At 36.1% G+C, this 144,179-nt stretch overlaps 1 non-coding gene across 1 annotated transcript; it reads left to right on the top strand.

Moving 5' to 3' along the window:
- Positions 1-123,340: 123,340 nt before the first annotated feature.
- LOC141681729 (small nucleolar RNA R71) lies at positions 123,341-123,447 on the top strand. Its single transcript, XR_012559154.1, has one exon. It is a non-coding gene; the product is annotated as a small nucleolar RNA R71 (small nucleolar RNA).
- The last annotated feature ends 20,732 nt before the right edge of the window (positions 123,448-144,179 follow it).

A 144,179-nucleotide genomic window follows, 5' to 3' on the forward strand; every position in this document is an offset into this window, starting at 1 on the left:
GATATAAATCAAGATCGTGGATTTAATCAAGTGACAGAGATCTCGTCAGGGTATCATTTATTACAAGGATTCAATCAGAATATCAAAGTCAAGACATGAAGAAACGTCACCGAAGTTAGTCACTCATGAACCAGACAGTACATCGAGTGTCAGCATTGAAGTGGCGGAATTGATTCATAAGTCTCAGTGACTTTCAGAAGATTGTCAGAAGAATGGATGCTGCTCAGGGTTAGTATTAATTCTCTATTAATTAATTAAGTCATATAATTTAATTAAGAAAATAAATTATATCTGCAAAGATTAATTTATTGATTAATTGAATTAAATTGATTAATTAATTTAGAATTAATATTAAGGATTTACAAGATTTTAATTGGTTTAAAATCTGCTTAAATTCAGCAAGACAATTCATTTGAACTAGTATGACAATCGGTATGACAATTGATAGTCATACCGAAAGTCATGCCAATACATTTAATTGTCTTATTAGAATTTCTGTTTAGATTAAAATCTGTTATTAATTCAGCAAGACAATTTATTTGAACTAATATGACAATCGGTATGACAATCAATAGTCATACCGAAAGTCTTGCTAGCTCATTTTAATTGTCTTGCTAGTTGTAAATTTTGTCATACCGAAAGTCTTGCTGGCCAAAGAAGATTGTCATGCCAGTACATGTTTACATTCGGCTGTTTGATAAAAAGGAGCAGAAGTCTATTATTTACAAATCAATCAAACAGAACACAAACTCAAGAACAAAAAGAAAAAGGAGCAGAAAAATATTTCATCTCATCTGCAACTTCAAGATCAATTTCTAGATTGTAAAGTTAAATCCAATCAACTAGAAATACTTATCTTGTTCTTGTGTATCAATCTAGCGGATTAAAATCCCTAGAACTTAATCTCAAATCGCATTTAGCATTTGATCTTTTAATTACAAAAATAGAAAAAGTTCATGTCGAATTTATTCTAGATTTGTAATAATTGATTTGAGATTAATCCCTTGTAACCGATACCGTAGTTGTAACACCTTTCAAGTTTAATAAAAGTTTTATTTAACTTGAATTTTGTTTCACAATTTTATTCCGTATTTTATTCGATTAAACGGTATTGTTTGCATTCAACCCCCCCTTCTACAAACAAATTGGGACCTAACAATTGGTATCAGAGCCTTCTGATTAACGTACAAATCTAGATCCTAGACTTTTGTGTTTCTTTCACTTCTTGAATTTTTTATTCACTCAAAAAATTCATAATGACTACACAAAAAGTTGGAACCGTTAAAATTCCACTTTTCGATAAAGAAAATTATGTTATGTGGAAGAAGAAGATGCTACTATTTTTACAGGTTGCTAATCCCGAATATTTGCAAGTGTTGAAGAAGGGTCCAAAAATTCCTATGGTTATGGAACCAGAGGTAATAGAAAATGATGTGGTGATCACCAAAGCGAGAACTTATGTGAAGGATCCTGAGGACTTCTCTCCTGCTGAAATAGAAGAAGCTTCCCTGGATGCTAGCCTTCAATTAATCTTAGTAGATTCCCTTAATCCCCTGATGAATAGACATGTGATGAATTGTAAAGATTCCAAACATATCTGGGAAACTATTGAGATTATTAATGAAGGCACAGAGGAAGTTAGGGAGAACAAACTAGAAATCCTAACCTCTGAGTATGAATACTTTAAATCCAATCCAGGAGAAGGAATCACTGAAGTGTTTGAGAGGTACAATGCATTGATCAACAACCTGAACATTAATGGTAAATACTATTCCATCAGGGAGGTCAACAAAAAGTTCTTTTTAACACTGCCAACTCATCTCGAACATAGAATCACTGCCATTAGAGAAGCAAGAGATCTGAGTGAGATTTCTTTGGAAAGGCTCTATGGTGTGTTAAAGACTTATGAGTTGGAGCAGATTCAGCAGAAGGAAGTTTACGGGAAAGGAAGAGTGGTCAGCACGTCTACTGCTCTAGTAGCTGATGAACAACAATAACAACCACAATATCAACAACAATCTCAACAGTCAGAAAGAATGGTACAGTCTTCCAAGGTTGAAGATAATGTGATAGTAGCAGAATTTGATTCTCCTACTACAAATCAATCAGGAGATGATTATTATTCCTTGGAAGAACTGGAGTAATTGGAGGATGAGTCAATGGCCCTGATTTTCAAGAGATTCTCAAATGTCAGATTCAAAAGGAATCCCAAGTTCAAGTACAAGTCCAACTACAACAGATTCCAGAAAGGTGGATCTTCATCCTCTAACACCAGCAGTGGTGGGTATAAAACAGGGATGGTTGATCGAAGCACCATTCGATGCTTCAACTGTAATGAGTTGGGACACTTTGCCATAGAATGCAGGAAGCCAAAACAAGCTAGGAAGAACTCTTACGATTCTAATCAGAAGAGTAAATCTGAAAGGGCGTACCTGGCAAAGGGAAGAAGCTGGGATGATACTGACAGTGAAGATGAAGAAGTTGGGAATCTTGCTCTCATGGCTAGTAATGCAAGCACCTCATCGTCAAGAAAAGAGGTAAAATTTACTGATGCTGAATTAGTTTATCATCTAGGAGGTTCCTTAGATTGTGCTCGTCGTGATAATGAATTGTTAAATCAACAAATCAAAGACCTTGAGAAAGAGGTCAATGAATTAAGACTTGTGCACATTAATCAAGATAAACTAAAAGAACAAGTATCTTTTCTAGAGAATAGAGTTGACTGTTATAGACAACTCGAAACTATTCTCAAAGACAAGATCACCGGTCTTGAGGCTAAGGTTAAAGCTTACTTTAATTCTTGTTCGAAGTCCAAAGAGTTTTACAATAAGCAAGCTGTTAATCAAACACATGGAATAGGTTATGATTACAATGCTGCTATTGGAAAATTAGGCATAAACTCCCCTCCTCATGTATGTGCTAAAGGCAGGGAAGTACCACATGTGCTTAAGGGTGTTGATGAACCCCTCTATAAAGAATCAATTGCTGAACCATTTGATGAGACCTCTTTTATTATTCAAGAAGAAATCCGTGCTGAAGATAATGCTAATGGGAAAGCTGTCTCCAAGTCAAGTGTGTCAAAAGTTCCAGTCAAGGTTGTGAAAGCAACTGAGACTAACTCAGACACACATGAGTTGGATAACACAAATGCCATGTCTACCATGCATAAGTTGCCTATTGTTAATCCTTCTCATAAAGCATGTGGTGTTCCTGATTGTATGTCTTGTGCTTTTAATCTGTTGTTTGCTTATTTTAATGGTAAGCATGTTTCTAATGATAAGACTACTCCTCGTCAGCATGTGAATAATAGAAAGCATGATAGGTCTAAGACTGCTAGTCCTCCTAAAGCTAGAAAGGAGACATTTATGCCTAAGCCTAAACAGAAATTTGTCAAGGCTGTTCACAAGGTCAAATGTTCAGTCATTGAGAATGTTGAGAATATTGAAATTAAGAATGTTGTTTTGCCTGATAAAGGCCAATTTTACAAGTATGCCGGACCCAGCCAAGCTTGGGTTCCGAAGAAGGTCTAATCCATTTGTATTGCAGGGCATTAAACAGGTACAACCGGTAGTGTGGATTCTTGACAGCGGATCGTCAAGACATATGACCGGAGATAGAGCCCTGCTATCAAATATGGTTGAGAAAGCTGGCCCAGTGGTTACCTTTGGAGATAACAGCAAAGGTTTAACGGAGGGATATGGCTGTTTGCTAGCTGGAAATGTTATCATTGAAAATGTATATGTTGTGCAAGGACTTGAACACAATCTGCTTAGCATTAGTCAGTTCTGTGACAACGGCTACAATGTTTTATTCGACAAGCTGAAGTGTCAGATTCTGCACAAGAAAAGTGAAAAACCCTCCTTAATGGGAATCCGGAAAGGAAATCTGTTCGTAGCTGACATGAACTCTGGAAGCAATCTTGAAGTCAATTGTTTCTATGCAAAGGCATCGTCAGATGAGAGTTGGCTATGGCACAAGAGACTTTCTCATCTCAATTTCAAAACAATGAATTCTCTTGTCAAAAGAGAATTGGTAAGAGGTCTGCCTCAGCTGGAATTCTCTCCAGAAGGACTATGTGAGGCTTGCCAGAAAGGAAAGTCAAAGAAAGCAAGTCACAAAGGCACTGACACATCTTCCATAACTGGTGTTCTGCAATTATTGCACATGGATTTATTTGGTCCAGTTAATATCCTTTCTATGTCAAAGAAGTGTTACTGTCTTGTGATAGTTGATGACTATTCCAAGTATACGTGGGTTTTATTTCTTCACTCTAAGGATGAAACACCACAAGTTGTGATTGATCATATCAAGATGATTGAGTTAGATTCTAACGTCCCTGTTAGAGCAATAAGGTCAGATAATGGGACAGAATTCAAGAATGCACTTCTCAATGGATTCTGTACAGACAAAGGGATTACCAGACAATTTTCAGCTCCTAGAACCCCTCAGCAAAATGGAGTGGTAGAAAGGAAGAAACATTGATTGAAGCTGCGAGAACGATGTTAAGTGAATCAGGTCTTCCAATGTACTTTTGGGCTGAAGCTGTCAATACTGCATGTTATACTCAGAATCGAACTCTAATCAACAAAGACGTCATGAAAACTCCTTATGAGATTTTGAATGAACAGAAACCTTCTATCAAATACTTTCATGTATTTGGTGCCAGATGCTTCGTGCTCAAGGATGGAGATGATCGTCGTGGTAAGTTCCAGGCAAAGGCATATGAGGGTATTTTTGTTGGATATGGAAGAAGATCATATAAAGTGTATATCATTGATCAACACAAAGTAACTGAAAGTGTCAATGTTACATTTGATGACACTAAACTCCCTAGTATCCAAACTGAAGATCCTTCTGAGAAACTGAAGTTTGATGATACGTCAGATTCAGAATCAGAACATGGTCAAGAACCTGAGGTTGTTGCTGGTGAAGAACCTGTTAATCCTGATGATACTCAAGGTAATAGTGATGGAAACTTTGGCAACAATGGAAATACCACTGCTACTGACGGAGAATCTTCAAGTCAACATGGCAACAACTCAGGGGGAGATGCTGAAGGATCATCTAGTAGGACACAACATCACAATGAATTTCAAGGCGAATCATCAAGATCAAATCTTCCAAGACAGACTGTCTGGAATAAAGCTCACCCTTTTGAGTTGATTATTGGTGATCCAGATGTTGGAGTCAGAACTAGACGTGCTACTCAAAATGAGTGTCTATTCTCAGGATTTCTTTCTGAGATGGAACCTAAGAAAATTGAAGAAGCACTGACTGATCCAGATTGGGTGATTGCTATGCAAGATGAACTCAATCAGTTTGAAAGTCAACAAGTCTGGAAACTGGTACCTAGGCCTGTACACAAGAAAGCTGTTGGTACTAGGTGGGTATTCAGGAATAAACTAGATGAAGATGGTGTGGTCACAAGAAACAAGGCAAGACTGGTAGCTAAAGGGTATTCTCAAGCTGAAGGCATTGATTATGATGAAACCTATGCTCCAGTGGCTAGACTTGAGGCCATCAGGATATTTCTGGCATTCACAGCATTTTCAAACATTAAAGTTTATCAAATGGATGTCAAGAGCGCCTTTCTGAATGGAAAGCTGGATGAAGAGGTATATGTAGAGCAACCTCCTGGTTTTGAAGATCCAGATCATTTGGATTTTGTCTTCTTTCTTTTCAAGGCTATCTATGGGCTAAAACAGTCTCCAAGAAAATGGTATGACACTCTCTCTGAATTTCTTATTGAAAATAGCTTTATTAGAGGTGTCATAGACAAAACTCTCTTTTCTAAAAAACATAAGAATGATACTATATTAGTCCAAGTCTATGTGGATGATATAATATTTGGGTCTACTAATGATAATCTCTGTAAGAGATTTGCTAAGTTAATGCACAGCAAGTTTGAAATGAGCATGATGGGAGAGCTGAAGTTCTTTCTTGGATTACAAGTAAATCAAAGGTTAGATGGAACATTTATTTGTCAATCCAAGTATCTCAAGGAACTCCTCAAAAAGTACAATCTAGAGGATTCTGCATCAGCAAGGACACCATCAACTACAGCTGTCAAGCTTGGACCATGTGAAAACTCCATTAAGGTAGATGTCACAAGCTACAGAGGTATGATTGGCTCGTTACTCTATCTTACTGCAAGTAGACCAGATATTATGTATGCTACATGTTTATGTGCAAGGTTCCAAGCGGATCCTAGAGATATTCATCTCGTTGCTGTTAAATGAATCTTAAGATATCTTAAGGGAACACCAAATCTAGGTATTTGGTACCCTAAAGAATCTGGTTTTAACCTTGTCGGATATACAGATTCAGATTATGCAGGAAGTGTTGTTGATAGGAAAAGCACCTCAGGGAGTTGTCAATTCCTAGGTAGCAGGCTAGTCTCATGGTACAGCAAGAAACAGCAAACAGTTTCCAACTCAACGGCCGAGGCTGAATATATTGCTGCTGGAAGCTGCTGTGCTCAGATCTTGTGGATTAGGAACCAACTACGAGACTATGGCTCTGTATTGAACAAGATTCCTATTTTATGTGACAACACAAGTGCAATAGCCATCACCAACAACCCTGTGCAGCACTCGAGGACAAAGCACATTGACATCAGGTATCATTTTATTAGAGAGCACGTCATGAATGGTACTGTTGAACTATTTTTTGTTCCAACAGAAGAACAAATAGCAGATATTTTCACTAAACCACTTGACGAATCCACATTTACCAGATTAGTTGGTAAATTGGGCATGTTGAATAGTTTTAGTGATTAATTTAGTTAATATCTGTGATCTGTTCTTGAATGAATTTACAAATGAATTTTTCATAAATGAAAAATTCATTTGCAAATTTATGTTATCATTTTATCATATTTCTTGCTTATTCTATGTAATATATATTATCTTATCTATTTTTTATTTTCCCTTCTTGTTAATTTAAAATATCTCAGAATATTTTATTTCCTCTAAAAATATTTTACTATGAATTTTATTTGCTAATAAAATTCAATAGAAATCTATTTTTGGAATAAAAATAATAAATTCTGATATATTGTCTTTGTTTTTGTAAATATTATAGGTCTGTATTTCAGTTTTACCATTTTTTAATATAATTTCAGTACATTTATAGAGTCTGTACATATTTGATTGTATTTCTACTAAAATGACAATCGGCAAGACAATTGAAATTGTCTTGCTGAAAGTCATTTAGCTATATAATTGTCATATTAGTGTTTTTCAGTATAGTTTATACTGGCAAGACAATCGGTATGACTATCAATTGTCTTGCCAGTTATAAACAATATATATATATATATATTTTCTTTTATTTTATACTGGTATGACAATCGGTATGACTATCAGATTGTCATACCAGTTATATATACTCAGTGTGTATTTTGTTATTTCCTTTATTTCTGTTGTTTTTTTCCTTCTTTTGCCTGGTATGACAATCGGTATGACAATCCAGGATTGTCATACCAACTGTCATATAAAGCAGTTTGTTTGTCTTGTTTTAAACCATTTTCAACAGTTCAGTTCTTTTCAAAAATTCGAACAGTTTTTTTTCTCTTCATTTTCTCTCTTCTCTCTCTTCGAACTAAAACCAACGAACTGCTCTTTCCTTGCTCGAGTTTTTACTCAGCAAACTGAATCTTCACTCCTGTGATATATACTTACATATATACATACAGGAGTGCTGTCAAAATTTTCAAATTTTTTTTATCAGTTTGCCCCTTCAAATTCAATTTGTGTTTGTTGATTTTGAACTTTTTATTTTTTATTTCAATTTCTGATTTGTGTCTTTTGGTTTGTCAAAACTGCGTTTGTGAGTTAAGAATTTTAACGAGATACATTTCTGTCTAAAATTTTCGATTATAATTAATTTAATTCGAATTATTAAATTAATTTAATTAATTCGAATTTTCTTAATATTATTCTTAAAATTCTGAAAAGCGTGTGTCTTATTATTATTTTAAATGGCTCTCAATTTCCAAATTGTCGCGCATAATCAGGTTGGTTATTTTAATCCGGAAAAATGTGATGTTGAAAAATTTAAGCCATGGATTAGATTTTTAAATGACCATTCGATTGTTAGCTCTGCTATTAAATCAAATGTGATTTTAAACGTCGATCTACTTAGACTGATTTGCACAAACTCTACTATGGCCGATGATTCAAAATCTTTTTCATTCACCGTCGCAAACACACAGTATGTAGTTGATGAAACAGTCGTCAATCGTGCGTTAAATTTTCCACTAGACAATTTCTGTAATTTACCCTCTGAAAATCATATCACAAATTTTTTCAATGCTATTCACTATCAGGGGGTGATCAATTTAACCAAACTTTCTAAATCAAATTTGGTGTCTGAATGAGATATTTTCTTCGATACACTTTCCAAAGTGTTTGCCAACTGCACAAAATCCAATTTTCATAACATCACTTCCACTCTGCAGTATATTGGTCTGGCGGTTGTTTTCAATCAAAGGATCAATTTTGGCAAACTACTTTTTCCCATTCTCTTGAGACGTCTAACTTCTGCTTTACGTGATCATTCTACAAATCGTAGGGTATCATGTTACTATGCTCGTTTTCTCATGCTTATAGCAGATCATCTTCTCTCACCTGAACACAAAGCCCTTTTTGCTAACTCTGCAGCAACCGAACCCCCTCCAGTTAGCAAAAAGATTTACATTCGCCAAGATACAACCTTCAAATTCATGCAAGTTCCAGTACTTATATCTGCTTTCATGGCCACTTATATTCCTTTACCTATTTTCAATCTTCCCGGCCATGAACAGCAACCTCAACCTCCAGTGGTTCAAGCCACCCAGGCTCTTCCATTACAGATAGTAATTCCTCACTCTCACTCCCTTCCTACTTCTGTTGAAAGACCCCCAGTGGTTGATAGGGCTGACCATGAAGTTGTAGAACCACAGCTTCAATCCCAGGTCATAGAGCCAAACACAGAGTCACATTCTATCTCAACCTCTCCCCCACTGTCTAAAATGTTACCCAGAAGATTACTAGGAAGTAGTACATTGTTAAATATGAGTGAACCCTCAGCTCTGCCTCCTCCTAAGAAAAGAAGAACATATTCTGAGGCATCTGAGAGCCCATCCTTGTCCTCCCAACAGGACATGGACTTTGAAATGGCCAATGAACAGTTACAAGAGGCATTCTCTCAACAGGATGCATCTATTGAAATTCGCCATAGGGCCATGGCATCTTGTACTGAGTCAAGCACAATTCCATTACTCACAATGGAACCATACACTTCCCCAGATCATACTCAGGACACACAGCGAGGAGTGCACGTAGAGTCGGTTACAGTGCCTTCCATAGTTACGGCAGAAGAGCAGTCACATGCTTCAGAGGGAAAATCTGACTCTCCGCCATCTTTAATAGAGTCATTTTCTCCCCTCCCAGATCCAACACCTCTGGCTCCCTTATGGGATTCTCCACTCGCAGATTTATCTGGAGAAAATGGAGGGCAACTCGGTCAATCTATCCCTGAAGCAATTCAGACATCTATTCCAAAAGATTTGATAGTATTGACTGAGGATCGGGACTCGCGAATTCCCATTGCACCATCACTGACCTCTCTTGAAGAGGCTAGGGTGATTTTTAATGCAGGTACAGAAGAACAGCAACAGGAAGACTCCTCACGAGCAATTATATTGAGAGAAACACATGCACGTGAGGTGAGTGAACCAAACACGAGTGAAATTAAGGTGAGAGCACACACAGACACTGATACTGTAAACCTGTTAGCTCAGATTGCTGCCCTAAAAGAAGAACTTGCTAAAAGCCAAGCTGAAGCTCAAGCATTCAAAGCACAAGTGGTTGAACGGTCTTCTTCTTCCACCTCTGTCAACAATCAGCTTGCAATCATAAGGAATGACATCTCAGATCGAAAGACCACTGTAATACCAAAGCTCAATTCTATTCAGGACACTCCAACTTTATCAGCTGATGACATATCCAACTTCTGCTCTCTACACACAAGAATGACTTCTCTTGAAGACCTCGTTGAGATGAATCATTCACTGGACTCCTCAAGATTTCTAAAGATAGAGACGGGCATGGAACATCTCAATGAAGGGATGAAGCACCTATATTTCATGATCAAGAATTCTCATTGCCCTAATGAAGAACAAAGAACTTATTTTGAAGGACCGTCTGGTGGAGGATCAGGCTCTGGAGGTGATGGAGGTTCCAAAGGAAAGTCAGTAGAGGATCCCTCAACTAAGGGGGAGAAGAAAGGAAGTAGTGCCAAAGGGAAAGAAAAAGATACCTCTGCTGGAAACAAAGGAAAGGCTGATGATGTCTACTACAGTGGAGAACAGGATGACTTTGATATTTTTGACATTCCCACTGAACCAGTTCAGGAAGATAAAGATGGGTTATTTGAAGCTGAAGAGGAAAGTGATTTTGGAGAATGGGAAGAAGAAGCTCAAGTGGATCCTATGTTTGAGAAAGAATTTCAGAAGGAGCAGTCAGAAATGAAAAGAAAAGAAGCTGAACTCAAGAAGGTCTCTCAGATCATTGACATGAGAAAAGACATTCAAAGAACAGAAACTCTTCAAAAGCAACGTCTTCATGACATTAAGGCTCAAGAAAGGAGAAGAGATGTCAGACTAAAGATTGGTGAAAAATGGGATGAAGCTAGGAGAGTACTTGATATGCCTCAGCTGAGCACTAACAATGATAGGCAGTTCTTACATCTTCTTGACAAGCTGGAAATCTCAAATCCTAACAATGACATGTACATGAATGCTATCAAGACTGAAGTCTCAAGGATCACAGCTGCTTTTGATAGATCCCTAAATTAGATGAGCATTTTTGTATATTATCAGAGTGAAGGATCTTTCAAGGTGTCACTTCATCTATTTGAGAATCGTTCTTTGTCAGAGATTTGGGTTCTTTTAAACAAAGTCAAAAGAAGCTCAGAATTGAATGAAGTTCTTCGAGAAAGGCTTAAAGAGTTTGCCAGCAGGGCTAGTCCTCAAGTGGTCAACAATCCTCATCAGGTGAGATTCTTTAAGTCTGATTGTCTTCAAATCTGTCAGCTAGATGTACAATCTCTTAAAGACTACTCAGCTAAGCATCTGGTCTGGATGGAACATCATTTGAGAACTGCTGGATATTCATCCATGTTGAAGACTCAAGCTGCTGACTTTATTCAAGCTTATTGTGAAAAGAATGTTAAAAGATACAATCAACTCAAGAATAAGCTGAAGTCAGTTGGAGTTCAACCAGTCAGACCAGCAAGCTTCACTTCAGAAAAGGATCGTGTCTTTGACAAGGAATTGCTTCAAGATTTAGAAGAAGGTGAAGTCAGAAGAGAAGACAACTGAAGTCAATTAGCTCAAAACTCAATGTAATATGATTAGAGCTTTATGAATCAAGATAGTCTAATGTAGTTATATGTTCAGGCTAGAGGAACATCTATCTTGTATTCACTTGTAAATTTCATTTGGAATCTGGAAAATGTTAAATATAATCCAGAACTTTTCTGCTATTTACTTTACATTACTGTTTATATCTTTTTCTTATTTGTTAGTTGAGTTATCCTCTAGGTATTTGTTGTTATTGTCTAACAAACAAATAGGGGGAGATTGAAAGGCATATGTCATAGCCTACTCGTTTATTCGAGTATTTAACTCAACTCAAATAAGAATGTAATAAGTAAATAGTGGATCTATCATCAGAGAGATCTCACAAAGTAACATCTGTCAAAGAATAAAGAAACATTGTTCATCTGCAGACTTGAAGATTCACTGGAAGAAGTTCAAGAATTTGATCATGCCTCAGTGATATAAATCAAGATCGTGGATTTCATCAAGTGACAGAGATCTCGTCAGGATATCATTTATTACAAGGATTCAATCAGAATATCAAAGTCAAGACATGAAGAAACGTCACCGAAGTTAGTCACTCATGAACCAGACAGTACATCGAGTGTCAGCATTGAAGTGGCGGAATTGATTCATAAGTCTCAGTGACTTTCAGAAGATTGTCAGAAGAATGGATGCTGCTCAGGGTTAGTATTAATTCTCTATTAATTAATTAAGTCATATAATTTAATTAAGAAAATAAATTATATCTGCAAAGATTAATTTATTGATTAATTGAATTAAATTGATTAATTAATTTAGAATTAATATTAAGGATTTACAAGATTTTAATTGGTTTAAAATCTGCTTAAATTCAGCAAGACAATTCATTTGAACTAGTATGACAATCGGTATGACAATTGATAGTCATACCGAAAGTCATGCCAATACATTTAATTGTCTTATTAGAATTTCTGTTTAGATTAAAATCTGTTATTAATTCAGCAAGACAATTTATTTGAACTAATATGACAATCGGTATGACAATCAATAGTCATACCGAAAGTCTTGCTAGCTCATTTTAATTGTCTTTCTAGTTGTAAATTTTGTCATACCGAAAGTCTTGCTGGCCAAAGAAGATTGTCATGCCAGTACATGTTTACATTCGGTTGTTTGATAAAAAGGAGCAGAAGTCTATTATTTACAAATCAATCAAACAGAACACAAACTCAAGAACAAAAAGAAAAAGGAGCAGAAAAATATTTCATCTCATCTGCAACTTCAAGATCAATTTCTAGATTGTAAAGTTAAATCCAATCAACTAGAAATACTTATCTTGTTCTTGTGTATCAATCTAGCGGATTAAAATCCCTAGAACTTAATCTCAAATCGCATTTAGCATTTGATCTTTTAATTACAAAAATAGAAAAAGTTCATGTCGAATTTATTCTAGATTTGTAATAATTGATTTGAGATTAATCCCTTGTAACCGATACCGTAGTTGTAACACCTTTCAAGTTTAATAAAAGTTTTATTTAACTTGAATTTTGTTTCACAATTTTATTCCGCATTTTATTCGATTAAACGGTATTGTTTGCATTCAACCCCCCCTTCTACAAACAAATTGGGACCTAACATTTTTAGAAAAAAATAAATATATTTGGTTTGTTATTTTAATAGTCAACCGGTGTTTTGACCTATACTTGTAAGTAGTGTTTAGCCTCGTATTAATGTTTCGATTTTTAAAAAATATTTATGAATAATCCAATCATATGAATGTTAAGATTTATATATTTCAGTGATATGATAAAATTTTTAGAAAAAAATAAATTTATTTTGTTTGTTATTTTGATAATCAACCAATGGTTTGAATCGTACATGTAACTAGTGTTTAGGCTCATATTAATATTTCAATTTTTTAAAAAATATTTATGAATGATCCAACCGTACGGATGTTAAGATCTATATATTTTAGTGATATGACCAAAGTTTTAGAAAAAAATAAATGTATTTGGTTTGTTATTTTAACAGTCAACCGATGTTTTGACCATAATTTTTTACTTCAACTCGGCTCGTTTTGATGGAGAAAGCTCGTGTTCGGCTCGACTCGATTTTTTCGATAAAAGCTCGCATTTGACTCGTTCGTTAATGAGCTCGAGCTCGAACACAGTTTTCTGTTCGTTAAGAAAGCCCGGCTCGGTTCGTCAGAAAAAAACTAAAGCTCGACTCGGTTCGATCAAAACTCGGCTCGGCTCGGTTCGTGAACAACTCTAAAATCTTATATTGAGGTTAAAAGTTGATTTGACATATCAATGTAAACAAACTCCAAGCTTTGAAAAAAACTAAATAAAAGAAAAGCGCCCAACTGAGGATATATATGAGCTTTTTATAAGTTAATTACATAAAAACCTTATAAAGAATAGTAATATCGAGGTTTAATTTTATAGTTTTAGGAACTTAGACATAAGTAGACCTCGATAGCAATATCCACTTTACTTTCTAATTTGGTGAACTAAGAGGTCAATTAATGTCAAAATACGACACTTGATTGATTTCTAACAATATGATATAATTGGTCGATTAGCATACAAAGATGGGGTTCTATATTTTAAAACAAATTTACATGCATACTTTTAAATCAATTTAGGTTCATCTAGTGATATGAAAGAGAACACAACACCCATGAAGGTTATTCCCATGCTTCCTACTAGTCAAAGTTAGTTTTTGGTTGGGTATCTCTGTAAGTTTTGGTATTGTTTGACATCACTGTGTCTAGCACTATTTAGGAAATTCATTGAGTTCTATGAATTGAATATATCATGAATTCTAAGGAAAACTATACAAGGCATAAAATAATGGGCGAAATTGTCAAATTATTAAAATGTATCGGCCTTTTTCTTAATATTTACTTGGATCATCCTACACTGCTGAAGAACAGAAAGGTTCTGAATAGTGCTCGATTGTCTATTCATATACCTAGTAAAACATACAACCATGATTGTGTTAGGAAGTTTGAAACATACTACTATGGCTTTGTTTGGAAGTTAGAGGTTTGAGAAAAAATTAGCTAATAGAACTAAATTAGGTTTGAACAAATAAAATATCTAATAGTAGAGTTTGGTAATTAGCGGATTAAAAGAGCGGTTTGGACCCAATTTTCTACTCTTAGAAACACTACTTGGAGGATATTTTTCTGTAGAGGATTGATAATGTGTCTAGTGAAAATACAAACAACTATTTTAAACAAACAACATTTTACGAAGTAGTTTTTGTCAAAATGGCTAAATTAGCTGATTAAAATAGTGGTTTGGACCCAATTTGCTAATCTTAGAAACACTATTTGGAGGAGATTTTTTCAGTAGAGGATTGTTAATGTGTCTAGTGAAAATACAAACAACTATTTTAAACAAATAGCATTTTACCAAGTAGTTTTTGTCAAAATGGCTAAATTCAATCCGATAGTCAAAACCAACTTTACTCAATCGACATATAATTCAATCCGCTACTGCTAACAACTATATGCTGATTACTTAACAGAGCCTATATAAAAAGAATAAATATGTACACAACAATACATCTAATTTTATGGTATTAATTTACAAATTTATAATACTGAAGGTGGGAGTAGTATTACCATACAGTAATTAGTAAGTAAGATTATATAAAGTTTAAAATAATAATAATATATGCTCTTGCAAACTAACATAAATATCAAAAATAGTGATGTGCACATGATTAATGGCCGTGCATTTGCATCATCAGGATCATGTTTGGGTTATTATTTAAACACATATATTATTATATTATTAATCTCCCGTAAGGCGGCGAGTTAAAGTATCTTAGGACTTGTTTTTAGTGTTGACATGAAGGAAAACAATCAGTGTACGCAATTAGGTTTGTGCAGGTTAATCCTAAATATATAACTGTAAGGCTGTATTCACTTCAGTGGAATGGAATGATTTTGGGCCTGAATGGAATGGCCCATTCCAGCAGGAATGAAAAATCAGTTGTTTGCTTGGGCCCAGAGAATGGAATGAGTCATTCAGAGCCCATTCCAATGTCCAATTAAACCTCCCGATCTATTCATTTCAGTACATGCGGGATATTTTCATTCCGATCGAACCCGACTCTACCGTTTTTTAGGCGATTTCAAATTCTATCATCTCACCTCACAGATATCGTCCAGTTCATCGCCTCCCCTCTATTTCATCATCTTCATATCTATAATCAAGTACGTTTTCAATTTTAAACCCTAGCTTCAATTGAATTTCAATTATTAGCTGGATTATTTGTAATTTTTAGATATGTAATATGTGTGTAGATGTAGTATATATGTATGTATATATTTATCTGTGTTAAAGCTACACTCTACCATTTATTTGTACATATAAACTGATTTTAGCTCTTTAGTTGGTATAAGATCTAGGGTACTCAATAAATTACTGAAAGTTCAGCTTTATTTATATGGATTTTGATGTGCTTTAACACGGGAACTATTATCACGTATTACGTTTATGCAAAATTACGTGTAAATTTTCATTGCGTCTTGATAATATTTTTCATATTTTTAATTAAATGCAGCAGCTGATGGCGCGACTTCCATTAAGTACAGTTCAACATATTCGAAAGAAAAAAGTTATATTAATATACACAATATGGATGTGAATGATTGTGTCGGTTAATATAATTTTTCAACTAAATTATTAACGAAGATGAAAACTTTGAGAGAACGATATATTATTTTGAAGTTGGAGAGAAGGCAATATATTTATAGGTTAATTCATGAAGGTCCTTATAGTTTTCTTGAAAACCTTCGGATGGATAAAAGGTCATTTTATAAGTTGTGTTCCATATTGGAGTCTAGAGGTTATGTAAAAGAAAGTAAGCATGTTGATATAGTCGAAAAAGTTGCAATATATATATATATATATATTAGGAAACCATGCAAAAATGCGAGGTATTCACACCCACTTTCAAAGGTCCAAACAATCGATTAGTAGATTTTTTCATGAGGTATTAAATGGGGTTTTGAGATTGCAAGGAGATTATTTCAAGAAACCTGAACCGATTCAAAGCAATTCAACCGATCATAAGTGGAAGTATTTTAAGGTATACTCAATATATATTAATTCAATATATAGTAATTTTGTATTATTTTCTTTTGATGTATGTTGATGATTAATTCATTATTATTATATTTTCCGTATAAAATTGTTTTGGAGCCTTGGATGGGACACATATTAAGATGACTATCCTTGTAGAAGAGAGACCAAAGTACATAAATAGGAGAGGTGAAATTACAACAAATGTTCTTGCAACTTTTTTACCAAATTTACTATTTCAGTATGTGATGACTGTTGGGAAGGTTCAGCTACAGATGTTAGAGTTCTTAGGGATGCCATACATATACATGGATTAATTGTCCCAAGTGGTAATTAATTACATTTTTGTTATTTGTTTGAATACATTAAAGACAACTTTAAATGACATAATTTTCGTATTATTATGAAGGTACCTATTATCTAGTAGATGCCGGATATACTAATGGGGAAGGCTTTTTGGCACCCTATTGAGGGATTAGGTATCATTTGAATGATTGGGATGATGGGAATGGGCCCACCTCCGCTCGTGAATATTTTAATATGAGGCACTCGACAGCTAGGAATGTTATTGAGAGGTGCTTTCGTATCTTAAAAAAGAGGTGGTCAATTCTCAGAAGTCCATCATTCTATCTCGTAAAGACACAAAATCGGATTGCCTTGGCATGTTGCATTCTTCTCAATTACATTAGGATTGGGATGTCGTTTCATCAAGCTAAGGTCGAGTTTGATGAGGAAGGAAGCGAGGATGAAAATGAGCCACAAAATGAACATGAGTTTGTCGGAGAACATATTACAACTATTGGTGCTTCTAATGAGTGCACAACATTCAAAGAGAATCTTGCTAATTCAATGTTTAATCAATGGAATTAAATAATTATGTTTATTTGTGACTTGTACTTATTGAGTGGAATATTGCTAATTCAATGTTTAAATAAGTATATTCCTTTTGGATTTTGGATACCTTTCTGATTTTCAGAAGATTTTCTTACTGTACTATAAATATTAGTGGCTAGATTGGTTTCGTTTTAAATGTACGAAATAAAATTTTTAATTGATTTCCTAGAAGATAATATTTATGGTGTCAAATGATTGACCAGAAAATATTTTGTACATTTTTAGTAATTTACAGGTATGGAATCAAGAGTTGACACCGTAGAACGAGGTGCATGAAAAAATAAGAGGAAGTGGACTGAAAATGAAGATGGAATACTGATTGAATCTCTTCTAGAATTGGTGAACAATGGAGCATATAAAGCAGACAATGGTTTCAAGCCAGGATATCTAGCTTTTCTAGAAAGCTCATTAAATACCAAAATACCTGCTTTAGGTCCGAAAGGAAAGCCGTACATTGAATCTCGACTAAAGACACTCTAGAAGGACTTCACAGCTGTGTATGACCTAAGATTTGGAAGCACATCTAGATTCGGTTGGGACCCTGAAAGTCAAGTTGTTACAGAACCAAAAGATGAATGGGATTCGTACGTTAAGGTATGTTTGTAATTTTCTGATTTATCATTTCGCGAAAATGTTTCCAGTTTTTTGTTCATTTTCGCAAACATCATGCTGCTGGTAAATGTCATCTCCACAACTGCTAGTTTCATGAGTCCAATAGTTATCTCTCTTCAGCAACATTTAATCACCACTGCCCAGCAATGTCCTATTTTTTGGGAACTTGCTAACACCGCGTGTCATGGATGATGATTCATATGCTGTTTAAAAATGACTCTAGCATGTCTTCACCGTTTCTTGTTGGCACAAGATATAATCTACAAATATGCTGATAATATAAAATATGACATGCTCTATATAAATACCACATTTCTTTTAACTTTATGATCTCAACAAATGATTAAATTTGTAGGAGGTATTGTGGAATTTTAATAAGCCATCACAGTATTCACTATAAGGGCTCATAATATGACATAAATATTCAATTATTTCATAAGGTTCAATTGACACTCAGTTGCTATAACAAAATAAATATAATAATTCAATGACTACCATGTTCATTCTATATACATTAAATGTGAACTTATTTCCTAGTATTCTGATAGTGGACCTTCATAACGAAATTGCAACAGTGAGTCGTTTATTAGCTCTAAACATATTAAATAGAGTATGAAACTGAGCAAAATATAGATGGGTGATGGGTCCTGAGTAGCGTTTCATATTACACTTTACAGATATAATTTAAGATTAACAATCTAATTTAACTAGGAGCCATTTGCAAAATTTTAAAATAACTATAATAAATGATGCAGGAAACTATAAATAACTATAAATAACTAGTGCCTTTCTACTTGGTACACTCTTCTGGGTCAGAGTCGACGAGCGTTGATTCTATTTTAGTCAGTGGTAATCTTAGCTTAGCAGGGCACTCAGTAAGAATTCAAGCAATTTTCCAGTTTCATTATCCTAAACTTTTCTCTCCACACGATAATATTTTCTTGTTGAGTCATAGTTAGAGCTGAGATCAATAAGTAAATATTAAGTGTTGCGTGTTTACGTGTACAGAGGAGATGAGGACAACTCCAGCTTAAGCATCTGCATTGCTATTTGATTTTTTTTTTTATGTTTTTGGAGGTTGAGATGAAGTTTGAGACTTTGTGTTGAATTTTAGTACTTTGAATGTTTGATTATCTAGGGATATAAGTTCTATGAATTATTTCAAGTAAGGAGTGTCTAGCTGGTTAGAATGATTAGTTAAGCAAGTTTAGGGAAGTATTTTTCTTAATTATATTTAACCTTGAAACAACAGTTTGGTGATCAACAATCCACCTCCTAATTTAAAATGGGAGATGTTAGATCATTATTGTAGAAACTAGAATAGTCTTCTTTAAATTTAAGGCCGCAAAGAAATTAGCGGATGGCGAGAATTTGATGGTATTATTTTTCGGAGCATCAGATGAAGAGAAGAAGAAACTTGTCGATGCTATTCTCTCAGGTGAAATATAATGGAAAGTATAGTTGGCTTTATTTTGCGTGTTCGGTACTCATTTATGCTGGCAGACTTGGCTCCTGGACTTATTCTATGAATTTGCTTGTTCTGAAATTAGACTCGATAACCTGGTCTTGTTAATGTTGTTTTGCATTAATCCCTAGTATTTTAAATCATGGAACTGTATGTTTTCACAGTACTACTTGAACCTTTGTCCCTCTATTTCTAGAATTGGTGTTTTTTATTTTACTTTTGGTTTGTTTAACTTCTTCTGTCCTTTTGCAAATGTGGAAGTTAGTATAAAAATTATGAGTTTCTATTATTGGTGCACAATTTTTATTTTGGCTATTAAAATTTAATTATTTCATTTTTCAAAAACAAAATAAGTGATTGGTTGATTTTTGTTTTCTTTAAAAAATTGATATATGAATTATAACAAGGTCATGTTGATATTAGCTCGATTGATATTGTAATGGTAAAATTACTATAACAAGTATGAAATCAAATTTTATATAAAAAAATTAAAAAAAAATTCATTATTTATATAAATGTAATTGGAATAAAAATAACAAAAAATATTAAAATATTTATTTCCCTTCCGCCCAAAAAATTTGACTAAGTAGACATAAAGAATGGAATGGCCATTCCATTCCATCACTATTACATTCCTTCCCCATTTCATTCCCTGTCCTATTCCATTCCTTCCAAGTGAACACAACCTAAAGTAATAGCAGCCGAGTTTGCGAGTTCAAAAAGATTGCTTATTGCTGCAGAAAGTCAGAAGTTGGAAAAAAAAAACTAATGGAGGAGTTGTCAAAGATTTCTGACATTGATGTTGTGAAAAAATTTAAGACAGCAAAGAAAATAGCGGATAGCGAGAATTTGATGCTATTATTTTCCAGAGCATCAGATGAAGATAAGAAGAAACTTGTCGATGCTATTCTCTCTGGTGAAATATAATGGAAAGTATAGTTGGCTTTATTTTGCGTGTTCAGTACTCATTTATGCTGGCAGACTTGGCTCCTGGACTTATTCTATGAATTTGCTTGTTCTGAAATTAGACTTGGTAAACAGGTCTTGTTGATGTTGTTTTGCATTAATCCCTAGTATTTTAAATTGGAATTGTATGTTTTCACAGTACTGCTGGAACCTTTGTCCCTTTATTTATAGAATTAGTGTTTTTTATTTTACTTTTTGTTTGTTTAACTTCTTCTGTCCTTTTGCAAATGCAGAAGTTAGTGTAAAAATTATGAGTTTCTATTATTGGTGCACAGTTTTTATTTTGGCTAATAAAATTTAATTATTTCATTTTTCGAAAACAAAACAAGTGATTGGTTGATTTTTGTTTTCTTTAAAAAATTGATATATGAATTATAACAAGGTCATGTTGATATTAGCTTGAGTGATATTGTAATGGTAAAATTACTATAACTAGTATGAAATCAAATTTTATATAAAAAAATAAAAAAAAATCATTGTTTATATCAATGTAATTGGAACGAAAATAATAAAAAAAATTAAAATATTTATTTCCATTCCACCCAAAAAAAATTGAACAAGTAGACATAAGAATGGAATGTCCATTCCATTCCATCATTATTCCATTCCTTCCCCATTCCATTCCATGTCTCATTCCATTCCTGTTCCATTCCATTCCTTCCAAGTGAGCACAACCTAAATGTGTGAAAAGCTTGTAAATGCAGATCTTATAAAAGCAACCGCAAATCTCTTGCTTTGCCTCCGCGAGCATGCTACTGCTATTTTTCTTTCCTAATTTTTTGGTCACTCAAAATATTTATTAAAATACAAATTGTTTCTTTTCTGGTTTTATCACTCCAGTCCTCATCAATCTAAAATAAATATATCAAAAAAAAATATTTATCATGATTTGTCATAATGACCCATTTGAAGATGCAATCGAAAGATATATTAAGAAGTATTAAGAAGATTTTGTGCTTTACATTATTTAAGTAAGAAAGAAGTATTAAGAAATTATTGAGCATTGTTCAGATTGTGCTTTCTAGAGATAAAAGTGCAATAAATGCATATTATTTAAAAGAAAAAAATGCATATTTCACAATCCAAGTAGATGTACAGTTACAAGATTGATGATTGCTGCATTAGAAAAAAGGGGTGCGTGAAAAAAATTACCACAACTACTACCAAGACTACTTGCATTAACACCTCCATGAGCTCCATATTCATCAGGGGACCTCTTTTGCATGTACCAAAAACAAGCACCGGAAAAGTTAATATTGCTTGAAATAATTTTGGGTAAGAATGAAGGTCACAAGAAGTACACTATCACATCGGAAATCAAGAGTGTGCGTAAGAAAATACCTTTGATTCTTGCTCTCCAGTCTACAATTCCCAGATCCATGACCTCTATATGCGCCGAAGGTAGTATCTCAACACAGTCCTAATGGCGGACCTCCTCTACTGAAAGCAAAAAAAAAAAGAAAACTTCATACCGGGTAAGGAAAGATGCAAGCGGGAAATCATTGAGGTTAGTGACAAAATAAAGTCCACACAATAAGCACCTCTTGAATGTTTAGGTCTGATGTGTTGACTTATTAGGAATTTTGCACAAGGGAGCATGTAACAAAAAGCAAATCACTTTTTAAGAGACAAAAGTAAATTCATTAAATGCCATCATTAAAGAATGCACTACTCAGTTTTCTGCTAGAATCAATATACTCCTTCAGCAATTTAGTTGAATGCCATCATTAAATGCCAATTAAATGCCATCATTAAATGCCAATTGTTAGGTCTCAATATGTTTGTAGAAGGGGGTTGAATACAAACTATACTGTTTAATCGAATTTAGTGCGGAATAAAAAATTGAAACAAAATTTAAGTTAAATAAAAATATTATTAAACTTGAAAGGTGTTACAACAACGATATCGATTATAAGGGATTAATCTCAAATTAATTATCACAAATCTAGAATAAATTCGACATGAACTTTTTCTATTTTTACAATAAAAAGAATCAAATGCTAAACGTAATTTGAGATTAAGTTCTAGGGATTTTGATCCGCTAGATAGTTACACAAGAACAAGAGAATGATTTCTAGTTGTTTGGATTTAACTTTAATTACTAGAAATTGTTGATCTTGATTTTGCAGTGAGAGATGTAATATTTGTGCGGCTGATTTTCTTTCTGTGTTCTTGGTTGGTTGAATATGATTGAAATGAATCTGCTGCTTTTTTCTTTTATATTCAATCAACAGAATAAACTAAACTGGGGAGACAATCGGTGAGACAATACGTTGAGCTAGCAAGACAGTCTGTTGAACCACCATGACTTTCGGTGAGACAATTGAATGTACTAGCAAGACTATCAAAATGAACTGGCAAGACAATCCTCCTTCCAGTATAACTTTCGGTGAGACTATTGAAAATGGCCTGGCATGACAATCTGTTGAACTAGTAGAACTTTCGGTATGACAATCTGATTGTCATACCAGTTCAATTGATTGTCATGTTGAATTAATATTGAATATAAATATAAAATCAATTCTGAAAATTCCTAATATTAATTCAGAATTAATTAATCAATTAATTCAATTAATAAATAAATTAATCTTTGCAGATATAATTTATTTTCTTAATTAAACTATATGACTTAATTAATTAATAGAGAATTAATACTACTCTTTAACAACAACCATTCTTCTGAAAATCTTCTGAAAATCACTGTCAATTATGAATCAATTCCACCACTTCAATGTTGACACTCGATGTACTGTCTGGTTCATGAGTGACTAACTTTCGTGACGTTTCTTCATGTCTTGACTTAGATACTTGATTTTCTTCAAATTAAATCCCTATAATTATCTGATATGTTAGGTCACACACACTGTAGAAGGGGGTTGAATACAGTGTATAGCACAATCAAATCGAATTCTAATAACACAAGTAACAGAAAACAGACTTTATTCAAAGCAATAAACTCTGTTATAATATGGAACTGTCCTCTCTCAGTGATGAACAAATATCACGAGAGCTGCTAGGGTTACAATGAATAATATTCTCGATAATGATAACACTTATAGTGTAAACCCTATATCTGTGTTTATATACTACACAGTTACAAGATAATCGCTAACTGATATGGAATATAATTCTGCTTCCTAAAATATATCAATCAGATATCTTTTCTTCCAAGTATTCTATTCTTCATAGAATTCATTCTTCATGCATATCTCTTCTTATGTTTGTCTCGATCTTCTCTTCAATCAATCAGCCGCCTTCCTTATCTGAACGTTTACTTTAAGTCCTGATATTATCTTCTAATAAATATCTCCTGAACCTTAAGTACTGATGACTTAAGTTCTGACTTCAGTATAAGTGCTGATTTCAGTTAAGTACTGATTTATCCTGTTTAAGTAAGATCTGAAAAACTAAACATAAATCATATTAATCATGACATTATCAAATATATCTACCAATCTCCCCCAACTTGTAAATTAGCATAATATACAAGTTTAACAGATATTTGATGATGTCAAAAACAGTAAGTACACATGCATGAGAAATTGACTAGATAACTACAACTTACAGTCCTTAAAGCTTTACCAACTTTAACTTCTAATAACAACTTTAGTCTGTATACATATCAGAATTTGAGTAGTTGTAGATCTTGACTTGGCTTCACTTTCTGATCTCTCTGATGTCAGGAGTTGTTCTGAGATAGTTCTTTAACAAACATCTCTCAGCATATTTGAGTTCATCAATCATCCTCCTTTTAGCATCTTTAAGCTCTGCAGAATCTTCACCAGTTTGGAAGATAGCAGCCCTGAGATAATTTATTCTAGCTTTCCTTATGTCCTGATTGCTGATCAAATACGCCTTATCAGACTCAAGATTGAATTCTACAGCCTTATAACCCAGAAAGGTAGTTATAATCTTAGCAGAGTTATGCTTCATCTCAACAATATCACCCTTGTGATCTCTGTACTTCGGAAGATATGTGCTGTCAGACTTTACAGAATAAAGCCTTTTCTGTCTCTGAATTTGATTCTTCAAATAGTTTGTAGCACTTTCTGTTATTCTGTCATTCACTTGAAGTAAAAATAAAACATGTTCCAGTTCTTCAAAATACTTCAGTGGAATAGCATTTTCCCTTATGTGGTAAACCCTACCATCTGTCATGAAGTATAACAAGATGTGTTCTTTCAAGTAGGTATGGTAAACCATCTGTACAGTTTCTAGTTGATTCAATCTTTCAGGAGTTGCTCCAATACCTGGTTCACTTAAGAAAGTTGGATCATTGGTTGTGTTCTGTACTCTTCTTTCATCAGCACTACCCAATCCAGATTTATCTCTTGCTTCCTTTCCAGTAACCACTCTTGCTTCAAAACCACTTGCAGCAGTCTTCAAAGGTTGAGTCTGTTTGGCTTTGGTGAATCCTGGTAGGAGTAACTTTGAGGATTTAACATGAGCAATGTCAGAGGTTTCCTTTGATTTATCTTCTGATATCAAGTCAACTTGAGCTATGTCAGACGTTACTTGCTTCTTTGTAATATCAGAACTAACTATATCTTGACTCTGAACAACTTGAGCCATGTCAGAGGTTGTCTTAGAAATCTTTCTTGAAGTCAGAGTAAGATCATCATCTTCAACAGTAATTTCTTCATCCACAGGAGGCACATAAACCTTTATAGGTTCACCAACTTTTTCTTTGCCCTTGGACCTTGGATCTATCTGCAATTGTGATTTGGCCTTGGTTGCCTCAATATTTGTCCTTTCTTTTATCACAATGCCTTTGACCTTTGGAAGTTTCTTTTTACCAACAGAAGCTTCAGATTTAGAGTTAACTTTTTCTGACTTAAGTCTAGCTTCTTCTTCCAATAGACTCTCAAAGTCCATTCCCGGATTTTCCTTCAAAAATAATAGTCTTGAAACTTCTTCATCAAGATCCAAAAGTTCATCAGAACTTATCCTTTTACTAGTATCAGAAGTAATTCTTTTTCCAGTATCAGAACTTGTTCTATGACTTGTAGCTTCAGCTCTTCTTGATGAGAGACCTCTACCTTGGCTATGACCTCCATCCATTCCAGAGTTTCCCTGGTCATCTTTTTCATCATCCTTCCCCTTCAGTGTCTTAACAGTTTTGCATTTGGACTTAATTACCTTCTCCCCCTTTTGGCATCAGCAGGTAAGAGAAGAGAGACAAGCAATTCCACTGAGGATTGGATTTCATCGAGTTGAGATTGCTGAGAAGCTTGATTTTTCAAAATTTCATCAATCTGAGACTGTTGCTTCTCTTGGGTCTTCTCAATGTAACCAACTCTGTCAAAGGTAGGTTGAAAGAAAGTTTTCTTGTCAATTTTCTTAGTCATTTCTTCCTTGAGCAATTCTTCCTGAATTTTATGCACCTCTACATGAGTTGTTGAATGGAGACCTTGAAGATGTCTAGTACTCAATGCAGTGACTCGAAGCTGTGTCTTGAAATCATCATTAATTAGCATCTCATCAGCTTTTTCCAAGTGCTCAGCAAGAATCGATTGAGAAGGAACAAAAGTAGCTATGTTCCACTCCTTAGTCCACTCCTGTCCTCTAGGAGTTTCACTCCAAGGTACTGGTGCTTACCCTGTAACAAACTTCTTGACTATCTCACTTTTGTGAACAGTTTGTTGAGGTGCATGTCTTGATGGACCAGCTGCAGTAGCATCTTCATTTATAGCGGCATCACCAGTAGTATCAGCATTTGCAGCATCAGAACTTACAGATTCAACATCTTCTGTTAAAAGAACAGTATGAGAAGCAATTGAGGCTTCAACATCATCCTCTAAGTGCTGATCTGCTTCCAAGTTCTGATCAACAGCCATATTCTGATGCTCACCTATAGTCTGATCTTCAATGTCTAGATGCAGAGAAGGTGTTGTAGACAATTCTGGAGTTTCATTAGCATCAGTAATTGGTGTTGTTGATGGATTAATTGGAGCTGTTGGAGCTTCTAAGTAGAGAACCGCAGGCACAACCAGGTTGTGAATATCAATTTCAGAACTTGTACCTGGGTCTGCAGTGGATACTGGTTCATGTACAGAAGACACAGGTGGTGTAGATACTTTATCTGTAGCAGTAGCTTCAACAAATTTTGACTCTTGTGAGATCAGAGATTCCTGATCTCTTTCCTTAGCTGCTGCTTCCTCATCATCTGAAACTGGCCTGTGAGCTCTCTGTTTCTTGTATCTCTTTGAAGAAGAAGATTCCTTGGGAGTTTCAGCATAAGACATTGTTCTAAGCCTTTTGAGAATCTTAGATCCCCCAATCCCAGTATCCTTCTGAGAAGGGACCTTCTCAGCTTCTTTAACAACAGGTACTGATGCAGGAACCTGTTCCTCACTGTCTGACTCATCTCTCAGAACAATCCTCCTTCTCTTCTGTGGTGTCTGAGGTACAGTCTTTGTCCACTAGGGCTTGGAAGAGGAAGGCTTCACAGTATGTGCTGATGATGAAGGTTGAGGTATCTGGGAAGATTTGAGATGTGTTCTGATAGAGGGTTGAGTAGATTGAGGTGTATGTGTGGTATGTTCTGATGGTTGTTGTGGTGTATGGGATGTGTTGGTAGGTTGAACATCAGGATAAACAGATCTGTAGGTTTGAGGATCAGCATTTACCAAGATCTGTTTTACAGAATGAGGTATCTGTAAGGGTCTAACCACCGTTTTCTTAAGGTTAGCATTTACCAAATCATTAAATGCCCGTTTTGCAAGTTTAAAGGGTGGAAATAAAGAACTGGCTAGTTGAGGTTCATCAGCACGGCAAAAAGTATATATAAGCTGACCGAATCTAGAAAAGTATACTACATTCCTATCCTCTGTCATCCTATCCCCTATAAAGCCTAGCACAGCACTTGCAAAATCAAAATGAGTTTGGTGGATAATAGCATACCCGATGTGTTGACTCATAATTGGAATGGCATCAAAGTTGGAACACTTATTGGCGAATGCCTTAGTTATGCAGTCGAAGAAAAAACTCCATTCCTTTTTGATATTTGCTCTTTTCAACTGTCCAAGCTTGGCCAAACTCTTCTCATACCCCAAATTGGCCATGAGCTGCTGTAGAACAGGTTCCTCCGGTGTTGAGAAAATGCAGCCTTCTGGTAAGTGTAAAGCTTTAAGAACTGCTCCAGGAGTGACCACATGCTCAACATCATTTACTTCAAAAATAATGCTTGGAGTACCAGTAGCACCACCATTATCAAAATGCCCAGTGCGCCAGAACGTCAGAACTTGTTGGCTGGAAATGACTTGAGGCTGGGTCAATGCATACCCAATCTCACTGTGTACTAGAAGATCTTGCATAAAGTGCAAATCAGATGGAGCTTCATCATGGTTTAAGATTGCAGCATAGTTGTTGGGTACAAACTTGGCTCCATCTATAATCAAATCCTTAGGTGCCATGAGAAAAATTGAGAAATAAGTTTGCCTGTAAGGTGTTTGACAAAATGTCTGTATGAAAAAAATGTCAGGAGATGAGATAGAATAGAAGTAAAGAAAAGAGAGATAAAGTGTGAAAGTAAATAAAAGATTTTACAATCTTCTCTCTTTTTTACTTATACACGGTAGAAAAAGTAACCGTTGGACACCTGTCAGACATGCAACAGTAAAGAATAATTAATGGGTACGGAAAAACAGTAATCATTACTTATCACATGCAGTTTTTCAAGGAAAAACCGTTCCACTTACCAAGTAATCCCATTAATTAAGGTAGTTCAGTTTTAATTTAAAATTTAAACTGTTTCCACTTAAAAAAATATTTTTACTGCGAGACCAATATTCTGTATAAATGCACTAAGTGAGAGAATGACCAAAATAAATAAATCAAGTAAACAGGTACTGCCACGTCAGAATCATAACTTGATTTGTATGAGATATAAAAACGGTCATCAGAATATGGATAAATCAGGATTTAAAAATGCATCAGAATTTCAAACAACTCAGAGACAAAATCTTGCAAAAATAGAAAATTTCATTAATATATTGAGAAAATACATTCATGAAATTTAAATTACAGCACAACATTACAAGATTGTCCTAAGCTACAAAACCTATTTCTTCTTCCTACTTTCAACAAAAAGAACAGCGAGATGAATGATTCGCTCCTGCTGTCGAAGAGCTTCCAACCATTCTTCTTCCAGTCGCTCAACATGGCGATGATAATCCATGTAGAAGAACAAGAGGTCTGTCAGAACCTCTTGGGGAACAGAGTCCCAAACCTCATCAGGAATGCCAGTAACATGCCATTCCTGCTGCCATTCTGGACAGCTCATGGTGAGAGAGAAAGTATCATAGTTCAGGGCTAAGTTGTAATTAACCATGATTGTGATGAGTGAAGAAGAAATGAGTTTGAGAGTTTGAGTGTTAATGAGAGATGTACTGGTTAGAATGAAGTGCTGGTTTATATAGGCAATAGAATGCCAGGAGACGCAAGGAAAATTTAATGCTGATAGGTAGAAATAATTCTACCTCGTCTCCCTAGACCGAGGAGAATAAAAACAGCCATTGAAAGTGTAAAACAGGGTTTAATGCGCACAAGAAACAAGTAAACATTACTTGGCATGGACTTGTACCACTAACCTTTATTGTAGTGACTGTTAATATCTCACCCTAACATATTCTGATTTAAAATAAGACTATTTCAGATTTTAATCACAAATAAGTCAAGTAAAGGATCAGAATTTAATATCAGCACTTAGACTTATATCAGAACTTAACAGTCATCAGAACATGATTTCTTAACTCGAAAAGTGAATGCCTATCTCTATAATTCTTCACATAAATTTTGATTTTGGTTCTTCAGAACTTAATCATCAGAACTTTCATCAGAACCTGTCCTCAGAATGTATGCAATCTGACACATAAACTGTTCATTGAAAACAACATTGACCACCACAGTAATTTTCATCATTCACATGGAGTGTAAGTGTGTGCATTAAGCTAAATATCAGACAAAGAGTAAAGTCTGATTCACTTCAGTACATCTTAGAAATAAGGCATAACTAAGAACTTTACTTAAAATATGTCATTATTCTGAAGCCTACTATTGAATGAGTTTATGCATGAGTCCACCTCAACTGTTTTGTGCTTATTTTATGCATCTTTTGAAATTCCATTTGACAGTGGCTTCTCAGTGTAAGCGAGTCACGACTGCTTATCAGAATTTATGCTATTATCAGAGTATTTCTCCAGTAATCATAGAGTGTGAAAAGTCACCAAGAAAAATAATTATTTGCTTTTCTGATGCATATTACTTAATACCAGCAATGCACTTGGGTCGTCCCTTACACATTTTTACTCTAGATCTCAAAGGAGTACCTAATTTTTATTCCTTGTTCTTTTCCTTTTTCTTTTGATAAGTGAGGTTTATCAGCACTTAGTACATTCAGCAAATTTGCTGACATCAGAACTTAACAGATGAGAAGCATTATTCTAGTTTTTGACTTAGTAATAAGATAGACAAAGCAAACTGAACTAAGCTCAATATCAGAATTTGCTTGTGTCAATAGATTTCCACATAAATAATTACTTCGAACATGGGATCTTTAGTATATTAAGGACTACTAGGTCAGCATCTATCACAGTTATCCTCATAGGATTGAATAGTCACAGAAACAGTCATATCACTATCATAGTTTAGAAATTCACATCAGACAACAATCAGTACTTAAATAATTTTCAATTAAGCAAAGAATACACAAAGAGAGTAATATCTGTAAATACTGATCATAAAGTCTGATGCATCAGAACAAAACTAAGCAGATTTAGAGAAAGAACCTGAAACCATTCCAAGTTCATTTACCAATCTTGTAAAAGTAGCTTCACACAGTGGTTTTGTAAAGATATCTGCTAGTTGTTGATCTGTTGGAACAAAGTGCAATTCCACTGTACCTTCATCCACATGTTCCCTTATAAAGTGGTACCTAATGTTGATGTGCTTTGTCATTGAGTATTGAACTGGATTACCTGTCATAGCAATAGCACTTTGATTATCACAGTAAATAGGGATTTTAAAGTATGTTAATCCATAATCCAGTAACTGATTCTTCATCCAAAGAATCTGTGCACAGCAGCTTCCTGCAGCAATGTATTCTGCTTCTGTAGTTGATGTGGAAATTGACTTTTGTTTCTTGCTAAACCAAGAAACCAATCTGCCTCCAAGAAATTGGCAGCTTCCACTTGTACTTTTTCTGTCAATTTTGCAACCTGCAAAATCTGCATCTGAGTAACCTATTAGTTTAAAATCTGATTCTCTAGGATACCACAATCCTAGATCAGCTGTTCCTTTAAGATAGTTGAAAATTCTTTTCACAGCTGTTAAGTGAGGTTCTCTTGGATCTGCTTGAAATCTTGCACAAAGACAGGTAGCATTCATGATATCAGGTCTACTAGCAGTTAGATAGAGTAGAGAGCCAATCATACCTCTGTAATCAGTAATATCTACCAATTTACCAGTATCTTTATCCAGTTTTGTTGCAGTGGCCATGGGAGTGGATGCACTTGAACAATCTTGCATTCCAAATTTCTTTAGAAAGTTTCTGGTGTACTTGGTTTGACAAATAAAAGTGCCTTCTTCATTCTGCTTGACTTGAAGGCCCAGAAAATAGCTAAGTTCTCCCATCATACTCATTTGATATCTTGACTGCATTAATTTGGCAAACTTTTTGCAAAGTCTGTCATTTGTAGAACCAAAGATGATATCATCAACATATATCTGAACCAAAAGTAAGTCCTTTCCATGGTTGAGGTTCTTTAATGTTTTGTCTATAGTTCCTCTGTTAAATCCACTTTCTAGAAGAAACTGAGCTAAAGTCTCATACCATGCTCTTGGAGCTTGCTTAAGGCCATAAAGTGCTTTATCAAGCCTGTAGACATGATTTGGATATTTGGGATCTACAAAGCCTGGAGGTTGTTCAACATATACTTCCTCCTCCAATTCTCCATTTAGAAAAGCACTTTTCATATCCATTTGAAAGACAGTAAACTTTTTGTGAGCAGCATAAGCCAAAAATATCCTTATGGCTTCCAATCTAGCAACTGGTGCAAATGTTTCATCATAATCAATTCCCTCCTGTTGAGAATATCCTTTAGCAACCAACCTTGCTTTATTCCTTGTAATTATGCCATCACTATCAGTTTTGTTTCTGTATACCTACTTTGTACCAACAACAGATCTGTTTTTTGGTCTTGGCACTAGGGTCCAAACTTTGTTTCTTTCAGATTCATTCAACTCTTCCTGCATTGCTTGCACCCAATCAGCATCTTGAAGAGCTTCTTCCACTTTCTTTGGTTCAATCTGAGAAAGAAAAGAATTGTAAAGACATTCACTTGAAGTAGCTGTTCTAGTTCTGACACCTGCATCAGGATTTCCAATTATTAAGTCAGGTGTATGTGATTTAGTCCACTTCCTTGCAGATGAAAGGTTTTCTATAGAACTGGATGCTCCCCCATGATCCATGCCATCTTCATCAACGTCTTCTGATGCTCCCCCTGAAACTATGCTCTCTGAGTTGGATCCTTCAGTATTTAAGTTTTTAGAACTATCAGAACTTGGCTTATCAGAACTTGATGAATCAGAACTTGAAGAGCCAGTTGTATGTTCTGATGCTTCTTGAGATGTGGTTGTATCTTCAGTATGCTCCCGCTGCACAGGTGCATCTTCCTTTGGCGTAGTCACGACAGTTTCAATAACATCAGAGTTTAATCCATCAGAGTTTGCAGTATCAGGATTTAGACTATCAGGATTTTCAGTATCAGAATTTAAGTCTTCATTTTCAAATCTCAGCTGATCATGATCATTGAAATCTTCAAGTCCGGTTATCTTCTTATCATCAAAGGAGACATTGATAGATTCCATGACCACCCTTGTTCTCAAGTTATAGACTCTAAAGGCTTTTGTGGAAAGTGGATATCCAACAAAGATTCCTTCATCAACTTTTAGATCAAATTTGGATAGCTGTTCAGGATGAGTCTTAAGAACAAAACACTTGCATCTAAATACATGAAAATACTTCAGATTTGGCTTCTTTTTCTTCACCATCTCATATGGTGTCTTTCCATGCTTGTTAATGAGTGTTGCATTCTGAGTAAAACAAGTAGTCTGCACAGCTTCAGCCCAGAAATAGGTTGGAAGCTTTGCTTCATCAAGCATTGTTCGTGCAACTTCAATGAGAGTTCTATTCTTTCTTTCAACAACTCCATTTTGCTGTGGAGTTCCAGGAGCAGAAAATTCCTGCTTGATTCCATGGTCTCTGCAGAATTCTTCCATTGTAAAATTCTTGAACTCAGTGCCATTATCACTTCTTATTATTTTCATAGAGTCTTTAACCAATTTATCCAGTTGCTTGATATGATCAATCAAGATAGATGCAGTTTCACTTTTTGTGTGCAAGAAATACACCCATGTGTATCTGGTGAACTCATCCACTATGACCATAGCATATTTCTTCTTTGCAATAGACATGACATTTACTGGACCAAATAGATCAACATGTAGAAGGTGATAAGGTTCAAGAATTGATGATTCAGTCTTGCTCTTGAATGAAGATTTCCTTTGTTTAGCCTTCTGAAAAGAGTCACAAAGGCCATCAGGAGCAAATACTGACTTTGGCAGTCCTCTCACAAGATCTTTCTTGACTAGTTCATTTATATTGTTGAAATTTAAGTGAGAGAGTTTCTTGTTCCAGTTCCAGCTTTCTTCAATTGATGCTCTACTCATCAGACAGATTGCAGAACCATCAGCACTTGTTGAAAGCTTGGCTTCATAAATGTTACCATGCCTGTAACCTTTCAGAATAACTTTTCCTATAGATTTACTTACAACTTCACAGTGTTCTTCAAAGAAATCCACATGATAACCTCAGTCACAGATTTGACTAACACTCAGCAGATTGTGTTTAAGTCCTGAGACCAGAGCTACTTCTTTAATGATGACATTCCCAAGATTGATATTGCCATATCCCAATGTTTTTCCAATGTTGCCATCTCCATAAGAAACACTTGGGCCAGCCTTCTCCACAAAATCTGATAGGAGGGCTTTATTTCCAGTCATATGTCTTGAACATCCACTGTCCAGATTTAGGATGTTTTTCCTGTTGCCCTGCAATCACAAAGACCACTAATGATAACTTTGAGGACCGAGACTTGCTTGGATCCTTTGGCCTTGTTAAGTTTGTTAACATTTGCAGCGGATTTAGCATCAGAGTTTATGTTAACATTTTTCTTATCAGAATTTACACTATCAGACTTTGAATCAGAACTTACACTAGAAGGAACAATGCTAACTTTCTTTAAAGAAGGTTTTATTTGATAATAATCATAGTACAAACTATGATATTCCTTACAAGTATAAATGGAATGCCATAAACTACCACAATGAAAACAAGGATTTTGTGGCTTATATCTAACATACTAACTCTTAACTCCTGACTTTGAAGGTAAGGAGTTTATGTTCTTATTCTTCCTGCAAAAAGAAGCCAGATGGTTAGAACTTCCACAGTTATGACATGTTTTTCTAGGAGCATTAGGAACAGGTTTATAATCATTGCTTTTATTCACACCTTCCTTTCCATTCCTATTTTTCCTAGGTGATTTTACCTTGTTTGCATTCTTAACATCTTTCAGCTTATGCTTAAGCTGCTTCTTTGTCATCAAGCCTACGTTTACTTCAGTTGTCTTTTCCTATTTTAGTTTGTCAGAAGTTAATTCCTTTTTAACTTCTGATTTCTCAGTATCAGACTTTACAGCTACAAACTTAACATGTTTTAACTTTGGCTTTTGTTTAACAACTTTAGGCTTAATATCTACAGTTCCATTGTCATTCTTATCATCCCCATAACCTAAGCCCTCTTTCTAGTTTTCACTACTTAACAAATTCTGAGTTGTTCTGCCAGAGTTAGTCCAAGTCCTGATAATCTCTCTTTCCTTTTCTAACTCAGCTTTTAGAGATTCATTCATTTTAAGTACTTCATCCCTAACATAGAAAGCATCATCTCTATCTTTCTGAGTTTGATGGAACATGACTAACTCTTTTTCTAAATAATCATTCCTCTTTTTACAAGCAAGATTTTCAGAAGTTAATCTTTCACATGTTAAAGTTTGATCTCTATAGCTAATGAACATGGTTTTAAGATATCTTCTCAACTCATTAATATCATCAGTATGAAATGCATAAGTAGTTTAAGGTACCTTTAACTCAGCAGCTTCAGTACTGCTTTCAGCATTTGCCATATCAGCATTTGCCATCAAGGCATAGTTCTCCTCACTTTCAGAATCTGAGGTGTCTGTCCAGCTTTTCTTCTTTATGACAATAGCCTTGCCTTTGTCACTCTTCACTTTCTTGCAATCAGGAGATATGTGGCCTTTCTCACCACAGTTGTAGCATTTGACATTTGTGTAATCTCCTATGTCAGACTTCCCTCCTTTACCTTCAGATTTTCTGAAATTCTTCTTATCAGAACTTGCACCTTTCCTGGAAAACTTCTTTCCCTTCCTGAACTTCCTGTACCCAATCCTTGTGATTCCTTTCACCATAAGAGCACACAGCTTCATCATCTCTTCATCAGCATCCATCTCAGGAGAGCTTTCAGTTTCTGAGTCACCATCACTATCAGAACTTGATGACTCAGTATCAGACTTTGTGAAGAGCGCTTTACCCTTGCCTTTCCTTGAGGTGGTTGCCTTGGGAGATTCTTCTTCAGCCTTAAGAGCAAATGTCCTTGACTTTCCTCCTTTCCTCTTGCTTCTTTGTTCCATCTCAAGTTCATGAGTCTTGAGCATCCCATAGATTTCATCAAGAGTCGTTTCATCAAGATTATAGTTGTCTCTTATAGTTGTTGCTTTCAAATCGCAGCTTTCAGGAAGAGCTAACAGGAATTTAAGGTTTGAATCTTCAAGATCATACTCCTTATCAACCAGTGACAAATCATTCAAGAGTTTGACAAATCTATCATATAAGTTAGTCAATGACTCATTAGCCTTTGAGTCAAAGTGTTCATACTCTTGAGTGAGTATTGTCTTCTTGTTCTTCTTAATCGAATCAGTTCCCTGATATCTTGTTTCCAAGGCATCCCATATCTCCTTTGCAGTTTTACAGTTTATTACCCTGTTTGACATTACATTATCAATGGCACTATGCAGTAAGTGTCATACCTTAGTATCCTTAGCAATTGAAGCGATATCTTCAGCAGTGTAATCACTCTTCTACTTTGGTACAGACTTTGTTGCTTCACCTGAAACTGCAACAACGAGTTTTGTTGGATTATGAGGTCCTTCTTTGATTCTGTCAAGATATTCTAGATCTGTAGCTTCCAGAAACATAGTCATCCTCACCTTCCGTTTGGGATATTCAGACAGTTTCAATATGGGAACTCTAATAGCCTCATATCGACTATGGATTTGTGTCTTTGGAGGTTCTTCAGTTTTGGTGGGCTTAGTTGGAGTTTCTACTTCAGACATGATTGTTTTTGGATCTTAAACTGTTTGTGTGTTAACAGATAGGCTCTGATACCACTTGTTAGGTCACACATACTGTAGAAGGGGGTTGAATACAGTGTATAGCACAATCAAATCAAATTCTAATAACACAAGTAACAGAAAACAAACTTTATTCAAAGCAATAAACTCTGTTACAATATGGAACTGTCCTCTCTCAATGATGAACAAATATCACGAGAGCTGCTAGGGTTACAATGAATAATATTCTCGATAATGATAACACTTATAGTGTAAACCCTATGTCTATTTTTATATACTACACAGTTACAAGATAATCGCTAATTGATATGGAATATAATTCTGCTTCCTAAAATATATCAATCAGATATCTTTTCTTCCAAGTATTCTATTCTTCATAGAATTCCTTCTTCATGCATATCTCTTCTTATGTTTGTCTCGTTCTTCTCTTCAATCAATCAGCCGCCTTCCTTATCGGAACGTTTCCTTTATGTCCTAATATTATCTTCTGATAAATATCTCCTGAACCTTAAGTACTGATGACTTAAGTTCTGACTTCAGTATAAGTGCTGATTTCAGTTAAGTACTGATTTCTCCTGTTTAAGTAAGATCTGAAAAACTAAACATAAATCATATCAGTCATGACATTATCAAATATATCTAACATGATACCCTGACAAGATCTCTGTCACTTGATAAAATCCACAATCTTGATTTATATCACTGAGGCTTGATCAATTTCTTGAACTTCTTCCAGTGAAGTAATTCCTCAAGTCTGTAGATGAACCTTATTTCTGAATCCTTTGACAGATGTTACTTTGTGAGATCTCTTTGACAGTAATTTCCTGTTGAGAAGCGCATACCTCTCTTGCTTCTCCCCCTATGAGAATCAACTGCTTAAAGAAGATCACCTTTGTTTACCAAATCTCCCGTACAATAGGATCCGCAGATAAAAACCAATGGTACTCCCCTTTTGGAAAATAGCTTCTTCCCTTACTAGAAAATCACCTTGTGCTAACCACCTCTCCCGTACAATAGGATCCGTAGTTACAAACAATAATGGTGTAGTGTAGTCTACATATCTTTACCTTTTTCTTCCTCCCTGCTATTTCTCCCCCTTAGTTGAGGAATCCTCCAAACTATTACTTAAGCTTTTATCTCCCCCTTAGAGAAGGAATGTATGCCGTTGTCTGAAGGAGTTCTCATATTTCACTTGGTTGGAAAAGAAATAACAAATAGTTTCTCTTTCTTCCTCACCGTGAGTGTGTGATTCTGTTTAGTGTACCTCACATGTGTTTCACTCTTCTCTCCACTCGTGTTTACACTCATTCTCAAAAGTGTGTCACTCCTCTCATAGCTCCAAAATTCAGTTGTACCTGCAAGGAAAATCACCTTAGCCATCCTTAAGGAGGTCACAGGTGGTGCAATGGGAGTTCGCAAACCCCCATCCTTGTTAAACTCGTCAGATGAATCTGAGTCATAATCTAAAAGTTGCTAATTTCCCTTTTAGGGTTCCAGATTTGAATTCTGGGAAGGTAAACAATGATCCAACGAATTTAGCATAAAGATCAAAATTCCCTTCTAATGTCTGTGAAGACATTTCCTTGTGACTCATCAGGTAATATCTAAATCATCGTCAACAAGTTGCCGATCTGCGCCTATGTCAGATCCACTATCCGCAGATGCATCTAGGGGATTTAAGCCTGGGGAGGTAGACACTGACCACTGACATATGGCTTTAGGATCAGTATCCTCTCCTAACACCTGTAAAGGCAATTGGTTCATTAAAGAACCTTGAACAATTGAATCTAACCTTAAAATGGTCGAAACTCTTGTTTCCGTCAACTCATCCTTTGTGTGTGTGACCTTTCCTTGTGCATCAAGAATTGTTTATGTTTGAGGTGGTGACATTACATCGGATACCTTGGCCGACAGGCAAATTTCAATAGACGCCCCTGTTGAGAGAATGAATCTAGTAACTGTTTTTGTGCCTTTTTCAGCTATTACATCTTTTTGAGAAGATGTATGGGGGCTAGAAGTTGTCTCGGTTTAAAAACTACTCATATTTGTAGGAGACAGAGCTGCTGGGTTGACTTCAGAACCTTCCTTATGTGGTGCACTAAGGCACTATCTCCCTCACGCTCATTCATACTTCATTTTAGTGGTAAGAGAGTGTTGGTTGGTTTTGTTTCTGTGTTTGTCTTTACAGTCTGGGATAGAAGTTGTGGGTTTTCAACCTCATGACTGTCAATGAAAGAAAGCCATTGGAGACTGAACCTGTATCACAGAACATATGGCAATATAGAGATAAAATTTACTTAAGATCTATAATGAATGAAAATTATACATTTAATCTTTTGAGAGAGATGATGTACAATAGTGACTTCAAAAGATTTTAAATGAAATAAGAAATCACTAATATTGAAAGAAGTTTGAGTTCAATGATAACAATACAAGCTTGCAACCAGCCATATCCCTCAGTTAAACCTTTGCTGTTATCTCCAAAGGTAACCACTGTGCCAGCTTTCTCAACCACATTTGATAGCAGGGCTCTATCTTCGGTCATATGTCTTGACGATCTACTGTCAAGAATCCCCACTGTTGGTTCCACCTATTTAATGCCCTGCAATACAAATGGATTAAACCTTCTTCGGAACCCAAACTTGGTTGGGCCCGACATACTTGTAGAATTGACCATTGTCAGGCAAAACAACATTCTTAACTTTAATGTTCTCAAATTTCTCAATGACTGGACATTTGACCTTGTAAACAGCCTTAACAAATTTCTGTTTAGGCTTAGGCACAAATGTCTCCTTTCTATCCTTAGAAGGACTAGCAGTCTTAGACCTATCATGCTTTTTATTATTCACATGCTGACGAGGAGTAGTCTTATCACTAGAAACATGCTTACCATTAAAATAAGCATACATCAAATTAAAAGCACAAGACATACAATTAGGAACACCACATACTTTATGAGAGGAATTAACAACAGGCAAATTATGCATGGTAGACATGGCATTTTTGTTATCCAACTCATGTGTGTCTGAGTTAGTCTCAGTTGCTTTCACAACTTTGACTGGAACTTTCGACACACTTGACTTGGAAACAACCTTCCCATTAGCACGATCTTCAGCACGTATTTCTTCTTGAATAATAAATGAGGTCTCATCAAATGGTTCAACAATTGATCCTTTATAGAGGGGTTTATCAACACCCTTAAGCACATGTGGTACTTCCCTACCTTTAGCACAAACATGAGGAGGGGAGTTTATGCCTAATTCTCCAATAACAACATTGTAATCAAAACCTATTCCAGATGTTTGATTAACAACTTGCTTACTGTAGAACTCTTTAGCCTTCGAACAAGAATTAAAGTAAGCTTTAACCTTAGTCTCAAGACCGGTGATCTTGTCTTTGAGAATAGTTTCGAGTTGTCTATAACAGTTAACTCTATTCTCTAGAAAAGATACTTGTTCTTTTAATTTGTCTTGATTAATGTGCACAGGTCTTAATTCATTGACCTCTTTCTCAAGGTCTTTGATATGCTGACTTAACAGTTCATTATCACGACGAGCACAATCTAAGGAACTTCCTAGATGATAAACTAATTTAGCATCAGTAAATTTTACCTCTTTTCTTGACGATGAAGTATTTCCATCAATAGCCATAAGAGCAAGATTCCCTTCTTCTTCATCTTCACTATCAGTATCATCCCAGCTTCTTCCCTTTGCCAGATAAGCCCTTTCAGAGGTACTCTTCTGATTTGAATCATAAGAGTTCTTCCTTACTTGCTTTGGCTTCCTGCATTCTGTGGCAAAGTGTCCCAACTCATTGCAGTTATAGCATCTAATGGTGTTCCGATCAACCATCCCTATTTTGTATCCACCACTACTGGTGTTAGAGGATGAAGATCAACCTGTCTGGAATCTGTTGTAGTTGGATTTATACTTGAACTTGGGATTTCTCTTGAATCTGACATTGGAGAATCTCTTGACAATCTGGGCCATTGACTCATCTTCCAATTGCTTCAGCTCTTCCAAGGAGTAAAAATCATCACTGGATTGATTTGTAGTAAGAGGATCATATTCTTCTACTAACACATTTTCCTCAGCCTTGGAATACTGTACCATTCTCTCTGACCGTTGAGATTGTTGTTGTTGTTGACCTTCAGCTACTAGAGCAGTAGATGTGCTGACCACTCTACCTTTCCCGTAGACTTCCTTCTGTTGAATCTGCTCCAACTCATAGGTTTTTAACACACCATAGAGCCTTTCCAAAGAAATCTCATTCAGATCTCTCGCTTCTCTTATGGCAGTGATTCTATGTTCAAGATGAGTTGGCAGTGTTAAAAGGAACTTTTTGTTGACCTCCCTGATTGAATAATATTTCCCATTTATGTTCAGGTTGTTGATCAATGCATTGTACCTCTCAAACACTTCAGTAATTCCTTCTCCTGGATTGGATGTAAAATGTTCATACTCAGAGGTTAGGATCTCTAGCTTGTTCTCCCTAACTTCCTCTGTGCCTTCATTAATCACCTCAATAGTTTCCCACATGTGTTTGGAATTTTTACAGTTCATCACATGTTTGTTCATCAAGGGATCAAGGGAATCAACTAAAATTAATTGAAGGCTGGCATCAAGGAGGCTTCTTCTTTTTCAGTAGGAAAAAAATCCTCAGGCTCTTTTGCATAGGTTCTAGGTTTGGTAATTACAACATCAACTTCTATAACCTCTGGTTCAATAACCATCGGAATTTTTGGACCCTTCTTTAACAAGTTCAGATATTTGGGATTTGCCACTTGTAAAAACAAGAGCATCTTCTTCCACATAATATAATTTTCTTTATCAAATAATGGAATTTTAACGGTTCCAACTTTTTGTGAAGTCATTATGAATTTTTGAATTAATAAAAATTCAAGGAGTTGAAAAATCACAAAAGTCTAGGATCTTGATTTGTTCGTTAATCAGAAGGCTCTGATACAAATTGTTAGGTCCCAATATGTTTGTAGAAGGGGGGGTTGAATACAAACTATAACGTTTAATCGAATTTAGTGCGGAATAAAAAATTGAAACAAAATTCAAGTTAAATATAAATATTATTAAACTTGAAAGGTGTTACAACAACGGTATCGATTACAAGGGATTAATCTCAAATTAATTATCACAAATCTAGAATAAATTCGACATGAACTTTTTCTATTTTTGCAATAAAAAGAATCAAATGCTAAACGCAATTTGAGATTAAGTTCTAGGGATTTTGATCCACTAGATAGTTACACAAGAACAAGAGAATGATTTCTAGTTGTTTGGATTTAACTTTAATTACTAGAAATTGTTGATCTTGATTTTGCAGTGAGAGATGTAATATTTGTGCGGCTGCTTTTCTTTCGGTGTTCTTGGTTGGTTGAAGATGATTGAAATGAATATGCTGCTTCTTTCTTTTATATTCAATCAACATAATCAACTAAACTGGGGAGACAATCAGTGAGACAATCCGTTGAGCTAGCAAGACAATCTGTTGAACCACCATGACTTTCGGTGAGACAATTGAATGAACTAGCAAGACTATCAAAATGAACTGGCAAGATAATCCTCCTTCCACCATGACAATCTGTTGAACTAGTAGAACTTTCGGTATGACAATCTGATTGTCATACCAGTCCAATTGATTGTCATGCCGAATTAATATTGAATATAAATTCAAAATCAATTCTGAAAATTCCTAATATTAATTCAAAATTAATTAATCAATTAATTTAATTAATAAAATAAATTAATCTTTGCAGATATAATTTATTTTCTTAATTAAACTATATGACTTAATTAATTAATAGAGAATTAATACTACTATTTAACAACAACCATTCTTTTGAAAATCTTCTAAAAATCACTGTTAATTATGAATCAATTCCACCACTTCAATGTTAACACTCGATGTACTGTCTGGTTCATGAGTGACTAACTTTCATGACGTTTCTTCATGTCTTGACTTGGATACTTGATTTTCTTCAGATTAAATCCCTGTAATTATCTGATACCCTGACAAGATCTCTGTCACTTGATTAAATCCACAATCTTGATTTATATCACTGAGGCTTGATCAATTTCTTGAACTTCTTCCAGTAAAGTAATTCCTCAAGTCTGTAGATGAACCTTGTTTCTGAATCCTTTGACAGATGTTACTTTGTGAGATCTCTTTGACGGTAGATCCACTATTTACTTGTTACATTCTTGTTTGAGTTGAGTTAAATCCTCGAATAAACAAATAGGCTATGACATATGCCTTGCAATTATTTTAGGCCGACCTCCATTTTTAGGTGTCCGGTCCATTAAACAAAGACTACATGGTGATGGTGTAGATTCTAGTTTTTTGTCCTTTGATGAATCTGTTTGCCAAACATAACAAATTATGGCTGAATAAATAAACAAAATATACAACTCTGCATCGCAAATAACCAAGTGAATGAACACTCCAAGAAGTAATTTCGAAGAGAAACCTCTTTGGTAAATATAGTTAACCATAAAAGAAAGAAAGACACATACATATCATCAAAAATTCTGATTTTATGACATTACACTCTTTGCACTGCATGCAATACGATATATCATCATATAAGAAACCACGTTCAATGTCTCGTTTGAATGCCGATCATGAAAGAACCTGACATTCAAGTGTTACCCGTTAGGAAAATTATTGAAATGATATTATTTTGAACATTATATTGTATAAAAAATGAAAATTATAAGTTGTTACAAACTTCGATAGATGTTGTACAAAATGGCTTAACACGCATCATTAATGCAGGTTCATAAATATGAAATCCAATCTATTCATTTTGTGCATTTTACCGTAGTACAAATATTCATAAATTAAAGTTTTAAGTTCAACATTAGTCAAAGTCAGAGGACCTCTAAGAATTTGAATCCTAATGTACAATAGATGTCAGCTCCCTAATTCACCTTCCTTTCTCGCCGAAAATTACATATCATTCAATTACATGAACTATAATCAATAAACATCTAAACAAAAGTTAATTAGAAAATACCCATTGGTAATCTGTTTTACATGAATATAGACAATTAAAATTTATATATCCCGTCTTGGAAATAGTTACAAAATCAACAAAATAATCAATTATCATAATTTGATTATTTAAATCGAGATCAACAAACTAACAAACTTATATATAATTAAATATCAAGCCTTAAATATAGTTATCACATCAAATAGTAAAAAATCAAACATGAAAAGTACCAGTGCTTTAAATATAAAAGCTGACATGAAAGGATTCATACACGAGCACTTCGCTATCTAAATATAAGTAGTAATTGACAGTCACTGGATGAGCCATTGGTGGGTTGATATTGCTAGCCATTGATGTTGTATCTTTGAATATCAATTGGTAGCTCACTTTTACTTGATCAAAATTACATGATATCGAGTATTTACAATTAGCCACCCTATTCCAAATTATCCATTGAGTCAACATAACTTCTATATGAATAAGAGCATTGTTATCTAAAACAAAGAATTTTATAATAAAGTGTTGTAAAATCCTCATCAGTTGATAGGAAACTCCTTCAATGCTATCCTTTAGGATGGCTAGCCATTGAAGGCTATAGTTTGTCTTAACATAATTATACAATGTGAGTTGTTTATCATCAGGATTTAGGCTTGATTCCTAACATTCTTATTCTTAGATTTAAAATTTTGTATGCTTTTGAGGAAGGATATCCAACAAAGATGCCTTCATCAAATTTTTTATCAAACTTTCCAAGTTGCCCGAGATGTGTTTTTAGAGCAAAGCATTTACATACAAAGATGTGAAGATGCTTCAAATTTGGTTTCTTTTCCTTAATCATCTGATAATGAGTCATTCTATGCCTATTTATGAAATTCAAATTCGGAGTATAACATGCAGTATTGACAGCTTCAGCCCAAAAGTAGGTTGGCAAATTTGCTTATGCAAACATTGTCCTTCTAGCTTTAATTAAAGTTCTATTATTACTTTCCACTATACCATTTTGTTGAGGAGTTCTTGGAGCTGAGAACTGTTGAAAAATTCCTTTATATCTACAGAGTTCATCCATCTTGGAATTCTTGAGTTCTGTGCCATTGTCACTCCTCAGTATTTGTACTTTATCCTTTGATCCATTTTCAATCAATCTTATGTGATCCAGAAGAATTTCCAGAGTTTCATCTTTCCAATGTATTGAGCAAGATTGAAGCTGTATGAATAAATCAACAATGCTAGTTTGGATAACTCAACATTAAACAAAGGACTTGCAAAAAATCTATGTTCTACTAGAATCAGTACAGATTGATTAATGGGTATATACATAAAGATCTTGGTAGTTGTAGTGAAGAAGACGCCAACAGAAGTTCATATGAAGTGCATTAATATATTTTGGCAACAGAGGAATAAGGTTGAAGTTGTAACACCCTCAAATCCGGGGTCGGGGATCCGGGTTGTCACGAGTTCCATTTCCCTTAATAACACCCAATCTTAATAATTACTCAACTACTCTATACTGTGACCCCACAATAAACACATACACCACACGTTATAGTCTCAGAGATGAACATCCAAAAATAACCACAAGTCATTTTATTCCACAATTATCTGCCCATACACCTTAAAAGGTTTTCTGAATAAATTTACATTTCTTTGCCATTATTACAATTCATAAATATACATAAATGTGGTACATCAAAAGTTGAAAGCCTAGCCTATTGGTAGTTCCTACCTCAGCTACGGCGGCATCAATGCTTCTAGAAAACTGCGGAACGTCTCCTAATCGCTTGCGAATCGGGAGCTTGGTCCTGTTCATCTTTTCTATCTGTTGTTGTGTGATGAAAGAAGAAAGCAAGGGTGAGCAGCAAGCCCACCAAAATAATATGTATAATGATTAACAATATGAGCCTTCTCATAGTACTCATGAAAGTCTTGGTCAAAAGAAATGAACCAAGTTTGATATCTTAATTCGATGAAGTCGCAAAATATTCAGTATATATACATATATACTTTTCAAAATATTGGAAGCCCTCTTCCATGCATAATACACACAGAGTTCCAGTGTATAACTGTATAAAAAATATCGTTGCAAGGTGATCTCATATATCTAACCTTGTCTCAACGTTTTTCTGAAAATCTTTGTCATTCATAAGACAATTATTAACTAGATATAAGTTTAAAAGATGAAGTTACCAAATACTTCACTACACTTATATCATTTATCAAGCTACTTGAACTACCATTGTTCAAAGTATAATGAGCTTTCAACAGTTCATCACATAGATGAGACTACAAGACAAGATTTGAATAGATTAAATCTTTAAAATATTATTAAAGGAAATGAAGTTATGACATACTTCATTAAGTTCTGATATATATATATATATATCCACATATACATCTTCCTTTATACATTTCCTGAAAACCTCTGCCATGTAAAGTATGAACAGAATTGCAATATCCAATAAATTTGGAAAGGAAAAGAATTTTGGCATAAACCAAATATCTTGCTGATCAGGCAAAGATACCCATAAGTAACCTTTTCTACTAGTAGATGGACGAATTCCCCACTGGTCATCACCCTGGTCGTAATAGGACCTTATGCTGGACTGCCACTCAGTCACTTATGCATTTGATGGACTCCCACTGAGCCACTTACACTATCATGGACGCCCACTGAGCCCATGTTGCTTATGCCGACTCAATAGATGGACTTACTTCCCGAACGTTGGGTAAGTAATCAATTCATTTACCAAAACTGCAACCTTGTTGCGAATATAAAATACACCACAGAGCCGGATCCCTCAGGTTTTGAGCGAGTATTTAAATCCCCTTAAAAAGGAAGATCTTAAATATAAAAAATGAGTTTTGGGATCCGCTCTAACTTTTAAAAATCATTTTGAAGACTCGAAAACACTTTAAAGAGTGTTTGGAGTAATACTGATTTATTAAAATAAATCAGTCCCGATATGAAAGGAATATCTGAATATTATTATTTAAATAATATTCCCATAAGAATAATTGAGGTAGAAGTTGGAAAACTTATACTTGAATGAATAGCAAATAACCAAAGATATACTTATACGAAAGTACTATCTTTATTTGAATAATCGAAAATAAGTTTGATTATCGAAAAATTATTCTTTAATAAAATAAAGAATATTATTTAGTAAATAATCGGAGTCATAAGTCCTCGAATGAATATTCAAAATAATATTCATTAAATAGAATAAACAGAGTCATAAGTCCTCGAATGAATATTCAAAGTAATATTCATTAAATAGAATTAACAGAGTCATAAGTCCTCGAATGAATACTATAATTAATATTCATGAAATAAAGGAGTCATACATCCTCAAATGAATATCCAATTAATAATCATTAATAATATAAACTGAGTCATAAACCCTCGAATGAATATTCAAATAATATTCAATAATAAAATAAAGTTAAAGTTATCGAATAAACCTTATTCGATTAATATATAACCATATATATATAAAAATATATATATTATCCTCGGGAACATCGACTCCCGGTTTAGAAATATGTTTTCACCTTTGGGTCCCTATACTAAGGGTATATGCAAATTACCGCTATCCTCTAGCATAGGTATTATCAACTGAATCAACAGATATATATGGAAAGAATACGAAACAGACATGCATATATATATACCATAGCAGCATGCTTCAATATATTGCAACATTTTCTAATTAACCAACATGCATCTATCGCAAGATAATGCATATACATATATACATCACAACAACAGTTATAACGGGTAGAAAACTTGTCTGAGCGACTGGGGGTTACGAATGGCTCGGGACGAGTCTGGTAACCTATAAGCAACAAGTAAGTTGGAATTAAACCAAAGTCACTTGTAAATCTATACTCTAGCCAACTCAGACTCTAACGCTCGTTTTGCGCTTACTGATTCTCTTAAGTCACTCGAGTACCCTCGGCTCCACCATTTTTAATAATTTAACCTTTACGAGTTTTAAGGCAATTCCTTCGCGAGTGTCTTACCAACTGCCTAACACACTTGCCATAAATGTTTCATACATTAATTAACCCTTTTTGGTCTTTAACCTATGTTTCAAAGTAAGGCGAGGGGAAAAGTTTCGTTCGTGAAACGCCGTTACTTGAAACGGTCGTTTCTCCTAAACCGTGCATCGGAATCGAACGAACTACATATCAAAACGAAGCTCGCAACACGAGCTATCTAGAAATGGCAATGGTCATAATCTAGCAGGGGGTTCTCGGGTCATAATGTTATGCACAAAAACAGTCTAAAGAAAATCGGACGTTACGACGGCTATGTTTACGCGATTTCCCAATTTAAAACCATTGAAAACCAACCCAATTCAACCTCAAATCCAACATACAACCAACATCCATCCTTATCACATCATAACAACCCCAACCAATTCAATTATAACATTCATACTTATGCCTAAGCTTGAATTTAACTATACTACATTCTTTTAACCAAGACAACAAGATTTACCATTCCATTTCAATACCATTTCAATCCCAAACTCTAAATCACAAACATTAAGCTACAATATCACCCTACTAATCAAAATCATCTTATAATACATAGGAATATAGGGTTTGGAGATGATATACCTTCCTTGAAGTGGTGGGAGGAGCTAGGAAGCCTTAAGAAGCTTTGAGAAGTCTTAGGAATGCTTGGATCTTCAAGTAAAATAAGAAAAATTTCAAGTTAAAAACTTGAAAACACTATTCATTGTCTTCTTCTTTGATTAAATGAAGAAGATTGAGAAGGAATTGATGGCTTAAACTCATGATATAGCCCTAACTAAGCATAAAGATGATTAGGGAATTAACTCACCAATTTAGGAGGCTTGGATCTTGAGTTTTGAATTTCTTGCCCTTTTGCAATAGTAAAAGCCGAGAGCATGAAGAACAATGCCTTGGTTTCTTTTTGATTTTGATGAAAAATGATTTGTTTGGCTTGGTTGGTTTGATTTTTGTGTTTGTTTTAGTAAATTAGCTAGTTGCCCTTGATTTTGTGTGGTTAAAAAGCCACCACATCTCCTTCCTTCCCATGTCATGCTTGTGTCATCCTCATGATGTCATCCTCCCCTCCTTGTCCTCTTCTCATTGGTTGGGTGACATCATCCTCTCTAATCCCTTTGATTAACTTCCTAATTGTTTGCCTAATGACCGCTGATCTGTTATACGGTTCGCTTAACTTTCGTTTTCGTTTATCGTTTGAAGGATCATACCCGGGATCTTATTACTTAGGTTCCCTTAACCTTTCTCAATACATTATATTCCTTTTTATGATCCTCTATTATAATCCTTTAATTTAAATCCTTTTCATCCTGTTACCTTATACTCAATTCTCTCCGTATCTAGTGGATTTCCGGGAAAAAATCAAAGTGTTCAGAATTGGATTCTGACGATCTTTACATACACTTATATACCATATAGAGTACTAATAAAATCTCAGAATATCCATATCAGAACCCCTACATAGTGTGGCATGAAAAGTTTTCTCATTCAGCAAAAACACTATTCATAAGGGTTTCAAAAATTTCCAAAAATTGGGGTTATTACAGTCTCCCCTCCTTAAAAGGATTCCGTCCCGGAATCAGATAGAAAATGAATCGGGATACCCTCTTAGCATTGCACTTTCTAACTCTCAAGTAAATTTTCCCACATTGTGGTCCTACCACCAAACTCTGCCTAGTTTGATAATCCTTCTCCTAAGTACTTGTTCCTTTTCACTCTATAACCCTTCCTGGTTGCTCCATATAGGTTACGTCTGGTTGCATGTCTATGCGCTCATATGCCCCTATTTATCTGGCATCCGAATTACACTTCCTTAACATTGATACGTGAAACACGTTATGACTTGCTACATGTTCTGGGGTAAGGCTAGCTCATACGCTAACTTCCCAATACTTCTTAATATATCCAAATGTCCGACAAATTATGGACTTAGCTTTCCTTTCTTTCCGAATCTCATCAATCCTTTCCAAAGGTTTCCAAGGGGATACCTTTAACAACACTAGGTCCCCTACTTCCTATTCTTTGTCCTTTCGTGTCAAATCAACATACTTCTTATGTCCATCTTGGGTTACTACCAGCCGTCCTCTGATTAGATCTATTATATCCCTGGCCCTTTGGACTACTGCGGGTCCGAGCATCTTGCGCTCTACAACTTCATCCTAACATAAGGGAAATCGACATTGTCTTCCCTCAAGGATCTCATAAGACGATATCTCAATACTGACATATGATCTATTGTCGTAAGAAAACTCAATCCGTGTTAGGTGATCATTCCAAATTCTTTCAAGTCTATTGCACAGACTCTCATTATAGCTTTTAGCATTAGAACTTTTGCTTCTCAATACCCATTCTTTTCCAGTTCGTAATCGCTACTACCTTCCGTTCCTAATATTATACGGGTTATACTTTTGCTCGCTAGCGTTCTATAACCTTTTAATAACCACGTCAACCTTAGTATCACGAATGTGTTTCCATTCCGCTTACTACCACCACTTTATTACTCCTTTTTCAGTTGTTTATATTTTCCAAAATTTGATCAATCAAATAGAAGTAAAGGAATTTGTTGAGAGATCACTATGATCATGAACACTTGTTATATCGCATAGTTAGTACAGAAGGTGGCCAGCCTTTAGTACTTGACAAGCAATTAAACAATAGCTGGTATCCTACTCGGCTTCTATCACACAGATAGATAGTCATTCGGCAATACCTCCCCTTCTGGAAGGGTTGTTCTTCTCAGTTTACATGAAATGAAAAGAGAGAAAAGAATGAACTGAAGAGAATTGTATATATGAAAAAAAATATTGCCATAAAATATCTGGCTTGGAACCTACCTCTGAATTATAGAGGTTTGTCGTAGGAGAACAAAACATATATGTATATATATATCAACATCAAGTATTATCGCATCGCATTTCACATGCTTAAATATTTTTGTTATTCCGTCCATCATTCTATGGACCCATGCTCTTCCTCGAGCTTATACTCAATCACCTATGAAACTCCCTCGACGTCGAAAATCGAATCTGGAATCTCATTTTATACATCATCGTTAATAGAATTCTATGCTTGCACCGCAACCTTCCTCGTATAGTAATACGACTCTCTATTGATAAGAAAGAATAATATTCAATAGGTAGATACTCTACTTAATTAGTCTATCAATGATAACTTATACACTACCACGACCCGATTAGTGGTACTCAATCTCAACATCCATTCCAATACAACTCTCACGGTTGTAATCAGCTCATTACTCGCAGAATCATTGCTGCCTTACTATGGTCCACCACTGACCTACTGTAGTCATTCATTTTCCATGAAGTCTTAATAGCTAACCATACGGAGTCCATACATCTCGTATCTAATTCTCCTAAGGAGTTAACATAACCACCAATCACAATTCATGAAGAACACTCCAAACTCTGACGTACTTTCATGACATGAAGTAGATAAAATTGCAGAAGAGTTTCAATCAAAGTAACGATAGCAGGTTAATACCATTCTTAATCATATGCCTTCGATAGAAGACTTAACTCAAAGGTTCGTTTAGTCCTTTTAAAACATGGTCCAGGCTCATTCTCAAGATAGTACCTTCTAAGATAGATAGCCCGCTAATGGCGATTACACGAATTAAACCTTTACCCAACTAATATTACGGTTGAGTATTGCACAGTCATCAGAAGGAATGTCAATCTTCCGAACCGTAATACAACCTTCCCGGCTTCAACCATCATCAATGTATTCCTTTGGTACACGCGCCTATAATTATCCTCTTACCTTTAAAGTGTCGGCCACCTCTTTGGCCTTTCCTGATAGTAAAATTTCCTCACAGTCAATGTCATTTTAACCACCTCCAAATAAATTTTCTACCTTATTTCAATCACAGCTTATGTGAAAATGCTTTTCTTTAATATCTGATGAGTAAATAAAAAAAAATATCACAATTTTTCCATAAGTTATTGCCTCAATCTTTAGAGGTTAATCACTGTCATGACTGACTCTCAATCATACTTAGAACATCTTTTATCTTAGGTCCTAATTGCCCTGAACAATTTTGTCCTTTACTGGTTCGATTCATACTTTCTCGTGGTTTAACACGTGCCTCACTTGGCAACATTATAATTACGTCATATTTCCTTTATCAACATTTCTATTCTTGAGAATTTTGAATATTACCTTTCTCCTTGTAAAACCTCTAAGGTTATCCTTCAATCGTTCCTCCTGTATTCCCTAGATACAGGGCATATCACAATACCATTTACTAATACTAGAACCATTGTCTATATTCTTCTGAAAAATTTCTCCACTGATTCTTAAAGGTTGTTGTTACCTTAACCCTTTCCCAATCATACTGTCAAAACTCATACTGTCCCTATTAAGGGTGACATGCCAACCTTTATGCAGTCCCCTAGGATTCATTTTAAGTTACCAATGTTCTATCCTTAATTCCACCTTTAAAAGGTACCTGCATCCTTCCATGGATAAATCAAGTCATATATCCTTGATAGATTATCTTATTCATCATTCCCACCTCGATAGTCTATACCTAACTTTATAATAGCATCCTTATTCAAATTGAGGTCAATCCATATGGCCTCCAAAAGATAACAATGGTCATCCGCTTTTCTTTCCTGATTTGGTAATGATAACATGGATGTTCTGAGAGATATTGGTCATGTTCAACGTGAACTTCTTCTTAATAATTCCTTATTTACTTTTGTTGTTTATCTCAACAGTCATCTCAATGTTGGGATACCTCTCATACCTGGCGTCTCCCTTTCTGAGTATCGAGCCACCGGTCTTACATTTCATATTATTGAAGGTCACTTCCTTCATCCAATTTTCCTACTTTCTTACTTTCTTGTCTCCTTAGTCTATCCGCGTCTTATTATTTATCCTTCGAACTATCTAAAGGTTTCCTTGAATCCTCCCAACTTAAAGGGGATAAAATGTACATAACTCGTATGCCTTCAACCATCAACTTTAACTCATGGTGAATCACCCTCATACCAATGATTACATACTTTCCTATTTCTATTGCTACGAGTCTTTAGGGTTTCCTCATACCCGACTCCCTTATCATACCTCAAACTCTATTGCCTTTATATCCCTTTCCACTTCAGTTCCTTTTTATTTCCCTTTCTCTTATCATTATTTCATGAACCAACACAACATAAGCATTGATTTCAAACATCCCGTCATTCTGGATTCGTGTCCTTAGAACGAATCTTGACAACTTTTACAACTTAGATTCATAATTCATCATACTCTTCTGCCTTTGTTCTGGCTCTAAAGCTTTTACTCTATCTCTATAACCTTGGGAAGTACTTTCCTGAAAACAATTGACTGAACTTAAATCAGTTTATTATAATCTCTTGCTCCGTGCCTTCCTTGGTCTTTCACCAGCGGGTGGTCTCTCTCTTAGGAGGGTAAGTGATAAAAACAGTCTTTTGTGATTCGTCAATCATTTAGAATCTCAAATGATTCCTATATTTCCTTTAGCCAGGCTCTTGCCTCGACTGGGTCAGCTTGTTCCTTGGAACTCTGAGAGCTTAGCGACTTAGAGGTCCTGAAAGAATTTCACACCACATTGTTTCCTCAAGGTGGTGGTTGGGAATAAAATATAAGTTCTGTTTAGACAGGTTCATGAATTTCCGTATAGGAGTACCGTCTCGGGTCTCCTTATCTCGCTCGACTTCTGCTGTTTTAGTCTAAATATTTCTTCCTACTCCCCATAATTGGGGTCATCTTTTAATTTAAAATCTTCATTTTCCACTTTATTATATTCCGGGTTCTTTATATCTTAATTGCGACCTCCCTGATTATCACATTCAAGGTTTGCCCCTAATCTTATTCCTTGTGGGGGCATATTACTTGGACAATTTTGAGAATCTCCGGATATTTGTCTTACTTACTTTGCTTAAGTCTTCCCCTCGTTTAGTCCTTGCACGATTGCAAATTATGAATTCTCAAGTTCGATAAACTTCATGACACTCTCTTAAGTGTTAATAGAGCAATTAACAATGTGATTTTATCACAAACAAACTGATCTGAACTGAAATTAACGAATATATACATGACCATTTGTTCGAGGGTACAACAACTGAACATATTAAAGAGGATTACATCATATGAACTTATCGCTCCTATCCCAAAAGTACTACCATAGATAGTCATCTCGTCATTAAAACTAATCATTCATAACTTAGGCTAATCCTCCAAAAGCGGTGCTACATGAAACCCTTGTTTGATTGCTCTGGCTCTGCATACTACCATGGATTAAGAGATGCGAGCACGCATGACATCCCTAACCTGCTCCATCACAGAGGTGATGAGGTCTAAGATAGTCGCAAGTAGAGCTGAATCAACCTGACCCTCAAGATGGCCTCTAGCTATAACACGGGTGGTAGCCTCAATCCTTTCCATGCTATACGCTAATCCTGCCGGAAGTATCCCACCCTCAATCCTTGGCGCAGTAAGTCGATCCAACAGATCACTCCTAACATTCCGGGCCTCTGACAGGCCACCCAAAGTCATATGATAATCAGCGATAAGAGAAGCCTGAGTGGTAGCATCTAGCAGTCCATGGGGTGCAGGTGGTGCAGACCCAGGAGATCCAAATGGATAACCAAACACGGTATCAGGTGACAATGGTGCAGGGGATAAAGGTGGCATTTCCTCAGTATGTGCTGGGCTCTGTACAGGGGAGGGAACAGGAATTGGTGGAACCTCATGGGTGTCTACAGGAGCCTCTGGAAGAGGGTCTGATACTGGTATAATTGGGGTCGTGGAAGGCCCCACTCCTTCTGCCCTCATTAACCTTTGTGCCCTTGGTAACTCTTCATCCTCTAGTGCCACCCTCGCGGCCATTCTTGCTCTGGTAGTCGCCCTGACTACGATCATCTGTTCCTCAGCGGTCCTCTCTTCATTCTCATCAGGATCCTCCATGAGATCCTCCTCAGCCACAATCCTTTCCGGAATAACATCCTCAACCGCAACATTCTCTATCTGAACCTCATCCGGTCCCTCATTAGGGTACTCCATCAGATTCACAATTTGATCTCCAACTTGTAATAAAACATCCTCATGCTGATGCTCCTGAACCTCAAGGTTCGGTGCCCCGCTGCCCTATACAAGAACGAACTATGTTACTATCACGATACTTATAAGGGTTCCCGTAAGGGTTTTAACTGTCAGTGCTACGTTAGGTAGCCCGACTATGAACTTGGCAAGAGTTCTTATTATCTTAGTGAACTTATTATCTTAACGTCACATCATCTCTGAGGTTTATAATGCTTCGCTCTGATACCACTTCTGTAACACCCCCAAATCCGGGGTCGGGGATCCGGGTTGTCACGAGTTCCATTTCCCTTAATAACACCCAATCTTAATAATTACTCAACTACTCTATACTGTGACCCCACAATAAACACACACACCACACGTTATAGTCTCAGAGATGAACATCCAAAAATAACCACAAGTCATTTTATTCCACAATTATCTGCCCATACACCTTAAAAGGTTTTCTGAATAAATTTACATTTCTTTGCCATTATTACAATTCATAAATATACATAAATCTGGTACATCAAAAGTTGAAAGCCTAGCCTATTGGTAGTTCCTACCTCAGCTACGGCGGCATCAATGCTTCTAGAAAACTGCGGAACGTCTCCGAATCGCTTGCGAATCGGGAGCTTGGTCCTGTTCATCTTTTCTATCTGTTGTTGTGTGATGAAAGAAGAAAGTAAGGGTGAGCAGCAAGCCCACCAAAATAATATGTATAATGATTAACAATATGAGCCTTCTCATAGTACTCATGAAAGTCTTGGTCAAAAGAAATGAACCAAGTTTGATATCTTAATGCGATGAAGTCGCAAAATATTCAGTATATATACATATATACTTTTCAAAATATTTGAAGTCCTCTTCCATGCATAATACACACAGAGTTCCAGTGTATAACTGTATAAAAAATATCATTGCAAGGTGATCTCATATATCTAACCTTGTCTCAACGTTTTTCTGAAAATCTTTGTCATTCATAAGACAATTATTAACTAGATATAAGTTTAAAAGATGAAGTTACCAAATACTTCACTACACTTATATCATTTATAAAGCTACTTGAACTACCATTGTTCAAAGTATAATGAGCTTTCAACAGTTCATCACATAGATGAGACTACAAGACAAGATTTGAATAGATTAAATCTTTAAAATATTATTAAAGGAAATGAAGTTATGACATACTTCATTAAGTTCTGATATATATATATATATCCACATATACATCTTCCTTTATACATTTCCTGAAAACCTCTGCCATGTAAAGTATGAACAGAATTGCAATATCCAATAAATTTGGAAAGGAAAAGAATTTTGGCATAAACCAGATATCTTGCTGATCAGGCAAAGATACCCATAAGTAACCTTTTCTACTAGTAGATGGACGAATTCCCCACTGGTCATCACCCTGGTCGTAATAGGACCTTATGCTGGACTGCCACTCAGCCACTTATGCATTTGATGGACTCCCACTGAGCCACTTACACTATCATGGATGCCCACTGAGCCCATGTTGCTTATGCCGACTCAATAGATGGACTTACTTCCCGAATGTTGGGTAAGTAATCAATTCATTTACCAAAACTGCAACCTTGTTGCGAATATAAAATACACCACAGAGCCGGATCCCTCAGGTTTTGAGCGAGTATTTAAATCCCCTTAAAAAGGAAGATCTTAAATATAAAAAATGAGTTTTGGGATCCGCTCTAACTTTTAAAAATCATTTTGAAGACTCGAAAACACTTTAAAGAGTGTTTGGAGTAATACTGATTTATTAAAATAAATCAGTCCCGATATGAAAGGAATATCTGAATATTATTATTTAAATAATATTCCCATAAGAATAATTGAGGTAGAAGTTGGAAAACTTATACTTGAATGAATAGCAAATAACCAAAGATATACTTATACGAAAGTACTATCTTTATTTGAATAATCGAAAATAAGTTTGATTATCGAAAATTTATTCTTTAATAAAATAAAGAATATTATTTAGTAAATAATCGGAGTCATAGGTCCTCGAATGAATATTCAAAATAATATTCATAAAATAGAATAAACAGAGTCATAAGTTCTCGAATGAATATTCAAAGTAATATTCATTAAATAGAATTAACAGAGTCATAAGTCCTCGAATGAATACTATAATTAATATTCATGAAATAAAGGAGTCATACATCCTCAAATGAATATCCAATTAATAATCATTAATAATATAAACTGAGTCATAAGCCCTCGAATGAATATTCAAATAATATTCAATAATAAAATAAAGTTAAAGTTATCGAATAAACCTTATTCGATTAATATATAACCATATATATATAAAAATATATATATTATCCTCGGGAACATCGACTCCCGGTTTAGAAATATGTTTTCACCTTTGGGTCCCTATACTAAGGGTATATGCAAATTACCGCTATCCTCTAGCATAGGTATTATCAACTGAATCAATAGATATATATGGAAAGAATACGAAACAGGCATGCATATATATATACCATAGCAGCATGCTTCAATATATTGCAACATTTGCTAATTAACCAACATGCATCTATCGCAAGATAATGCATATACATATATACATCACAACAACAGTTATAACGGGTAGAAAACTTGCCTGAGCGACTGGGGTTACGAATGGCTCGGGACGAGTCTGGTAACCTATAAGCAACAAGTAAGTTGGAATTAAACCAAAGTCACTTGTAAATCTATATTCTAGCCAACTCAGACTCTAACGCTCGTTTTGCGCTTACTGATTTTCTTAAGTCACTCGAGTACCCTCGGCTCCACCATTTTTAATAATTTAACCTTTACGAGTTTTAAGTCGATTCCTTCGCGAGTGTCTTATCAACTGCCTAACACACTTACCATAAATGTTTCATACATTAATTAACCCTTTTTGGTCTTTAACCTATGTTTCAAAGTAAGGCGAGGGGAAAAGTTTCGTTCGCGAAACGCCGTTACTTGAAACGGTCGTTTCTCCTAAACCGTGCATCGGAATCGAACGAACTACATATCAAAACGAAGCTCGCAACACGAGCTATCTAGACATGGCAATGGTAATAATCTAGCAGGGGGTTCTCGGGTCATAATGTTATGCACAAAAACAGTCTAAAGAAAATCGGACGTTACGACGGCTATGTTTACGCGATTTCCCAATTTAAAACCATTCAAAACCAACCCAATTCAACCTCAAATCCAACATACAACCAACATCCATCCTTATCACATCATAACAACCCCAACCAATTCAATTATAACATTCATACTTATGCCTAAGCTTGAATTTAACTATACTACATTCTTTTAACCAAAACAACAAGATTTACCATTCTATTTCAATACCATTTCAATCCCAAACTCTAAATCACAAACATTAAGCTACAATATCACCCTACTAATCAAAATCATCTTATAATACATAGGAATCTAGGGTTTGGAGATGATATACCTTCCTTGAAGTGGTGGGAGGAGCTAGGAAGCCTTAAGAAGCTTTGAGAAGTCTTAGGAATGCTTGGATCTTCAAGGAAAACAAGAAAAATTTCAAGTTAAAAACTTGAAAACACTATTCATTATCTTCTTCTTTGATTAAATGAAGAAGATTGAGAAGGAATTGATGGCTTAAACTCATGATATAGCCCTAACTAAGCATAAAGATGATTAGGGAATTAACTCACCAATTTAGGAGGCTTGGATCTTGAGTTTTGAATTTCTTGCCCTTTTGTAATAGTAAAAGCCGAGAGCATGAAGAACAATGCCTTGGTTTCTTTTTGATTTTGATGAAAAATGATTTGCTTGGCTTGGTTGGTTTGATTTTTGTGTTTGTTTTAGTAAATTACCTAGTTGCCCTTGATTTTGTGTGGTTAAAAAGCCACCGCATCTCCTTCCTTCCCATGTCATGCTTGTGTCATCCTCATGATATCATCCTCCCCTCCTTGTCCTCTTCTCATTGGTTGGGTGACATCATCCTCTCTAATCCCTTTGATTAACTTCCTAATTGTTTGCCTAATGACCGCTGATCTGTTATACGGTTCGCTTAACTTTCGTTTTCGTTTATCATTTGAAGGATCATACCCGGGATCTTATTACTTAGGTTCCCTTAACCTTTCTCAATACATTATATTCCTTTTTATGATCCTCTATTATAATCCTTTAATTTAAATCCTTTTCATCCTGTTACCTTATACTCAATTCTCTCCGTATCTAGTGGATTTCCGGGAAAAAATCAAAGTGTTCAGAATTGGATTCTGACGATCTTTACATACACTTATATACCATATAGAGTACTAATAAAATCTCAGAATATCCATATCAGAACCCCTACATAGTGTGGCATGAAAAGTTTTCTCATTCAGCAAAAACACTATTCATAAGGGTTTCAAAAATTTCCAAAAATTGGGGTTATTACAGAAGTCATTCGAAGCAGTTTTTAGGATTAGTGTAAAGATCTAAAGGATTCTACGCGAAGTTGATTGTATATGGTAAAAGACTTAACAATGTTATAGAAAGATTATAGTACGAAGGCCTGAGAGCGGAATTAGTCGCATGTGAACCAGACCATTGTACTAGACGTCAGTGATCCGTGATGGGAAACTAAGTACTATCATTAGAAGGATGGTTAAGTGAGGATTTGTACCTGAATATAAAGGTTATATGGTTTATACGAAGACTCGGAGAGAAGACATGAAGATAGGATAGTTTAAGGGTTTAAGTGCTCTACAAAAACTAAGTAAAATTGATCACTACCTTGTAGTAGGAGTCACCCATGCTACTCTTTTACCTAGTAGGAGCAACTACCTTATATTATGGCTCAAAAATTTAGTACTAGAAGTGGTCTTGACATAGTAGGAGCAACATGGAAGAAATGAGGTCAAAAACGAACTCAGAAATGCACTTGTACCATTCTAGACGCAAGTAACATCCTTGTTTAACCTTGTACGCGCAAGTAGGATTAAAAAGCTATGAAAAAACTCACCTTGTACCACTCTAGATGCAAGTGACCTATTTATTGTCCCTAGGAGGTGCAACTATAGCTTAATAAACCAAGACAAATCCACTTTAGCTCCTCCCAGGCGCAAGTAGCACCCTACTAGACCCTTTTTGGTGTAATTAAGCTAAAACAACTAAGGCAATGGCTCTCTTGTACCACCCTAGGCGCAAGTAACATCCACCTTATCCTTGTAAATGTGAGTAACTTCAATATAAGGCAAATGTCTTGTTCTTTACCCCTAGGAGCAAGTGAAGGTTCAAATAGCACATGGGTGCAAGTTGGAAAATATTTTGCAAGCTGTCAATTGAATACTTGGATAATATTGATCCACATATGCTTTCCCTCTCTCCAAGATACTACTCTACCTACCAGCCTATATAATCTAATCTATAATATATGAATGTATTAAAGAATAGAAGATATGTGCCTATGAAGGAACATCCAACTGTTGCTGGAATTTAAGTTCTATGTCCTAAAGCTAAATTGACTGCAAATGATAAATAATTGATTGGATTGGATGAAGGCCTACGACTTATTTTGTGGATTCAATGGATGATGATATTAGTCACCAAATTATGGTTTGTGAGAGTGAAAGGTACATGTGGGAAACCATAGAAATGCTGATGGAAGGAACTGAAGTCGTTAGAAAAAATCGACTGGATATTTTGACTTGACAATATTAGGCTTTTAAATCTTTACCAAGAGAAAATATACCTCGAGTTTTTGAAAGGCTAAATAAATTGTTGAATGAGTTGGGTATACATGGTAAGAATTATCCTCAAAGAGAAGTCAACAGTAAGTTCATGCTGACCTTGCCTCACCATTTAGAGAATAAAGCTTCATCTGTTCGTGAATGTGCTGACTTCGAGACCGTGATACTTGATAAGTTATATGGTAAGATGAAAACACATGAGATTGAGCAAGAACAAAGGAAAATCATCTATGGTGCTAGTATAGTTGATAGCAAGAATTCTGAATTGCTCAAGACCACTGCACTTGTTGCAAGTGACTACAAAGAGCTAGACATAACTGTTGTAAAGCCAAATTCTAAAGCTAAAATGCTCTTATAAGATGAGATGGATGACGGAAACCTCTATGGTAATCCAAGTGACTATTATACCACTCAGAAGATGCAGAGTATGGAAGATCCTACTATGTCCAACCTTGCAGGGATGTTTAGTAACATCAGGTTCAGAAAGAAGCAAGGCTTTAGAGGTTCTGGAAGTAGTAATCATCGAAAAAAGGTCAAATTCATTTGGCTACAAGACATGGATGGTTGATAGAAGCAGGTTCATATGCTATAATTGTGATGAGGTTGGGCACTTTGTCACTGAATGTAGAAAGTCACAAGAAGCTAAGGATAAAGGAAATATTTATCAAAAAAGGATTCAGGAAGCTCAAAGAAATATCCAGTGAAATCTTACATAACTGAAGGAAAAAATTGAGATGACACTGATGAAGAAGAAGAGCAATTTGGAAATATAGCACTAAAGGAAGAATATTCGTCACACGTACAATTTCCAATTGTTCAAGCTTTAACTGTTGATAATCAATGTGAGAATAAACATTGTGTTGCTTTTAGACAAACTGTCTTGGTGTATGACTGTAACACCCCCAAATCCGGGGTCGGGGATCCGGATTGTCACGAGTTCCATTTCCCTTAATAACACCCAATCTTAATAAATAATCAACTACTCTGTACTGTGACCCCACAATAAACACACACACCACAAGTTATAGTCTCAGAGATGAATATCCAAAAATAATCACAAGTCATTTTATTCCACAATTATCTGCCAATACACCTTAAAAGGTTTTCTGAATAAATTTACATTTTCTTTGCCATTATTACAATTCATAAATATACATAAATCTGGTACATCAAAAGTTGAAAGCCTAGCCTATTGGTAGCTTCTACCTCAGCTATAGCGACATCAACGCCTATAGGAAACTGCGGAACGTTTCCTATCCGCTCGTGAATCGGGAGCTTGGTCCTGTTCATCTTGTCTATCTGATGTTGTGTGATGAAAGAAGAAAGCAAGGGTGAGCAGCAAGCCCACCAAAATAATATGTATAATGATTAACAATATATGAGCCTTCTCATAGTACTCATGAAAGTCTTGGTCAAAAGAAATGAACCAAGTTGATATCTTAATGCAATGAAGTCGCAAAATATTCAGTATATATATATATACATATATACTTTTCAAAATATTGGAAGTCCTCTTCCATGCATAATACACACAGAGTTCCAGTGTATAACTGTATAAAAATATCATTGCAAGGTGATCTCATATATCTAACCTTGTCTCAACGTTTTTCTGAAAATCTTTGTCATGCATAAGATAATCATTTACTAGATATAAGTTTAAAAGATGAAGTTACAAGATACTCCAATATACTTATATCTTTTCCAAATACTACTTGAACTACCACCGTTCAAGTTATAATTAGTTTCAAAAGTTCATCACACTGATGAGACTACAAGATAAGACTTGAATAGATTCAATCTTTGAAATATTTTGAAGGAAATGAAGTTATGATATACTTCATTAAGTCCCGATATATATATACACCTATATATATACATACGTTTCCTGAAAACCTCTGTCATGAAAAGTATGAACAGAATTGCAATATCCAATAAATTTGGAAAGGAAAGAATTTTGGCATAAACCTGATATCTTGCTGATCAGGCAAAGATACCAATAAGTAACCTTTTCTATTAGTAGATGGACGAATTCCCCACTGGTCATCACCCTGGTCGCAATGGGACCTTATGCTGGACTGCCACTCAGCCACTTATGCATTTGATGGACTCCCACTGAGCCACTTACACTATCATGGACGCCCACTGAGCCCATGTTGCTTATGCCGACTCGATAGATGGACTTACTTCCCGAACGTTGGGTAAGTAATCAATTCATTTACCAAAACTGCAACCTTGTTGCGAATATAAAATACACCATAGAGCCGGATCCCTCAGGTTTTGAGCGAGTATTTAAATCCCCTTTTTAAAAGGAAGATCTTAAATATAAAAATGAGTTTTGGGATCCGCTCTAACTTTTAAAAAATCATTTTGAAGACTCGAAAACACTTTAAAGAGTGTTTGGAGTAATGCTGATTTAATAAAGTAAATCAGTCCCAATATATTAGAAAATATCTGAATATTATTATTCAAATAATATTCCCATAAAGAATAATCTTTATACAAATAATTGAAGTAGAAGTTGTAAGACTTATACTTGAAATGAGTATTAAATAACCAAAGATATACTTATACGAAAGTAATATCTTTATTTGAATATCAAAAGATAAGTTTGATTATCGACACCTTATTCTTTAATAAAATAAAGAACATATCTCAGCAAATAATCGGAGTCATAGATCCTCAAATGAATATTCAAATAATATTCATTAAATAATATAAACTGAGTCATAAGCCCTCGAATGAATATTCAAAATAATATTCATTTAATAAAATAAAGAAGTCATAAGCCCTCGAATGAATATTCAAAATAATATTCATTTAATAAAATAAAGAAGTCATAAGCCCTCGAATGAATATTCGTAATAATATTCATTAAATAAAATAAAGTTATCGAATAAACCTTATTCGATTAATAGTTTTAAAAACTATATCAATATATATATATATATAAATATATATTATACTCGGGAGCCTCGCCTCCCAGTTTTAGAAATATGTTCACCTTTTATCCCCTATACTAAGGGTAAACTCAAATACCGCTTATCTCTAGCATAGGTATTATGCAACTATAAGCATTTGAACCAACAGATATATAAATCAAGAATATGAAACAGGCATGCATATATACCATATCACATGCTACAATATATCGCAAGAATTTGCTAATAACCAATATGCATTTATCGCAAGATCATGCATATACACATATACATCACAACAACAGTTATACGGGTAGAAAACTTGCCTGAGCGACTGGGGGTTACGAATGGCTCGGGACGAGTCTGGTAACCTATAAACAACAAGTAAGTTGGAATTAAACCAAAGTCACTTGTAAATCTATACATTAACCAACTTAGACTCTAACGCTCGCTTTGCGCTTACTGATTCTCTTAAGTCACTCGAGTACCCTCGGCTCCACCATTTTTAATAATTTAACCATTACTAGTTTTAAGGCGATTCCTTCACGAGTGTCTTAACAACTGCCTATTACACCTTACATAAATGTTTCATACTTCAATTAGTCCTTTAAGGTCTTTAACCTATGTTTCAAAGTAAGGCGAGGGGTAAGGGTTCGTTCGCAAAACGTCGTTACTTAAAACGGTCGTTTCTCCTAAACCGTTTATCGGAATCCAACGAACCACATATCAAAACGAAGCTCGTAACATGAACTATCTAAACATGGCAATGGTAAAAACCTAGCAGTGAGTTCAAGGGTTCTGATGTTAAGAACAAAAACAGTCTACGGTAAATCGGGCATTACGACGGCTATGTTTACGCGATTACCCAATTTTAAACAACTCCAAATCATCTCACAATCAACCCACAATCACAACCCAATCAAAACTCCATCCATACTTTATTATAACAGCCCCAACAACTCAACCTTAACAATTTATACTATTCTTTATCATGAATTTAAACTACACTTAAGTTCATTAATCAACAACCAAGATTTACAACTCCAAAAACATCCCAAAACCAACTAATCTCTACATACACAACCATCAAGCCTCTCATGAACTAGAATACTCATATTATGCTCTTAACATTCAATAACAAAGCTTGGTTAAGAGATTATACCTTCCTTGAAGCTTCTTAACACAACACAAGAGCTTTGAATGCTTAAAGAACCTTGATCCTTGCTTGTATAACCTTAAACTTTCATAAAAATTCAAGAAAACTAAAGTTATTTCTTGAAGGTTACTATTCACCATCTTCTTCCTTGATTTATGGGAAGAGATTGTGAAGGAATTAGGAGCTTAAACTTATAGGATATCCATATCTATGTACAAGGAACCTTAGATAATTACCTTGTGATTTAACAATGCTTGGAACTTGATTTTTGGAAATTTCTTCTTTGAAAAAGAAGAAAAGCCGAGAGCAAGCTTGGAGAAAGAGAGATTTTTTTATGTTTTTGCTTTGATTTGATTCTTTGGTTGGTTGTTTTTGATTTGTTTTTAGGTAATTACCTTTCTAACCTTGACTTTGTGTGGTTATAAACCAACCACATCTCCTTCCTCCCTATGTCATGCTTATGTCATCCTGTGATGTCATCCTCCCCTCTTTGTCCTCTTCTCATTGGTTGGATGACATCATCCCCTCTAATCTCTTTGATTAACTTCCTAATTGTTTGCCTAATGACCGCTGATCTGTTATACGGTTCGCTTAACTTTCATTTTCGTTTATCGTTTGAGGGATCATACCCGGGATCTTATTACTTAGGTTCCCTTAACCTTTCTCAATATATTGTATTCCTTTTATGATCCTCTCTTATAATCCTTTAATTTAAATCCTTTTTATCCTGTTACCTTTTACTCAATTCTTTCCGTATCTAGTGGATTTCTGGGAAAACCAAAGTGTTCGGAATTGGATTCTGACGATCTTTACATACACTTATATACCATATAGAGTACTAATAAACTCTCAGAATATCCATAACAGAACCCCTACATAGTGTGGCATGAAAAGTTTTCTCATTCAGCTAAAACACTATTCATAAGGGTTACAAAAAGTTCAAAATTTTGGGGTTATTACAGTCTCCCCTCCTTAAAAGGATTCCGTCCCAGAATCAGATAGAAAATTAATAGGGATACTCTCTTAGCATTGCACTTTCTAACTCTCGAGTAAATTTTCCCACATTGTGGTCCTACCACCAAACTCTGCCTAGTTTAATAACCCTTTTCCTAAGCACTTGTCACTCTATAACCCTTCCTGGTTGCTCCATATAGGTTACGTCGGGTTGCATGCCTATGCGCTCATATGCCCCTATTTATCTGGCATCCGAATTATACTTCCTTAACATTAATACGCGGAACACATTATGACTTGCTACATGTTCGGGGGTAGGGCTAGCTCATATGCTAACTTCCCAAAATGTTTTAATATATCCAAGGGTCCAACAAATTATAGACTTAGCTTTCCTTTCTTTCCGAACCTCATCAATCCTTTCCAAGGGATACCTATAACATTACTAGGTCCCCTATTTCATACTCTTTGTCCTTTTGAGTCAAATCAGCATACCTCTTATGTCCATCTTGGGTTACTACCAGCCGTCCTCTGATTAGATCTATTATATCCCTGGTCCTTTGGACTACTGCGGGTCCGAGCATCTTGCGCTCTACAACTTCATCCTAACATAAGGGAGGTCGACATTGTCTTCCCTCAAGGATCTCATAAGGCGATACCTCAATACTGACATATGATCTATTGTCGTAAGAAAACTCAATCCGTGTTAAGTGATCATTCCAATTTCTTTCAAGTCTATTGCACAGACTCTCATTATAGCTTTTAGCATTAGAGCTTTTGCTTCTCAATACCCATTCTTTTCCAGTTTATAATCGCTACTACCTTCCGTTCCTAATATTATACTGGTTATACTTTTGCTCGTTAGCGTTCTATAACCTTTTAATAACCACGTCAACCTTAGTATCACGAATATGTTTCCATTCCGAATACCACCATAACTTTACTACTCCTTTTTCAGCTGTTTCTATTTCCCAAAGTTTGATCAATCATATAGAAGTAAAGGAATTTATTGAGAGATCACTATGATCATGAACACTTGTTATATCGCATAGTTAGTATAGAAGGTGGCCAGCCTTTAGTACTTGACAAGCAATTAAACAATAGATGGTATCCTACTAGGCTTCTATCACACAGATAGATAGTCATTCGGCAATACCTCCCCTTCTGGAAGGGTTGTTCTTCTCAGCTTACATGAAATGAAAAGAAGAGAAAAGAACGAACTGAAGAGAATTGTATATATGAAAAAAATGTACTGCCACAAAATATCTGGCTTGGAACCTACCTCTGAACTATAGAGGTTTGTCATAGGAGAATAAAACATATATGTATTTATATCAACATCAAGTATTATAGCATCGTATTTCACATGCCTAAATATTTTCGCTATCCCGTCCATCATTCTATGGACCCATGCTCTTCCTCGAGCTTATACACAATCACCTTTGAAACTCCTTCGATATCGAAAATCGAACCTGGGATCTCATTTTAGACATCATCGTTACTTGAATTCTATGCTTGCACCGTAACCTTCCTCGTATAATAATATGACTCTCTATCGATAAGAAAGAATAATTATTCAATAGGTAGATACTCTACTTAATTAGTCTATCAATGATAACTTATACACTACCACGACCCGTTTAGTGGTACTCAATCTCAACATCCATTCCAATACAACTCTCACGGTTGTAATCAGCTCGTTACTCGCAGAATCATTGCTGCCTTACTATGGTCCAGCACTGACCTACTGTCATCATTCACTTTCCATGAAGTCTTAATAGCTAACCATACGGAGTCCATATATGTCGTATAAAATTCTTCTAAGGAGGTAACATAATCACCATTCATGATTCATGAAGAACACTCCTGATCCTGACATACATACATGACATGAAGCAGATAAAATTGCAGAAGAGTTTCAGTCAAAGCAACGATAGCAGGTGAATACCATTCTTAATCGTATGCCTTAAATAGAAGACTTAACTCAAGGTTCATTTAGTCCTTTTTGAAATATGGTCCTGGATTATTCTCAAGATAGTACCTTCTGAGATAGATAGCCCGCTCATGGCGATTACACGAATTAAACCTTTACCAACTACTATTACGGTTGGGTATTGCACAGTCATCAGAAGGAGTGTCAACCTTCCAAACCATAATACAATCTGCATAGCTTTAACCATCATCACTGTATTCCTTTGGCACAAGCGCCTATAATTATCCTCTTACCTTTAAAGTGTCGGCCACCTCTTTGGCCTTTCCTGATAGTAAAATTTCCTTACAGTCAATGTCATTTTAACCACCTCCAAATAAATTTTCTACCTTATTTCAATCACTGCTTATGTGAAAATGCTTTTCTTTAATATCTGATGAGTAAAAAAAAATATCACCATTTTTTTCTTCCATAAGTTATTGCCTCAGTCTTTAGAGGTTAATCACTGTCACGACTGACTCTCAATCATACTTAGAACATCTTTTATCTGAAGTCCTAATTGCCCTGAACAATTTCGACCATTACTGGTTCGATCCATACTTTCTCGTGGTTTAACACGTGCCCCACTTGGCATTATTATAATTACGTCATATTTCCTTTATCAACATTTCTATTCTTGAGAAATTTGAATATTACCTTTCTCCTTGTAAAACCTCTAAGGTTATCCTTAAATCGTTCCTCCCGTATTCCCTAGATACATGGCATATCAAAATACCATTTACTAATACTAGAGCCATTGTCTATGTACTTCTGAAAAATTTCTTTACTGATCTTTAAAGGTTGTTGTTACCTTGATCCTTTCCAATTCATACTGTCAAAACTCATGCTGTTCCTATTAAGGGTGGATGCCAACCTTTATGCATTCCCCTAGGATTCATCTCAAGTTATCGAAGTTATATCCTTAATTCCACCTTTTTAAAAAAAATACTTGCACCCTTTCATGGATAAATCAAGTCATATATCCTTGATAGATTATCTTATTCAATCATTCCCACCTCGATATTCTATACCAATTTCACAATAGCATCCTTATTCAAACTGAGGTCAACCCATATGGCCTCCAAAAGATAACAATGTTTACCCGCTTTCCTTTCCTAATTTGGTAACGATAACAAGGATGTTCTGGAAGATATTGGTCGTGTTCAACGCGAACTTCTTCTTAATAATTCCTTATTTACTTTTGTTGTTTATCTCAACAGTCACCTCAATGTTGGGATATCTTTCATATCTGGCGTCTCCCTTTCTGGGTATCATGCCACCGGTCTTACACTTCACCTTCTTGAAGGTCACTTCCTTCATTCAATTTTCTTAATTTCTTACTTTATTGTCTCCTCAGTCTATCCGCGTCTCATTATTTATCCTTCGAATTATCTCAAGGTTTCCTCGAATCTTCCCAACTTACAGGGGATGAAATATATGTATCTCTTATGCCCTCAACCATCAATTTTAACTCATGGTGAATCACCCTCATCCTGACGATTACATACTCTTCTATTTCTATTGCTACGAGTCTTTAGGGTTTCCTCATACCCAACTCCCTTATCATTCCTCAAACTCTATTGCCGTTATATTCCTTTCCACTTCAATTTCTTTTTATTTTCCTTTCTCTTATCATTATTTCATGAACCAACACAACATAAACATTGATTTCAAACATCCCGTCATTCTGGATTCGTGTCCTCAGAACGAATCTTGATAACTTTTACAACTTAGATTCATAATTCATCATACTCGCCTGCCTTTGTTCTGGCTCTAAAGATTTTACACTATCCCCATAACCTTGGGAAGTACTTTCCTGAAAATAATTGACTGAACTTAAATCAGTTTATTATAATCTCTTGCTCCGTGCCTTCCTTGGCCTTTCACTAGCGGGTGGCCTCTCTCTTAGGAGGGTAAGTGACAAAACAGTCTTTTGTGATTCGTCAATCATCTAGAATCTTAAATGATTCCTATATTTCCTTTAGCCAGGCTCTTGCCTCAACTGGGTCAACTTGTTCCTTGGAACACTGAGAGCTTAGCGATTTAAAGGTCCTGAAAGAATTTTCCACTACATTGTTTCCTCAAGTTGGTGGTTGGGGATAATAGTCTAAGTTCTGTCTAGAAAGGTCCATAAATTTTCGTATAGGAGTACCGTCTCGGTTCTCCTTTCCTTACTCGACTTCTGTTTCCTCAGTCTAAATATTTCTTCCTACTCCCCATAATTGGGGTCATCTTACATAATTTAAATCCTCATTTTCCACTTCATCATGTTATGGGTTCCTTCTATCTTGATGGCGACCTCCCTGACTATCACGTTCAGGGTTTGCTCTAACTCTTATTCCTCAAACTAGCTTTTATCTAAGATTTCATCTTTAGGCTCTTGAACATTTGGAACCCAATTTTTATAGGAATACCTCATTATACCCTTATCATCTTTCTCGGTATTAATCTTTTATCTAATTGTTGGCTCTCTGCCTTCATTCATCACTTTTTCTTGGCACAATAATAAATTTTCCAATAATTCAGACCGCATAGCGATCTCAAACAGCTTTTCGGTACCGGCTCCGGTTACCTTCACTTCTATTTCCATTTTCTCAAAATCTCTTATAAACTCTCCCAAAGACATTATCATCTTGAGTCTCTCCTTTTTACTAAGGGCATCAGCCACCACATTGGCTTTCCCCGAATGATAAAGAATCTCCCAATCATAATTCTTGATTAGCTCTAACCGCCTCCTCTGGCGTATGGTGAGCTCTTTCTACGTAAAAATGTACTAGAGCTCCTATGGTTTATGTAAATCTCGCACTTCTATCCATACCAGTAGTGCCTCCAATATTTAGGGCAAAACTATTGCCACGAGCCGAAGCTCATGGGTGGGGATATCGAATTTCATATTACCTCAATTGTCTTGACGCGTACGTGATTACCTAGTTGTGCTGTATAAGAAGCACCCTAATTCCTTATGCGAAGCGTCACTACACTTCACAAAATCTCCTTTTTCCATCCGGCAATGCCAACATAGGGGCCATCACCACTTTTTGCTTCAGTTCTTGAAACTTGTTCTCGTATTTCTCTGTCCATTCGAACTTCTCAGTCTTACGAGTAAGCCGCGTTAAAGGGGCTACTATCTTTAGGAACTTGAATGAACCTCCGGTAGTGACCGGCCAATCCTACCTCTGGTAGTTTCCCTAACCATGGTCATCAATTCCTCAATGGTCCTTTATTCATTCTTGTTAGGATCTTCCACGAGATCCTCCTCAGCAACAATCCCATCTAGGACAACATCCTCAACCATTACATCCTCAATATGAACATCATCCGATCCCGCGTTAGGACGCTCTATCAGATCCATAATCTGATCTCCAATAAGTAATAAAACATCATCGCGTTGTTGCTCCTCAACCTCAGGGTTCGGAGTCCCGCTACCATATACGATAACGAACTACGCTACTATCATGATATTTATAAGGGTTCCCATAAGGGTTTTAACTGTCGGTACTACGTTAGGTAGCCCGACTATGAACTTGGCAAGAGTTCTTATTATCTTAGTGAACTTATTATCTTAACGTGACATCATCTCTGAGGTTTATAACGCTTAGCTCTGATACCACTTCTGTAACACCCCCAAATCCGGGGTCGGGGATCCGGGTTGTCACGAGTTCCATTTCCCTTAATAACACCCAATCTTAATAAATAATCAACTACTCTGTACTGTGACCCCATAATAAACACACACACCACAAGTTATAGTCTCAGAGATGAATATCCAAAAATAATCACAAGTCATTTTATTTCACAATTATCTGCCAATACACCTTAAAAGGTTTTCTGAATAAATTTACATTTTCTTTGCCATTATTACAATTCATAAATATACATAAATCTGGTACATCAAAAGTTGAAAGCCTAGCCTATTGGTAGCTTCTACCTCAGCTATAGCGACATCAATGCCTATAGGAAACTGCGGAACGTTTCCTATCCGCTCGTGAATCGGCAGCTTGGTCCTGTTCATCTTGTCTATCTGATGTTGTGTGATGAAAGAAGAAAGCAAGGGTGAGCAGCAAGCCCACCAAAATAATATGTATAATGATTAACAATATATGAACCTTCTCATAGTACTCATGAAAGTCTTGGTCAAAAGAAATGAACCAAGTTGATATCTTAATGCGATGAAGTCGCAAAATATTCAGTATATATATATACATATATACTTTTCAAAATATTGGAAGTCCTCTTCCATGCATAATACACACAAAGTTCCAGTGTATAACTGTATAAAAATATCGTTGCAAGGTGATCTCATATATCTAACCTTGTCTCAATGTTTTTCTGAAAATCTTTGTCATGCATAAGATAATCATTTACTAGATATAAGTTTAAAAGATGAAGTTACAAGATACTCCAATATACTTATATCTTTTCCAAATACTACTTGAACTACCACCGTTCAAGTTATAATTAGTTTCAAAAGTTCATCACACTGATGAGACTACAAGATAAGACTTGAATAGATTCAATCTTTGAAATATTTTGAAGGAAATGAAGTTATGATATACTTCATTAAGTCCCGATATATATATACACCTATATATATACATACGTTTCCTGAAAACCTCTGTCATGTAAAGTATGAACAGAATTGCAATATCCAATAAATTTGGAAAGGAAAGAATTTTGGCATAAACCTGATATCTTGCTGATCAGGCAAAGATACCAATAAGTAACCTTTTCTACTAGTAGATGGACGAATTCCCCACTGGTCATCACCCTGGTCGCAATAGGACCTTATGCTGGACTGCCACTCAGCCACTTATGCATTTGATGGACTCCCACTGAGCCACTTACACTATCATGGACGCCCACTGAGCCCATGTTGCTTATGCCGACTCGATAGATGGACTTACTTCCCGAACGTTGGGTAGGTAATCATTTCATTTACCAAAACTGCAACCTTGTTGCGAATATAAAATACACCATAGAGCCGGATCCCTCAGGTTTTGAGCGAGTATTTAAATCCCCTTTTTAAAAGGAAGATCTTAAATATAAAAATGAGTTTTGGGATCCGCTCTAACTTTTAAAAAATCATTTTGAAGACTCGAAAACACTTTAAAGAGTGTTTGGAGTAATGCTGATTTAATAAAGTAAATCAGTCCCAATATATTAGAAAATATCTGAATATTATTATTCAAATAATATTCCCATAAAGAATAATCTTTATACAAATAATTGAAGTAGAAGTTGTAAGACTTATACTTGAAATGAGTATTAAATAACCAAAGATATACTTATACGAAAGTAATATCTTTATTTGAATATCAAAAGATAAGTTTGATTATCGACACCTTATTCTTTAATAAAATAAAGAACATATCTCAGCAAATAATCGGAGTCATAGATCCTCAAATGAATATTCAAATAATATTCATTAAATAATATAAACTGAGTCATAAGCCCTCGAATGAATATTCAAAATAATATTCATTTAATAAAATAAAGAAGTCATAAGCCCTCGAATGAATATTCAAAATAATATTCATTTAATAAAATAAAGAAGTCATAAGCCCTCGAATGAATATTTGTAATAATATTCATTAAATAAAATAAAGTTATCGAATAAACCTTATTCGATTAATAGTTTTAAAAACTATATCAATATATATATATATATATAAATATATATTATACTCGGGAGCCTCGCCTCCCAGTTTTAGAAATATGTTCACCTTTTATCCCCTATACTAAGGGTAAACTCAAATACCGCTTATCTCTAGCATAGGTATTATGCAACTATAAGCATTTGAACCAACAGATATATAAATCAAGAATATGAAACATGCATGCATATATACCATATCACATGCTACAATATATCGCAAGAATTTGCTAATAACCAATATGCATTTATCGCAAGATCATGCATATACACATATACATCACAACAACAGTTATACAGGTAGAAAACTTGCCTGAGCGACTGGGGGTTACGAATGGCTCGGGACGAGTCTGGTAACCTATAAACAACAAGTAAGTTGGAATTAAACCAAAGTCACTTGTAAATCTATACATTAACCAACTTAGACTCTAACGTTCGCTTTGCGCTTACTGATTCTCTTAAGTCACTCGAGTACCCTCGGCTCCACCATTTTTAATAATTTAACCATTACTAGTTTTAAGGCGATTCCTTCGCGAGTGTCTTACCAACTGCCTATTACACCTTACATAAATGTTTCATACTTCAATTAGTCCTTTAAGGTCTTTAACCTATGTTTCAAAGTAAGGCGAGGGGTAAGGGTTCGTTCACGAAACGTCGTTACTTAAAACGGCCGTTTCTCCTAAACCGTTTATCGGAATCCAACGAACCACATATCAAAACGAAGCTCGTAACATGAACTATCTAAACATGGCAATGGTAAAAACCTAGCAGTGAGTTCAAGGGTTCTGATGTTAAGAACAAAAACAGTCTACGGTAAATCGGGCATTACGACGGCTATGTTTACGCGATTACCCAATTTTAAACAACTCCAAATCATCTCACAATCAACCCACAATCACAACCCAATCAAAACTCCATCCATACTTTATCATAACAGCCCCAACAACTCAACCTTAACAATTTATACTATTCTTTATCATGAATTTAAACTACACTTAAGTTCATTAATCAACAACCAAGATTTACAACTCCAAAAACATCCCAAAACCAACTAATCTCTATATACACAACCATCAAGCCTCTCATGAACTAGAATACTCATATTATGCTCTTAACATTCAATAACAAAGCTTGGTTAAGAGATTATACCTTCCTTGAAGCTTCTTAACACAACACAAGAGCTTTGAATGAACCTTGATCCTTGCTTGTATAACCTTAAACTTTCATAAAAATCCAAGAAAACTAAAGTTATTTCTTGAAGGTTACTATTCACCATCTTCTTCCTTGATTTATGGGAAGAGATTGTGAAGGAATTAGGAGCTTAAACTTATAGGATATCCATATCTATGTACAAGGAACCTTAGATAATTACCTTGTGATTAACAATGCTTGGAACTTGATTTTTGGAAATTTCTTCTTTGAAAAAGAAGAAAAGCCGAGAGCAAGCTTGGAGAAAGAGAGATTTTTGTGTTTTTGCTTTGATTTGATTCTTTGGTTGGTTGTTCTTGATTTGTTTTTGGGTAATTACCTTTCTAACCTTGACTTTGTGTGGTTATAAACCAACCACATCTCCTTCCTCCCTATGTCATGCTTATGTCATCCTGTGATGTCATCCTCCCCTCTTTGTCCTCTTCTCATTGGTTGGATGACATCATCCCCTCCAATCTCTTTGATTAACTTCCTAATTGTTTGCCTAATGACCGCTGATCTGTTATACGGTTCGCTTAACTTTCATTTTCGTTTATCGTTTGAGGGATCATACCCGGGATCTTATTACTTAGGTTCCCTTAACCTTTCTCAATATATTGTATTCCTTTTATGATCCTCTCTTATAATCCTTTAATTTAAATCCTTTTTATCCTATTACCTTTTACTCAATTCTTTCCGTATCTAGTGGATTTCCGGGAAAAACCAAAGTGTTCGGAATTGGATTCTGACGATCTTTACACACACTTATATACCATATAGAGTGCTAATAAACTCTCAGAATATCCATAACAGAACCCCTACATAGTGTGGCATGAAAAATTTTCTCATTCAGCTAAAACACTATTCATAAGGGTTACAAAAAGTTCAAAATTTTGGGGTTATTACAATGACAATGTGGTTTCTTATGATAAATTTAAGGTACAATTCAAGACTAAGGATTGCGCAATATCTACCTTAAGAGAAGTCTATAGAAATGTTTGTACTACACGGTGCACCAAAGAGACTGTAGGTGAATTAGAAGAAGAACTAAAGAAACTTTAAGTTAAAAATGATAAGATAGTTCTTGATAATGTCACTTTGGAAAATCTTAAGCAGAAAAATCGAAATTTAGAGCTTAAGATTAAAATGCACCTTGAGACAGAGGAAGAACTTCAGAGCAAGATTATAGGTTTAGATACAATAATTTCATGTTTTCATTGATGCTGTTAATCTTGCTAAGAAGCTTATAGCTGATCAAGTAGTTTATTGAAAAGTTGGGATAGGTCTAGACTATGACGAACTTAGAAAACCTTCTAACAAAAGGTGTAGTTGAGGATGACCCTAAGAAGAAAGTTGTTAACCCCCCAAGTACACCTCATGTTCTTAAAGGAGCTAAGAAGCCTCTATTAAAGAAAGCTATTTTTGAGCCCTTTGATGAAGATAATCTTTATATTCATCATGAGATGCTTTTTGAGGACCTTGAGAGCTCAAGGAGATAAAAGGCAAAGAAACCTATGTCTGTTGCTAGTAACACTGATCAATCTTGTGCTGGACTAGATTTTACTTCCAAGATTAAGAGAAGCAGAAACAGAAATGGTAGGATATGAGCTAATGTCCCTAGGAAGTTGTGCAATAATTGTGGTTTTGTTGGTCACCTTACTCATGCTTGTAGAAAGGTTAAAGTAGACAACGCTAAGAATGCTTATGTGCATAACAAGCCTAACATGCCAAAATCTTCTAAGTATAAGAACTCTGTTTTCATTCCATGTGTAGTTTCTGATGGATTTTAATCGCAGCGGAGGCATGGTAAAAACACTTTTACACAAACAAAATCCAAATAAAAGCATATAAATCGTGGTAAAAACATAGGGATCGATTACTAACCTTTAATATGCGATCCAAAAGCAACGATCGGAGATCCTTAGCAGCTGCTCCTCAAACGTGAAGCACTCCACCGGTATCCACCAAGAAAACGACGTTAAGGAGGAGGAGGAGGTGGAGAGAATTAGGTTTTCTAAAACTTTTGGGTTTTTGGGTTAGAATCAAAATAGGGTTTATAATAGTATATTTATAGGCAAAATTTTCAGCTGAAATTTTCCCATAAATATTATTATTATTATCCCATTTATTATTCTCATTAATAATTAAAACACCTTTTAATTATTAATCCTTTTTCTAAACACTTTAGAAATAATTCTCTCTCTTGATTTAATTTCCAAAAATTAAATACTTAATTAATAATATTAAGAACTTTTCTTAATTAATTATAATCAATTAAGTCTCATTTAATCAATTATTAAATTTGCCAATTAATTATTTATTTCACAAATAAATAATTATTAACCATTATTAATTAATTCCTCCACCATTAAATCATTCTCTTTTTATGGTGTGACCCTGTAGGTTCAATATTAAGCCGGTAGTAGAAATAAATAATAATAAAACTATTTTATCATTATTTATATAAATTCTCTAATTTATTAAATATGATTAATTAATTAATCACATTTATTCTACATCGTAAGGGATACTTCTCAGCATATCGCGACTATCCGGATAATATAAATTCACTGCTTAGAATACCAAGAACCTATTCAGTGAATAATTACCGTACAATAAACTCCTTCTACCCTACAATGTCCCGATTAAATACAAGGCATGGATCTTGTGTCAACCCTATCTAATTCAATCACTTGCTTACCATTTACTATGCTTAGTTCTATGCAAATTAGAAACTCCTTTCTAATTTCATTTACTCTGGCCAGAGATTCCTGAACTAGCATAAGTGGATCAGCCTTGAACATTCGCTTCCTTCACTGGAAGGGGTAGATCCTTTATTGATCATACACTATCTTCGTGTACAAATTCCTATACCCATTAGAGCCCTAATAATTGTCCCTGAAGACTAAGAACTAAACCAAAGCTTAGTTCAGTGTACACAAGATGACTATAATGACCTCAAGTCTAAGGATACTTGTACAACTATCACTATGTGAACAACTGCTGACACGTGAGTGAACTCCATCAGTTGTTTAGCTGGGCGAGTCATGTTCAGTGAACTTATTCTATAATAAGCACCTACATACTAGCTATAGTGTTACCACACAAATGTCTATGAGAACAGACATCATTCATAATGAAGCAAGCATAGTATGTACCGATCTCTGCTGATTATTAATTACCAGTTAGTAATCCTACGACCAGGAACTATTTAAGTTTAGAGTTATCATCTTTTCGGTCTCACTATTATGATCTCATCATAATCCATAAAAAGCTTTACTCTAAACTATGGTATATCTTATTTAAACACTTAAATAGATAGAGCCCATAATAAAAACAAAACAAGTCTTTTATTAATATCAATGAAATCAAAACAGATTACATAGGAAGTTATTCCTAAATCCTAATACATGATTGGACTTAGGACATATTCCTTTCAATCTCCCACTTGTACTAAAGCCAATCACTCTGGTATCTAATACCCATCTAGTCTTTATGACGATCAAAGTGACTTTCAGAAAGTAGCTTTGTGAGTGGGTCTGCTATGTTGTTATATGTGTCAACTCTATTTCAATACAATACAAGAAATGTTACCGCGCTCCCACTAACCCTTTTGTAGACGCATGGTTCATCTACGTTTTTTGATAAAATCAAACTCTTTGATTGTCTTATCAAAATGAATGTTCCATCTTTCGAGAAGCTTGCTTTAAACCACATATGGTTCACAGCAGCTTACACACTAGGTTTTCATTTCCCTTGGAAAAAAAACCATCTAGCCATTTGCCAGATCTCATAGTCATAGTAAGCAGCATTCGCAAGAAAAATCCGAACTGATTTTAACAGGGCAACAGGTAAAAGGTTTCATCAAAGTCAATCCATTGCCTTTGTTTGAATCCTTTTATCACAAGCCTGGCCTTATAGGTCTCCACCTGGCCATCTGCTCTAATCATTCTTTCGTATACCGTATACATAGATTCCATTACGGATTTTATGGCACTATGCCATTTCTCTGAGTCAACACTACTCATAGCCTCATTATAGGTCACAGGGTTGTCATCATCAATGATCGACAACTCATTGTCATTCTCAATGACAAGGCCATAATACCTCTCAGGTTGGCGAGACACTCTCCCTGATCTATGAATGGGCTGTTCCACAAAAGGTTGTTCAGTCAGAACAGGTGTTTCCACTTGATCCGTAGTAGTTTGTGCTTCTTGAACTTCATCAAGTTCAATTTTGCTCCCACTGTTTCCTTCAAGGATAAACTCCTTTTCCAAGAAGGTAGCATGTATGGAGACAAACACCCGATGATCGATGTAAAAGTAATACCCTAAAGTCTCTTTAGGATATCCCACAAAACTACATTTTACGGATCGAGATTCCAGCTTATCTGGGTCAACTTTCTTGACATAAGCTGGACATCCCCAAATCTTAACGTGTTTAAGACTCGGTTTCCTTTCTTTCCATATCTCATACGGAGTTTGAGGAACAGATTTGGAAGGCACCTTATTCAGTAAATATGCTGAGGTTTCCAATACATAACCCCATAGGAATACTGGAAGATTTGCATAGCTCATCATGGACCGAACTATGTCTAACAAAGTTCGATTTCTCCTTTCAGATACCAATCTGGAGGCGTCCACTGGGAGACTATACCATTTTCTTTGAGATAATCCAGAAACTCTCCATTCAAGTATTCACCACCTCGATCTAATCGAAGAATTACAATACTATGTTTGGTTTGTTTCTCCACTTCATACTTATACTCTTTGAACTTTTCAAAGGCTTCAGACTTGTGTTTCATCAAACACATATCCGAATCTAGATCTATCATCTATGAAAGTAATGAAGTATGAAAATCCACCCATGGCATGCGTAGACATTGGTCCACATACATCTGTGTGTACCATTCCTAGCAAATTTGCAGTCCTCTCTCCATGTCTACTAAATGGAGACTGCAGTGCCACAATGAAGTGAGATTTTCATCATCCCTTTTCTTTTATTAGTTTGTTCAATCTGAAGTAAATTATGTCACATTCATACAGACCATTATTTAAAGTACCACGTCCATAAAGAATATTATCTCTAAGGATAGAACATTCATTATTCTTAATAATAAATGAAAAACCATCCAAATCCAACATAGGGATAGAAACAATATTCCTCACAATAGAGGGAACGTAATAACAATTATTCAAAATAATAGTCTTGCCCGTAGGCATATGTAAACTAAATGATCCTAAAGCTATGGCCGCAACCCTTGCTCCATTGCCCATACGTAGAATCACCTCATCTTTTTCAAGATTCCTACTTTCCTTTAGTCCTCACAACAAATTGCAGATGTCAGAACCATAGGCGGTATCTAATACCCAAGTAGAAATTTGGCTTAATGACATATTCACTTCTATCATGAACATACCTGAATCAGAAGCGGTAGTCTCACTACCCTTCTTCTTCTTCAATTATGCAAGGTAAACCTTGCAGTTCCTCTTCCAGTGCCCCACCTTGTTACAGTGAAAGCAAACAACTTTGCTCTTGGGGTCTTCAGCTTTTGGTGGAACCGGCTTTTCTTCACCTACTTTCTTCTTCTTGGAAGAGTTCCTCTTCCTTTTCTTAGGATTGGAACCTTCACCAATTAGAAGAACAGAACTCTTCTTAGGGGGAAAATTCGATTCCGCAGTCTTCAACATGTTGTGGAGTTCAGGCAGGCTGACATCCAATTTATTCATGTGAAAGTTCACAACAAACTGCGAGAACGAACTCGGAAGCGATTGCAAGACCAGGTCTTGGCTCAGCTCCCCATCCATGGAAAAACCAAGTTATCCAAGACGATCAATCAAATTGATCATCTTAAGTACATGGTCATTCACAGATGATCCCTCAGACATCCTACAACCGAACAGCTCCTTCGATATCTCATATCGAGCTGTCCTCCCTGCCATATCATACAACTCTTGTAGATGCATGAGGATAGTGTGAGCATCCATATGCTCATGTTGCTTCTGTAGCTCAATGTTCATGGAAGCTAGCATGATGCATTGAGCAACATTTGTATCATCTATCCACCTACGATACACAACATGTTCATCATTATGTGCATCACTAGCAGGTTCAGTAGGCTTAGGTGAGTCAATCACGTATTCCAGCTTCTCAATCCTGAGAACAATTCTCAAGTTTCGAAGCCAGTCATCATAATTAGGACCAGTCAATTTGTGAGCATCCAGTATGCTCCTGAGTGATAGTGCAGAAGACATAATGTATATTGTAAATCTGTAAATGATAAACACATAACAACACTTAGCAAATATTCAATTTCATTTTAAAACACTATATGAATCAGGTCTTTTTTCATAAGTGGCTCCCACTAGTTTACCTAATTTATTCAACCCCCTACGTGAAAAATTAAGCATTCATAATGCTAGTGGGAATAGGGATCCTACATTCTATTACACAACCCCAGCTGTGGAACGAAATGCCATGTAATGTTCAATAGGTAGACAACTCTTGTCAATTACATCTTATGTTATTCCCTAATCAAACTTTAGCCTCTTGAATAATTGAGTCTCGGCTGTGGCACGACAAACTCAATATTCTAAGTCAAGTCTAACCCAACATTCCGTACAGTTGAATCAGTCCCCAAAGGCCCACGGCTGTGACACGTACCGACCTTTAGATTATTATTCAATGTACACATCTCTATGTAATAGACAAGTATTTCTTATTTCGAAATCAAAGCCCTCGACTATAGCATGAACCGACAATGATTCAAAAATAAGAACTACTTTCTATCATGTTGGAAGGCTATGACCGACACAAGCCCGTTGTGTTATTGGCCAATTACTACTTGATATTATTTAATTTTAGAGGGATTATATTACGTTACAATCATAATCATATTATAAAGAGATTCTTCCTTTTAAATTAAATATTTCAAATCAATAATCGATAATTAGATGATTCCCAGATCGGGTGGAGCATTGTCAAGAGGCGTCACTTAATAACCCTTTCTTACAGATAGAAATCTGTTGTTGACAGAATCATCCTTTCTCTCATATCGAAAATTCATATTCAATTACGTGTTTCATAAACACAAGAATCTCATGATTGTATTCATAATATTATTCTTAAGGTTATGAAACAATTTCACTATACTAGGTTGTCTAACAAATGCCTTATGTTCATTTAAGTTCACCTAAATCTATCATCGCATGATAAACTAAGCATATATCATATATATAAACATGAATAAACATCAAGGTAGATATGTTACATCATCTAGCATATTAGTCTAAGCATTATACATCTCTATGTATCACATGAAGCATTTAAAACAGTTAAAAACAGCTTTAAAACATTTCATGGAATATAATCAGTTCAAAACTTTTATATAAACTAAAATTTAATCACACCATTAGATCCGTCTCGGAAAAACAAATCCAACGATATATTGTACGCCCAAAACGGAGCTACGAATCTCCCAGAATCAAATTTAAAAATAACAGGAACGCGTTACAAGCCCTGTAACGCATTCCGGTGATGCGTTACAACCCTTTTAGGCCATTTAAAAGGTGTAACGCATTCCGTGAATGCGCCACAGGGTGTAACGCATTCCCGGAATGCGCGACACCCCTTTCCGCCGCCTGACAGTTCTCGCACGGAATTCCGTGCACCGTCCCTGTCAACTCGGTCTTTCTCTTTCCGTGCCATCACAGACAGCCACAACAGCAGATATATAGCAGATGCACACTATACAAACATATATATATATACTATATATATATATATTTACTTATTTAATTACGAATTTTAATTACAAGAACTTCAAAAATTCATAATAAAAAATTTATACATCATAAAATTATGAAAAAAATACCCAGACGATCAACAACACTTGTAGAACCCAGATCAACATTCAAAATTATTCTGAGAAACGATTTCTCATCAGACAAAATTAATCCATGATATAACTTGTAAAAATCATAATTAATTCATACAAGCACATAAAATTCTGAAATTTTTACCACAGATCTATATGCATACAACCTAAGCTCTGATACCAGTGATGGATTTTAATCGCAGCGGAGGTATGGTAAAAACACTTTTACACAAACAAAATCCAAATAAAAGCATATAAATCGTGGTAAAAATGTAGGAATCGATTACTAACCTTTAATATGCGATCCAAAAGCAACGATCGGAGATCCTTAGTAGCTGCTCCTCAAACGTGAAGCACTCCACCGATATCCATCAAGAAAACGACGTTAAGGAGGAGGAGGAGGTGGAGAGAATTAGGTTTTCTAAAACTTTTGGGTTTTTGGGTTAGAATCAAAATAGGGTTTATAATAGTATATTTATAGGCAAAATTTTCAGCTGAAATTTTCCCATAAATATTATTATTATTATCCCATTTATTATTCTCATTAATAATTGAAACACCTTTTAATTATTAATCCTTTTTCTAAACACTTTAGAAATAATTCTCTCTCTTGATTTAATTTCCAAAAATTAAATCCTTAATTAATAATATTAAGAACTTTTCTTAATTAATTTATAATCAATTATATCTCATTTAATCAATTATTAAATTTGCCAATTAATTATTTATTTCACAAATAAATAATTATTAGCCATTATTAATTAATTCCTCCACCATTAAATCATTCTCTTTTTATGGTGTGACCCTGTAGGTTCAATATTAAGCCGGTAGTAGAAATAAATAATAATAAAACTATTTTATCATTATTTATATAAATTCTCTAATTTATTAAATATGATTAATTAATTAATCACATTTATTCTACATCATGAGGGATACTTCTCAGCATATCACGACTATCCGGATAATATGAATTCACTGCTTAGAATACCAAGAACCTATTTAGTGAATAGTTACCGTACAATAAACTCCTTCTACCCTACAATGTCCCGATTAAATACAAGGCATGGATCTCATGTCAAGCCTATCTAATTCAATCACTTGCTTACCATTTACTATGCTTAGTTCTATGCAAATTAGAAACTCCTTTCTAATTTCATTTACTCTGGCCAGAGATTCCTGAACTAGCATAAGTGGATCAGCCTTGAATATTCGCTTCCTTCACTGGAAGGGGTAGATCCTTTATTGATCATACACTATCTTCGTGTACAAATTTCTATACCCAGTAGAGCCCTAGTAATTGTCCCTGGAGACTAAGAACTAAACCAAAGCATAGTTCAGTGTACACAAGATGACTATGATGACCTCAAGTCTAAGGATACTTGTACAACTATTACTATGTGAACAACTGCTGACACGTGAGTGAACTCCATCAGTTGTTCAGCTGGGCGAGTCATGTTCAGTGAACTTATTCTATAATAAACACCTACATACTAGCTATAGTGTCACCACACAAATGTCTATGAGAACAGACATCCTTCATAATGAAGCAAGCATAGTATGTACCGATCTCTGCGGATTATTAATTACCAGTTAGTAATCCTACGACCAGGAACTATTTAAGTTTAGAGTTATCATCTTTTAGGTCTCACTATTATGATCTCATCATAATCCATAAAAAGCTTTACTCTAAACTATGGTATATCTTATTTAAACACTTAAATAGATAGAGCCCGTAATAAAAACAAAATAAGCCTTTTATTAATATCAATGAAATCAAAACAAATTACACAGGAAGTTATTCCTAAATCCTAATACATGATTGGACTTAGGATATATTCCTTTCAGTTTCTTCCATGAACACTTATCTTGATTCCATACACTCACATAGTACATCTCATAATTATGATAAGCATGCTCATAAGAACACTGGTAGATTAAAGACTGTGAGCCCTCCTATAGCTAGGAAAGTGGCACATGTCACCAAGCCAAGAGCAAGTCTATTGGTGCTTCTGCAAGTGACATGAAATCAGTCAATGATAAAGCAAATAATGTTAAGCCTGTTAATTCTATTAAGAAAAATGCTAAATATTAAAATGCTTCTAAGCTTGCTAGACCGAACTTAGTTTGGGTACCAAAGAAAACTTATTCCCCTTTATTTTCAGGACAAAAGAAGAAGGTCATGTAGATTCTGGACAGTGAATGTTCAAGGCATATGACTGGAGATAGAGCCCTGCTATCAAAGGTGGTTGAAAAAGCTGGCCCGGTGGTTAATTTTGGAGATAACGACAAAGGTTATAAAATGGGATATGGCTGTTTGGATTTTGGTAATGTCATCATTGATGAAATATCTGTGGTTGAAGGTCTTATGCATAATCTCCTCATTGTAAGTTAATTCTATGACAAAGGATGTGAAATGTTGCTCAAGAAGACGAAATGTTTGATTTCTAATCATAAAAATGAGAAGCTTACTCTTAATGAAGTGAGAAAGGGTGATTTGTCTGTAGATGAATGAAATTCTGCTGAAGATGGTCAAGTAATGTGTTTCTACAGTAAAGCTTCTCCAGATGAAAGTTGGTTATGGTATAAGAAGCTCTACCAGTTAAACTTCAAGACCATGAATTCTTTGGTCAAGAGGAAATTGGTGAGACGTCTGCCCGAGATGGAATTTAGTCTTGAGGGACTTTGTGAAGCATGTGAGAAAGGAAATTCAAAGAGAGCATCACACAAGAAGAAGACAATGACTGACATCACTGAACCACTACAACTCCTTCATATGGACTTGTTTGGCCCAGTTAACGTCATTATACGTCAAGAAAGAAACATGGCTTAGTGATTGTTGATGACTATTCCAGATACATGTGGGCTTTATTCATACATTCAAAGGATGAAGCAACTGATATGATTATTGATCATATTAAGAAAATTGAGTTAGAAGCTGGAGTGCCTGTTCATATCATCAGATCATATAATGGAACAAAATTCAGAAATGCAAAGTTGAATGATATCCGTACCGAGAAGGGAATCTCGAGATAGTTTTCAGCACCAAGGATACCACAACAGAATATAGTGGTTTTGAGGAATAATCCAACATTGATTAAAGTTGTAAGTACTATGCTTATTGAAGCCAATCTTCCGACCTACTTCTGTGATGAAGCAGTTAACACTACATGCTATAATCAAAATAGAACCCTGATTAACAAAATGTAAGACACATTATGAGTTAATGGAGAACAAGAAACCATCAGTGAAATACTTTCACGTGTTTGGAGGAAAATGCTTCGTGCTTAAGGATGATGAGTATCTTGGCAAGTTTGATGCTAAGGCTGAAGAAGGTATCTTTCTGAGCTATTCTATGGAGTCAAAATCTTATAGGGTGTATGTGATTAATGATCAAAAGTTTGTGTGGAGCCTTAATGTAACTTTTAATAACACCAAGCTCCCAAGTATTCAGAAGGAAGATAGTTCAAATACTCTTGATGTAGAAGATCTTTCTAACAGCGAAGACGAACATTAGGTTGTTCCAAATGGTAATGAAAATGATAATGATCTTGATAATGATCATAATTCTGATTCAAACTGATGGCCCATATGACAATACAGAGGCAACTGTTCAGACTCCTGATTTGATCATTGCCAATGCAGAGGCAACTGTTCAGACTCGAAGAGGTACAATAAATGAATGTCTTTATTATGGTTTTCTATCTGATACTCCTAATTTTCCTAAAGTAATTAGGTGGAATAAATCTGATACTCATGATTTGATCATTGGCAATGCAGAGGCAACTGTTTAGACTCGAAGAGGTACAATAAATGAATGTCTTTATTATGGTTTTCTATCTCAAGTGGAACCTAAGAAAGTGGATGATGATGAAGATGGAATTGTTATAAAGAACAAGGCGAGACTGGTTGCTAAGGGATATTCTCAAGAAGAAGAGATTGACTATGTCAAAACCATCACACCAATTGCTAGACTTGAAGCCATTAGGATGTTTTTAGCATTTGCAACATATTCAAATATCAAGGTTTATCAGATGGATGTAAAAAGTGCTTTCCTAAATGGTGATCTTGAAGAAGAGGTCTACATGGATCAACCCCCTGGCTTCATAGATCATGAGTTAGAAGATTTGTTTTTTATGCTTCAAGGCTCTTTATGGTCTTAAGGAAGCTCTAAGAATATGGTATGACACTCTCTCAGAATTTCTTCTTGAAAATGGTTTCACTAGAGTGTCATAGATAAGACTCCGTTTCACAAATTGCATAAAAATGATATCATACTTGTGCAAGTCTATATTGACAGCATTATATTTGGGTCTACAAATGATGCACTTTATGCAAGGTTTGCTAAGCTTATGCAGAGTAGGTATGAGATGAGTATGATGTGTGAGTTGAATTTCTTCCTTTGACTACAAGTGAGTAAGAAACCAGATGGTATATTTATTTATTAAATGAAGTACAATAGAGATCCTCTAAAGAAATATAAGTGGGAAGGTTCAACACCTGGAAAGACTCTGATGGAAACTACCATAAAACTTGATCAAGACAATCTGGTAAGAAGATGGATATAACTAACTACCGATGCATGATTGTATCACTTATCTACCTGATTATGAGTCATCCAGATATCATGTTTGCAACATGTGTGCACGGTTCTAAGATGATCTGAAGGAATCACATCTGATAGCCGTCAAAAGAATTTTCAGATATCTGAGGGTACACCTAATCTAGGTATCTGCTATCCTAAAGATACGAGATTTGATCTTATCGACTGCACATATTATGATTATGTTGGTTGCAAAATTGATTGGAAGAGTACTTCAGGAAGCTATCAATTTCTTCGAAGAAGATTGGTTTCTTGGTTTAGCAAGAAGCAATATTCAGTTTTCACATCTACTGTTGAAGCTGAATATATTGCTGCTGGAAGCTGCTATTCTCAACTTCTCTGGATGAGAAACCAACTCCGAGACCATGGACTTGAATTGAAGAATATTCTTATATACCAAGATAACACAAGTGCCATAACAATATTAAACAATCATGTTCAACACTCTAGGACCAAACACATTGATATAAGGTATCACTTTATAAGAGAGCATATAATAAATGGTATTGTGGAACTTCATTATGTTCTCATAACAGATCAAATTGCAAACATTTTCATGAAGCCACTTGATGAAGCTACATTCAAAAAGTTGGTTAGTGAACTTGGCAAGTTGAATTTGTCCAATTAATAGGAAATCAACAAATGTAATTTGATACGGGTAAACTTTACAACCTCTATGATGATGTTGTGAGGGGAATGTAAGTTTACATATCTATTATCTTTATATTTTTCCATGTTCGTAAACTTTTGAAGCTAACTGATTACCATGCTTTACATGCTATATGTTAGTTGGTAAGTTAGTTAGAGTTTTTTTGAAGAAAATATAAATTATTTAAATGCCTTCATGCTATATGCTTTATATGATGCGAATACTTATGCTATTGATATTTATTTTAGCACACACACATATCACTCATACTCTGATTTAAGATTTTGTGTGATATTTGGGTACTAGATCCCCAGTCACTCTGATATTAGACTCTTGGGTCAATCTGATTTTCTAATTATTAGTAATTGTGTTAGAATAAATGTGCAACATAGCTAGAGATAGTTGTGATATTTTTATGTCAAGTGTAGAGTATAATTCATTCAGTCTTGAAAGTTTTGGTTCGGCCTTTTTAAATATACTCTTGGCATGAATATTTGATCCTAAAACGTTAAACTCTAATTACTTTATTTCAATCTTATTGTTTAAAATAGTTCTTATTTCCTCTCTGTATTTGACTAACATAAACTATTTTAAGTTAATGAGATTTGAATGGATAGAACTATCAAAAGAATCAGAAGGCATAATCATATAACACATCCTTCATGACTCCGTGTAGTGGTAAGTAAAAGGTATAAGCTCCTAAATCACTCTAATATTGATCATTGTTAGGTCCCGAAGTATCATAAAAGGGGGTTGAATACGATACTCACTAAATTAAAAAAATCTTTCAAATCTTTTGCGGATATATAATTTAGGGTTCGGTTGGTGGCTCTATGTTCTTGAGGTGAATAGTATTTAGGACAATAAAGTAACAAACAAAAGATATTCGAAGAAGTATATATTAATATATAAATCCTCGGGAGTGTTTCTATACCCTGGTAAATAAATTAACCAGATACAATCCAAGAACAACAATGTTATTTCTTCTACAAAGATATACAAACTAAATCCTTTGCAATAATCTAACTTTTTGTTTGTCTAAGGATCTAATTACCGGATAACGTCTATAATTCCCCTTGTGAATATACAAAGGTTAAATCGAGAATTATAACGTTTCTCCGGTGAGAAGTTTAACGCATGTCCAATGTGCCTGAGCTTCTCTATATCTCTTTGTTTCTTATTTTATCAATTCTCATATGAGAAGAATATAAACGAAACAACAACTGAATTATATGATAAACAAAAACTCTAAATAATATCACTAATACTAAAAGTATCATAATTATTCGTACATGATACAAATAACTATGCTGCATATTTTAATACAATTAAAATTATATTCAAATATAATGTTATAATACTTAATTACCACAAATGTATATGACATTGTAATTATGGTAATCAAGATAATAGCACTAAGTACGAGATACTGGATTACTGATAAATTCACAAGTTCTTTAAATATCGAACTTGTGAACTTATACTAAGAGTTCCTTATAACTAGGACTCCCAACTAATATATAATCAGCAGGATCCCAAATTTACAAACCATACTTAAAAAATTAATTTTATCAAGTGATTTAGTAAATGTTTCTACAAGTAATTCTTTGACTAAAGAGAAGCTCTCAAAAGTAATGATACTTGGTGTGAAGGTGCACTGACTTAAAGTGTTCCACACAGTTGTTGGAGTTCAAGTTATTTTTCATCATAATAAGAAATCCATCTTCTACCATGAAGTTGACAGCTTCTTGAGATGCTTCTCCTATCACTAAAGTTGACAGCTTCCAGAGATGCTTCTATTGGCACTTAAGTTGATAGTTTCCAAATATGCTTCTCCTGTCTTTCTTACAACCTGCGTAATATATATCTATATAGCCAAACATGTTAAGCATAATATCTTTAGGGTATACTCCAAGAATTGCTAGTCCCTTAAGATATCTAAAAATATTGTTAATAGCTATAAGGTTGGATTCTCTAAGATCCACTTGGAACCTTGCACATTGGCATCTTCAGAACATTACATGTTGTCTATTTACATATGAGTAAAAGAGTGAGCTTGTAATACCTCTATAGCTTGTCATTATACCTGAGTTGCAAAGATCAAGCTTTAGTGGTTTCATCATTCTTTTAGTTTACGTGTGCTCCTAAAAGAAATATTCTTTTGACTTGCTTGCAGTAATTCCAAATAGAATTGCAACCTTTCCATCACGCTCCTGCATACCTACTCTGCAATTACTTAGCAAATAACTTGCACAAGTTTTCGTTAGTAGATCAACATATAATATTATCATTATGTCACTACATATATATAACATTATATTTGTGCCTAGTGATATAGAGAGTTATTAATATGATGACTTTACTAGTTCTTATTTATCTGCAACTTCAGTTAGAGTACCATACCATGTCCTTGAAAATTTCTTGAGTAAGATACTAGTTCATACCAACCCGAAGTGAGCTTGTGAAGAAGAGATATACAAAGTTCAATTGATCTCCAACTACAAAGTCCATGAACTACTGAACATTGACTTTTTCTTTTGACTCACTAATCAGGAGTGCACTTGTTCATATTCACCAGATAGATATTGAAGTTTGAATGTGTATCAGGTTCCTGATATATCGTAATATCCTTAAGTCTTGTCACTGGTGCTTTCTGCTAGATACTACTTCGTGATAATAACCTAGTATCCAGTTTGGCCTTGTCCCTCATAACAATGTCGTTGTCATCCATTTTGACTTCTGGTTATCCTTGTACCAATTACAATATTGTTATTTGGTTTGGATACCAGCTTCCCTACAATCCGCTTTCTGACTGATTGAGTTCATTTTGCTTTGCAGTCACCTAATACGGATCTATCAGAACTCCTATGACTTTCTTAATTTCTTCTTTAGATATAAAACTAGAGAAATACTCATTCATGCTCGGTAGCCCTGCTAATCATTACTCCACCATCTGGATTACTTAAGAACTAGACTCTGGGAATGGTCTATGCATTAAACCACTTTTCTTAGCAGATACGTTCTTTTAGTGTCCTCTTGATTTATAATAAGGTATCGTGTCTGACTAGTTGGTCCTGCTTTTGCTCCCCCTAAGCTGTTGCTGGAATTTCTTGAAAATCCTTATCCTTTCTGACTGGCTTCATTTAAGTAATGAGTTATATATTACACTGCCATTCCACTACTTTGATTATGAATCACCAATACTAATAATTTCACCCATAACAGCTTGGAGCATGATGTTATTGAACTGTGCATTTAGACTATCTATCACCTTATGTTGATTAACCAAAAATGCTCTGTAGGCTGTTGACTCCACTGAGTAGCCATGACAAATATTTTTAAGAGTGTTAGCTATAAATGCCAAGATCTTCAAACAAATGAAAACATTTCATTGTTTGATCCTCTAGAATATTCTCTTCCAAACACTTTTAGGTTATTCAATGTTTGCTTCTGACAGCCATTAACTCATTAGTGGTCTTCATGTATACATCCTGATTAAGGCCTGATCTTAATTGTAACAGACTATATTGACTGTTCCAGCCCTTTGGTATTTAGAAGGTCTTGATTTGCTTGACATTGTCCTTGTGGCTTTAATCAAGTTTCGGTTCTTTCTTTGTGCCACTCCATTCTGATACGGAGTTCCCAGTGCTGAATATTATCTCAAAATTTTCTTGTTATTACAGATATTAATCAGAACTGCTTCTTGAATTCAATCCCATTATCTGACCACAAGATCATTTCTTTTACAGTTGCTTCAAGCTTAATCTTCTTTGATATGATCAATCACTATCTGTAACATTTTGGCTTTAGAATGCACGAACAACAACTTTGTTTATTAAGAATAGTCATTCACCGTCACTAAATTATTTATTTACTTTGATGTAGACATGACATTGACTGGTCCATAGAAATTCATTCGTATCATCTGAAGCGGCTCAGTAATGTTAACCATATATTTGCTTTTGTGTGATATTGTCGTTTAATTTTATTTTTGACATGCCTCACATATTTTATCCTTCCGAATTTCAGATAAGGCGGTCCTCTCACTAATCTCTTTTCACAAAAGAGTCCCGTGAGTTGATGTTCAAGGGTGAGAGCTTCTAATGCCATAGTTAAACCTTTGTCAAATAAAGCTTCAAAGTCGAAACGGCTAACTTCACCTTTTCTCGAGATTTTAGGTCAGCTACATGCATATACTTTCCTTACTCTAAAAAGAGCAAGCTTCTCATCTTTCATGCTTGAGATGAAACACTACTCCTTTGTTAAATTTGATATTTTTTCCTTTGTTAGAAAACTGTCTGATAAGATGATAAGTGCCTTGATTCTCCAGCAAGAAAGATGCTTCCAATTGTTATCAGTGATACCAATGATTAGTTGTTATCAGTATTAACAATTGTTGAATCCATGATGACATTCCTTTTTCTACATAGCTTTGTTCCTTAATGAAAACCTTTGTGGTTAGCTCCAAAGATTATTGACGGAATAGCTTTTGTCAATCACATTTGATTGTGAGGCTTTTTTAATGATCATATGCCTTGAGTATCAATTATCACTAATACAAATGAATCAATTAACCTGTTATGTCCTGCACTCACAAATTGATTAACGGTTCTTGGTACCCAACTAATTTGATTGATCCAGATGGATTAGAGATTTTGCTTTTAACAATGATAACAACAGCTTCAACCTTAACATGCTAATTCTTATCTTTGACTGACCTCCAACCTTACATAAGGAAGACTAATAGTCTTTCCCTTATTGTAATCCTAAAACATGCTTTTTCTACAATTAATGCAAGTACTAAAAGATGCATTCATGGCATTGAAATAAGTAAGCATTGCATTAAGAATACATGGCATTCACACAAAAACATTACACATAAGAATTAAGCAAGACTGGCTTGATATGGAATAAAAAGAATTAACAAATAAATCATTATTTCCATCTAATCCAACCCTGTTGTTGTTTGACATCTACTGTCTCTATCCAACTTATAAACTTGTATACCTTAACAAACAATTCAGGTAAAATGAGTAAATCATATTGTAATAAGGAAACAAAATATGAGCTTTAAATAAAGGTCTTAAATGCCGGAAACGTAACCCCTAAAAACTTAAAAGCTATTTCCTAGGAAAGCTTCTACCTCAATAAAGCAAGTAATCATGTTCAGCAAATATTCATACAAGTATTTAAGATCATCTAAAGTATCATGTACAAGTTAACATCATTCTTAGTTACCTGAAAAAATCTTCTAAAAAAATAGCTCAACATTTTTTACGTGTGATGCTATTATGCTTGTGTGTGTGTTAAACATATAAACACTAAGATCTTAACATGCATTGAATATTTAGAGAAAAATATTGCAGTGGTTCAAGAAATTGAAACCTGAGATAAGTGAGTTGGATCATCTTCAGAGATTGCTGTGAAAGCAAGATATTCATGATCTTCATTCTTATCATCTGATCCATCCCAACTCTTTCCCTATGCATTATAAGTTTTGACTAGCTGCTTCCTTAAGAAAACATTCCACCTTTGTCTCAAATCGTCAACCGAGTCTCTACTCATCCTTATTTTTCAAGCTTCTTGTTCTGTTGTAACACACCCCTGATAGTTACTTGACACATATTTCTTGTCACAACTGTAGCTAATAAATCTTGTTTACGTAACCATCTGAGTTTTGTAACAACCTCTTAAACTGAATCCTGAAGAGTCTCAGCTCCGGGATAGATAGGCTTGATCCTTGGATAGGTCCCGAATTATCGTAGAAGGGGGGTTGAATACGATAATCACTAAATTAAAAATTCTTTCAAATCTTTAGCGGATATAGATTTAGTGCTCGGTTAGTGGTTCCGTGTTCTTGAGAGGAATAGTGTTTGGCACAATAAAACAAGAAACACAAGATATTCGGGGAAGTATATATTCGTATATAAATCCTCGAGGGGTGTTGCTACACTCCGATAAATAAATTAAACGGCTACAATCCAAGAACAACAATGTTCTTGCTTCTACAAAGATTTACAAATCAAATCCTATACAATGATCTAGCTTTTATTTGTAATAGGATTTAACTACCGGGTAACGATTATAATGCCCCTAAGAATATACAAGAATTAAATCGGATATTATAACTTTACTCCGGTGAGAAATTAAACGGATATACAAAAAGTTTGAGCTTCTCTGTAAATCTTTGCTGCCATTTCACTACGCTCTTGGGAGAGAAGATGAACCGAATGAATCCCCAAAATGGCTGAATCCTTCTGCCTAAAATGTGTAGTATTTATATCAATTAAATCTGTGGCTAAAATTAAACCACACAAATTAATTGATTGTATCAATAAAGTAGTAGCTGAGGAGAGAAGCACTTCTATGGTGACCAGGAGTACAGAGGGAGGAGTAGTATTTGTACTTAGATTATTTCTCAGTTTTGTGGCGACAACAAGACTCAACTCTTGATTTGTGCCTTAGAATTATTTGCATGACTCCTCTGTGGTGACAAGGGGGAGGGGGAAAACCTCTGTGGCGACCAACTACTTAAACAAAACTAAAAAAATTTAACCTGTACATTTGTTTCAATTGATTTCCATTTTCTTTTTCTTTTGTTTTTGTTTTTCTCTTTTTTTTTGTTTTTTTTTGTTTTCTTTTTCCTTTTCCTTGTTTTTGTTTTTCCTTTTTCTATTTTCGTTTTGTTTCTATGTTACGACCGGCATTTTATGTAATATTATTTGTGAATAATATTAAGTTAAATAAAAATATATTCAATGCTTGTACGTTTGTGTGAGTGAAAATTTCTGCATTTTAAATTTGCTCTGGGTAGTATATGATTTTTCAAAGCAAGAATTTATTTAATTTCTTTATTTTTGATTTATAAGGAATATTCTAAGCTTTGGAAAAATTTTCTTTTAAAAGACATTTTATACACAAATTTTGAAAATGATTTTATAAAGTCTCTAAAAATCCAAGTTATTTTATGGTATAAATTTTATAATTTTTGAACTTGTACTTTATTATATAAAAATAAATCTTTGGAAATTAGTTGCTTAATAATTATCAAATTACATGAATAACCTTGCATGCAAACTCTCTTCTATTTAACCAAAGGGCTAAAGAGTCAATAACCACCCCACTAACTCACATTTTGCTAGCCAAATTACCTCCTTGACCTTGCATGCAAACTTGCCTAACTTTAGCTAGAGGGTTACTCTTGTAATTTCTCACATCCACTCACTTGTGGGCAAATAAAAACCAAACAAACATGATGATCACTCCACCATTTCCACACTTCTCCTCCCTCCTCCCTCTCCTCTCCCTCCTCCCACCTTTCCTCTCGGCTTTTTGCCGAAGCCCTACCCCCCTCCCCTTTTCTTCATTCCACATTCAAGTTTCCACCTCCCATACAAGTAAATATTACTTCCTATATCATGATCATTTATATTCCAAAGAGTTTTGAGTAAAAAGTTTAAGTTTTAAAGTTGCATGTTAAGGTTTTAGTGAAACTCAAAATACAATCTTGATTCTTATGGATTTAAGGTTGTTTTTGAGAGGACTACAATGAATGGATAAGTGCCAAGTCATGAGAAGGAAAATCTTGATGATTTAATGGCCATTTCCATCCATTTCATTCGGCCATGACCATATGGGAGCCGAATGAATGGTCCTTGAAATCATTCTTGTTGTTTTGATCAATTTTTGCATGTTTATGTGATAATGACTTAAATTTTGTGGTGATAATTTGATAAAACTCCTTGCATGCTAAGTGATCATCTAGGTATACCTTATGCTAGGCTTGCATGTCAATTTTAAGATGGAATATATGTAGAAAATGGGTTGTTTTGGGTTGAAAAACCCGAAGGCATGCATGCATGTGGAATTCTCTTAGTTTGTTGTAAGATTTTGATCATTTGGAAAAGATTTTGTTAGTGAGCCTTAATTTCAGTAGGAATAATGTGATAATATGGATTTATGCTTCTTGTTGCATGGTAATAATTTGTGGTTATCTTTTATAAAAATATATATCATGTTGTTTCAAAAGCATAAAGGTTTATGAGTTGTAAAGAGTAGTCTCTTTTATTTTGCCATAGTTGCACCATAGGTAAGGATGATCTCACCAAGGGTATTTTGAGAAAAAAAAGAGTTAGTTCAGTAGAACACCAAGTATAGGTCTTGGTTTAAGTATTTAGTTGTTGATAATTGGGTTTGTCAAGTCAAAACCTTGGAAAATGAGAGTTATAGTTTCTGCAGAAAAATCAGTTTAGTACCCTGAGTTTAGAGTGAGTTTTGACCATGTCATTGATGGGCACTTTGAGGCCCAAGCCACCAGAAGTTAGTATGGGGAGTATATAATAGGTTTTAGGAGTTGGTTGGAGGTTTGCATGTCATTTGGTTAGGTGCACAAGTAGAATAACAAAATCTGTCCAGCAGGGGACAGTTTTGTTGCAACTTGGAAATAGGGAGATTTGGCCATGTCATGGGTAGGCCCTCATTAGGCCCAATTGGGCCTTAGTTAGAGGGTATGTCAGAGAAGTTTTTCCAACCATAGTTCATAGGATATGAGCTAGAACCATGTGTCACAAGTTAATTCAAGTCAGGGCATTTTCTGCCCAGAAAAACAGGGGAACCTTGGACTTTTAGCTTAGGCCCAAGAAGGCCCAAGCCAGGCCTTTGAGCCACATCAAGCTTGTGAGATGCCCTTAGGTCAGGAGAGTCTTGTGTAAAAATTTTGAAGAAAAACTTGTAGTTTAAGAGTGTCTAATGCACTCAAGAAACCTTAGTTACCATTCTGAAATTTGCACCAGTGAGCACTTTCACTTATCACATAGTTTTAGGACACTTAGAAGTGAGTATTAGGTCAACCACCATAGTTGTAAGATAGTGTAAGGTCAGTAGAACAAAAGGCACAAGTGAGGGTCAATAGGTTTTGGATAATTTAGGAAAGGCACATTGAGTTAGGAAGCCCAAATTTGAAGACTTTGTTTAGTTAGCGACCAAGGGACTTAAGTGGTGAGTCGAGATCATCCAAGCCTAGTGTGGCATTATGGTGTATATGATGTTATTTGGTATTAATATACGATATGTGATTATGTGGCTACGTGTGTACATTTAAAAATATAAATGTTGGATATGAATTAAGTGTGTATAGGCCTAAGTGCCATCCATGTTTAATTTCGGGTTGTAAATAGGTTAAGATGGAAAGAATATATTATAATGAGGATTATTATTATTTATGTAGGATCTCGAGACGAGGGAAAACTTGCCATAAAAGTCGAGTGAAGCTCCAGTTGTTGCTCCTACCAGTCAGACCAGACCAGTCTATCTCAAGGCAAGTGATTCAACTTGACCTTCGCATTTACTGTAAACAGTTCATATATATATATCGATGCAATTATCCTGAGTCATTTTGATATATTTAAATCAAGAGTATCTTTTGTTTATCTTTGAATTACATAGAGATGCCATGAACCCTCGAGTACGTATTGCAAGTAGTTCAAAAGTCTTTCATGATAGTTTAATGCCATGATAAAATAGAGATTTGTTATAATACCTTATTGATCCTTTTGATTATCATGCTATTGATCCCTGAGAAATCTTGATATTGCACCCTGATGCTTTGATTCAACTCTTGAAATAACCTCGATAGAAACTTTATCTTGATACCTAAAAGCCAATCATTTCTTAAATTCATTCATGATTGTTTGATAATCCTATCCTTACCCTAAAAGCTTGATACCCTGTTATATCTTGAGCTGATGATCGCTTTCTTTATATTTTAACCCCTCTATCCTATTGGAACCAGTGATGCTTATCTTCTTGATGTTCTAATACCTATACCTTGTCTACAACCATTGCTTTAAGCCTAGTTTGGCATTATTCTTTCATATTATCCAATAGCCTTGCTCAATTTCCTTGTCAAAGTTCTTGTTTATGGAAACCTCTCAATTACCCTAATATAGTAAAAGTCTAGTGGATCATGGCCCTGAGATTTAGTGTCATATTTCCAGTGTTTCAAGTTGAGCTATAATCCCTTGATAAAAATGATTACAGTCGAAAGAGATTTTGTCATAAATCGGCATCAGTTTTTAAAATGATTAAAATGTGGATTTTTCAGTCCCAAAGGGGGATAAATGTTTTCTTTGAATGGTGGATCTGGACTGAGACGCGAGTCCTTTCCACACTTATATTAGGCTTAAAAGTTGCCTAGGGATTCCCAATAATGTTTTAGAACCCAGCGAGGTTCGGGATTACTTCGCGGCTGATCACCGGCTGTAATCCGTAGCGTCATAAAATGATTTTGATTAAGAATGATTTTTAAAATTTGTTTTGATGCAAGCAAAATGATGCCAACTCACATAAGTTTTATCTCTCGTTATCATTGATTATATCTTTCCATTGTCATTCCTAAAGGTATATCTCGATTTATGTTTTGCGTTGTACTATTAGCACTTGTTGAGCTTTTGGCTCACTTCTTGCTTTACCCTTATATTACAGCTAGCAGCTATGGTTAGATTCAAGCAGACTGCCCGTAAGACCTGTGATGCTGACGCTTATGTTCGAGCTCAGGTAGAATAAGTAATAATAGTTGTGTGAGGACTCGGTATTTGTAATCAGATGTAATAGTTGGTAGTGTTGGGCTGTTTCAAACCCTAAACTGTAAAGATCTTGGATTTTGGTTGTGTAATACTCTTTAAAATGATGTAATAGCTATAATTATTTTGCTATTTAAGTTGGGGGTGTGACAGGTTTTGGTATCAGAGCTACGGTTTAGAGTCCCTGAACAGCCCAAATAGGTTATAGGACTTGTGAGTAGGTTATAGATACTATGCGAGAGAGTAGGTAAAGTAAATTATTATTAATACTCCTCTTATTGGTTGTCAGCAAAGGGCGCATTCCTCGTCATCCTCTGGGTCGGACGACACTATTGCTTTCTCCGTGTATGCTGAGTTGAGGCGCGAGTTCGACATGCTTTAGGGCAAGTACGACCGACTGATAGACCGACTGAAGAACGTGTATCCGGACAGCCGAAACTACGAAGGGAAGCCCAAGGAGCAGATGATTGCGAGACTTGAGACCTTGGTTCGGTACGTTAACACTAAGCTTGAGGAGATGCCAGCGCACCGGGACCGTACCAGCCAGTATGTCATTCAGATGGTGGCGGATGAGCTCCAGAGCATTGTGAAGACACTTCGAGAGGAAAAGTCTACCAAGCCCCGTTCAGATGGAGTGGAGCCTTAGTTCTTTCCATTTACCTTTCATGTTGTTGTACTATCAAACTCTAAGGAATCCCCAGTTGTTTCTGTCTTTCCTTTAAATAAGCCTGTTATTTCTAGAATCAGACTATGTCCCAATCCTATGTACTGTGACCTTTAAAAATTTCAATAATTATGTGCTATTGTTCCATTTGCTCTCAACTGTTATTTTATGTTTTTATCATCATATCTGCTTAATTTGGAAACGTGACCCCATATGTAAACAAGAATGCCATGCGATACCCTCGAATCATTTTATCATTCATATTTGTTATAACACAACTCTTATTTCAGGATCATGCCTCCCAAAAAGAAGAACCCAACAACCACCTTCACCACAGACCCAAACATTCTTCAACTACTGGAAACCTTGCAACAGCAAACCAATGCTATAGCTCAACAACAACTAACTCTTCAACAACGAATTGAAAACCAAGATAACCGTGAGCCATATCAACCACCTGAACCACCAGTACCACCAAGACAAATTGTCACTTTCAAGGCTTTTCAGAATGTGAATCCACCTGTATTTCATGATACCACTGATCCAGTGATAGCAAACACATGGATCAAGGAGATGGAAAGGGCTTTTGAGTTGGTACAGTTAGGGGACGATCAGAAGACGCTGTATGCCACTTACTTCTTAAAGGGAGAAGTCATTTATTGGTGGGAATCAGTAAAAGCTATGGAAGTCACTCAGCAGATTTCTTGGGAGAGATTTAAGAAGTTATTTCTGGACAAGTATTACCCTAAGTACATGCAGAATCAGATGGAGCTAAAATTTCTTGAGTTAAAACAAGGGAACATGACTGTACTGGAATATGAGAAGAAGTTCACTGAGTTGTCAAGGTTTGTGACAAAGTATACCAGCACTGAGGAGGAAAAAGCAAAGAAATTTCAGCAAGGATTGGAGCCTTGGATCAGAGATAGGGTGGCTATGTTTGAGCTTGAGACTTATGTGGGAGTAGTACAGAAAGCTGCTCTAATTGAGAATAATGGGATGCAGTCAAGGAAAGAGAGGGATAACAAGAAGAGGAAGGTTCCATTTTATGGAGAAAAGTCTGAAGCTGGAAGTTCGCAAGATCGGAATGTAAAGAGGATTGGTTTCCAGAAGGGCGGAAATTTTCAAAGGAAAGGAAATTTGGGCAAAAGGCAAGAATCAAAAGGGAACAATCAGGCAGGCCAAGGGCAAGTTGGAGAAAACAGGTTCCAAAGGCCAGAATGCAAGCACTGTGGAAGAAGGCACCCCGGAGTATGCAATAAGCTGAGTATGACCTGTTATAGGTGCAATCAGAAGGGACATTTGGCAAATGAGTGCAAGATGCCGAAGCCAGGAGTTACGTGCTACAAGTGTGGGAAGACTGGACACCTGGCTAGGGAGTGTAAGGCAACAGGACCAGTCAGAGCTCTGATGAACGTGGCAAGTACCAGTGCAAGCGTGCCAGCTGAGGTATTGGCATTACCTCCACCACCCGCACCAACCCCGCAAGCAACAGCAAGGACATTTGACCTGAAGATGAAAGATGCTGTTCAGAATTCTGAGGTGATAGCAGGTACACTTTTACTCAATAATGTCAAAGCCAAAGTATTGATTGATTCGGGAGCCACAAGATCTTTCATATCAGAATCCTTTGTTGATAAGATCCAATGTGATAAAACGGTTATGAGTGAGGTAGTAAATGTGGTAATTGCGAACCAAGAGAAGATTCCTGTGAATCAATTTTGTCCAAAATGTGAGATTGATATTTCGGGATATAAGTTCTCAGCCGACTTGATACTCTTCAAGCTGGGAGAGTTTGACATAATCTTAGGAATGGATTGGTTAGGAGAGAATAGCGCGCAGATAAATTGTAAGACCAAGAGAGTGAATTTAAAGACGAAGAGTGGAGAGAAGGTAGTATTTAAGGGACAGAGGCAAGAGCGACTATTTCTTACAATTATTCAGGCTAAGAAGTTACTTAGAAAAGGTTGTGAGTCGTTCCTAGCATATGTAGTGGATTCAGAGAGAGGCAGCCTCAGCATGGAAGATATTCCTGTAGTTAATGAGTTTCCCGATGTGTTTCCCGACGAACTACCAGGCTTACCACCAGATCGACAAATTGAGTTCGAGATCAACCTTGCTCCAGGCACGGAACCAGTTTCAAAGGCTCCGTATAGGATGGCACCAGCAGAAATGAAAGAGTTAGCGAGCCAGCTACAAGAATTATTGGATAAGGGAGTGATACGACCAAGTACGTCGCCATGGGGAGCACCTGTTCTCTTTGTGAAGAAGAAAGATGGGAGTATGCGTCTATGCATAGATTACCGGGAGTTGAATAAAGTAACGATCAAGAACCGCTACCCGCTACCAAGGATAGATGACCTTTTTGATCAGTTAAAGGGAGCAAAATGTTTTTCGAAGATTGACTTGAGATCGGGATACCATCAATTAAAGATCAAGGAAGGAGATATTCCCAAGACCGCATTTAGGACCAGATATGGGCATTATGAATTCCTAGTAATGCCGTTTGGATTGACCAACGCCCCGGCCGCATTCATGGATCTGATGAATCGAGTATTTAAGAAGTATTTGGATAAATTTGTCGTGGTATTTATTGATGACATCCTTATTTATTCTAAATCGGAAGAAGAACATATGCAGCATCTCTGGATAGCATTGGAGATACTCCGACAAGAGAAGTTGTATGCCAAGTTTACCAAATGTGAGTTTTGGTTAAAGGAAGTTCAATTTTTGGGGCATGTTATTGGAAATGATGGAATTAAAGTGGATCCGGCGAAGATTGATGCAGTTATGAGTTGGGAGAGGCCAAGGACTCCTACGGAAGTGCGAAGTTTTCTAGGATTGGCCGGATACTATAGAAGATTCGTCAAGGATTTCTCGAAGATCGCCACACCATTGACCAAGTTAACCAGAAAGAATCAAAAGTTTGAATGGAGTGCAGAATGTGAAAATAGCTTTCAAGAGTTAAAACAAAAGTTGGTAACAGCTCCGGTGTTAGTACTTCCAGATGATCAAGGGAATTTTGTAATATTCAGCGACGCTTCACATAAGGGTTTGGGTTGTGTGTTGATGCAACACAGTAAGGTAATAGCATATGCGTCAAGACAGTTGAAGCCGCACGAGTTAAAGTATCCGACGCATGACTTGGAATTAGCCGCCATAGTGTTCGCACTCAAGATTTGGAGACACTATCTCTATGGAGAAAAGTGTGAAATCTACACGGATCACAAGAGCTTAAAGTACATTTTTACTCAGAAAGAGCTCAATATGAGGCAGAGGAGATGGCTGGAATTGATTAAAGACTATGACTGTTCGATAAATTACCATCCTGGAAAGGCGAACGTAGTGGCCGATGCGCTGAGTCGGAAGGAAAGATTGAATGCAATGATAACATCAAAAGAGTTATCTGAAGAAATCGGAAAATTTGAACTGGAACTTTGTGCTTATGGGAAAGTCAAAGAAGTTTGTCATGCAATGACCTTTCAGCCAATACTACTGGAAAAGATAAAGAAGTATCAAGAGGAAGTAATGGAAAAAGAGAAAAATCAGTTATCTGGAGAAGAGATTAATACTAAAAGGGATGAGCAAGGAATACTAAGGTTTTCATCCAGAATATGGATTCCCCATGTATCTGAATTAAAGAATGAGATCCTCCATGAAGCCCACCATTCGAAATTCTCAATCCACCCGGGAAGCACCAAGATGTATCAAGACTTAAAGAAGAACTTTTGGTGGCCAAATATGAAGCGAGACGTGGCAGAATGGGTTGCGAAGTGCTATACTTGTCAGAAAGTAAAGGCAGAACATCAACGACCAAGCGGGTTAATTCAGCCCCTGAAGATTCCAGAATGGAAATGGGAAAATATCGCTATGGACTTTATAGTAGGACTACCGCGAACAAAATCCGGACATGACGCAATATGGGTTATAATTGATCGTCTTACGAAGTCGGCGCATTTCCTTCCAATAAATGAGAAGTCGTCACTGGACAAGTTGGTTCATCTGTATGTGCACGAAATCGTATTAAGGCATGGAGTACCTGTATCAATAGTTTCAGACAGAGATCCCCGATTTAACTCAAGATTCTGGAAGCAATTCCAGGAATGTCTTGGCACGAAGTTGAATATGAGCACGGCGTATCACCCGCAGACTGATGGCCAGAGTGAAAGAACAATTCAAACCATTGAAGACATGTTGCGCAGTTGTGCAATCGATTTTGCTGGAAGTTGGGACGACCACCTGCCATTAATTGAATTTTCATATAACAACAGCTATCATTCCAGTATCGGCATGCCACCATATGAAGCTTTGTACGGGCGAAAATGTAGATCACCAACAAGTTGGGATGAAGTAGGAGAAGGAAGAATTCTCGGCTCAGAATTGGTACAACAGTTGCATGACTCAGTCAAGTTAATTCAGAAAAGGTTGCTTGCTGCTCAAGATAGACAGAGGAAGTATGCGGATCCAGCGCGTAAGGATGTTCAATTCCAAATTGGCGAAGCTGTGTTGCTAAAAGTGTCACCTAGGAAAGGGTTGATAAGATTTGGCAAGAAAGGAAAGTTAGCACCTAGATACGTAGGTCCTTTTGAGATTTTGAGTCAAGTAGGAAAGGTGGCCTACGAGTTGGCCTTACCACCTCAGTATCAGCATGTGCATAACGTGTTCCATGTGTCGTTGCTTAAGAAGTACAATCCTGACGCTAGCCATGTGATAGAATATGAACCTGTAGAAATTCAGGCAGACCTGTCATTTGTGGAGCAACCGGTTAAAGTACTCGACTGGCAAGTAAAGAGTCTTAGAAATAAATCAGTAAAGTTAGTGAAAGTACTTTGGAGGAACCCTAAGGTCGAAGAGTCGACTTGGGAGTTAGAGTCTGATATGCGTTCCCGGTATCCTCATCTGTTCTCTTAGATTCTGGGGACAGAATCCCTTAAGGGGGAGAGGATGTTACGACCGGCATTTTATGTAATATTATTTGTGAATAATATTAAGTTAAATAAAAATATATTCAATGCTTGTACGTTTGTGTGAGTGAAAATTTCTGCATTTTAAATTTGCTCTGGGTAGTATATGATTTTTCAAAGCAAGAATTTATTTAATTTCTTTATTTTTGATTTATAAGGAATATTCTAAGCTTTGGAAAAATTTTCTTTTAAAAGACATTTTATACACAAATTTTGAAAATGATTTTATAAAGTCTCTAAAAATCCAAGTTATTTTATGGTATAAATTTTATAATTTTTGAACTTGTACTTTATTATATAAAAATAAATCTTTGGAAATTAGTTGCTTAATAATTATCAAATTACATGAATAACCTTGCATGCAAACTCTCTTCTATTTAACCAAAGGGCTAAAGAGTCAATAACCACCCCACTAACTCACATTTTGCTAGCCAAATTACCTCCTTGACCTTGCATGCAAACTTGCCTAACTTTAGCTAGAGGGTTACTCTTGTAATTTCTCACATCCACTCACTTGTGGGCAAATAAAAACCAAACAAACATGATGATCACTCCACCATTTCCACACTTCTCCTCCCTCCTCCCTCTCCTCTCCCTCCTCCCACCTTTCCTCTCGGCTTTTTGCCGAAGCCCTACCCCCCTCCCCTTTTCTTCATTCCACATTCAAGTTTCCACCTCCCATACAAGTAAATATTACTTCCTATATCATGATCATTTATATTCCAAAGAGTTTTGAGTAAAAAGTTTAAGTTTTAAAGTTGCATGTTAAGGTTTTAGTGAAACTCAAAATACAATCTTGATTCTTATGGATTTAAGGTTGTTTTTGAGAGGACTACAATGAATGGATAAGTGCCAAGTCATGAGAAGGAAAATCTTGATGATTTAATGGCCATTTCCATCCATTTCATTCGGCCATGACCATATGGGAGCCGAATGAATGGTCCTTGAAATCATTCTTGTTGTTTTGATCAATTTTTGCATGTTTATGTGATAATGACTTAAATTTTGTGGTGATAATTTGATAAAACTCCTTGCATGCTAAGTGATCATCTAGGTATACCTTATGCTAGGCTTGCATGTCAATTTTAAGATGGAATATATGTAGAAAATGGGTTGTTTTGGGTTGAAAAACCCGAAGGCATGCATGCATGTGGAATTCTCTTAGTTTGTTGTAAGATTTTGATCATTTGGAAAAGATTTTGTTAGTGAGCCTTAATTTCAGTAGGAATAATGTGATAATATGGATTTATGCTTCTTGTTGCATGGTAATAATTTGTGGTTATCTTTTATAAAAATATATATCATGTTGTTTCAAAAGCATAAAGGTTTATGAGTTGTAAAGAGTAGTCTCTTTTATTTTGCCATAGTTGCACCATAGGTAAGGATGATCTCACCAAGGGTATTTTGAGAAAAAAAAGAGTTAGTTCAGTAGAACACCAAGTATAGGTCTTGGTTTAAGTATTTAGTTGTTGATAATTGGGTTTGTCAAGTCAAAACCTTGGAAAATGAGAGTTATAGTTTCTGCAGAAAAATCAGTTTAGTACCCTGAGTTTAGAGTGAGTTTTGACCATGTCATTGATGGGCACTTTGAGGCCCAAGCCACCAGAAGTTAGTATGGGGAGTATATAATAGGTTTTAGGAGTTGGTTGGAGGTTTGCATGTCATTTGGTTAGGTGCACAAGTAGAATAACAAAATCTGTCCAGCAGGGGACAGTTTTGTTGCAACTTGGAAATAGGGAGATTTGGCCATGTCATGGGTAGGCCCTCATTAGGCCCAATTGGGCCTTAGTTAGAGGGTATGTCAGAGAAGTTTTTCCAACCATAGTTCATAGGATATGAGCTAGAACCATGTGTCACAAGTTAATTCAAGTCAGGGCATTTTCTGCCCAGAAAAACAGGGGAACCTTGGACTTTTAGCTTAGGCCCAAGAAGGCCCAAGCCAGGCCTTTGAGCCACATCAAGCTTGTGAGATGCCCTTAGGTCAGGAGAGTCTTGTGTAAAAATTTTGAAGAAAAACTTGTAGTTTAAGAGTGTCTAATGCACTCAAGAAACCTTAGTTACCATTCTGAAATTTGCACCAGTGAGCACTTTCACTTATCACATAGTTTTAGGACACTTAGAAGTGAGTATTAGGTCAACCACCATAGTTGTAAGATAGTGTAAGGTCAGTAGAACAAAAGGCACAAGTGAGGGTCAATAGGTTTTGGATAATTTAGGAAAGGCACATTGAGTTAGGAAGCCCAAATTTGAAGACTTTGTTTAGTTAGCGACCAAGGGACTTAAGTGGTGAGTCGAGATCATCCAAGCCTAGTGTGGCATTATGGTGTATATGATGTTATTTGGTATTAATATACGATATGTGATTATGTGGCTACGTGTGTACATTTAAAAATATAAATGTTGGATATGAATTAAGTGTGTATAGGCCTAAGTGCCATCCATGTTTAATTTCGGGTTGTAAATAGGTTAAGATGGAAAGAATATATTATAATGAGGATTATTATTATTTATGTAGGATCTCGAGACGAGGGAAAACTTGCCATAAAAGTCGAGTGAAGCTCCAGTTGTTGCTCCTACCAGTCAGACCAGACCAGTCTATCTCAAGGCAAGTGATTCAACTTGACCTTCGCATTTACTGTAAACAGTTCATATATATATATCGATGCAATTATCCTGAGTCATTTTGATATATTTAAATCAAGAGTATCTTTTGTTTATCTTTGAATTACATAGAGATGCCATGAACCCTCGAGTACGTATTGCAAGTAGTTCAAAAGTCTTTCATGATAGTTTAATGCCATGATAAAATAGAGATTTGTTATAATACCTTATTGATCCTTTTGATTATCATGCTATTGATCCCTGAGAAATCTTGATATTGCACCCTGATGCTTTGATTCAACTCTTGAAATAACCTCGATAGAAACTTTATCTTGATACCTAAAAGCCAATCATTTCTTAAATTCATTCATGATTGTTTGATAATCCTATCCTTACCCTAAAAGCTTGATACCCTGTTATATCTTGAGCTGATGATCGCTTTCTTTATATTTTAACCCCTCTATCCTATTGGAACCAGTGATGCTTATCTTCTTGATGTTCTAATACCTATACCTTGTCTACAACCATTGCTTTAAGCCTAGTTTGGCATTATTCTTTCATATTATCCAATAGCCTTGCTCAATTTCCTTGTCAAAGTTCTTGTTTATGGAAACCTCTCAATTACCCTAATATAGTAAAAGTCTAGTGGATCATGGCCCTGAGATTTAGTGTCATATTTCCAGTGTTTCAAGTTGAGCTATAATCCCTTGATAAAAATGATTACAGTCGAAAGAGATTTTGTCATAAATCGGCATCAGTTTTTAAAATGATTAAAATGTGGATTTTTCAGTCCCAAAGGGGGATAAATGTTTTCTTTGAATGGTGGATCTGGACTGAGACGCGAGTCCTTTCCACACTTATATTAGGCTTAAAAGTTGCCTAGGGATTCCCAATAATGTTTTAGAACCCAGCGAGGTTCGGGATTACTTCGCGGCTGATCACCGGCTGTAATCCGTAGCGTCATAAAATGATTTTGATTAAGAATGATTTTTAAAATTTGTTTTGATGCAAGCAAAATGATGCCAACTCACATAAGTTTTATCTCTCGTTATCATTGATTATATCTTTCCATTGTCATTCCTAAAGGTATATCTCGATTTATGTTTTGCGTTGTACTATTAGCACTTGTTGAGCTTTTGGCTCACTTCTTGCTTTACCCTTATATTACAGCTAGCAGCTATGGTTAGATTCAAGCAGACTGCCCGTAAGACCTGTGATGCTGACGCTTATGTTCGAGCTCAGGTAGAATAAGTAATAATAGTTGTGTGAGGACTCGGTATTTGTAATCAGATGTAATAGTTGGTAGTGTTGGGCTGTTTCAAACCCTAAACTGTAAAGATCTTGGATTTTGGTTGTGTAATACTCTTTAAAATGATGTAATAGCTATAATTATTTTGCTATTTAAGTTGGGGGTGTGACATTCTATTTTCTTTTTCTCTTTTTTTTCTTTCCTTGCTTTTTTCCTTTTAAGTTTAAATTGTAACTAAATTAATATATAAAATAAACTTAAATATAACTTATATAAATAAACTAATTTAGTTTTATAAAATTAACTTATTAAAGTTTATAAAATAAATCATTTTAAGTTTATTAGATAAATTATATCAAAGTCCATTAAATAAATTTATTTAATTTAACAATTAAACTTTGAGCTTCGCCAGTCCCCTGAGCTGTTTAGTTGTATACCCCGCGCACCACTTCTCGTACTTTAACAGATAAACGTTCAATCCAATTATGTTTCTCAACTTAACAATCCTTCTATAAATAATACCCAGATTCCTTTCACGAGTTGTTGATGCCTAGTGCAACTGGTCTGGTTCACAGACGACTAACCCCGATTCAGGTCTTCGTATTATAGCCTTGATTAAATTGTTAAGCTTGCGACAACTTTATCGCTTCAGACACTGACTGTCAATAAACAATTATACTTTCACTGGAATCCTTTATGGTACTTTAGACAACGTCTTCATTAACCTCTGTTTATACCATGTCTTCAATTCTTCATAAACCTATGCTTCGAACACTGTCTATCTTTAATAAATGCCAATACACTGAAATCTTCTGGTAGCACTTGTACACTGAATCTCTAACATTTCTGAAACCCTGGACGTCTTTAACCTTTGTTCTTCACTAAGGCATGATCATATTAATGAACTTCTTTCAGTGACCTGTAAACAGACTTCAGGCCTTCTTCTAATCTTCTGATTCTTTGTATTTGCCTTGTCTTCATTTTTCTTGATTTCTTGTGTAGAGTAATATTATTAACTTGTCCTGTTCTAGTATTGTTATCGTGTTGAGTTATCACGTAATTGTTCATACAGCTACGCAGTCTCACCAACAATCTCCCCCTATTTGATTGTTAATTCTAACAAACAAATTAAATAGAGAGGATAACTCAACTAACAACTATAAAAAGTAATGTACCAGGACTTGTAAATAATGCTACTGGTTTTCTGGATCAAATACTGCATTTCCAGATTTCTTGAGTAACTGAAATGAAAGATGCTTGTTCCTCTAGCACTGAACTGATTTTTAAGTAGTTTTATCTCCATTTCCTTGGTTCTTCAAATCTCTGCCAGATAATACTTCTCAGTCTTGAAGTAATCAACAACAGCTTCTTTTGTACCACCATATTTTCTGTTGAGAAGTACGTATCTCTCTTGCTTCCCCCCTATGAGAATCAACTACTTAAAGGAGATCACCTTCATCTACCACCTCTCCCGTATAATAGGATCTGAGATAAGAACTAATGGTACTCCCCTTTTGGAAAACAACTTTTCCTCTTATGAATAATAGTGATGAACCAAACCACATCTTCTGATTACTAGGAAATCACCTTGTGTTTTACAACCTCTCCCGTATAACAGGATCCGTAGTTACAAACAATAATGGTGTGGTGTAGTGTACATGTGCTTTACCTTTTTCCTCCTCTCTGCTTTTTCTCCCCCTTAGTTGAGGAATCCTCCAAACTATTACTTAAGCTTTTATCTCCCCTAAGAGAAGGAATGTATGTTGTTATCTGAAGGAGTTCTCATATGTTACTTGGTTGGAAAAGAAATAACAAGTCAGAGTCAGATCAACCATGTCCCTTTAAATGCTGCAAGAATGACTTTACTGTTGATCATCATGTTCACCAATCTTCCCAACTCCTTAAACCTCCCAAAAGTGAGATCACCAATTGTTACCAATTGTTATGTCCCAACTTGTTAGGTCCCGAAGTATTCTAATCCAATCTGTAAATGTTAGGTCCCTAAGAGTTAGGTTCCAATCATAAAAGAATTCGAGACAAAAAGTATCCAGAACCATGTTTAGCGATAAGGAATGGGATATGGTGTTTCTCTTTCTTCCTCATTGTGAGTGTGTAATTCTGTTTCGTGTACCTCACATGTGTTTCACTCTTCGCTCCACTCGTGTTTACACTCATTCTCACTAGTGTATCACTCCTCTCATAGCTCCAAAATCCAGTTGTACCTGCAAGGAAAATCACCTTAGACATCCTTAAGGAGGTCACATGTGGTGCAACGAGAGTTCACAAATCCCCATCCTTGTTAGACTCGTCAGATGAATCTGAGTCATAATCTACAAGTTGCTAGTTTCCCTTTTAGGGTTCCAGGTTTGAACTCTAGAAAGGTAAACAATGATCCAAAGAATTTAGCATAAAGATCAAAGTTCCCTTCTAATGTCTGTGAAGACATTTCCTTATGACTCATCAGGTAATATCTAAATCATTGTCACCAAGTTGGCGATCTGTACCTATGTCAGATCCACTATCCGCATATGCATCCAGGTTTATTAGTCCTGGGGAGGTAGACACTAACCACTGACATATGGCTATTGGATCAGTATCCTCTCCTAACACCTATAAAGGCAATTGGTCCATTAAAGAACCTTGAACAATCGAATCTAACTGTAAAATGGTCGAAACTCTTATTTCCGTCAACTCTTCCTTTGTGTGTGTAACATATCCTTGTGCATCAAAAATTGTTTATGTTTGAGGTGGTGACATTACATCTGATGCCTTGGCTGACAGACGAATTTCAATAGACGCACCTTGTTGAGAGGATGAATCTAGTAACTATTTTTGTGCCTTTTCAGCCATTACATCTTTCTGAGAAGATGTATGGGGGCTAGCAGTTGTCTCGGTTTAAATACCACTCATCTTTATAGGAGACAGAGCTGCTGGGTTGACGTCAGAACCTTCCTTATGTGGTGCACTAATGCACTTCCTCCTTCATGCTCATTCATACTTCATTTTAGGGGTAAGAGAGTGTTGATTGGTTCTATTTCTGTGTTTGTCTTTACAGTCTGGGATAGAAGTTGTGGGTTTTCAACCTCATGACTATCAATGAAAGAAGGCCATTGGAGGCTGAACCTGTATCACAGAACATATGGAAATGTAGAGATAAAATGCATTTAAGATCTATAATGAATGAAAATTATGCATTTAATCTTTGGGGAAAAATGATGTACAATAATGATTTCAAAGGATTTTAATGAAATAAGCAATCACCACTGTAGAAAGAAGTTTGATTTTCTCCTAAAACTGTTCGAGTGCACAAGTCTGTTTTTATGCCTAAAAAGATAAATGATTTGATAAGACACAGACTGATGACCTCACAGTATTAAGAAGAGAAAGAAATATTTTGTATTTCAATATGAATGAGTTTTTAGAAAAGCATTGATCACTTAGGGTAAAGTCTAAGCCATTCTCATTCATGTCAAAAGCTCCATAATCTATCTTTATAAAACTATTACCAATAACATTGTTTATTGATAAATAATCTTAATAAGACTGACTATGCTGCTAATTTCAAATTGTAGTGAATCTGTCAGATATAGAAACTCATATAAATCCACTAGAACTTAAAATCTCACAATTATCTGCAACAAAATATTAACAATATATCATTGTCTGATACTTGTCAAGTACTTTGGATACCAATAATTATGTTGCATCCTATTTTAAATATTAAAATAAGATATCAATGAATTAAATACCAATTATCTATCAAACAGACATCAGCATTCAATTTCATATATCATACAATTGTTAACTCCTAACAACTGTAATATCTCAAACAATATTGGTTCGATAAATAAAGCAACATTAACCAATATTGACTTGTTTGCAATCTTAGAAAAATATTCTAAGTTCCATATACTTTGATCCATTGAGTATTGCATCTATTATAAAAGTGTTTAGGAATTTGCAAATAAGTATAAAACTTATTCTAACTTGACAACATATGGTTATTTTTAATAAAGCGATCAAATATTTTAACCATAGTTGTACTTAAGAAGAATTTCCACACTTTGTATATTAGTATAAGTGACTGAAGATAAGCATTGATTACTTAGAGGAGTTCTAAGTAATGTCACAAATATTAATACTTCACAATTAGTTCATAGTTAAACTCTTAACTAAGTATCATTAACTGATATAAGTCAAGAATTTACACACAACTAATCATGCTACAATCATATTCTGATTTTAGTGAATTCTTAAGATATAAGCATTGATAAATTCACTAAAACCAAAATCTCATAATTAACTTATAACACATAAGTTACAATCAATATACTAGATATCAATTGTTCATATATTTAGTTATAATCAATCATGCTGCTTATTTATTTTAAGTCAGTTTGAATTATGGAGCAAATAACATCATTGAATTGCTTCAATTTCCATAATCCAAACTACCCAAAATAAATATTAAATAAATAAATACTAAATATCTATGAGGTAGATATTAGCAGTTAAATATTTTTATAATTATCCTTGAATAATCACCAATAGGATATATGACTTATATATGGTAATTACTATCTGGATAATTAGTAATTTTAGAAATACTTTCTAAGCATATAAAATATTGAGAGTTTTATACACATGACTTAGAAAATACTTCAACTTTCAATATCAGTGATTTTAGAAATAAGCATTGATTACTTAGAATAAAAATTCTAAATAATATCACTCATACTAAAAGTATCACAATTATTCGTACATGATACAAATAACTATGCTATATATTATTTTAATATAACTTAAATTATGAGACTGATATGGAATGGAATTTTCTACAGTCATAATTTAAATCAATTAAAATAAAATTCAAACTTAATGTTATAATAGTTAACTACCACAAATGTATATGACATTGTAATCATGATAATGAAGATAGTAGCACTAAGTACGAGGTACTGGATCACTGATAAATTCACAAGTCCTTTAAATATTGAAGATTTAATACTTGTGAACTTATATTAAGAATTCCTTACAAATGGGATTTCCAACTAATATGCAGTGAATGGTATCCCACACTTACAAACTAGTCTTGAAAAATTAACTTTAACAAATGTTTTATTAAGTGTTTCTGCAAATGACTCTTTGACTAAAAGACATGCTCTCGAAATAAATGATACCTGGTGTCAAGGTGACTTGCCATAGAGTGTTCCATAGAGTTGTTGGATTTGAAGTTGTTTCTCATCATAACAGGAAATCAATCTATTTTTCATGAAGTTAACAGCTTCATGAGATGCTTATCCTGTCACTTAGGTTGACAGCTTCAGAGATGCTTCTCCTATCTTTATTACAACCTGCGTAATCTATATCTATATAGCCAAACATGTTAAGCATAATATCTTTAGGGTACTTTACTCCAAGAGTTGGTAGTCCCTTAAGATATATAATAATGTTGTTAATAGCTATAAGATTGGATTCTCTAGGATCCACTTGGAACCTTGCACATTGGCATCTTGAGAACATTACATGTTGTCTATTAGTATTTGAGTAAAAGAGTGAGCTTGTTATACCTCTATAGCTTGTCATTGTTACCTGATTTGCACTAATCAAGCGTAATTGGTTCCTGTTGGTAAGTAATCTTGACATGTTTGAAATCTTCCAAATTTTGCGTCTTTAAAAGATCCTTAACTTACTTGCATTGCCATCATTCTTTTGGTTTACTTGTGCTCCTAAAAGAATTGTTCTTTTGTCTTGCTTGAGCTCCAAAGAGAATTATTTTAATGGCTTGCTTAAAGTAATCCCAAAAAGAATTGCAACATTTCCAACATGCTCCTCCATACCTACTCTGCAATTAATTAGCAAATAATCTTGCACAAGTCTTTGTTAGTAGACCAACATATAACATTATCATTATGTCACTGCACATATAAACTAATATATTTGTGCCTAGTGATACGAGAGTTATTAATATAAGGACTTTACTAGTTTATATTTAACTATAACTTCAGTTAGAGTGTCATACCATGTCCTTGACGATTTCTTGAGTAGTATACTAGTTCATACCAACCTGAAGTGAGCTTGTGAAGAAGAGATATACATAGTCTAACAGATCTGTAACTGCAAAGTCCATGAACTATTGTGCATTGAATTCCTCTGACTCACCAACCAGGAGTACACTTGTACACATCTACTAGAGTCCAATTCCAAGTGTAATGTGCATCAGGTGCCTGATATGTCATAATATCCTCAAGTCTCGTCACTGGTGCTTTCTGCTAGATACTGCTTCCTGATAATAACCTAGCATCCAGTTTGGCCTTGTCCCTCATAACAATGCCATTGTCATCCAGCTTAACTTCTTGTTATCCTTGTACCAATTACAATATTGTCATTTGGTTTGGATACCAGCTTCCCTTCAACCTGTTTGCCGACTGATTGAGTTCATCTTGCTTTGCAATCACCCAATCAATCCGGATCTATCAGAGCTTCTATAACTTTCTCAGTTTCTTTTTTAGATAGAAAACTAGAGAAATAATCATACACACTTAGTAGCCCTGCTAATCATTACTCCACCATATGAATCACTTAAGAACTAGACTCTGGGAATAATATTGACATCAAACCCTTTGTCTCAGCAGATATGTTCTTTAGTGGCCTCTGATTTTCAATGTGGTGTTGTGTCTGACTAGTTGATCCTTCTATAGCTCCCCCTAAGCTATTGCTGGGATTTCCTGAAAATCCTTACCCTTGCTGACTGACTTCATTGAAATAATGAGTTGTGTTTTACACTGCCATTTTATTGCTTGGATATGAATCATCAATACCATTAATTTCTTCTTTAACAACTTGGAGCATGGAGTTGTTGAACTGTGCACTTAGACTATCTATCACCTTCTGTTGATCAACCACAAATGCCTTGTAGGTTGTAGACTCCACTGAGTAGCCATGAAGAATATCCTCACAAGTTTTAGTTGAAAATGCCAAGATCTTCAAACAACTGAAAATATTTCATTGTTTGCTTTTGTAGAACATTCTCTCCAAACACTTTTAGGTTATCCAGTGTTTGCTTCGGTTGGCCATTAACTCATTAGTGGTCTTCATGTATACATTCTGATCAATGCTTGATCTTACTTGTTATAAACTGTATTGACTGCTTCAGCACTTTGGTATTTAGCAAGTCTTGATTAGCTTGACATCGTCTTTGTAGCTTTAATCAAGTTCCAGTTCTTCCTTTGTACCACTCCATTCTAACACGGAGTTCCTAGTGCTGAATATGTCTCAGAATATTCTTGATGTTACAGATATTAATCAAGACTACTTCTTGAATTCAGTCCCATTATCTGTCCACAAGATCATTTCTTTTACAGTTGCTTCCAGCTTGATCTTCTTTGATGTAATCAATCACCATCCGTGATGTCTTATCTTCAGAATGCACGAACAATAACTTTATTTAATAAGAGTAGTCAACCACCATCACTAAGGTATATCTTTACTTTGATGTGATGTTGTCTTTGACTCCTCTTTCTGACATGCCTCACATTTATCATCTTCTGAATTCCATATGAGGCAGTCCTCTCACTAACCCTTTTTACAAAAGAGTTTCTTGAGTTGATGTTCAAGGTTGAGAGCTTCCAATGCCATAGCTAAATGTTAGGGCGAAAACACGCGCTAATATTCACGCAAGTATACGCGTTCGCAAGTAATATAGAATATTTTCTAGTTCGTTCCCTCAGAGACTCAGACTAAATTATTGTCTAATTAAACTCACTCACCAATGTATGATTACTTCTCAATGTTAAGATAATAACACTTAAAATTGTTGATTAAATATTAACTATAATTAACTACTTAATTAACCACTTAACTAACACTTCAATTTATCAATAATAAAACACTCATGAGATCACAACTTCATTATTACTTCCTTCTATAGCCATTGTTATTACCTTTAGCATGTGACAGTGATGATATTAATCGAATAACACGAAACTGATAAAAGCCAACTTTCATTGTACTAATACCATTCTACCAAGCATCCATAATTAAGATAGAAGTTGAATAGTCATCAATTATGTTGAGTTCCTATATGTCTACAGAAATTGACAACACAACGATTTAAGCACAAGTTATTCCTTTTTGATTACATAGGGCAAATAAAACTGTTAGAGTTACCCACTAATCATGCACAACGTACATGAACCTATGCTAGCATGGCAAGTTCTAAATCTCAAGATCCACCGTCGCTTCACAAGAGATTAACACCCTATCTTATATGTTCGCGACGCACATAAGACGAATACGCACAACCAATACTAGATATCATGCAATCATCACACACTAAAGTATTAAACAATTAACTAAAGAATTCCATAATAAATCCGTTGCAACCCCATGATCACGATTAGCCCATAATAGAACTTATCGCCATCATGGGTTCATATGAAATCATGATAAACAAACACAAGAAAATAATAACTAAACTAATTATATTAAAACAGAGTACGTCACAAGAGTAAATAAGTCAAAGCAAGAAAACTAGCATCCAACGTTACAACGAAACAAGAATCACAAGAAAATATGCTTCCTCTTCGTTGCGGTGTGCTAAATCGGTCTTCTTCCTTATCTCCTTCGCTTCTTGCGTAAAACACAATCTTCTTTTTTTCCAATCCCTGTGAAAACGTCTCAAATCTACTTATATAATAGTCCCATAAAACTCAGATTACATAGAAGTTGGAAGCCAAACAGAAGTAGAAGTCTAAAATAATTCAGCAAAATTCCCGACCCTGCGCGGCCGCTCAGCATAGCTGCGCGGGCGCGCAGGTTGCTGCGCGGCCGCTCAGCATAGCTGCGCGGGCGCGCAGGCCTCCACTGGAAAAAAATCCAAGTTTGCTCCGTTTCTTCGCCGTAATCTGCCCGCTCCTTTCCTCTCGCAATGGTGAACACATGCCAAGGCTTGTTCTTGATGATTTCTCCCCCGAAATGCAACTAATACCCTGAAATGCATAAACACTAGAAAAACGCATCAAATACACAAAATACTTGATTTCAAGACACCAATTTAAGCCATTTTAAGACGTTCTAAGTGGTATAAAATGCCACTTATCACACCCCCAAACTTAAATCGATGCTTGCCCTCAAGCGTCACAGACTCAAAAACAAATAAAAATATGCATGAATGCAATCTATATGAAAATGCAGCGATCCCCCTTACTACAATTAATCAACCAAATTGCCACATCTCAACGAATGCAGTTAGACAACTAAAGATCAATAAACTCATGCAAACGGACATACAGCCAGAAACGTGGTGTGTGCAAATGCTTAACAGATATGCTTCAGAACTAGACCAATTACTATGACTAGACTATCCTCAAGGCAATCCTACGATTATACAAAGAATAAAAAAATTCTAGGCACAAAGTGATATTCAACACTACAAGAACTCTGGAGCTTACTACGGAATCGTGCTTTTTATTTACAACTCAAATGCTTATTTGACCGTGCAATGAGTGAGGTCCACAAAAGACTTATACAATGATATCCATGTAACGAGCGTTAGGTTAGCGGATCCCAGACTCTAAAAGCCTTAGGTCGCTAGGCACAAAGTCCCCTAAGAACTTAATAACTCGAATACCAAAGAGCCCACTCTTGATCAATTATGCCAAATTTTTTTTTTTTTTTTTAATTTCTGAGCAAGTACGTTTCGCTCCATCTTGCTCAACCCTAGACTACTCGCAACATACGCGAGCCGGCTACTAGCCATTTGACGCCTAGCCACAACTAGCAACAAGTTCCATTTTTCTCCAAAATTTTTCTTTTTCATGTCTTTATCACTAAGAACCTATAATCGAATTCTAAGCATAATAAGTAGATTGACCTTGAAAACAACCAAATCATATCACAATCTAGCCCTTTCGCATTCTCTAAGACTTAGTGGACTTACAATTGTTTCTAGCATGCATATCAACCTACACAACTTAATATCACTTTAATGCTATCACTACACTCACATCAATATCACAATTCAGTCGATAAATCATTGCAAAAGGGATCATGGTAAATGCATGAGCTACATGACATTCATAAAAAAAACTATATGGCATAAATTATGCAACTATATGAACTAAACTATCATGAATATGCAACTAAATGACACACACACAATATTCCTTAACTACCACCCCCAAACTAAAAATCTTCACTGTCCTCAGTGAAAGTAGTAGAAAGGAACACATGGTATACCTACTCGGAGTCATCATCATCATCACCCTCAGTGGGTGGAGTATCAGGCGGCGGGTATGCAGAGTCCTCACCAAAAACTGGCCACTGGATATCAGCTCCAAGGCCTCGAAAAGCAGTCCCTAACGCAAGGGTGAGTTCCTGAGCAAACCTGCTCTGTGTCTCATACATGGCATCCATCCACCGTGAAAGCCTCCTATACTGGGCATCAACCATCCCAGCACCCTCATGAGCTCTCAAAGAACCAGCCTCATCACGCCCTGGCCTAGCCATAGTAGCACCTCGTGCTGGACGCCCTCCTGGAAGACGATAACCCAGGCCATGCTCCTCAGGCTCACCACCGGTCCACTCCCGCATCCCATTCAGAGTGCCAGAATCAATTGGAGCTGCTGGCAACTGCAACTGCTCATGAGCCGGCCAGTTCACTCCCACTGCTCGGCATAGCTTCGTAACCGTGGATGCATAAGGGATGTTCATATGCTTCGCTCCCCTCAAAAACTTCAGAATTCCTTGGTAGATAAACTCACCAAGGTCCACATAGTACTCCTCATTCAGAATTCCCCACAACAACTGTGCTCTCTCAACTGTGACCTCGTGTGCATGTGAAGAAGGCAAAATATTAGCACAAATAAATGCATTCCTTGCACGGGCATGCCTGTTCATGGCGATCGCCGGAAAGTGACGATACTCATTATTGCCTGTACTGCAGGTCCAAACTGTGCCCGGGCGACAGAGAGTCGCACAAATCAAATCCAAGTCAAAATCCTCAGCAGTCTTTTCATTCCAGTTCTCCTCCTCGAGCTTCCTCTCTCGCTGTCCAATCACACGGTGAATCACCGCAGGATGATAATCAACCGTCAGCCCACGGACCACAGAAAACCCATTCTTTTCAGCCTTCGCGTTCGCGTAGAACTCGTGAACAACGCTCATCGGTACCGCTTCGGGTGACTCACAAAAAGCTATCCACCCCTTTTCTGCAATCATGGGTAGCAATTCACCATCCCTCCCCGATGGCAAAAACCCCCTCTCCTTCAGAATCGGCTTCCCCAACAGCCTAATGTACTCCTCCTCCGCGGCTTTGTCAGTTAACCGAGGCCTTGCAGCAGTACCCCTCGATGAATCAGCAGTAGGAACTGTGCTGCTGCTGTCAATAGTGCGTGCTCTCTTGGATGCCATTGATTCGTGAATAAAAGCGTGTAAGAACTGATATTTGATGTTTGTGAGAGGGTTTAAGTGTAGGAAGTTTTGTGGGAGATATGTAGGATAGGTGTATGTATATATAGGGTGTGGATTAGATTAGGGTTTGGGAATTAAGGGATAAAATGATGGGGTAGTGGGAACAAATCGTGGGTTTATGGGCTAAAACTGTTTTTGTGTGTTTTTTTTTTCTGAACTGTAAAAAAAAAATTTCTGGTGCTCGACCCCTGCGCGACCGCTCAGCATAGCTGCGCGGGCGCTCAGCTTGCTGCGCGGCCGCTCAGCATAGCTGCGCGGGCGCGCAGGGGGTCACTGGAATTTTTTTTTTCAGCCCCTGTTTTCTGATTTTTTTTGTGTTTTTGGATAGGTTATTAACTTCTAAGGGTTCCTGTAACAATAATTCATGGGTTGCCTCCCACGCAGCGCTTCTTTTTCGTCATTAGTTTGACGTTTCGTACCTTGCTCAAGTAGTCAACAAAATGGCGCTAACCACTTCTCGGTTTGCCATGTCCCCATAGTAGTGCTTCAACCGCTGACCGTTAACCTTGAATGCTTGGTCCGGATCATTCTCAAAAATTTCCACCGCTCCATGTGGAAACACAGTTTTGACAATAAAAGGTCCAGACCACCTGGATTTCAACTTCCCAGGAAAAAGTCGGAGCCGAGAGTTGAATAAGAGAACTTGTTGCCCTGGCACAAATAACTTTGGATGTAGCTTCCTATCATGCCACCTCTTCACCTTTTCCTTATACATTTTGTTATTTTCGTACGCTTGAAGTCGAAATTCATCCAGTTCATTAAGCTGAAGCATTCTTTTCTTACCAGCTGCATCTAAATCCAGGTTTAACTTCTTCAATGCCCAGTAGGCCTTATGCTCAAGCTCCGCAGGTAGATGACATCCCTTTCCGTACACCAACTGAAACGGTGACATCCCAAGTGGAGTTTTGTATGCTGTTCTGTAAGCCCAAACAGCTTCATCGAGCTTTAAAGACCAATCCTTCCTTGACGGACAAACAACCTTCTCTAGAATGCGCTTTATCTCTCTGTTAGACACTTCCGCTTGACCATTTGTTTGCGGATGATAGGCAGTAGCTACTCGATGATTCACATTATAACGCTGCATCATAGAAGTGAACTTACGGTTGCAAAAATGCGATCCTTCATCACTTATGATTACCCGAGGTGTTCCAAACCTTGTGAAAATTTGCTTATGAAGAAAATTTAGCACTGCCTTTGCATCATTTGTCGGTAAAGCTTTAACTTCGACCCATTTTGAGACATAATCGACTGCCAGCAAGATGTACTGATTATTGTAAGACGAGATAAAAGGCCCCATGAAATCGATTCCCCATACATCAAAGACCTCGACTGCAAGCATCACATTTAATGGCATTTCATCCTTCCTTGACAAATTTCCCACTCTTTGGCAACGATCACACCTTAAAACAAACTGATGAGCATCCTTGAACAAAGTAGGCCAGAAAAAACCTGCTTGCAGAATACGAGCTGCCGTCTTCTCACCTCCATAGTGTCCCCCATAAACCGTGGAATGGCAGTCTCGTAATATCCCCTCCGTCTCACAGAGCGGGATACATCTCCTGATGATCTGGTCAGCTCCCTGTCTAAACAAATATGGTTCATCCCACCTATACCACTTCACCTCATACAGAAACTTCTTCTTTTGAGCGGATGTCAAATTAGGAGGCATTATATTGCTGACGAGATAGTTTACAATATCTGCAAACCATGGTTCTTCCTCCTGAATTGCAAACAACTGCTCATCCGGAAAAGATTCATTGATTAACGTCCTATCTTGTGAAGTAGAATCGGGATTCTCCAACCTAGAGAGATGGTCAGCTACTTGATTCTCAGTACCTTTTCTATCTTTGATCTCTAACTCAAATTCCTGAAGTAAAAGCACCCAACGAATGAGTCTCGACTTCGAATCCTTCTTAGAAACCAGATAGCGAATAGCTGCATGATCAGTGAATACTGTTACTTTCGTACCAAGCAGATAAGATCGAAATTTCTCAAAGCCAAAGACTATAGCCAAAAGCTCCTTCTCAGTAATGGTGTAGTTCAATTGGGCACCATTTAAAGTCTTACTCGCATAGTAGACCACATGGAAGAGATTTTTCTTGCGCTGTCCCAGAACTGCACCTACCGCATAATCACTCGCATCACACATCATCTCAAATGGTTCTGTCCAATCTGGTGCTGTAATGACTGGTGCCGTGATCAAACTCTTCTTGAGAGTCTCGAATGCTGCCAAACATTCATCATCGAATTTGAACGGCACATCTTTCTCAAGAAAATTGCACAACGGCTTAGATATCTTTGAAAAGTCCTTGATGAATCGCCGATAAAAACCCGCATGACCAAGAAAACTACAGATTCCTTTCACAGAATTAGGTGGGGGAAGATTTTCAACGACTCCCACCTTGGCCTTATCCACCTCCAGACCCTTGCTAGAGACCTTATGCCCAAGGATAATGCCTTCACACACCATAAAGTGACATTTCTCCCAATTAAGCACCAAATTAGTGTCCACGCATCTTTTGAGTACGGCGCACAGTTTATTCAAACATTCATCATATGAGTGTCCAAAGACGGAGAAGTCATCCATGAACACTTCGACGTTATTTCCAATCATGTCAGAGAATATAGCCATCATACATCTCTGAAAGGTGGCCGGGGTGCCACATAACCCAAACGAAACTCTGCAAAAAGCAAATGTGCCAAATGGACAAGTGAAGGTAGTCTTTTCCTGATCCTCTGGTGCAATACAAATCTGATTATACCCGGAATAACCATCCAGAAGACAAAAATACTCATGACCCGCCAATCTGTCAAGCATCTGATCAATAAATGGAAGGGGGAAGTGATCCTTCCTCGTGGCTTTGTTCAATTTTCTATAATCCATGCATACTCTCCATCCTGTAACTGTTCGAGTAGGGATGAGCTCATTCTTTTCATTTGCGACCACAGTGATACCTCCCTTCTTAGGTACACATTGTACGGGGTTCACCCATGAGCTGTCAGAAACAGGATAAATGATGCCTGCATCTAGCCATTTCAGAATTTCTTTCTTCACCACCTCCTTCATGATGGGATTCAGTCTTCGCTGCTGTTCCACAGTTGGCTTACTACCTTCCTCTAGCAGAATTTTATGCATACAATATGAAGGACTTATCCCCTTGATGTCTGCTATGGTCCATCCTATAGCCGATTTGAATTCTCTCAAAATCCTTAAGAGCTTGTCTTCCTCACTACCTGAAAGGTCAGATGAAATAATAACAGGTAACGTAGATGAATCACCTAAAAAAGCATACCTCAAGTGTTCAGGTAATGGCTTGAGCTCCAAGGTAGGTGCTTCCTCTATTGATGGTTTGAGCTTCCCTTCAGCGTTCTTGAGGTCAGAAGTACCAAGAGATTCAAATGGTATGTCCAGCTTTTGCTTCCAGGGAGAAGCGTTCAGATATTGTAATTGCTCGTTGCTATCTTCATCATCGCTGTCAAAATCCCCCACTAAGGCCTTTTCCAATGCATCAGACATTAGCATGTGATCGAGTTCCGAAGTAACCGCAGAATCAATCACATCCACTTTTAAGCACTCCTCATCTTCTGTAGGGAATTTCATTGCCTTGAATACGTTGAAGGTCACATCCTGATCTTGGACCCGCATAGTAAGTTCACCTTTTTGCACATCTATCAAGGTACGACCAGTAGCCAAGAAAGGCCTTCCCAAGATTATGGGAATCTTCTTATCTTCCTCAAAATCCAGAATAACAAAATCTGCAGGAAAGAAGAGCTTATCCACCTTGACGAGCACATCCTCAACTATGCCCCTTGGGTAAGTAATGGAACGGTCAGCCAATTGTAGTGACATGTACGTAGGTTTTGGATCAGGCAGATCCAGTTTTTTAAAGATCGACAACGGCATCAGATTAATGCTTGCTCCCAAATCACAAAGGCACTTGTCAAACGTCAGATTGCCAATTGTGCAAGGAATGGTGAAGCTTCCTGGATCTTTCAGTTTTGGTGGTAACTTTTGTTGCAGAACAGCGCTGCATTCTTCCGTGAGAGCAACGGTTTCAAGGTCATCCAGTTTCACCTTCCTTGAAAGAATAGTCTTCATAAACTTCGCATAACTAGGCATTTGTTCCAGAGCCTCAGCGAAAGGTATATTGATGTGAAGTTTCTTGAACACCTCCAGAAACTTCCCGAACTGTCTATCCAGCTTTTGTTGCTGCAATCTCTTAGGAAAAGGTGGTGGAGGATAGAGCTGTTTCTCCCCTGTATTAGCCTCAGGCAGAGTGTGTTTAACAGTAGTCTTCCTTGGTTCCGCCGCTTTCTCCTTTTGCTTAGATTCTTCACCTCTAATTTCAGCTTCTACTTCTTTTGCCTTTTCAGCATCAGCTACTTTTCCAGACCTTAAGGTAATAGCCTTGACTTGCTCTTTAGCTTCCTTCCTGCCTGGTACTTCCGTGTCACTGGGAAGAGTGCCAGGTTGACGATTGAGCACTGCATTGGCTAATTGACCAATTTGATTTTCCAAGGTCTTGATAGAAACCGCCTGACTCTTGCACAACAACTTAAGTTCCTCAAAATCAGCACTAGTAGGTGCAGCTGCACTTCCCTGTTGAGGATATGATTGCCTTGTAGCATACTGCTGTGGTTGCTGGAATCCAGGTGGGTTAAACTGTTTACTCACTCCTTGCTGATACGGTAGTTGAATAGCATTCTGATTATTCCCCCAGCTGAAATTTGGATGATTTCTGTTGTTAGGATGATAGGTCGCTGGCACAGGCTGCTGTTGTCGCTGATAATTATTCACATACTGAACAGATTCATTTACAAGAGAATACTGATCCGTAGCATGAGAACCTGCACAAAGCTCACAAACCATAGCTATTTGATTAACTCCATACATAGCCAAAGAATCAACCTTCATTGATAGCGCTTGGAGCTGGGCTGCAATAGCGGTGGCTGCATCAACTTCTAGAATACCTGCTACCTTGCTTGACGTCATCCTCTGAGTTGGGTTTTGATGCTCATTTGCAGCCATCGTCTCGATAAGATTATACGCCTCAGTATAGCTTTTAGCCCATAAGGCGCCTCCAGCTGCTGCATCGAGCATGGGCCGAGATTGAGCCCCCAAACCATTATAGAAACCAGTTATCACCATCCAATCCGGCATTCCATGATGTGGACATTTTCTCAACATTTCCTTGTAGCGTTCCCAAGCCTCGCACATAGACTCCGTAGGTTGCTGCGCAAACTGAGTAAGAGCACTCCTCATAGCAGCAGTCTTTGCCATCAGATAAAACTTCACCAGAAACTTTTGCGCAAGATCTTGCCACGTAGTGATGGACCCAGCTGGTTCAGAATGTTACCAGTCTTTAGACTTGTCCCTTAGTGAGAATGGGAAAAGCCTCAACTTGATAGCCTCATCAGTCACGCCATTATACTTAAAAGTGCTGCAGATCTCGACAAAATTCCTTATGTGCATGTTGGGGTCTTCAGTTGCCGCTCCTCCAAAAGAAACAGAATTCTGCACCATCTGAATAGTGCCCGGCTTGATTTCAAAGGTGTTAGCTTGAATTGCCGGATGAAGGATGCTTGACTGAATGTCATCAATTTTAGGCCGAGAAAAATCCATAAGAGCTGGATCAGCTTGAACAATACGATCTCCCATGTTTACTGGTTCTTTCTGCTCAGTTCCTGAATCCGAATCCTCAAAATCTAACTTCTCCGGAATATTAAGAACTTCGTCTGTCTCCTCAGCTGTATCTAAAGTCCTCTTGCGAGCACGAGAACGAGTTTGCATAAACGCTTGCTAAAGTACCTGAAACACAACCGAAAAAAAAAGAAGAAAAAAAAATAAGTAACTACTACTTCCTAATCACTGAGTCCTAATGACCAATGATGGTAAGTACATAAACTAAATAAATACGCCGAGTCCCCGGCAGCGGCGCCAAAAACTTGTTAGGGCGAAAACACGCGCTAATATTCACGCAAGTATACGCGTTCGTAAGTAATATAGAATATTTTCTAGTTCGTTCCCTCAGAGACTCAGACTAAATTATTGTCTAATTAAACTCACTCACCAATGTATGATTACTTCTCAATGTTAAGATAATAACACTTAAAATTGTTGATTAAATATTAACTATAATTAACTACTTAATTAACCACTTAACTAACACTTCAATTTATCAATAATAAATCACTCATGAGATCACAACTTCATTATTACTTCCTTCTATAGCCATTGTTATTACCTTTAGCATGTGACAGTGATGATATTAATCGAATAACACGAAACTGATAAAAGCCAACTTTCATTGTACTAATACCATTCTACCAAGCATCCACAATTAAGATAGAAGTTGAATAGTCATCAATTATGTTGAGTTCCTATATGTCTACAGAAATTGACAACACAACGATTTAAGCACAAGTTATTCCTTTTTGATTACATAGGGCAAATAAAACTGTTAGAGTTACCCACTAATCATGCACAACGTACATGAACCTATGCTAGCATGGCAAGTTCTAAATCTCAAGATCCACCGTCGCTTCACAAGAGATTAACACCCTATCTTATATGTTCGCGATGCACATAAGACGAATACACACAACCAATACTAGATATCATGCAATCATCACACACTAAAGTATTAAACAATTAACTAAAGAATTCCATAATAAATCCGTTTCAACCCCATGATCACGATTAGCCCATAATAGAACTTATCGCCATCATGGGTTCATATGAAATCATGATAAACAAACACAAGAAAATAATAACTAAACTAATTATATTAAAACAGAGTACGTCACAAGAGTAAATAAGTCAAAGCAAGAAAACTAGCATCCAACGTTACAACGAAACAAGAATCACAAGAAAATATGCTTCCTCTTCGTTGCGGTGTGCTAAATCGGTCTTCTTCCTTATCTCCTTCGCTTCTTGCGTAAAACACAATCTTCTTTTTTTCCAATCCCTGTGAAAACGTCTCAAATCTACTTATATAATAGTCCCATAAAACTCAGATTACATAGAAGTTGGAAGCCAAACAGAAGTAGAAGTCTAAAATAATTCAGCAAAATTCCCGACCCTGCACGGCCGCTCAGCATAGCTGCGCGGGCGCGCAGGTTGCTGCGCGGCCGCTCAGCATAGCTGCGCGGGCGCGCAGGCCTCCACTGGAAAAAAATCCAAGTTTGCTCCGTTTCTTCGCCGTAATCTGCCCACTCCTTTCCTCTCGCAATGGTGAACACATGCCAAGGCTTATTCTTGATGATTCCTCCCCCGAAATGCAACTAATACCCTGAAATGCATAAACACTAGAAAAACACATCAAATACACAAAATACTTGATTTCAAGACACCAATTTAAGCCATTTTAAGACGTTCTAAGTGGTATAAAATGCCACTTATCACTAAACTTCTGTCAGATGAAGCTTTATAGTAGAAACCATTGACTTCACCTTTCCTGAGATTCCAGTCTAGCCATGAGCATTTCCTTTCCTTACTCTAAGAAAAGCAAACTTCTCAACCTTCCTGCTTCATATGAGACACTAATCCTTCATTGAATTGATATTTTGTCCTTTGATGCAGAACTGTCTGATAAGAGGATTTGTGCCTTGATTCTCCAGCAAGGAAGTTGCTTCAATTGTTATCAATGACTCCGATGATTAGTTGTTATCAGTGATAGCAATTGTTGAATCCATGATGACATCCCTTTTTCAGTATAGCTTGTCCCGTAATGAACACCTTTGCTGTCATCTCCAAAGATTATTGACGGAATAGCTTTAGTCAACTACATTTTATTGTGAGGCTCTTTCTTTCATTATATGCCTTGAGTATGAATTACCAAGAATATATATGAATCAATTACCTTGTTATGTCCTGCACACACAAATGGATTAACAGTTCTTGGTACCCAACTTATCAGTTTGGGTCCAGTTGGATTAGAGACTTTACTATAAATAGAGATAATTTAATAACCCCAAAATTTTGGACTTTTTGTAACCCTTATGGATAGTGATTTTGCTGATTATGCTGAATAAGGAAACTTTTCATACCACACTTTGTAGAGGTTCTTTTATTGTTATTCTGAGATCATATTAGTACTCTATATGGTATATAAGTGTATGTAAAGATCTTCAGAATCCAAATTCGAACACTTTGATTTTTCCCGAAAATCCATCAGATGCCGAAAGAATTGAGTATAAGGTAACAGGATAAAAAAGGATTTAAATTCAAGGATTATTAGAGAGGATCATAAAAGGAATATAATGTATTGAGAAAGGTTAAGGGAACCCAAGTAATAAGATCCCGGGTATGATCCCTCAAACGATAAATGAAAATGAAAGTTAAGCGAACCGTATAATAGATCAGCGATCATTAGCCAAGTAATTAGGAGTTAATCAAAGAGGTTAGTGATGATTATGTCATCACACCAACAAGAAGAGGACAAGTGTGGGAAGATGACATAGGAGGATGACATAAGCATGACCAAAAGGGAAGGAATTGTTGGTTGATTACAAGCCACACAAATTTTACCATGGTTAAAAGGTTAATTAAACAAAACAAAAACAAGCAAAACAAATCAAAAACACAAAACACAAAGTAGACTTCACCTTTCCCACAAGAGCTCTCGGCTTCATCTCTTTTTCAAAGAAGAAAAAATTCAAATTCAAGTTCCAAGCCTTGTTAATTAGTGAGGTAATAATCTAAGGTTCCTTGTACATAGATATAGATATCCTATGAATCTAAGCTTCAAATTCCTTCACAATCTCTTCCAATAATTCATGGAAGAAGAGAGTGAATAGTGTTTTTCAAGAACTTGAAATTTTGATCTTGTGTTTTTGTTTAGATAAAGCTTTAGTAAGGATTTTCCAAGGTTGTTTCAAGCTCATTAGTTACTCCTACTCTCAAGGAAGGTATAATCTCTTAACCTAGCATTATTATTGAATGTTAAGAGCTTGTTATGAGTAGTATAGTTCATGAGAGGCATGATTATTGTGTATTTAGAGATTGGTTGCTTTTGTGATGTTTTTGGAGTTGTAAATCTTGATTATTAGTTAATGAACTTAAGTAAGTTTTTAGTTCATGATTGAGAAATAGTATAAATTGGTTGTAATAATGATTGTGGGTTGACTGTGGATTGATTTGGAGTAGTATAAAATTTGGTAATCGCGTAAACATAGCCGTCGTAATGCCCGATTTACTTTAGACTGTTTTTGTCCTTAACATCAGGACCCGTGAACTCACTGTTAGGTTTTGACCATTGCCATGATTAGATAGTTCATGTTACGAGCTTCGTTTTGGTATGTGGTTCGCTTGAATCCGATGTACGGTTTAGGAGAAACGACCGTTTTAAGTAACGGCGTTTCGCGACCGAATCATTACCCCTCGCCTTACTTTGAAACCTTGGTTAAGGACCTTAAATGACTAATTGGAGTATAAAACAATTATGTGAAGTGTATTAAGCAGTTGGTAGGGTACTCGCGAAAGAATCTCCTTAAAACCCTTAATGGTTAATTTATTAAAAATAGTGGAGCCGAGGGTACTCGAGCGACTTAAGTGAATCGTTAAGCGCAAAAGCGAACGTTAGGGTCTAATTGGTTAATCTATAGATTCTTAAGCGACTTTGGTTTAATTCCAACTTATATGTTGTTTATAGGTTACCAGACTCGTCCCAAGCCTTTTATTACCCCCAGTCGCTTAGGCAAGTTTTCTACTCGTTATACTGTTGTTGTGATGTATATATGTATATGCATTATCTTGTGATAGATGCATGATGGTTAATTAGCAAATCTTGCGATATATTGGAGCATGCTGATATGGTTTATATGCATGTCAGTTTCGTAATCTTGATATCTATCTGTTGATTCCAATGCTTATAATTGCATAATACCTATGCTAGAGATAAGCAGTAGTTGCGTATACCCTTAGTATAGGGGACCCAAAGGCGAACATTTTCTAAAATCGGGAGTCGATGTTCCCGAGTATCTAATAGATATAGTTTTCAAAACTATTAATCGAATAAGGTTTATTCGATAACTTTATTTTTATTAATGAATATTACTTTGAATATTCCTTCGAGGACTTATGACTCGGTTTATTTTATTTAATGAATATTATTTTGAATATTTATTCGAGGACTTATGACTCTGCTTATTTACTAAATAATATTCTTTATTTTATTAAAGAATAATGTTTCGATAATCAAACTTATTTTTGATTATTCAAATAAAGATCGTACTTCGTATAAGTATACCTTTGGTTATTTATTATTCATTTCAAGTATGAGTTTTAAAACTTCTACTTCAAATTATTTATATAGAGATTATCCTTATGGGAATATTATTTAAATAATAATATTCAGATATTTTCTAATATATTAGGGACTGATTTATTTCATTAAATCAGCATTACTCCAAACATACTTAAAATTGTTTTCGAGTCTTCAAAATGATTTTAAAAGTTAGAGCGGATCCCAAAACTCATTTTTATATTTAAGATCTTCCTTTCAAAGGGGATTTAAATACTCGCTCAAAACCTGAGGGATCCGACTCTGTGGTGTATTTTATATTCGCAACGAGGTTGCTGTTTTGATAAATGAATTGATTACTTACCCAACGTTCAGGAAGTAAGTCCATCTATTGAGTCGGCATAAGCAACATTGGCTCAGTGGGCGTCCATGAAAGTGTAAGTGGCTCAGTGGGAGTCCATCAAATGCGTAAGTGGCTGAGTGGCAGTCCAGCATAAGGTCTTATTGTGGCCAGGGTGATGACCAATGGGGAATTCGTCCATCTACTAGTAGAAAAGGTTACTTATTGGTATTTTTGCCTGATCAGCAAGATATCGGGTTTATGCCAAAAATCTTTTCTTTCCAAAATTCATTGGATATTACAAACTCTGTTCATACTTTACATAACAGAGGTTTTGTAACGACTGGGAAATTTACGTTTATATTATATCAGAATCATAATCAATAAGGTGTGTTAATGTGTCATTTATGTGTGATTATCTGTTAAACCCTGTTTGTTATGTGTTACGTGCATTTCATGTCATTTATGTATTTTAAGGTATTTTTCAGATATTTTATTATGCATTCATCGTTTTCATTTCAAACGTTTTACGACCCAAACAATGATTTTAAAGCCAGTATTTCAAATAAAATAATGGGCCTTATTTTTCATCAAATGGCTTTTACAATGGCATTATTCTAAACATCTAGATATTTTATAAATTTTCTTGTTTTACGAAAAATGACTTTTCCGGGCTCCATTGAGTGTCAAAAACTCCACAAAAATCACATTTTTATGTTTATAAAATTATAAAACTTTCATTTATATTATTTCTTTGCATTTTTGCATTATTCACAATTTTTGGGAAATTTTGGCATATATATTGTATATATAAAATATTTATAAATTAAATTTTAATACTAAAAAATTATAAGATTAGGGACCTATTAATTTTAAAAAGTGTAGAATTACGGCCTTAATTTTAATTAGGAGTATTAATTTTACTACTATTAATAGCCTAATTTTTATTTAATTAATCATAATTATTAATTAAAAATCAGAAAAAAATTCAAAATTCTCTGCAGCCGGGTCGGGTTGAACAAATTCGGGTTGAGGATTCAATCGTTGATTTTGATCTGATTTATGTACCAAATCAAGCAGTTCGAGTATCCAAATCGAAGGTTTTGATCTGTTCTTTCCATTTCTAGCATCAATTTCACGTTTTAATTCGTAATTTTTGATTTTCAAATTCTAGGGTTTATGTTCGAATTAGGACTATTTGATTCTGGGGTTATTATGATGTTTTGATGATTGATATAACTTTGTTAGATGATTTACAGTTGATTCATGATGTTTAATTGAACAAACAATTCCTGGATTGTAATTCACGATTTCTAGGGTTTATGTCGGATTTTCAAAACACAACTCGATGATTTCTGTGAATATTTGGTTCTTGTAATGTTAGGGCTTTGATTGTATCTGTTCTTAGCTTCAATTTGCACTATAGAACGTTAAGTTTGGTTTACAGAATCAAAAGATAGGTTTTTGGCCGAAGTTGAATTCGATTTTTGACCGGAGATGAAGATTCTGAGATGTTTTTGGTATTTTGTGGCCGGAATCAGATTGGTGAAGTGATTTGGAATTGATTCAAGCTTAAAAACGAACCAAACGGTTCCGTTTTTGGCCTGAAAATGGCTCACCGGATTCTGCACCGGTGGCCGGATTCTGGGCAAACTCCGGCGTGTTCTTCACGACCCGGATTTTGACCCGTTTGACCCGTGTAAAATACTCAGGTTTGATCTGATTTTGTCAGGAATGGTTTTCTGACATATGTTTCTGGAATTTTGAATTTAATTTTATTTTTATTAATTCTAAAAATCAGATTTATTTATTTTATAAATTGATTAATTAATTGTTTAATTAATTGATTTATATTATAAATAATTCTGAATTATTTTCTAAAAATCAGATTGAATTATTTTCTTAATTATTTATTATTTAATTATTTATTAATTATTTAAAAATGATTAATTATTTTGATAATTAATCAAATAATTTTCAATAAATCATAATAAATTCATTTTAATTCCAAAAATTATAGAAAAATCATTTTTAATTCTGATTTTTCTTAAATAATGATTTACAAATTATTTCTGAGTTTTAAAAATTAATAATAATTATTTATAGTGAATAATAAATGGAATTATCAGTGTTTAATTAATAATAATTCAACCGTTAGTCCGATTCGAGTGAAACGAAAGCCTGTTGACTCAGACAAATGAATTCTCTTCATTAAAAATAATATCAAAGCTTAATTTCTTCTAAAAATTAGTTGATTTTGTTACTTGTTTGATTATCAGTCGTAATGCGTGCCGAGACGAGTCCGAAAAATCCGGAAAAATGGGAAATGAGTCAGATAACGATTAGTTGAGCGATCAGCGAGTCGATTTTGGTTCTAAAAATTATTTTAACTATAAAAAATGATTATGTGCCTATGTACTTATGTGTATTACATGGTTAATTGAGTCTTAATTGCTAGTAAGTAATATATGAGTCAGTCATAAGCGCATGGGTAGATGTTAGGAACGGTGTGAAGTCGATTCAAGATACAAATGAAGTACGACGTGACTTAACCAGTCTGTTTTGCCAACAGAAGCTAAGCCAGCCAGGCAAGTTGAGTCGGTATTAGTCCAAGGTGATAGACGAAAATGATCTAATTTCAGTGAGTCGCGCAAAAGGTAAGTTTTTCCCCTATTCTACTTTCAGAATAGTGATATTGATTCAAATGCTTATCACATTTGCACTCTTTTGATTATTGTTCTTAATCACTGATACACACTTGCTATTCCTTTGTTCATATTTCATTTCGATTCTTGATTTCTCCGTTTCTTTGGATACTTGGTTCATATTCCATTGATGATACATTGAGATTGATATATTTTGGTGATTAGAATATATCAAAGCATACCGATTGTTCTGGTTGCTAAGCGATGGACTGGATAATGATATTTTGGGATTGAGTGTGTCTTAATCCTGAGGACAGGGATGACTGGTGCCTCGACGTGGGTCGTAGTGCCTGGGTACCCGACTGGATCTATATATTGAGATATGGATCTGCATTATATTATGACTGATCAGCAGAATATAGATGTGAACTTGTGTCCAGTTTAGTTCATTTGTACTCGCCAGTAATGGCCTTCTTTCTATTCTCGTGGGGTTATATATTTGCAGATATACCTCGGATGACGGATTCATTTAAAATGCTTTAACACTGTTTATATTTTGTGGACTTGTTGAGCAATTTTTGGCTCACCCCTTTTGTTGTTATTCACCTTAATGTTTTCAGTTAAGAAGGAATATGAAACCCATCAAGACTCGAGTGGTAAAGAAGCAGGTCAAGCCTCGGGATCCTCTCATACCCAAGGTGTTGATCCCAATCCAGGAAGAAAGCTTTGAGTTTCCCGAGCATGTGGAGTGTTGATAAATAGTGTGTGTGTTTGAATAAAAGTTGAACTTAGTTTAAAATGAATTAGACAATGGTTTGTAATAAAGAGAGTTTGTGAGATTTTGAATATTGGTTTGTAATAAAAGTAGTTAGTGGTTCTTGTTTTCATACTTCAACCTAAAAAGATCCTGGTTAGTGTTAAAGGGGTTTAATTTCATTTCTTTATTAATTGTTAATCAGATTGTACAGGTTTGGTGATTAGCTAGTAACCCCCAGACTTATACCCCGGGTCTGGAGGGCGTTACAGGTCTCCATGAAATGTTTAAGAGATATATATGTGGATATATATATCGGGACTAAATAAAGTATCTCGTAACTTCACTTCATTCAATATTATTTCAAAGATTGAATCTATTCAAGTCTTAACTTGCGGTCTCATCTATGGGATGAACTTTTAAAACCTATTATACTTTAAACAGTGGTAGTTCAAGTAGTTTTCTAAAATGGTATAAGTATAGTGAAGTAATTGGTAACTTCATCTTCCTTTAAGCTTATATCCAGTAAGTAATTACCTTACACTTGATAAAGGGTTCTAGTAAGTTATCCATTTAGATACTTGCATTATTGTTTACACCATATATTATTTTGCGAGCTGTAATGCTCACTCTTACTTCATTTCTTCATCACACAACAACAGTTAAGAAAGATGGCCAGACTCAAGCAGACCCAGCGCAAGCGCGTGGGAAGCATCCCGCGTCTTCCCGTTGATATCGTAGATGCTATAGCTGCAGAGGTAGATCTATTTGTAGATCAGGCATTCTACTTTTGGGAATCAATTATGTATAATTATAACTTATGGCAGATAATGGCAATTAACTGTAAACTTATCAAGTAATCATTTTGGGTTGTAATAACTTTTAAATTGTGGATTCAAGGACTTGTACTTATTTCAATTTCATCTCTGAGACTATAACGTGTTGTGGTGTGTGTTAGTGTGGGGTCACAACATGAGGTTATTTATTATTAATTAAGTTAAGTGATATTGTGGAAAGAAAGACCGTGACGACTCGGATCCCAGACCCCGGATCTGGGGGTGTTACAGAAATGGTATCAGAGCTAAGCGTTATAAACCTCAGAGATGATGCGACGATATAATAATAAACTCACAAAGATAATAAGAACTCTTGCCAAGTTCATAATCGGACTACTTAAAGTAGCACTGACAGTTAAAACCCTTACGGGAACCCTTATAAGTATCATGATAGTAACTTAGCTCATTTAATGTGTAGGCACAGGAGATAGAGGACCCAGCGATGTTCGAGTGTGAGCATGATGAGGCACTGCTAGATGCCGAGGATCTGGAGGAGCCTTAGATGGAGGAGGAGGAGGACCCCTCAGAGGAGTCAGAGACAGGGGTTATTGCGAGTTTAGATGAGGAGGACCCGGATGAGATCCTAGTAGTTGAGGAGCATGTCGGAGCTATGGTACAGTACACTGGTACCCCTTTACCCTTACTCCCGGTGGTCAGAGCTCCTACCCCTCCACCACTATCTTGGAGACCATATGATGACAGCTCTGAGACCCATACTCCCGAGCCTAGGCAGACCGAGGAGGCACCCCCAGCGACTCCAGATTCACCACCTCTCGACCCTGCCCATAGGCAGTCTTTGTTAGCTTACGGCTATGTTCAGGATGTACTGAGGATTCGAGTGGCTGTTGCTGAGGCCCGGCTGGATGAGGTCAGGAGGAATTGGAGGTGGAGAGGGCTGGTCGGCGTGCCCGAGCTTATGAGGCCAGAGCTACCATACCCCGATCCCTGAGGAGGGAGCGGAATGGGATAGAGCTCATGGCCCGTGTGAGACTCCGATCACTCTAGGGGGACAGGCATGGCATGATCTCTAGGAGGCAGGCTGACTACAATTTCTTTCGTGCGATGGAAAGGGTATGGGAGCTGACCCGCTCCGGTGTGTGATTCAGGACCAGTGATGGGGTAGTCTAGTCATCTAGTTAGTCGAGGCCATAGTAAGAGCCAATTTTCCGGGATAGTTGACTTGTATATAGTATCCCTTTCTCTGACTAGACAGATAGACTCTTGTGTATCACTTTTGGGCAGATGGCTGTAGAACTGTTGTACTTTTGACCAGATCAAACTATGTATTTCTCGCTTTATGTATATATTTGTTTCCTTTCAGTTCAGTTCCTTAGTGACGAGATCACTATTTTTTATCATTATTATTACTGCACTTCTTATTAGAGCTGTCATAATATAATAGAATTGCGAGATACATTCTCCCCATTATAGAAACTGTGCAAGGCACAATTTTATGTATGATTGTGACCTAACATTGAATTTACCAAAAATTTATCAGTATCATGCCGCCAAGAAAGATTGGAACTAGGGCGAACCCTGGATCTGAGGACCAGGGAAGCCATAACCAGGACGGTAGGAACCAAGAACACAGTGAAGAGGAAGATGAGGATTATGTTGAACAGGATGACTCCCTGTATGAAGATGAGGAGGAAACATATGATGTTGAAGGATTTGAGATAGAGGCTGAAGAAGGAGAAATTGAGGTTGAGCAACCAGTACCAAACCCAGGCATGGATCCCATGGGACAGTTCATGTAACTACTAAGGCAGAACTTGGAACGTCAACCCAACCCACCCCCTCAAGGAAATAACAATGATGTGGCAAACTCTTTCAGGGCTTTCAAGTCCCTTAAGCCCCCTGAGTTCCACGGATCAGCCGACCCAGTTGAGGCAAGGGCATGGCTAAAGGAAATGGAGAAATCCTTTGAGATTCTGAGTACCGATGAGGCACAGAAGACTATATTTGCTACCTATCTTCTGAAAGGAGAGGCCAACTACTGGTGGGAGGCCAAGAAAAACATGGAGACCGATGCTATCATAACCTGGGAGAGGTTCAGTCAGTTGTTTTTTGGAAAATATTTCCCGAGGTTTATGGAGAACCAGATGGAGCTCAAGTTCTTGGAGCTAAAGCAGAATAATTTATCTGTGGCAGAGTACGAAGCAAAATTTACTGAGTTATCAAGGTTTGTGCCGGAGTTTGTGAGCACCAAGGAAAAGAAAGCTAGGAGGTTTCAGCAGGGACTGAAACCATGGATTCAGAATAGGGTGGCAATCCTTGAGCTTACTGATTATGCCACTCTGGTGCAAAAGGCAACAATTGTAGAAGCCGGAAGTGAACAGATGCAGAAAGAAAGAGAGAAGAAGGGAATAAAGAGGAAAAGTATGAGCATGGGTGGAGGTTCCGCATGAGGGAGCCTCCCAACTAGATTTAATAGAGGAGTAGTGTCCCTACCGGGAAAGAGCACTGGGTTTAAGCGGCCAATGAGTTTGAATATGAGCCAGAGCGGCCAGAAGTCAAGAATGTCCTTTTTCAACCAGTCTCGACCCCCATTGCCAGCCTGTAACACTTGTGGAAGGATGCATACTGGGGAGTGTAAAGGAAAGCCAGTAACCTGCTTTAAGTGTGGTCGAGAGGGTCACTATTCAACTAAGTGCCCTTCATCAACCCCTGCTGTCATTCCAACCGACTGGAAGAGGGAATGCACAATGAACAAACCAGCAGCTTCAGGAGCAAGCAGAGCTGCTTCTAATAAGCCACCTATTGCGAGGACTTTCAACATGACAGTCCAAGTTACTATGAAAGACTCAGATGTGATAGCAGGTACCCTTTCTCTAAATTCAATCAGTGCAAATGTTTTATTTGATTCTGGAGCAACTAAATCTTTTATATCGAAGGACTTTGCGCATAAATTAAGACTTAAGGCTGAACCCTTGATAGAACCCTTATAAGTGGAAATAGCCAACCATGAAATTATTCATGTTAACCAGATTCACCCCGCATGTGAGTTAGGCATAGGGGAACAATCTTTTAGTGTTGATCTGATTCCTTTTAAATTAGGGGAGTTTGATGTAATTTTGGGAATGGACTGGCTATCTAGCAATGATGCTCAGATAGACTGTAAGGGGAAGAAAGTTAAGTTGAATATCCCAGGGAAGAAATAAGTCATATTTAGAGGAAAGAGGCAGACACATAAATTTTTGACCAAGGCCCAGGCCAATAAGATGCTACGAAAAGGAAATGAGGCTTACCTAGCCTATATGGTGGACACCCCGAAAGAGGTGCCCAACTTGCAAGATATTCCGGTAGTCAACGAATTTGAAGATGTCTTCCCACAAGACCTCCCGGGACTACCACCTGATAGAGTGATTGAATTTGCTATTGAGTTGGCCCCAGGGACGGCGCCAGTTTCAAAGGCACCTTACCGGTTAGCCCCATTAGAAATGAAGGAATTAGCTACCCAATTGCAGGAACTTTTGGATAAGGGTATGATAAAACCCAGTGTGTCTCCGTGGGAGCACCACTGTTATTCGTTAAGAAGAAAGATGGGAGCATGAGGCTGTACATCGACTATCGAGAGTTGAACAAGCTAACCATAAAGAACAGGTACCCGTTACCTAGAATAGACGATGTGTTCGACCAGCTAAATGATGCTGTTTATTTTTCCAAGATTGACCTGAGAACTGGATATCACCAACTAAAGATTAAACCCGAAGATATTCCCAAGACCGCATTCCGTACCAGGTATGGGCACTATGAGTTCTTGGTAATGTCCTTTGGATTAACCAACGCCCCAGCGGCTTTCATGGATTTAATGAACAGAGTATTCAAGAAGTACTTGGACAAGTGTGTGATAGTTTTTATCGATGATATTTTAATCTACTCAAGGACCGAGGCAGAACATGCAGAGCATTTGAGGATAGCTCTAGGAATATTCAGAGAGGAACAGTTATTTGCCAAATTCTCGAAGTGTGAATTCTGGCGGAATGAAGTATATTTTTTAGGACATGTGATCAATAAATAAGGAGTATTGGTGGACCCCTCCAAGATAGAGGCGGTCCCAAATTGGGAAAGGCCAACCACACCCACAGAGGTAAGGAGTTTCATAGGATTGGTCGGCTACTATCGTAGATTTGTACAGGACTTTGCGAAGATCGCATCCCCTTTGACACGGCTTACTCGTAAGACAGAGAAGTTTGAATGGACGGAAAAATGCGAGAACAGTTTTCAAGAATTAAAAAAAAGGTTGGTAACGGCCCCGGTGTTGGCATTTCCAGACGGAAAAGGAGATTTTGTGATATATAGTGACGCGTCGTACAAAGGATTAGGGTGTGTGCTTATGCAGCACGGTAAGGTGATTGCGTATGCGTCGAGACAACTGAACGAATACGAGATTAGATATCTTACTCATGACATTGAGCTCGCCGAAATAGTTTTTGCCTTAAAAATTTGGAGGCACTACTTGTATGGAGAGAAGTGCGAGATTTTCACAGACCATAAGAGCCTCAAGTATATATTTACGCAGAAAGAGCTCAACATGCATCAGAGGAGATGGTTAGAACTAATCAAGGACTATGATTGTGAGATTCTCTATCATCCAGGGAAAGCCAATGTGGTGGCTGACGCCCTTAGCAGGAAGGAAAGACTCAAAATGATAATGACTTCAGAGGAATTGATAAGGGATTTCGAGAGTGGAAATAGAAGTAAAGGTAACCGGAGCCGGAACTGAAAAGCTGTTTGAGATCTCGATGCAGCCAGAGTTATTGGAAAAGATTAGATTGTGCCAAGAAAAAGTAATGAATGAAGGCAGAGAGTCAATGACTGGAGAAGAGATCCATACTGAGAGAGATGATAAGGAGATAATGAGGTATTCCTACAGGATTTGGGTTCTGAATGTTCAAGAACTTAAAGACGAGATTTTGGATGAAATCCATAGTTCAAGTTATTCCATTCACCCGGGGAGCACCAAGATGTATAGGGATTTGAAGGAGTATTACTGGTGGCCCAACATGAAGAGGGACGTAGCAGAATGGGTAAGCAAATGTTTGACTTGCCAAAGAGGAAAGGCAGAGCACTAGAGACCCAGTGGACTTTTACGACCCCTGGAGATTCCCGAATGGAAATGGGAACAAATAGCCATGGATTTTGTTGTCGGCTTACCAAGGACGAAAGCCAATCATGATGCCATATGGGTAATTATAGACCGACTGACAAAGTCAGCTCATTTCATTCCTATCAATGAGAGATACACGGTCGATAGACTGGTGGACATTTACCTTAAGGAAATAGTGACGCGACATGGAGTCCCAGCGTCCATTGTCTCAGACCGAGACCCCAGGTTCAACTCCAGATTTTGGAGGAGCTTTCAGGAATGTGCGGGGACCAAATTAAATATGAGTACCGCATACCATCCCCAAACGGATGGGAAGAGTGAGAGGACCATCCAGACACTAGAGGATATGTTGAGAGTCTGTGCAATAGACTTTAAAGGAAGTTGGGATGATCACTTGCCATTGATCGAGTTTTCTTATAATAATAGCTTTCATGCCAGCATCGGAATGCCGCCTTATGAGGCCCTGTATGGAAGAAGGTGTCGATCTCCCTTATACTGGGATGAAGTAGGAGAGCAGAAGATGTTCGGACCCGAAGTGGTCCAAAGGACCAGAGACATAGTGGATCTCATCAGAGGACGGCTGGTAGCAGCCCAAGATAGACAGAAGAAATATGCAGACCTAGCCCGAAAGGATAAGGAGTATGAAATAGGGGACTTAGTACTGCTAAAAGTATCCCCTTGGAAGGGATTAATGAGGTTCAGAAAGAAAGGGAAACTAAGCCCAAGATACATTGGACCTTTTGATATACTAAGATGGATTGGAAGTTGGCTTACGAGCTAGCCTTACCCCCGAACCTACAATAAGTTCATAATGTGTTCCATGTGTCAATGCTAAGGAAGTATCATCGGGATGCCAAGCACATAGTGGAGTACGAGCAGGTTGATATGCAACCAGATCTGACTTACGTGGATAAACCAGTAAAGATTATGGATAAGAAGGAGCATGTACTTTGGAACAAAGTGATCAAGCTAGTCAGAGTGCTATGGCAGAATCATAATGTGGAAGAATCAACTTGGGAACTAGAGAGCGCAATGCTAGAAAAGTACCCCCATTTATTTTCTATTTGATTCCGGGACGGAATCCTTTTAAGGAGGGGAGACTGTAATAACCCCAAAATTTTGGACTTTTTGTAACCCTTATGAATAGTGATTTTGCTGATTATGCTGAATAAGGAAACTTTTCATACCACACTTTGTAGAGGTTCTTTTATTGTTATTCTGAGATCCTATTAGTACTCTATATGGTATATAAGTGTATGTAAAGATCGTCATAATCCAAATTCGAACACTTTGATTTTTCCCGAAAATCCACCAGATGCCGAAAGAATTGAGTATAAGGTAACAGGATAAAAAAGGATTTAAATTCAAGGATTATAAGAGAGGATCATAAAAGGAATATAATGTATTGAGAAAGGTTAAGGGAACCCAAGTAATAAGATCCCGGGTATGATCCCTCAAACGATAAACGAAAACAAAAGTTAAGCGAACTGTATAACAGATCAGCGATCATTAGCCAAGTAATTAGGAGTTAATCAAAGAGGTTAGTGATGATGATGTCATCACACCAACAATAAGAGGACAAGTGTGGGAAGATGACATAGGAGGATGACATAAGCATGACCAAAAGGGAAGGAATTTTTGGTTGATTACAAGCCACACAAATTTTACCATGGTTAAAAGGTTAATTAAACAAAACAAAAACAAAACAACCAAGCAAAACAAATCAAAAACACAAAACACAAAGTTGACTTCACCTTTCCCACAAGGGCTCTCGGCTTCATCTCTTTTTCAAAGAAGAAAAAATTCAAATTCAAGTTCCAAGCCTTGTTAATTAGTGAGGTAATTATCTAAGGTTCCTTGTACATAGATATAGATATCCTATGAATCTAAGCTTCAAATTCCTTCACAATCTCTTCCAATAATTCATGGAAAAAGAGAGTGAATAGTGTTTTTCAAGAACTTGAAATTTTGATCTTGTGTTTTTGTTTAGATAAAGCTTTAGTAAGGATTTTCCAAGGTTGTTTCAAACTCATTAGTTACTCCTACTCTCAAGGAAGGTATAATCTCTTAACCTAGAATTATTATTGAATGTTAAGAGCTTGTTATGAGTAGTACAGTTCATGAGAGGCATGATTATTGTGTATTTAGAGATTGGTTGGTTTTGTGATGTTTTTGGAGTTGTAAATCTTGATTATTAGTTAATGAACTTAAGTAAGCTCTTAGTTCATGATTAAGAAGTAGTATAAATTGGAAATCTTGAGATGTCGGGGCTGTTGTAGTAGTGTATGGATGGATTTTGGTTGTAATAATGATTGTGGGTTGATTGTGGATTGATTTGGAGTAGTATAAAATTTGGTAATCGCGTAAACATAGTCGTCGTAATGCCCGATTTACTTTAGACTGTTTTTGTCCTTAACATCAGGATCCGTGAACTCACTGTTAGATTTTGACCATTGCCATGATTAGATAGTTCATGTTACGAGCTTCGTTTTGGTATGTGGTTCTCTTGAATCCGATGTACGGTTTAGGAGAAACGACCGTTTTAAGTAACGGCGTTTTGCGATCGAACCATTACCCCTCGCCTTACTTTGAAACCTTGGTTAAGGCCCTTAAATGACTAATTGGAGTATAAAAAATTATGTAAAGTGGATTAGGAAGTTGGTAGGGTACTCGCAAAAGAATCGCCTAAAACCCTTAATGGTTAATTTATTAAAAATGGTGGAGCCGAGGGTACTCGAGTGACTTAAGTGAATCGTTAAGCGCAAAAGCGAACGTTAGGGTCTAATTGGTTAAAGTATAGATTCTTAAGCGACTTTGGTTTAATTCCAACTTATATGTTGTTTATAGGTTACTAGACTCGTCCCAAGCCTTTTATCAACCCCAGTCGCTCATGCAAGTTTTCTACCCGTTATACTGTTGTTGTGATGTATATATGTATATGCATTATCTTGTGATAGATGCATGATGGTTAATTAGCAAATCTTGCGATATATTGGAGCATGCTGATATGGTTTATATGCATGTCTGTTTCGTAATCTTGATATCTATCTGTTGATTCCAATGCTTATAATTGCATAATACCTATGCTAGAGATAAGCAGTAGTTGCGTATACCCTTAGTATAGGGGACCCAAAGGCGAACATTTTCTAAAACCGGGAGTCGATGTTCCCGAGTATATTATATATATTTATATATATATAGATATAGTTTTCAAAACTATTAATCGAATAAGGTTTATTCGATAACTTTATTTTTATTAATGAATATTACTTTGAATATTCCTTCGAGGACTTATGACTCGGTTTATTTTATTTAATGAATATTATTTTGAATATTTATTCGAGGACTTATGACTCCGCTTATTTACTAGATAATATTCTTTATTTTATTAAAGAATAATGTTTCGATAATCAAACTTATTTTCGATTATTCAAATAAAGATCGTACTTTGTATAAGTATATCTTTGGTTATTTATTATTCATTTCAAGTATGAGTTTTAAAACTTCTACTTCAAATTATTTATATAGAGATTATCCTTATGGGAATATTATTTAAATAATAATATTCAGATATTTTCTAATATATCAGGGACTGATTTATTTCATTAAATCAGCATTACTCCAAACATTCTTAAAAATGTTTTCGAGTCTTCAAAATGATTTTAAAAGTTAGAGCGGATCCCAAAACTCATTTTTATATTTAAGATCTTCCTTTCAAAGGGGATTTAAATACTCACTCAAATCTGAGGGATCCGGCTCTGTGGTGTATTTTATATTCGCAACGAGGTTGCTGTTTTGATAAATGAATTGATTACTTACCCAACGTTCAGGAAGTAAGTCCATCTATTGAGTCGGCATAAGCAACATGGGCTCAGTGGGCATCCATGAAAGTGTAAGTGGCTCAGTGGGAGTCCATCAAATGCGTAAGTGGCTGAGTGGCAGTCCAGCATAAGATCCTATTGCGGCCAGGGTGATGACCAGTGGGGAATTTGTCCATCTACTAGTAGAAAAGGTTATTTATTGGTATCTTTGCCTGATCAGCAAGATATCGGGTTTATGCCAAAATTCTTTTCTTTCCAAAATTCATTGGATATTACAAACTCTGTTCATACTTTACATAACAGAGGTTTCCACGAAATGTTTAAGAGATATATATGTGGATATATATATCGGGACTAAATAAAGTATCTCGTAACTTCACTTCATTCAATAATATTTCAAAGATTGAATATATTCAAGTCTTAACTTGTGGTCTCATCTATGGGATGAACTTTTGAAACCTATTATACTTTGAACAGTGGTAGTTCAAGTAGTTTTCTAAAATGGTATAAGTATAGTGAAGTAATTGGTACCTTCATCTTCCTTTAAGCTTATATCCAGTAAGTAATTACCTTACACTTGATAAAGGGTTCTAGTAAGTTATCCATTTAGATACTTGCATTATTGTTTACACTATATATTATCTTGCGAGCTGTAATGCTCACTCTTGCTTCATTTCTTCATCACACAACAATAGTTAGGAAAGATGGCCGGACTCAAGCAGACCCAGCACAAGCGCGTGGGAAGCGTCCCGCGTCTTCCCGTTGATATCGTAGCTGCTATAGATGCAGAGGTAGATCTATTTGTAGATCAGGCATTCTACTTTTGGGAATCAATTATGTATAATTATAACTTGTGGCAGATAATGGCAATTAACTGTAAACTTATCAAGTAATCATTTTGGGTTATAATAACTTTTAAATTGTGCATTCAAGGACTTATACTTATTTCAATTTCATCTCTGAGACTATAACGTGTTGTGGTGTGTGTTAGTGTGGGGTCACAACATGAGGTTATTTATTATTAATTAAGTTAAGTGATATTGTGGAAAGAAAGACTGTGACGACCCGGATCCCCGACCCTGGATCTGGGGGTGTTACAGATAACAACAGCTGCAACCTTATCATGCTAATTCTTATCTTTGTCTGACCATTTTCTCCATTTTTATTCCCTTGACAAATTTGTCTCTAGGCTAGGGGAAAAATGGTTCCAACCTTACATAAGGAGGACTAGCAGTCTTTGCCCTATTATAATTCTAAACATGCCTTTTCTATAATTAATGCAAGTACTAAGAGATGCATTCATGGAATAGATATAAGCAAGCATTGTATTAGGAATACATGGCATTCACTTAGAAACATTACGCATAAGAATTAAGCAAGACATGCATGATATGGAATAAACAGAATTAATAAATAAATCACTAATTCTATCTATTCCAATCCTGTTGGTGAATCCTATTTAGCTATCTCAATCCAATTATAAACTAATACATCTTAACAAACAATTCAGATCAAATGAATAAATCACATTGTAATAGGATACATGAGATAAGCATAAACAAAGGTCTTAAGTGCTGGAAAATATATATCTCACTAAAACAATGAATCATGTTCAACAAATATTCAATCACATATTTAAGATCATCTAAAGTAATATGCACAAGTTAAACATCAATCCTAGTTACCAGAAAAATAATCTAGTGAACTAGTTCAGCATTATCTATGTGTGATGTTATCATGCTTGTACGAGTGCTAAACATTTAAACACTATGATCTTATCATGTATTGAATATTAAGAGAAAAGTATTGCAGTGGTTCAAGAATTTGAAACCTGAGATATGTGAGTTGTACCATCTTCAGAGATTGCTATGAGAGCAAGATATTCATTATTCTTGTCATCTGATCATCCCAACTCTTTCCCGTGCACTATAAGTTTTGACTTGCTGCTTCCCTTTGAAAACATTCCATCTTTGTTTCTACTCTTCAACTAAATCCCTACCCATCCTTATTTGTCAAGCTTCTTGTTCAGTTGTAGCAAAACCCCTGATAGTTACTTGACACATATGTCTTGTCATACCTGTAGCTATAAAATCTTGTATCAGTCCCAATCTCAGTCTTGTAATCACCTCTTGAACTGAATCTGTAAAAGTCTCTACTTCAGAATAGATAGGCTTGATCCTTGGATATAGCTTATATACTCCTTGTGAATCTGATGCGACTAAACTTCCTTGACATGTGAAACACTGCC

The sequence above is a fragment of the Apium graveolens genome, chromosome 8 (assembly GCF_009905375.1).
Source record: "Apium graveolens cultivar Ventura chromosome 8, ASM990537v1, whole genome shotgun sequence".
NCBI classification, from domain to species: Eukaryota; Viridiplantae; Streptophyta; class Magnoliopsida; order Apiales; family Apiaceae; genus Apium; species Apium graveolens.